This window comes from Anticarsia gemmatalis, chromosome 12 (assembly GCF_050436995.1).
Source record: "Anticarsia gemmatalis isolate Benzon Research Colony breed Stoneville strain chromosome 12, ilAntGemm2 primary, whole genome shotgun sequence".
Taxonomy (NCBI): domain Eukaryota; kingdom Metazoa; phylum Arthropoda; class Insecta; order Lepidoptera; family Erebidae; genus Anticarsia; species Anticarsia gemmatalis.
In genome coordinates this window covers 7,794,324-7,929,884 of record NC_134756.1, presented here as the reverse complement: position 1 = coordinate 7,929,884, position 135,561 = coordinate 7,794,324, and the positions used below count along the sequence as shown (strand labels likewise).

Here is a 135,561-nt window from a genome sequence, read left to right as displayed (position 1 = left end):
TGTGGGAGCAATTTAATAATTTAATTCAAACACGTGACAGAAAAACGGTAGTATTTACTTACTAAGTAGCTACACATAATGAATACCTGACAGTTCACGGTAACTTTGCTATACATAGTGCAATATGTTCGTGTTGTATGAAATTTTCTTTTCATTACTCAATATGGCATCTTATGAGCGTATTTAAACATATTTGAAGGTCGTCGCGGGCTATTTATGGGAAGTAGGTATTTATATTTATTTATTTCGTAATTAAAAATATTAGTTAGAGACAAAATGGGCCATCCATTTTACAACTATTCTTAGCAGAATTTTCTGCTTTTGAATAGAAAATCATTTCGATCTCGTAACTTAGATCGAAAAATAATGTAGGTGCTATATAGTTTGCAAGATGCAGGATCATCGCTCACCAAACTGAAGACTGAAGTCAGAAGTAGAAAAATCCTACAAGCGCGTAAAGTACTTTTGCTGAATGCTGTGTGACATAATAATATATTGTAAGCACCTTATCAATGAATTTATCTTATTAATATCACCAATCGATTGTATCAGTTTGATAGTAAAAAAAGAGATAAAAAATCTTATTTAAGTACCTGATAGGTCCTTTGCATTTCTGAGAGCAGAAAAATCCAGTGAGGTTTTGATGACGTTAAATTTTATCTTGATTCCCACTTATATTCTGTTGCTTTTCACTTGTCAAGATTATTATTAAGATGTTGAGATACTAGCATTAAACTAACCTCACCTTATCATTATCTAACATGTTTACTATAAAGTAAAGAGACGTGGACGGATATTTAATCCTAAATTATATAAATTATTGTTATATTGCTGCTAAAGTATGTACAAACATCTCCCATTAAAGACTCAATAGAAAAATATGTAAATAATGTAATAAACCTCTACTTACTTTACCTAGTAAGAGGAAAATAAGCACGCATTACATTATACAACTCAGCAAATTTTATGTTAAACTGCTTGTGATAAATAGGGCTTTTTTATTTCTAACAGATTTATCGACTAGGTGGGTAAGTATAGTTCTTAAAATTAAGATAACAGTCGTTAAGCCTTGTTAACGGCTTTTCAGCAAATTCGACACTAGGTTAACCACTAACTAACTAACTAACTAACTAACTAATAAATCTGTAGAGAGGTCAATTCTGTACATTGAATATATTTAAAAAAAAACCAATGGGGGATGTTTAGTAACGGATACTGATACCGAATCTGCAATTTATAATTTTCTTTTCTGTTTGTCTGTCTGTCTGTCTGTCCTCCGTCTGTATGTGTCGCTATCACGTAAAAACTACCGGATAGAATGCACTGATATTTGGTATATGCATAGAATTAGTAGTGGAGCAATTTTTAGGATACTTTTTATCGCATAAAATTTCATAGATTTTTAGAAAATTGAAAAAAATACGTAGAAATCTTTCGAACCTGCGTTTCCCTAAAGAGACCATAGATGGCGTCAATCCATTTCACAACATTCGCATAGTTAAGGCCCAGCGCAGACAGACCGGAATAATCCTCGCGCGGTCTCGAGCATTTTCTTTACGGCTCGCGGATGCTCGAGCATGCTCGCGACTGCTCGAGCCTGCGCGAGGAAAACTTTCTAGGTTACCATTCTTCATTAAACAGGCCAGTTTTCGTGAAAATTCGTCGACGATGGTAGACTGGGCCATGATTATAATTGCTCTTTTGACTGAAGAAGAATAAAAATGACGTTCTCTCTCTTTAAACTCAGTAACAACATTGAATTTTTTCGTACGATGCTCGCGCGTCCTCGAGTATGCGCGGGGATACCCGCGCATACTCGAGGACACTAAAAAAATCCTCTCCGCTGCGCTCCTCTTGGTCTGCGCTGGGCCTAAGGGTCAGCGCAGACCAAGAGGAGCGCAGCGGAGAGGATTTTTTTAACGCACTTGAAAATCAACTTTAAACTTATAAAAATAAAGTGCATAATTGCTTGAACCTGACAAAAAATGCTCGCGCGTCCTCGAGGATGCGCGGGTATCCCCGCGCATACTCGAGGACGCGCGAGCATCGTACGAAAAATTTCAATGTTGTTACTGAGTTTAAAGAGAGAGAACGTCATTTTTATTCTTCTTCAGTCAAAAGAGCAATTATAATCATGGCCCAGTCTACCATCGTTGACGAATTTTCACGAAAACTGGCCTGTTTAATGAAGAATGGTAACCTAGAAAGTTTTCCTCGCGCAGGCTCGAGCAGTCGCAAGCATGCTCGAGCATCCGCGAGCCGTAAAGATAATGCTCGAGACCGCGCGAGGATTATTCCGGTCTGTCTGCGCTGGGCCTAACGCGGCGCCTGCCTGATACCTGTTGTTTGCACCAACCAATAGATGGCGTTATAAACCGCAACACAGCATGTTTTTCCTAATTAATTTATTTTGATTGCTTTATTGTAAAAAAAATACCTTTGAAACAGGCTTTGCATTTATAAGATTTTCAAACATAAATGTTGGTTTACGTGGTTGCGGTGCGGTCGGGATATCCTAGATGGCAAACTGAATAATTTCGTTTGTTGTCGTTGTTCGCCGCAACTAACAGATGGCGTTGTAGTTCGTAACACGTAATCAAATTAATTGGTTGCATCAAATAAATAAATTGGATAGCTATGAAACAAACTAGGTATGTGGTAGGTTTTAAAAAATAAACAACGGATGATATATAAAAAATAATTACGGGTTACGCGGTTTCGGACGTATCATCGCAAGTATACCTACATTATTACGCGTTTGAAGAGCTCCGGCGCAGATAGGTCTGTCTGTATCTATAATAATATTCTGAATCCAGACGGGCAATGGTCAGTCTATAATAAGGTATTATATTTTACACTGTAAACTGGTACGGATACAGACGAGAGCGGAAAGAAGGTAACCACAGGAAATCAGGCTTGCCTGAGCCTGTGTCACACTGTGTGCCCTTCGGGTCCCTTTCGTAAATAACCATTAGATTACAAAAGAGTTGTTAGCATTTTTATGTGTAGGTGTATCGAGTGCTTTGCAATTCGCGTGCTCAAACGAATAAGCAACAGTACGAAATTCACGCGAGCAGAGCCGCACGGGTCAGCTAGTCGATAATAAAAAAGGGGAAAAGTTTGCAGGATGTTCAGTGATTAAGTAGTTCAGTTACCAGACTAGTGTAACTTGTTAGTTCGTTTGTAACCAAGTTATTTACAACCGAACCTAATAACCGAAATAATTATACATGTGGAGTTAATAATTTGGTAAGTAGTTGACTAAAAAGTAGAGTTATTCATGGAAACCTGTGGAAATGAATGTTTGAAGTACCTACTGATTAGAAAAAATATTTATGGATAGGCACGTTACGCACTAACACCTGTGTAGAAAGATATTATTTATACTTACAAGTACCTAGGTACTTACGTTATATAAATTATGTGGTACGAGCAGCCGGCACAAGCCCCGGCTTCGCCTCGATTATACCTTGTTAACCTTTGCAACTTACACACTGCAATGTTCCTCAAAAATCACTCCATCTGTAGCCAAAAACCGCATGAAAATTCGATCTTTAGAATTAGAGTTTAAGTATCACAAACAGGCAGGCACACGGCAAGGGTATTAGGGAAATTTGTTTTATAATACGTAACGATTAGTCAAAAAAAAAGAACATTGCTTTTTATATAAGTCGGTTTAATTTATCATTCTTCAATAAGATTTCTCTTCACACACAATCATCACATACAAATTATATGTTATAATATTTTCTTTCGATCGCATCACACTTTCTTATTTTCTATCTCATCAGTACATAACTATTTTATCACATTAGCGACACGCAGTAATTAGTTACCTGCTGTCATAATTAAACTCACGCCACTTTATACAACTCTGAGAAAATCAAATTACTTTACTTACATACTACTTAGTATTTTGTACGGTATATAAAATACCGATTCTTGTGCCTTCGAATCTAGTTCAATCGGGTACTCAATATGCTTTCAAATTCTATACATTGATACTCACATCCTAAATGCTTAAACTGTGAAGTCCCACTATTATTGTGTGGTGGGTTGGAATAATATGGATTCGCTAGAATTATAATTATTAATGAATAAATAACTTTAATGCTCGCTTCTGGCCATTTAGCGGCAGAATTTGCTTCCCCATCAAGTCTATGTTCCCTTCTCTAATATTCCTTTACTACATAATAAATCATTTCTTGGAGTCAGATCGTATCTTTTTGCCAAATTGTTCACCTTCTTCTATAGTCGTTGTGAGTTCACAACCTTTTGTTTCAGGTAAAACAAATGTTACAAAGGCAGCTATTAACGGTACTATAGCGAAAGCAACTGGAGGCATCCACAAGGCCTGATCTCTTAAACCTATAACGAATGGAGCTATCATAGAACCTATTCTCGCTGACATTGATGATATACCGATTGCAGCATTACGAACGACGGTAGGGAACAGCTCTGTACAGTACAAATATACAACTACGAAGACAATAAAGCTGGCTACTACGCCAATACTCGCGAAAACCACTGATCCTATACCTTCAGGTATAAAAGCTAATATGAACAAACAAACTGCACAGATCAGGTGGAATATTATCACGATTGTTTTTCTGCCTATGCATTTCATTATAGGTATAGCCGCTATAGTGCCAATTAATGTGAAACTGGCACTGCACGCGACATTGACGAAGGCATTGCCACTCAGTTGGCCTACGTACTGCGATACACCATAGAAACAATAGCTACAAGCTAGCCAGTTGAACGCCATTGCAATACTATTCTTCCTCAAGTTTGGAGTGCGGAAAAGGTCAAATAAGTTTCCTTTCTTCAGTTGATGTTTTTCAATAGCCGCTTGATAGGCTTCAACGTCAGCTTTGATATTTTCAGTGGGACGTTTGTTTCTGCAAATAATAATGGATGTTAGCATGATAAATTGCTTATGTATTTTATTGTACTACGTATCGTTTTAGAAAACTTACACTTTAGCAACTCGCTCCAGGAGTACGATGGCCTCTTCTGTTCTTTTCATTGCTATTAACCATCTTGGCGTTTCAGGAACCAAGAAGAAATAAATGAGCAAAATTATAACGGGTACAGATATTGCCAATTGGAAATCAGAGTAATCTCTGCAGAAGTAGGCAAATACGGGTACCAGCATATGGCCCAAATTGAATGGTATCTGATAGACTGCTGAAATCACATCTCTGTACTGTGTTCCGACGAATTCCATAACGATCACGAATCCTGTTACCATTGTACCTCCAACTGACATCCCGACTAAAAAGCGTAAAAATGTGAAAGACCAGAAATCTGGCACATAAGCAGCTGCTACTCCGGCAGCTATCTGGATAACTACTGCCAACAGAAGAGGACTCTTACGACCGAATCTAAAAAAGATAATCTCTATTAATTAAGTTGCAATAGACGGGATTTTTTTATATTTAGTATTGTTAATGAATGTTACCTCACCTGTCTGAAGCAATTCCAAAAAATACACTGCCCAATAATGTGCCTAACTGAAATAGGGTCTGTGTAAAACTCGTTAGCCACTTCTTGTCGCATATCAAATCCCATTCCATTATAATAGTTCTGCTGAAAACTGACGTATCATACGTCGGATCTGGACATGGGCATGTATTGTTTCCCAATTCGCCGCAAGAGTAAGAAACTTTTGGAGCCAAGAATAGAATAGCCATTTGATGAAATGCTACTGGGAACTTTGTTAGGAAGATGAGCAGACATAGCCAAAGGTGATATTTCCCAAAAGATCCGGTTACTTTTTGTATTAAGTCTCCGGTTACCTCCTTAACAGGAGGCTTTCCTGAAAGCAGCAAAAAGTTTTCCTTGAGTATTAAACATAAACTGTGCCTGCTTGCATGCATATTAAATCTACGATCATGACTTCAGTGTCTTGTAGTGACATCTTCAGTGCCAGTCGTGCCAGACGAAGTTTATTGCGGAAATTAAATCAGTTATCTCATCGTAGAAGGCATGCTATAGCCAGAAATTTGCATTTTTGTAAGTGCTACAAAGGTCAAAGTAGTATACTTCACGCCCGGCTTTATTTCAATACCTGCTTGTATGATCATACACAAACGTACAACATTTTGTCTTTCGTTCTCCCTTTCTCAAAAAGCGTGTAAGTATCAGGTACGACCGAAAATGTTATTGTTTTTGATTAAGAAGAATAATTATACGCAACCGAGCATTATTTTAACAAGGTATCCTTGCAGATTGACACAGTAAACAAAATACTGGTATGAGTAGACCAACAGACACTCATCAAAAAGCAACATAATATACATTAAGATTGATATTTAAGTACGGAACTCTAAAAAAAGCGGTCGTTAGTTGCAAATGGCCTCCAATCATTCAATTGAACTTTTAAAATTCGTTTTATCGTTCAGTTCTATTGTTTCATGAATTAAGATCATTAATTTTAATGCTCCTAATTTGACATGTTACTGTCGCTTCCTATTCAAAATATTTAAAAAATATTACCTACTTGAGTACCTATGTTTAATAATTTAGTAAATAAAACTTGGCATACTTACTTAGCGGTATTGTCTCGAAATACGTGAGATATTCCCTCTGACATTTCAGCTTATCAATTTATTTTTATCTCTTTTCGTATACAAATGACATTTAGCTAGATTATCTTGATAGACATATTACACCATATTACTTTAAAATATTTATTGATAAACAGATAGACTAAGCCATAATTGTGGACCTCCATGGCTGATTGCGCCTATTTAATTAAGTAGGTACTACAGTACCTAACAATCATGTACTAACTAACTAGATATACTTACAATAAAGTTTGTGTGAATAAAACGTTAGAAACTACAAATTATGCCTATTATATAAGAATATCATAAGATAGCATCACACGTAGGTAGCAGTTACCGTACTCCTAGCCTAATCCTATTTTCGCTAACCAAGATCACAATAATTAAGAGTTGGAATTTCAATAATTCTATACAAAAGGGGAATTCCCTGAGTACCCCGATCCCCGAGGCCCCCGTCCCGGAGGACCCCGATTATCTTAACAAACTATTTTAAAAATAAATCGGAGCCCTCCGGGTCGAGGGCCTCGGGGATCGGGGTACTCAGGGAATAACCCATACAAAACATGTAATTTGATCTTGATCTCTCATGTCAATTGTCATGTCAAAAGTTTAAAAGAAGATGACAGTGTTTCCGTGTTGCGGTAAAAATCGTTTAATCAATTTGAATATGCACATCGTGCACAATGCACAATTGCACATGTCTACTTAAACAGTATAATTTCTATGACATATTTCACCACATAGTTTGCACTTCAATCGAGTAAAAACCGCAAAAGATTAAAGTGTAATTTAAAACTTGCAAACAATATCCTATTCTGATTATTCAATGGTAAACCACTTTTCTCGGCCCATGATTGACTAATTAATTGTTTTTTATAATTATCTATTTATTTTTAGAACAAAAGGCTATACCTAAGAATAAAATAATTAGGATAACGAAGAATAGAAAGTCAGCATTACAAGGAAAATCTATTCTAAAGACGGAGTTTAGCAGTTTAATGAAGGTGAGCGGTTATTATTTTGAATCCTTGATCACGCACCTCTGACATTTTTGTCTTTTCTTACTAAAGAATATTATAGCTAGTAACTATTTTAACGTTAATGTAAAAATACAGATTATGTTATGTTTAATGTAACTCCCATGTTAAGTATGATGACTTCCTTTCTCCCAGATAGGTACTACATAAAATGATGCAATAAAATATGTATGTGAAAAGTGAGAATTAACGCTTTGATAATAATGATGTTTTTTAAACAACTCTCGCATTAATTTAATCTTAGCTTGCGGGGACTTTAACCAACATACAAATATCGGGCACATCCGCAATTAACTATTGAGGAACGCAACACGTAATAAGAACACTATTTTGTCTCCTATGGGAATTGAATCCCCAACCTGAGCAGGCATTGTGTTTAAAGCTGTTAAACCCAATGACTTACGCTTACTGACTATGTTAAAATATTTGGCAGGGTTTCCTTACGTGAATTTTGTTCTAAACTCTTTTTCTGTGAGTAATTTTATGTCCAGCACTGGGTGGAAAGAGAGCAAGTAAAAAATACAATTTACTATGCCCGTAATTTAAAATTAAGATCATAAACAGTACTCCTTTCCGGAACCTGGAAGTTTTGACATCCTGATTGACCTTTTCATTGTCTTTCTATAATTGTTTACGCAATACAGTGGGAACATTGTCAATAAATTATTGATAAATAAACGTATTATTTGCTGAAGTTAAGTGACCTGTGCAAACAAGTATGAACGTAGAAGTCTTATTATGACTGATACAATTACCAATATTATCTATTTGTGCGTCAAGAACGACTAGTATTACAAAAGCTAAGACTAACTATAAAATTAACCTTTTAGACAGACGTTCGTGACATATATTTGTCTTTTTTCTACATAAAAGTTTTGTGGGAAAACTACCCCTGTGAGTAAGAGTAAGATAACACGGGGCGTGATAATTCCAGGTCATGTAGAAGTCGTACTGATAACACGTTGGATGTGTTTAGAGATATTGTTGTTATTATTACTTTCCACTAGCATTTACGTACCCCATTAAATGTAAACTGTTTAACTTTAAAGTTCTGTTCAAATAATTTATGTATTTTTCGTCGTGCTTGCATAAATGTTATCCTACTACATTTATGTGCGATTCTGGATGACAGGAAGAACTATGAGGGTGTCAAATTATTTCATAACAAATATTTCATTATGTAACATACTAGAATTGAACTAGTTACAAAGTTTATTCACCTCTTCAATTGTTAGTGTAAATGTGCGTGAATAAGTAGAGCTACTACTTATAATAGTGCACCGGTAGTTAGTTTTGGAAACAAAATTGTTGCACCCAATGTTTAAATTAAACGTTTGCAGTGTCTTTTGTAAACTGAGTAGGTATACGAGCTTGTTTTTAATTTTACTTTTGATGACACTGACAATGGATATACTAATTTTAAAACCGTTCTTATACTCAGATCGGGATATGATGGCTTTGTCTGATCATTACTTTACGATCCCCTCTTCCTTCACCTCTTCTTTCTAAAGAGTTTCAGTTAGCTAATCAATCGAATATTTATAGATTTCTTAATTTATTGGCTATCACTTATTTCAGATGGATTAACCGACATACTAGCCTAACTAGCTATGAAACTGGCCTGAAGTCTATTATCACATAAGTGTTAGCGACTGAACGGGAAATTAGATGGACATACTTATTCAAAAGGGATTCCACGTTTTACATTAAATTCACAATGCGCGACATTGACTTTGTATTTCCCTGAACCTCCAAATGGAGTAAGCCATTTTAAAACCTCTGTTATTACGATCAAGTCAACATAAAAGTTATCATAGACGTGTTAATGAGATTTTCAATGACCTAAGTAGAAGTACTTATTTAGTTATTAATTTACTTTACGATTCGAGGTAAAGAGGTTCCGCCGCGTTAAATTACTTAACTGCAGTTTCTTTTTAAATTAGCCACCTTTGAGATTAATGAAGGTATTTTTATTGTGTTCCATAGTGAAAGAATTTATCTTTTTCTTAAAAGGAATCACTAATTTAGCATTATTGTTGTTATTTAAATGACGATGTTAGTATGTATCAGTAAATGTTATAGTAAACAAGAACAACGACAGGCAAGAGGCGCGGTGAATTAATAAACTTATGTAAAAGCCTATTGAAACATTTAGGAATTTGCAATATGTACTTTTAGTTTCTCATTGTCAATGCTAATAGCCAAGGTTCTAAATATTGAGGTCGACACGCGAAGCAGATACACTGACTTTCACTCAATCAAGTTCAATCAATTGCCTTACCATTTTGATCTTGCATTTCCATCACAGCACTTGTTATCTTTTTATCACTTAAGGTTTACGAGGTATTATCATTCACTATGTTCAGTGGCACTTGTTTCTGGCGATCCAGCGTTCCGGCCGAGTTGCGGTTGCAAACTGACAAGATGTTGGATGGAATGGAACTGAGTGTTGCGCCCGCGCCGCAGCACAGCCGTTCTCTTGACGTTATCAGTGGTATTTGTTTAGCGGAAGCTATTTTATGTAAATTACTATTCATTGAGATTAGTTAGTATTTGACTTACTTTGAACCTGTTGCGGCCGGCGACCTTGCTTGTCTTTCTGGTCAATTTTGTGCAACGAGTAGATACTTTTAGGATTATCTGGATCAGTCTAATGTTTGCCCTTTGTTCTTAAAAACGGCTAGGATCTTCCTATGAACTGCCCTATAACCACTGATATGTATAAAAATGTATATGTGTCCCTAGGTTTTTGTATCTACTAGTCACGAACAATCGGGAAAATAGTGGAATTCACGCGCTTGTGTGTGGGAATCGAACTCAAGCACCAGTCACCGCGCATTTTACATTGCAAAATGAGTAATCGACTGCCAATTGACTACTCAACTGTGTTCTGCACGCCTCGCACGTGCAAACTCAGGTGAAAGCTGAATGTCTTAAAGAAAAAAAAAGCTTTTTGAAGATATTTAAGAACTGGTTTTTGGTATGTTCTTGCATGCAAAATTCGTATGAATAGATTTTGTGCAAATTACCTGCATTCTTATCTTTATATAAATAAATATAATCAATGAATAAAGTTGAAGGGTGTATTTACAATTTAAATTACGGTTTCTTACTTACTAAAACTTTGAACACTTGTTTCAAACTTTGTACCTTATGTAGGTCCGGTTCGTTTGCTCCAGCTTATCACCGAAACGTCCGGAGATTATAAGCAGAATTTGACATGCAGATAAATGGTCGAAGTACCAACCTAAATTATTATTTTTTCCTGCTTTTTTTGTAAGGTAGGTAGTTGCTATCCGTGGAAGTTAAACCGCAAAGAACAACTGGTAATAAGTACGTATTTGAAATGTCTAAAGTAGGTCTGTACCTAGGTCTGTTTAGAATAAATCTTTACGTCCAAGTTCTGCGGTCAATGACAGCCAGTAGTTGCTGGTCTGGCTCTGCTCGGTGGCGTAAATAATAAAGTCGGGATGTGCTTAGCAAGTAATTTCTTCGACACCTTAACTGAGTGGGCTAAAGGAATAAGCAGCATGCAACTTTTTAGCATTTGTAGTCCACATGAAGCGATAGCTAACAAGGTAAGCCTACCACCGAATAGTGGTAAGAATTGTTATAATATTACTTAACGTGTATCATTAGGTATTCCGTGGCATTACTTTGTTCCGGTTTGAAGGTACCGCGCCTAGCAAAAAAATGTAATAGGAATATGAAAATAATAAAACGTCTCAAGGCCATTAGTTAGTGCATGAAAAATGCCTGCGGTATGACCTTTTAATTAAACTCGGTGATCGCAGTTAGTCATACCGACTTTTATTGTATCTACCTAAGTGTCTAAACAATACTTACTTTCATTAATAAAAAACGTATTTTTGTTGATTATATCTACACTATATTTACATCGAAGTAACAATCCCTACAAAACTAGTTAAGTACTAATAGTTTTTATTTTCTACTTAATAAACATAGGTAGGTAGGTACCTACCATATTCCTACTGTGAATATTGTTAGCAACAGTCACAATTACTAATACTGGATCAAACCAATTACCGGCTTACTTTACGCATAAAAGAGAGCATTAGGTACCTAGATCTCTAGCGTGGAAAGTTATTATTGTTCTAGTCTCGCAGACTATTTACTGTAGGTGCTTACGACCTTACGTCATTAGGTTACAGTTGCAATCTTAATGATATTTTAGAAATGTTTATTGTAAAATGACCCCTGATAAGTTATGACGCAACAACTCTCGTTGCTGGATACAAGTCGGGATACTTATGTCCAATTTGGCCACACCCACGTAATGATAACATAGTTTATAAATATCATCATAGCAATAATAACAGAACGTTGTGTACACACCCACAGAAAAAACAGTCATCACAAGATTATAGCTGACTAGCTGACCCGCGCAACTTCGCTTGCGTCACATAAGAGAATCATAATTTTCCCCGTTTTTGTAACATTTTTCACTAGTACTCTGCCCCTATTGGTCGTAGCGTGATGATATATAGCCTATAGTCTTCCTCGATAAATGGGCTATCTAACACTGAAAATTTTTCAAATCGGACCAGTAGTTCCCGAGATTAGCGCGTTCAAACAAACAAACTCTTCAGCTTTATACAGTGGCGTAACTATATCGTTCGAGGCCCGTGGCAAATTCATCGAAATCCGTCGGCCTCCTCCCCCAATATAAGAAAGTTGAAATGTATGATAATTAAAAAATTGGGAGTTGGGATTCTCCTATGATCGGGGGCCCCTTCCGGCTGGGGGCCCGTGGCATTTTGCCGACTTGCCACCCTGTAGTTACGCCACTGGCTTTATAATATTAGTATAGATAGGTAGGTTTATCATACCGGGTTCAGTCTGTAGGGTGCCGCACTTGAGTTACAAGATCGTTGCGAACGACGGATTATTTTGAATTCGACGACCAGTAAACTTCTCAGTTTTAAAGAAGGTAGGCACTGTTAGTGCATTCAAGCTTAGCTGGTACCACGGGGATCGTTAGTCACCCCAGTAACTACTGATACCAATAATATAATAATGCAACGGGACTTAAACGCAATTAAAAATTTAAGGTTAGGATACCTCATTTGTTTACTCGACGTTTTTTACTGATACAAATATTATGCAGAAATCAGAACATTATCAATTAGGTAATTACTTTCTTCCTGACAAGATGAATCTTAATTATACCTAAATAAAATTGGATTAAATAATTGTAAAGTATTATGTTCTATATTATTTTAATGTGACTGCATGATGTAAACTACTGTTTTTTATGTCAAAACCTGTGAAAATTAAAAATCATTGACTTTAATTGCTGGTAACATTACATAATGGCTCCCGCCAATGAGCGTTGACGAGTGGACGGATATGGATTATTCTATTGTGTCAACTGTGTCAATAGCTGTCAAGTGTCAAAGTTGTAAAAATTGTTTGAATGAATATTGGGTTTGAATAAAAATATTGCTGATTTAGCGGATTTTAAAGATAACCCTTACATATTAGTTGATAAATTCGTTTGATTGCAAGCAAAACCAAGCTCATCTTAGTTTGCAGCAGGATTGTTTTGGGCGGTTTTAAAAAAATTGAGGTTTCAAAGATTATATTTAAGCTGGGAAAGCAGTTTTTTTTATTGTTACTATTACACCGTTTGAATGGTTTTTATCGATAATAACTTCAAACTTAATCATGCTTCTAAAAGTATAGATAATTACAACATCTCGTTTGTAACTAAGAATGCTTTTTCCACGGAGTAAATATCATTATTTAAACATGGATTTTAGTGCTCAAAATCCTACCTCAATAAATGGGCTTAGTCTTGCGGCTCGACGCAACGATGTAGTTAATGTGGCAAAGCTACTTAAAAAACTAAACCCTAATTGTGTGGATAATAGGGGATGGACTTGCTTACATGAAGCAGCTAACAGTGATAGCTACGAGAGTATGAAGTTGATATTAAAAAACAAAAAAACAAGAAAACTGGCTGAGACTCATGAGGGACATACCGCACTATACTTAGCATGTAAGAATAAATGTTCACTTAAAACAGTAAAAGCTTTACTTGTCTCTGCACCTGACATAGTCCATTACTGTAGCACAGAGGGAGTGACTCCACTTCACATCGCAAGTTCCCAGGGTAATGTGGAGTTAATACAACTTTTGTTAAAATATGGCGCTCCAATAGATGCACAGGATTTTGATGGTGACACTCCATTGCATGAGACTATTCTATCTCATCGGCATGAGGCCATGGTGACTCTGTTGTATGCTGGTGCCGATCCTGAGATAACGAATCATCCTGGTCTATATACTCCCTTCCATTTGGCATGTACCAGGGATTATCTACCAAATGTTGAAAGCTTGTTTCCATTTGTCTCTGACATCAATCAGAGCACACTCTCAGGGGACACTCCTTTACATTATGCCTTGCTGGGAATGAGTCAGCGTACAGCACATTTCTTACTGGATCATGGAGCTGATCCACATATAAAAAATGCTGTTGGGCATATGGCTATTGATTTAGCAGTGAACACAGGTGCTGCATGTGTATTACAAAGATTACTGCAGGTTACTGACGAGGAGCAAATTTCCAAGGATATTATAGCAGAGGCTTGTAAACCTCATATATTTAATTTCCCTGTATTAGAAACTTTATTAACTAGTGATTTGGGTCCAGATTTTTTTTATATTGTCAAGTCGTTTAATACAGAAATGATACAAGATGATTTTCTCCCATTTAAGTACCTTACTAATGCACCATTAAATCATTACCTGTATATATGTGGATATATTCATAAGCAATCACCAGAAAAGTTTAGAGAATTCTTTTATTTATTTTTAATGAAAGGAGTACATGTAAATGCTTATAATACAACAGAATGTCCGCCACTAGTGTATGTACAGTTTATAAACTATAAGCTTAGTCCAACATGCTTTCTTGAGGTAAGTTCATTCTATAACTATAATTATACATCAAAGGCAGAAGTAGAAAGGCAGGGTATCAAAGTAGCAATATATTATTACTGTTATCATTACTAGTTTAATGCTACACATGTCATGCTGTATCAACTGCATGTTTGGTGCAGTGGTGGCGCGGTCACCTCGCCGCAAGAATCGAAGCGCCGCATGTGGTTGGGTTTGAATCCTACCCAGGACAAATTTTTGTGTGATGAGTACAAGTATTTGGTCTGAGCCTGGTTGTCAATTTATCTATAGCATATATTTAGAAGTATATAAGTATGTTTATCAGTTATTTGGTTACCATAGTACAACCTGTGCTTAGTTTGGAATCAAACTGGACCATGTGTGAGTTGTCCAATAATATTTAAATATTTATGTTTATAACTGAGTATTATCATAAGAATTGAATTCAGGATGTAAAGAGTTGTGAGTTTATATTAAAAAATATCAGAGTTGACTGAAGGCCTCAGGTCATCTTTCTCTAATGCCCAGATAATAACCGAGATGTGTAGTGGAGTGCTGTAATAACTTGAACTTGGTTCTTTTTTTTTATAGGTATTTAAAATACTCATAGATAATGGTTGTGATGTAGACTACTGCAGCTTTGGGAGAAGGTTTTACAAGGATATTAGTATATCTGATGCATTCCTGATAGCTTTGAGAGTTTACCCCGCAGCTGCTCCAGTCATGATGCCATACAGTCTCTACAATGAGCCAGGGACTTATCTACTGTATGCTATAGAAAATAACATTATAGATGTTTTTTCACTTCCAGTAAGTACAATTTATTTTATATACATATTTGTTATACCTAAGTATCTATTTAAAAAAGGCAGGTTTTCTGAAGCTTAACAGGGAAATTATCTATCAAGAATGCCTTCTTTGAGCATAGATTTCAATATGCGCTAAATTAAATTAATGTTATATGCAAAGTGTATTTTCTTTTACAAATTTCTGTTATATTTTCAGATGCAGGGACAGATATTATCTTTGATTGATAAAGATTATTGCAATGATAAAGCGGTCTCACTTCAATACACAGTGCCACGTTTGAAGCATCTATGTCGATACAAAATTCGTAGTATTTTCAGACATAAAACGATTGGTGGAACATATAAGACTAGTCAATTTTTTGATGATGTTAAACAGTTACCTTTGCCTCCGCTGATACAAAAATATTTAATTTACATTGAAACCTAAAAAAATAAAAAACACTTGTGGTCACTTTTTGTTTACTGTGATATAATTTACTCTTTGCATTTACTGAGTAGATAATAATTATGAGGACTAGGTAATGATATATTTGAAATTCAATGCACAAGTAACGTTTTCACTGGTTGGATAGGAAACCTAGTGAAGTGAAACATTTCGGAAGTAGGTAGGTAGTCTTGTGATATTATGAAGATATTAAGAAATGTGCTACATAATATATGTATGAAATGAAAAATGCTTTGAAAGCACTGTATTTTAGCATTTACTCAATAAATAAAAGCTTATATTCCTTATGTACTTTTTATTTACCTATAGCTGTTTTTTACCATATGATTTTAAATCAAAGTATTTTGTTCACGTTATCCTCATTATTTCCCGGGCCAGTTTTGGGCCTTCCGCCACACTGCTAACCTAGTAACTCGAGCAACTGTAGCTTGTTTGCCAGACATCCTGGTTTTCTTTATATTTTCGGGAGTATGTGCACATTGCGCATTGTTTTACAGATTGCTAGTAGTTCATAATATAATCTAGACTACGAATTTTCTTTGTTAAGTACTTATAATTGTTACCCACTATGAAGAAAAAATGTATGATTTAGCAGTAAAAAAGTTTATTTAACATAATATAATAAAATAATTTATTCACAATATTGTCTTTGCTTACATACTTTACACATAGTTATTTAAAAAATCAACTATACATATAATATTTCACCTCTATGCAATATGGTTATGTATTTAGCGTATTATCTCTTTACTTCTTAAAATTAGCTCCATTTGCCATGTGTTCTTCTATTTCAGCGACACTGAAAGAACAAAAACACGCTCATTACCTACTTTATTTTCCCTCTTGTACAGATTCAGATAAGTGTGAATATCGGCAACACGATAATTTAAAAATTACATATTGAATTTTAAAAACTAATAAACGAGTTTCAACGACTGCGGCAACATTGAGACGGCAGTCTGCAGTTTACCACCTGACTTGATGTAATGTAACGCAAGAAATTAAGAATTTGCTGCCCATATTTGTAGGTACAATAAAATCTTCGTTCAAAATCGACGCAGTAAATTTACTGGAATAGTGTAAGGTTGCTTTTCTTCCGATGTTACGAGACCGCGTACGAGTACACAATATTCTAAGGGACACAGCACAGCGAAGTTCATATGCACGGAAGATGTGCCCTTATAATATATCATCAGCGTCGGAGTAAGGTAAGCCTATTAGTTCTTCTAGCATTTATAATATTGCGGGTTGCAGATTAGGTACTTACGTTCTTGGTACAAAGGTCAGGTTTTCGACGCCTTGTTCAGTGATGAGCACGTCATCTTCAATACGAACTCCACCGAAGTTACGGAACTGGTCTACACGGTCCCAGTTAAAGAAGACTGATACATCCGGGTTGTTTTTAGCGCCATCCAGCAGCTGCAAGTGTAACGATAAGCACTCGTTAAAATTATGACCAATGAATATTGGTGTTACGAGTTTAACCTAAAAGGATCATCTTTAATCAGATGAATTAATTCGGCGAGTGTTTATTTGCGACTTATAGAATTAGACGTAGGTATTTCGTTATTCAAGATTAGCATGCTAATACATTTTTGGGCGTTGTATTTCTGGTACTCGTGCTTTTGTGGGGCTTAGCATTTCAAAGTATAAATTAGGCAGTTACTCTAGCAATGAAGTAGCAGCCAGGCTCGATGGTGAGTAGCATGCCGGCCAGCAGCGGGCGCGCGGTGCGCAGGCGCGCCAGCGGGCCGGCGGGGCGCGGCGGGCAGTGCGCCAGGTAGCCGCCCACGTCGTGCACGTCCAGCCCCAGCAGGTGGCCCAGCCCGTGCGGCTGCAGCACGCCGTGCACGCCCGCCTGACATAAACAAACACACTTTATAATTATGGAATGTTTTTTTTTTGCTTTAGGACTAATTTCCTAGCTTAAAGATAACCTGTTTGTTATAGTGATAGCTAATGTTCGAAAACGATTGTACATTGTGAGGTGGCGAAAAAAATATTATTGTTAATGGTAATCATAGATGGCGCCACCGACTTTTTATTAATGTTTAAACATGAGCTAAAAATAATTAGTAAGATAACAGAAATAATGAAAAAAGGTAAAATTGCTTGCTATAGTATTTTTTTTATTTCATAGACTGGAATAATAATAACTAATGTGTTTTAAATCATTTGTATTACCTTGATCATATCTTCAACATCACCTTTCAGTAGATTGCCAGTTTTCAAATGTTCCAGCATAGCTCTGTTCGCTGTCAAGTGCATTTCATCCCACATTACCCCTGGCTTAGCCTCTCTGTGAATTAATAAAAGTAATTAGGATTACAACACTTATTGACTAAATGAATGTTGTGTGCTTCACCCAAATACCGTCAATCGTCATTGAGTGATGTAAATCAGATTTTCACTCGAACTCGTGAAAGAATATTTTTTGAGGGCAAGGCTTTACTAAACTAAACTAAACTTTACTAAACTAACTTTACAACTTATAATGTAGGTACCTGATGACAGCATCTCTTCCCGCCAAAACTGCCTCATAGATGAGTTTCTGGTCTTCAGTGAACTTGCCGTTGGCGGGGAATGAACACGTAATGTCAGCGGCGTAGCCCGCGTAGTTACCGCCCATGTCGAACAAACTGAAATAAAAATACAAGAAATTACACTTACAAATGTTTATGTACAAGATTTTTGAGTAATAACCCCTATACTCTAAAATTTCCCCAAATTCTGATGAAAATTTATGTAGAAAACCCATTCGCCGTTGTTTTGTACCTTTATTTTAAAACAACTCTCGCACTAAGAATTGCTTTTATATCATAGGAACTTTTACAATCACACAAGCAACGGACTCAGATCAAAACAGACATAAAACAATGGCGTGGATCGCACAAATATCGGTTACGTGAGGAGATCACACCGGACCTCCCTAGACAAAATCGCGACCAATGCGCCACGAAACCTATCATTGCCTCTGTCATTTGATTGTATAAAAGAGTTATACTTGAATTACACATACCATATATCGCCGTCTTTTATAATCTTGCAGTTAGGTGCACCAGCGTGTCCATAGTGCAGCGTGGCGCCGTTCTCCCCCGAGCCACAGATACATGTGTACGACACGTGGCGACACCCGCCGATACGGTAGCAGTGGTCCAAGAACACCGACTCGCATTGATACTCCTTTAGCTCTGGTTTAGCGTATAACATCACCTGTTATGTAAATGATTTTTTTTAAGACAATATTCTTGATATTCATACATACTTATATCATAAATATTGTTAATCCTTTTTTAATATCAGATAGTAAGAAAAAAACGCTATTTGTTATGATTATACAGAATATACAGGTAGGAATTTAATTCATCCACTTTTTTAACCTACCTAAAAAAAGGGAAGGTTGTCAATTAAAATATGTTGGGAATAAATTATCTTATGCCTGAAATGCCAGGAAATAGAACCCTTTGCTTCTAACAAGTTACCGTTTACCCTAGTTATAAACTGAATATTTCTAAGTTCATAATTAAAAATAAGGTGACTGAATCAATAATTATAATTAATTAAAGAGCTCGTGTATGTAAATAGCAATAAAATGACCTGTTTATGTGCGTCTGATGACACTTTGCACACATATCGCATCACTTCGATTTCCTCCGGAGTCTTGATAACACGCCTGTAATAAACACATTGTATCAATTAACAATGTGTAATAGAATACTGCATACATACCTACATGTGTATGCGGAGGAGAAAATATGATAACGGGTAAATTGTTAGTATAAATTGATACAAATGTGACTGCATGCTGCTTTCAACATTGAGATATTGTTAAAACTTTGTTAGATGAATGCATTAATATTATTTCTTTAGAATAAATGGTAGTTTAGTTATTATAATAGGCAATAAAATAATATTTCACTACAACCATTAAGTCGAGTGTAGTCGACATGGAGTCGAGTAATATGTATACACAATAGAAAACTGTTTTTACATCCTATTGTTGTTATTGATTCGGTTAATTAAATAGGTATTGTAAATATCATAAAATACATGCAACTACTTAGCTTTAATCTTTATAATAGCTATATTATAACAAAATATGTGTTACTATGTATACCAATCACTTGATAATATTGATAAGTGCATTTACATAAGAAAGCCGATAAACGATTAAGCAATTAGGTATATCAAAGATTATATTCATATAGATACTCACAGCTCCGCGATAATAGGGAATAATATTTCGTTGTCCACTTTGAAACTGAAAAAGAAATTTTCATTTTATTCTCTATTCATATTAATACCCTAAAAACACGACATTTTAGTGTAGGTAGTGAAGTTCCTCACTAGGTCCATTAGAATTTCATGATTTCGGGATTTATTGTTACTTTTACGGGTTTACAAGCCCGCACACGATTTAATATAATAATATGGGCTAGCAAATTAATACCCTTATTTTGGGTATGCATAACAATAATTGCCAAAATTAGCCCCTATGTTTTATCTACTAGTTATACTATATTATGTATAGACTGCTAGTAATTTGTTACTGCTAATTGCTTTCTTGATAAGAAAGATGGGGGTGAGGTGAAAGTCTTGTTACGGAGTTTCTAATTGGAATGTTGCATTGTTACAATATTGATAATAGGATTCTATGCAATTTAAATACAGAGTAACCAACTACAAACAAATAGAATTAAATCATGGGTTTCATCTTATACATAGCTAGGTACTTAAAATAATTGATCTTACTCATTGATGCCTTCAAACACTGCCTCCTTGGCTGTTAGACCACTGTCAGTGTTGGTGCCACACTGACGAAAAATAAAAAAATATTTAAAAAAAAGTGAAAAGATATGAAGTAGATTGTTGTGTTGCAAATGTTGAATAACTTACCAAAGTTAATAGTACTTCAGGATTTAGGCTTTTGAGGATATCTCTGAGCTGGAACATAAAGTTTTAATTTCATGTATTAATATAGTATTTTAAATAACTTTTATGAAATTTGGGCAGCAAGGAAGACTATTCTTTTAGTTTTTTTCGAACCTTTCTACCACAGTTTATTATTACTTATAATACAATTTATATTAAATTTTCTTGCCAAATGGTAAAGTTAGCTTGTCAGAGTGCTAGATTCTCTAATACTGAGAGAGTCTACTGTTCTATACTGGAGTAAGTTTTTAAAATTAAATCTTTGTAATAGCCAAGATCAAAAAAAAATGTACAAAGGACCTATACTCAACAGTGGATAGAAATTGAGCTGAATAGATGGATAGATAAATAGAATAGCCATTTCAATAAACCAACTACAGTATACCTCATCAACATAATGCACTTCATCAACAGCATACAGCTTCTTGAAGTCCTCGGTGGTGAGCAGTTTGCCCATCCAGACCTCATACTCTATAGGGAGACGAGGAACAAAGAGTATTGACTTGTTTGTCTTCACATCCAGGGCGAAATAACAGCCCGGTTCACGAACACCACACACCCAGGTGAAATATGCCTCCTGAAAATATACAAAGGATGTAAATGTTTGCAATAATAAAATTATAATAGTATCAGTATGATGGAGGCAAGAGAAATTTGTAAGGATCATACTAAGTGGTGTTCTTTGGACTCTGGACTACCCCTATAGGAAAGAATGTGTGATATTATGTATGTTTTACTGTCTGTTTAATTACACATGCCTATTTAATTTATAATTAAATTTTTATGCTAGTTTACATTAATAACTAATTGTTTATAATCCAATTCATATTCTTATTTAGTCATTCTGTATCTATGTGCCTATATTTAGCTTAGTACATGCATAGAATGTTTAGATAATGCTATCTGCATTTAGTACCTATGCCAGAATCAATGTAAATAGGTTTATAACGATATTATACAAATTATCAGTCATAAATACCTGTCTAAACACATATTGGACATCGGTGTCGTAGTGGCTTACATCCTCGCCTCCTTGCAAAACAACTACTTGCCCACTTTTCAACTTTTCTGCAAGTCGTGCCCTGTTTTTAGCGAACAGGGACAGGGGGACTTCGTAAGTTCCTGGACCCATAGACCACGTAGCTGCCATGTTCGCTGACAAACCAATACTAAACTGCGTTGTCAACCCGCACAGAGCTAGCTTCTGACACGATAAGCGTAAAGTATGTAATTGATGGAGATTACGGTGAACGATATTGTAATTACAGTGCCTAGAATGTCGAAATTTATTCCACGACCACTGTTTACTGATAATACTTAAATATCTAGATCTTATCATTTATAAAGAGTAATTAAGGATTTTTAAAGTTAAACCTAAACAAAAATATTTACATTTTGCGTAACGTTACGGAATCAAAAAAGAATACCGTAAACAATTTGGGAAAACGTTAAGTGTCACATTAACAGACTATAAACTACAATATTAGTTATTAAGAGTTACATCGGCTGTGAAGAGCAATCAATATTGATATATTTACCTTTAATGGAAATGAAAACTATTTTTGGAGGCTCTTATGACGTTGTTGTGTAGTAAAAAGCAACGGTATTTATATGAAAACAAAGTATATTTAGTACGGAACCTTACACATTTCTTGAATTTACGTTATGACAACACATCATCTGTCAAGTGTCAGTTCTGAGTGTTCTGACAAATCCTAGCTGGCTGGTACAATGCTGGCAATACCGATTACGGTACATTACGAGTTCGAGCCTTTTAAGCAAATAGACAATGCTATTCTAGAACATATAGTAAGTTTTTGCTACTCTCCACTAGATGGCATAGCTTGTATTAAAACAGCCAGTTAGTGTTTTGTGGCAGGCACCATAAACAATAATAATATAATGAAAATAAACATTGAGGCATGTGTTTTGTTGTTATTAATATTACCTACACGGACTATGATATCGTTACTGTTCAACTACCAACAATGATGAGTAATTACTGATAATTACTCTATATTTCCACGCATCGGTTTAATTCCGGATGTTAGTGTAAACTGCCTAATTGAAATAAAATGTTGTTATTCAGTAACGACAAGTCTTAATTAGTACGTTATTATTATATCTTAACATGTAATATTTCGTTAGTTACATTATAATAATATGTAACTAAATAATAATAAAGGTTTTGTTTACTTAAATAGAGTAGGCACCGTAATAATTAAATAAGAAGGAATCAAATTAATATTAACAACCACTTGACAAAAGATACATCGAAATATTTTTTTTAAGTTATATAGGAAGCTTAGAAAAATATATTTTTAACTATTGAGTCTCTGTGGTAAATCCTAAATCAAAGATATTTTGGAATTTTATAGGTAATAATATATAGGTAAAAACCTTAGGATTTACTTGTATGTAGGTAAGATTTTATCTTTTGCAGCACCTACTTTGCTTCTTTTGTAAATAGCTGTTGTTAATAGTTCTGATGACAAATAATTAGGTATATCAAATATGAACAAAATAATATGTTTATAATTAATAGTTATATTGCAATAAATTGCCACGTGAATGCACTTTATAACATATTACTATGTGAGTTGGTACCAATTAAGTTTGTTTTTACAAAATACAAATAAGTGGACAGGTAATAAAAATGAAAGAGATGGGTAGTTAAAATCATCAAATATTTAATAGACGAAAAATAGTTCTAACACTGAAAGGTTTCGTAGATTGCTATTATTATATTTGTACAGCTAAATTCAAGAATGTAATTCAAAAATTTAATTTTCTGAAATTCATTCCATTTATTATACTTAAATCTTATCTAAATCACAAGATCGACGATAAATTAAACTACCTAAAAATCACAAAATGCACTAAAACATGCACACATGTAATATTATAATGATTTTTATACCATATTTGGTACAATTGTACATAGTTACTACACTGATGAAATAAAGTATTAGCTAGATAGGAATTTTTATATAACTATATTCAACTAATTGTCTAGGTTACATTTTGATCATCGTAACAAGTAGAAACTTTCTGAAATCGCGTTGTGCGACATTTCAAATGGATTTTTCCTAAACCACTACATGCGAGGAAGTAACTGTACTTGTTACAATGTAAATATGTACTGTTATCTCTACAATCACTTTTTGAAAGTTTTTATACGCTAAAATGACCTAATTGAATGTATACGTTAGGTATTTCGCTAGTGGGTAAACATTTCTAACGAAATAACTGATGTAGTGTAGATCATCAATGAGATATATTTAAAACTAATCAAGCAGTTCACTTGAAACATTGAACTAAACATTATTTAGGTATGAAAGACGACGAACATTTACTATCGAATACTTTAAATAATTACATAAACAATAGTTAAAGCTCTTGAATTATACTTCACATTATCTAATTTAATAAGATGGAAATGTCTTAACGCAACATTCAGTCACAAAGTTGTAATCATTAGAAATAAGTACTATGAGAATGCATAACAATACTAAAGGCTAGTTACGTCATTCAGTACTTTGATCATGATCAGTTAAGGTCACTATAAAACGAAGAATAAATATTATGATTGTAGAGTACGCGCGGCCATTTTGGTTCGTTCTCGTGACTCGTGTCGTGCGGGACACGTCATTGGTGGCTATCTCTTTCTCGCACACTCTCCGCATATAGCACCATTGTAACCCGACACGTTTCTTACACACAAGCGATTTCACAACACGTTCGACACTTTCACAACTAAAACGTTTTGTTTATAAATTATGAATCTACAGAAATTTCATGACACGGTTGTTTCTTTTCCTGTAATCTCCGGACAGCCTCGGCGACAAGGGCACGCTGCTCCAGCAACCTTTCGACAAGATCGACGGGTTCTTGTTTTCTAATGTAGTAAGGTGCAGCTCGAGCCCGAGCCTGCAGGTGAAGCTTTTGTTTCAGGCCAAGGGTGAGCTCTTCGATCGCTGGTAATCTACTGGATGCTAGCGGACGTCCCTCTTCCTCAGTGGAGTGACGAGTGTCATATCTTGACCTCTCTTTCAACATAGTGAAGCGTAGGACGATTAGAAATTAAAGATTGATTTAGCAAGGGACTAGAGATCTCACCGGTACAGTGGGCGGCGAGCAACAACGTTTGCGAATGCCGAATGAATGAGCGAGTGAGCCAGCTCGACCCCAGCGTAGGAAAGACAGGTCTCAGCGGGGGAACAAGTGAGGGGGGAGTAATGACGTAGTCAGATGCGCAGTCGTGCCGGGCTGTATACAAACAATACGATGGACGTAAATAAACACAAGACAGACTCGACATGTCTGTATAGTGAACGTTATCTCTGTGTTAGTTGGTTTAGCAAGTCGGTCGAATGGCTTACCCAATCATAACAGATTTTAATAAATAGAACTAGGTTTTAAGAGGGCAGGTTAATCACTCGTTTCGTAGAAGCAGGTGTAAAAAATGTTTAACGTTTCGATTGCGAATGTGGTCACTATATTATGAGTAACGCTCAAGTGATGAGTAATAGATACTTATTTAAGATATTGCAGTTTATAGTAATAATTTTATTTGTAATAGGTACCTATTTAAGCTTAAATTTAAGCTAAATTCAAAATTAATAATAAATTAATCTACTGTTCTCACTTAGTTAACAGGTTAGGTGAAAGGTAGAATGTTTACTACTTCTGGTGTTAAGCTATCTAATTCATTGTAAAAACATCATTGTCATACAAATGACAATTAAGTTTATCGCCAATTGTAATATTTAACAATTCAAAATAATAACAGGCCGATGTATGTGTGTAAAAGCGAGGCTGATTTGTATGTAGGCATGTACGAATGTACGTGTATCGTACGTTTCGTCGAAACAAAACTAAAAACGGGCAATGCCCTCGGTTTTTTCCAGACTATGATCACGTTGACTTAGTTTGATGTTGTTATGATTGCCATACGTGTGTCTTGGACCAATCTTTTAAATATAATAGCGCTGTCTTTCTGATAAATATTTTTACATGTTTTTAATTATAGCTAAACCCCAATATATTTAGGTCAACGGTGTCAATGAGTATGAGTGTTCATAATAGCACTCAAATATATCACTGAGGAGTATATGAATTATTTTAAGAATGAAACAAGTGCTAATGTCGGGAAATAATTATTACAATGGTAATTTCACAGTGCTTGCTATAGAGTCATTGACTCCTAAATAGTGCGACCGTTGCTTTCTGTAAAGCGTGTTGTTTTTTGTACAACTCTAGTGTCGTTTTACAAGTACCTACCCAGCAAGTACTTGGATAATAATATGTAATGTAGGTACTAAAAGTACTTCAACTATTAGCAATATATTATTATTAGTCGGTAGGTACCTAAGTGATTACATTTTCCATGAGACAGATTATTTTGTCTTGTAGATAAGTAGATATCTACCTGCCTTGAGTCTGCTCGTACATTTATTATTAGCTCGGTATTTCGGTAATGCTCTTGCACGTTTCTAACTGCGTTAAGAGCACGTGTTTATCCGTATATCCCACAGGCGATAAAACTGTAGCCATTCTGTAAACTACACATTCTTGAATATACAATTTTGAGTGCAAACACCAAGTATTAAGCTCTAAATTAAAATAACTGTGGTCATGTAAAATTCTGTTGGACGATGACTTCCTTTATTTTGACCTTCGAATAAAGATAACACACGCTACTACGTTTAATTTTATTTTGTAATCATTTGTTACGTGATCCAAGCAGAATGTATTGAAGGAAATACAACAATTATATAACAACTAAAACAAAAAAGAGATGTAATACACCTACTAGGTATAATTTTAAAAATTGTAATTATTCTAACGTAGATGTAAATAAACCTAGATTATTTTGTCGACTCCTTTAAACTGTAGGTAGGTATAACATACTCTGCTATGTTTAGTTATTGAATAATACTTGAGGATTTTCCTTCCTCTAATTCAGCAACAACCTAAATAGGTAGGTACCTACTACCTGACCATATTTGTTTTGTCATTTTGTCGCACCCACTATTCGTTTTGAAAATGAAATGCAGTCGCATGGTTTAAATTTTGTATTAAAATTACATTTATTATATAATATATAAATGATTTAGATAAAAGCAACGTGAGATTTCAGTAATAAATACATAGTAGATACGAATGTCTTGATAAATATTACTTAAATAGATAAATAATAATATTTTGATTAAACAAAATAAAATAAAATGCGTTGTTTCTTCAGATTGTTTTATTATCGTTGTTTAACCTGCTGGCACGTTTTCTCTTTCACGTTTTTGTGCACTTGGGCTAAATAAATAGTGATTTATAATATGACCTGTACATGTTTCTTTAAAACTTAGTTTAGTAGGTATAGTATTGTTTCATTCATGTTATATATTTCATCAGACAGCATAATACCATTTATTTGTAAGATGTTAACAATATAAACATGTAACCTACACAAAACTAGTTTTCATGCGTGATCTCCTACCTATATTTAAAGCTTATTTACATTTCACGACTTATTTACATACACATAAATTAAATAACAGAGACCAAAGGTTTATGTTTATGCAAAATTTTAACCGTCAAAACATTATCAAGACTAATAATATTTTGGTTATACAAATAACCATAGACAAATTGTTTGTTGAATTTTGTACAAAACTGCGATATTTCGAATTGTGTTATAAAATTGTATGATTTTTAAGAAGTTATAAATTAATCTAACAGCAATTTACCAATACTTAACTCTGAAATGGCAATATTTATTGAGCGATGCGTTATTTTAGAACAACGCACTCTAGTGGTGAGTAGCGGGACCAATTTTACAAAGTATTAAATCTTAGCGCAATTTAAAATGTTGAAGCGTTTCAAAGACACAATTTTTTTGTAGGAGCTTCTTTGCTATTTATGATGATATATAACATACTTTTTAACCCGTTTTACATGTAACTTTCAATGGAAGGTGTTCTAGACACCTACTAAAGTAGGTAACAGGTAGTCAGTTTTCTATAAGTAAAGCAATAGCTTACTGCTGACTCATAAGTAGGTTAGCCGAATGAGTAAGTTTACGCAAATAAACATATTTACAAATCTTACTCATGTTATGTTATTATAAACAATCATTGGGTACTTACTAACGACTAATAAAGAGGAAAACAAAATGTTAATTGTATTTGATAGGTAAAGGAAGTTACATGAAAAACAAACAAGGGGCTTTTATCCATTAATAATTAGGTACCTATTAAAACTAAAAACGTATACCTACCTAAGTTCATTTTAAAATATGGTGTTTAGGAACTCTTTTAACAGACTACCCAATCAGTACGAATGAAAACTCCAAACTTAACAACTAGTTTCACCATAAATACTGCACTTCATTATTAACAAGTTAGTAGGTACCTAAGTGCTTACCACTAACAAAAATAAATCTGGGATCTCTATTCCCTTACATAAAAAGTGTAAGTTAGGTATATTTTTATATGGTAAAACTTTTACAAACACGGCCGTACGCCTGTACCTTATCTATAAAGTAAGGCGAAGTTTAGCTAATGCAACCTTTATCAAAAATTAAGAGGAGTAGAGAGCTATGCTTTGCTTTATTCTGTAGCGGTAGCTACTTAAAGCGACATCTAATGAGCGCAACTGGCTATGGACGCCTCATATATAAACATTGGGAAAGGGCCATTGTCAAGTTAGGTACTTATATTGTATTGTGTTACAGAGTGAAATACGGTGTGGCTTTCTACTGGAGAAAATTTTAAGTCATCCTAATTAAGCCAAGTCTGCAATGTAACAAATTTTACAACATCGAATTAAAATAACATCAAAATTTTAATATTTTAACTTTTTAATTCCTAGTTAAGAGTAGATAGGGGATGTTAAAGCACGGTGTTATTAATGTATGAATGCAATAATAACAGTAGAGCATGAAGTCGGTCGGATATTACCCGGTCCAACTGTTACCAAGGTGTTACCTCACCGACTTATGGTGTTGCCACTAGTCGATACTTTTTTATCGATAGTCTTTTTACCTGATCGAAACTTTTTCACAAAACTTTTTATTCAGTTGGCAGTTATTATGTAAGGCACACAAATATTTGTGTCTTTTTTTTTGAAATAGCAAAGTGGAGTCGCTTTAACAGAGACCTGTTGCAGGCTCTTTTCAAGTTCCAGGTAACGTGCATGCGATACCACTGTCTAAACTCTCACTCACTGAGTAAACTTGGCAGGACCATGACGATATATGTCCATAGCATTTACAGTTCGCTCAAAAACATTAACACTTCAAAATGTACTAGCAGACATTATATTTTCGATAAGAGTAGGTGCCTTGAAAGAATTCCGTATGTGTCATTCAACGTTCATGACTAATCTTATAACAATAGTTACCTAGAAATATTTTGTTTTCAATTCGAGAGCACTTATTATAATTTATAAGGTAACTATAATAATGGTCTTTGCCCTATTAATGACGAAGTGACACTTAAGATACATATGGCAATTATTTTATTTATTTCCACCCATGACGCATGAAAAGTTACATTCGTTTATCGCTGGCAAATACGTATGACTATTGATTGTATCAGGGAATTTTTAATCTGAATTAAAAAGGTAACTATTATTCTAAAATAATAAAAATAACTTAAATAAAATGCAGTATCAATGAATAAAATTATACACTAATAATATTCACAACAGTCTTCTAGATTCCTTTAACTCTTATTTACCTAATGAAACATACATACTTGTACTATTAATCATCAGCTCATCAGCAAATTTTTAACAGCAGATTATGTACCTATTTTATGTAGCTACCTATTTATGTGAATGTAGACTAATGAATAAGTCTGGTTTTAACAAACTGACAATAGAAGAGTATCTACGTAATCTTATCATAACTTTGCCATAGATAACTGGCCTACGTAAAATGGATCAGATACGTAGTGATAACAGTCAAAGTTAACCGTTTGTTAGCAATTTCATACTGTTGTTTGAACATTAAAATTGAAGAAGAAACCTCTTCTCTCTCTACATCACTAGTAGTAATGCTATGTCGTTGCGCAGACAGGCCACTAAAATGTCGAAAGAAAGTGAACGCAATCGGCAGCGACCGCGGCATGGCGGCAAGTCGGCAGTATGCTCAGATGCCTTTGCCTCGATGCTCGTATCATAACGAAGGCAGTTGACGCGCGAAAACTAAAAACATTAAAGTGAAATACCACCTTATTACAAACATTAGAACCATGTTGTGAATAAAAGTTGGTATTTTTAATTACAAACAACTGACTTTCATGTGAAACTTTCTATTATCCTACTAAGTTTGTAAGAAAACATGGATTTGTTAAGCGAAGCAAGCAGTGGGTCGCGCGTCTTGATCGCGCGTCACATAAGTGCGGATAAATCGCCTCCCGAAACCAATAATGCGATAAACTCAACAATGTTGTGCCATAGTTACAGCAATCATCCAGATTTCGCATCTTATTACGCAGGTAATTTTATCTTTTATTAATTAAATGCAAAAACATATTGTAAAATATGAAACAAGACCGAAGCTACGGAGAAGCTTTAATTTATTGTTACTCGCTTTTATTATAGACAGCTTTAACGAGAGTTTTAGCCTTACCATTATATTACATTGGTACTTATTTAATATTTTGTGACAAAAAAATAATTATGCTTGTCTCAAATAATTTAAAACCCTTTTGTGTGTAGGAACAAAGACGAAAGTTAAAGCATCTATCTATTTTATTATAGTTATGTTATGTACGTAAGTATTATTCTGGACAAACGAAATGGTCCGCATACCACATAGTTACACTTGGCCAGCAAAGTCACGCTGCCCAAGAGTAACTTGTCAAAGTTGACTAGCCGCCAAGAACTGTTCCGAAAATTCTTTCTATGCCTACTTACCTACTTGTATTATAGATACAATATTTAATATTATGCCAATTACTTCTAATACACTGTTAACTTATCAAAATATATCTTAAGTGCCTGGGTACAACAATTCCCTAATGGCAGCTTAGCTCTTAATAACTAATCGGTCTATTTCCATATTCTTTTCCCAGTATATTTTTATTTTGATTATTTAGACTATATACTTAAATAAGTAAGATTGTCTATCAGGGTCTATTATATTTAAATACATGGGCTAATAGTATATATGGTATGAAAATTATGCTGCGTGTTGCCAGAGACGCTTGAATTTGGCGAGATGCGGATATGGATGTTTGGCAAACGTTTTTAATTTTACATCGATCATGTCTTGCACAACTAAGTTATTTATAAGTCTTCAGTGGTATTTTAAGTTCTACCTAGTTCTAAGTTTGATTACCATTTAAATGTATAATTGATTGTGGGATCTCGATTGTTAAGCGTCACCAGACAAAAGATTCGTGACTCGATTCTTGTAGCTTTACATATAATAGCATCCAATTGGTTCCAACAATAATAAATATTTTATGATCCAAGTAAGAATACTTCCTACTTAGTTTAATTATGGTCTTTTAAAGCCTACTGGACGTTTTATGGTTGGTCATTGTCTTCATGGGTTGTTTTCGATTCCGCATGAAATAAAAAAGCGAAAATGAAGATATTGATTTCGTGGTAATTAATAGAACGCATGAAACATCATTGAAATAATATTCTATTTCATCTTTTTTACATATCTATACTAAACAATTACAAAATATGCACTTATACGGCAGATCCATTTACGGTATGATTGTGTTAAAACTACTTATATTTTCTTTATTATATTATTTTTCAGATATAAAATAAACCTTTTAAGCGTATTAATTGAATCTGACATTTAAGTTATTGGATAGCAATTACAGGTCACCTTTAGAAACATTGTAATAACATTGATATGCGAAACATATTGATTTAAAAGTTAACACCCCTTAAGTGGTGGTGTTAAACTGCTAGGTAATTAATAGGTAGTTCAAATAATTAAATAATAGATGTTACGATAAAATATAGGTATTTAGTGAAAACCTACAGACACCCAATTATACCGTAGACTAAAAAAAGTCGCAAAACTTTTGTGGACTCTTTAAAAAATTTAAAAATATACCTCCTATATAGGTTTATACCGTAGACTAAAAAAAGTAGCTAAACTTTTGTGGACTCTTTAAAAAATTTAAAAATATACCTCCTATATAGGTTATATTTTTTTTTAATAAAATAAAATTTATCCTTGGTCCTGTAAGTAGAACCCAAAGAAGTACTCCAGCACCCATTAGAGGATAGCATTGCCTCCATTGGGCACCTATGTTGTAAGACATTCGAAAAGATACCAAATTACTTCGAAAATTTAATTTACATGTGTGATATTAATCAAAGTTTAATACGTAATTGATATATTACTTGAAGTTATTAACATGATGGGTCTTCAAATTAAATTAATTTGGGATCCATAAAAAATTAATTTATGGTTTACCTTTTCGGAGTCTTAAAGATAAAAATAGCACACCTTTACAAAAGATCCAATATCTAATTTAAGCTTTTTATAATTGAAAGCTAAAATTAGATTCTAATTTAAGTTTTCAATATTTACATATTGGATCTGTTGCATTTATTAATAATACGGATATCTTTAAAAGTTATCCACCCCTTGCATTGAATAACAAAAAAATACATGACACAGCAGCTTAATGATTTATTGGCAATTAATTTAGATAACGTAAGTAATATGTACTTTAATAAACAGTTAATAAATATTGTTGTATTTATAAATAGAACAATGCACTTCGAAACAGTAACGATGAAAGAATTGAGTTTTATAGAACTATGCAGCTATGGCCATAGTATTAAAATTTGTAGGTATGTCAAATCCCGATAGTTATATATTTTAATAGAAAACGATCTTCTATCGATCGACTATCCAGTGCATAAGAGTGCTGATATTTAGCTATTAACAATGAATTATAGCTTCCGCCCACCACTTCGTCAACGTAAAAAGATTACCCATGATAAAGTGTCCTGTGTTAATCTAGGTTATAAACTATCTGTGTTGCAAATTTTATTTAAATCCGTTCAGTAGTTTATTCGTGAAAGAGTAACAAAGACATCAAACCATTCTTACAAAATTCGCATTATTAATATAATATTAATTCGTAGGGTAAAACCCTTTGTTAAAGGCAATAAAACATCAGTAGTTACTGAGTATAAAATAAAATATGAATGCAAATACAACTTCCTTCGTGCCTGTCGGCAGATAATTCAATGTTTCCTGAATCATTAAGGGTGTCCAAACTAAAAAAGTTCAAGGGAATTTACGTTCGACATTTATCTGATAAATAGTTTCTCTGTGGCCAGTATAATTACTACCTGAGGCTTGAGATATTATTCTTTTTTAAAAAATAGTGCCTACTGCACCTAGATCTGTCTCGAATGTAATTAACTTGTATTTGAACGGGCCACAGATAAAATAAAAGTAAGTGTCATTTTGCGAGCCGAGTGCAGTTTTGTTTCTTTTTTTGTTTTTTTAACGTCCTATGTCCTTGATGTACAGGTAACCTACCATTCAGCCTACTTGTTTTACATAAAGCTTGTTCGTATGTTATAGACATACGTACGTTATAAAAGTAGTGCACACTGCACCTATAGTCGTACTTATTGTTCAATTTGTTATTCATTAATATATTATTTTACTATGGCAGCATGGAGACAAATTTATGTCAGTATTAGGTTTTAAAGTATAAGTTGCAATAATAAAACTTCTAATAGAAACTGTTAGACGGTAAATCTCTATGTAAAATATATGTATAGAGCAATAGAATATATTACACACTAACTGAAAGTGTAAAAAACGGAAAGACAAAGAACTGCAGAACAGAACAAAAGGCGTATTATCTACTTAGCAGCCGAGAATTTGCGTAAAGTAACAAATATTTTAAAAAGTGAAAACACAATGACGCTTTTGAAATACAAGAAATATCAAAGAGAATATTTCGACTAAAATTAAACAGATAAGTTGTTGTGTAGTTGCATCTTTGTCGGTACTTTCCGTTTGAAGCAGAAATGGTATTGATCGCTTCAATGGGTAATTCCAAAAACTATGTACTCGGAAACAGTAAACCTTTTTGTAGAATATAATTACCTGCCTATGTTTACGTCGATTTATTTTCTGTACATTCAAACAAGTGCCCTTCCAATCTAAAGAATCAGTGAAAAATAAAAAGACAAAAGACTTGTTTTCTGTGTCGCTTGTTAAAGTTTTTTAGTATGTTTATTTTGTATGATTAATTTTACTAGAGACTGCCAACAATTATACAGAACCCTACCTTTTAAAACAAAGCGTTTGTGGAGCAAGGCTAAACCAAAACCTGGGCTTGGCTTGAGCTTTTTGGGCAGATACCGACTAAGTACATAATTACACACTACACATTTAAAATTGATAACATTTTGTAATTACGTAGATGCCTATTGTTTTAAATTATTCGCGAGGCATTATAGTTTGTTTTTTTTTTATGACGGCTGCTAGAATTATTTTCTGCTAAATAAATAACACAGTGTTAAAAGTCATTGACCATTGTTTTCACACCTAAGTAAATAATCGTTTTTCAATTTTCAGTTCGTATCAGATAAGGATTCATGACAATTCTCTACTGAAATATACTTCTGAATACTTCATTAGATATAATTATTGGCATTTAAGTGCACTTGAAACGCAAGGACTAGGTTGTAAATATTCCGGTAGACTTTTAAGATTCATCTTCAAATTAAATCGTGTATCCACTTATGTGAACAAAGTTGCTCTTGAGAAAGTTATATTTTGTTAATAAATATTTTACTGAAATAATAGAGGTAAGTACAATGTACAAATTATACATTACACATAATATAACGCCTTAACCCATGGGGGTGGGCAGAGATCAAAGAACGCAACTTGGTACGATCCTTACAAACTTTCCTTGCCTCACTATCATTCGTTCATCTTGTTATAAGATTATTTTTGTCTTTCTCTGCTGTCTGCTTAAGCTTAACCAATAGTAATAATCGCTTATGTTAACGCCACGTGTATGTAATGACTTTCCTTTCTTTCTTACGTCAGCATTATTACTTCCTTCATCAAATCATTGAGAAATTTTTATGAACGATGTACCTATACTTCAAATTGCTATAAACGCCACTCATATTGGTAATATAACACATGTATTAACTTTTTCCCTCTATCTATGGAGGGGCTTAATGTGTTACAGGCTCTTATTTTTTGCGACATTAGAAACTAGTATTCAAATTTACATTTTCCAGAGTTTTCTCCAACTTTTGAAATCAAACTTAGGGTTCACGAGAACTCATATAAAACGCGTAACAGCCTCCTGTTGCCCAAAACAAAACATGTTATTAACTTTATGGCTGTTTTGCCTATCCCCTAAGCGTAATAAATTCAGCTAGTACAAATTGCTTGATAAACATATTTCGAGCTAATGGATTACTAACACGAGGTTGTAACCGCTTGTTATGAAACAGTACCCTCTTATTGTCTTCAGAAATATGTAATGAAATTGTATGGCAACCTTGAGATATGGTGATTAATGGCGGGCTATTTACGGTGTGTTTACCCACGCGACTTGTGAAAGTTTCCTATGCCGGTTGGAACTTAATCCGTGTTATTATGTTGCGTGTTAGCAACTTACGACTCGGTGCAGCTAACCTTAGTTATGCTAAAACTAGAAAATTACCGTAACTTATAATATGTATTACATTCTACGGTCGTGTTCGGGAGAAAGCATACATTAAAAAACGATTGGTTCATTTCATGTTCACGCGCAATTACGAACTTCCGATAACCTTCACGGCGTGAAATATTGTATAATTTGTAAAACAGTTCTTTTAACATACAAGCCACTCAAATATTCCTGCACAAAGAAGCTAGAAGCTTGCAATGTTGCTGCTTATTTATCTATACTAATCTATACTAATATTGTTTGTTTGTTTGTTTGAACGCGCTAATCTCAGGAACTATTGGTCCGATTTGAAAAATTCTTTCACTGTTAGATAGCCTATTTATCGAGGAAGGCTATATATAGGCTACATATCATCTCGCTACGACCAATAGGAGCAAAATACCAGTAAAAAATGTTACAAAAACGGGGAAAATTTTGAACCATTCTCTTATGTGACGCAAGCGAAGTTGCGCGGGTCAGCTAGTCTTCCATAAACTACACACTCTTTACAGAGTAGAGTCGTTGTCCGAAGTTCTTTTTTATAAAAAAAGCCGCAATAGGTGGTTGCACGTAACCGCAGTAGTGTATCTTCGGTCTGTGGTTATTTATGTCTCCTATCCAGTCCTGGTATACCAACGCATTTGGCCTCCACTTGCAGATAGTTATATTTAGATTTGTCAATTACGGAGGCAGGAATACAAAGTACATAGTTAAGTGTCATTTATTGTTTAATTGCGTAGTCTACCAATGATGAATTCCCTGAAGACGGACAGCTTTGATTCAATTCATCCAATTGTACTAATTAAACAAGGTCAATATCATATTTAAGTAGCACGTGTAATTAGACTTTTATTAGGGTCTACTTTGGAAGGGAGCTAGGAAGGAAAGATGTACCTAAATTATTATATTTGAAAAACTAATTTCCATAAAACATTTGGAATTATTTAAGTTTAAGGTCGTAAGAAGATTAGTAATCAACGTATGCTAGGATTTCGATGTTGAAACTGATTGTAAGTAACAGAACAAAATTAAATTAATTTAAACTACTTAATGTTTTGTAGAGGATATAACATTTGGTATATGTTTACTAATAGTAAATACAGTAGTGTAACTCCATATGAATAAGTAGTAGAGTATACTAAGGATGTTTTGTAAATATGTCGTTCTTACGTTTTCATAAAAGCTTATAAAATGAGAACAATTTCAGTGTCAAAGACATGTTCGTGAGAGTTGATTTCCGTCATAACATCACGCGTACTGGTTTTATCGTTTTTGGATTAATTTACTTGCTTACCTTTAAAGTTTTGCATTTTGGCATCGTCCATTTTGTTTGGAAGGGCGACGTGATTTAAAATTATTTTCCCAATGAATTCCAATGTGAGTATTCGCATAGAGAGTTTTTGAGGTTTATTCAAGATTTGATTCAGTTTCCATCGTTAAAGTGTTTCGTCATAAAGCACAGATAATTAATTTACAACTGAGTAAACCACAGTGTGCGAATGTTCGTGTCTCTATCAAATTTCCAGAAATAATTCTAAATCCTAGAAATCTGAGTTCAAAATATCGTGACAATTAGTCTTCCATCTTTTTAATTAATACATAGCGTGTAAAAACAAGGCTTCATTAAAGACTATTATCAAATTACTTGCCATTTAACTGTTGTATTCCACTAAACCCAATAAAATAAGCGTTAGTATGAACACTACAATTAGAAGCAACATCCCCATCCCTTGGGCACCCTCGGACCGTTTATTTCGGCCAAAATGTACATACAATGACGTAATATTTACAGTAATTGAAGGCATGACACATTTCCTACTGCCATTCCCCACACTGCCCGTAAACGTTTTGTGTGAATGTTGAATGTATTACGCATTTTACGCTAACCTGTTCATGCGAAAACTACATTTCCGTTTCTTCCTACTGTTATAATGTTATATGACTTGTGTATTACGAATATCCACGGATTATTTATTTACGTACGTAAAAGTTATTGAATATAAATATGTGATCGCATGGTTTTAATATATATCGACATGGAACTGGTATTTTTCAATTATTTCTTTATGATAAAGAATGAGAACAAATATATTATTTTCTATAAATTACTCATTTATGGGAGGAAGTAGTTTTCGTTGTTAAATTTCCAGGTCAATAACCTTTATCTATTGACGTAGGTACATATTTCAAAATTAAAAATAAATTAACTTTGCTATATTACACGTATCTATTACGCGATACATGCTGTTGACTTTTCATTTCGATATTGTACTTTACTTCCATTAAGAATTTATCGAGTCTTATTTCCTTTTCATAGCTTTTGGCAGGTGTTGCCATTAGGCATGAAACGACAGCTTATTTAAAAACGAAAATCTGCCCGGATAGGGAGTGTTCAAGCTACCCAACCTTTATGAAACGATATTATTATGTAGAGTAAGGTAGGGTAGGTTATTGAAAGAGGAATGGTTTACGGAACGACGTTAGGTATCCAAAATTTATTGTAGGTAACGTCTGTTGTACACAACTAAGTAATATTATTGATCGGAGTTAAATATGTAGTCAGATGTACCTTTATACAATATATGTACACGGAGCGGAGAGCTTATCGAATGAATTTAATTAAACTGATACAAGAGAAAAACTAACAAGGCACTATCTATTTTTTCAGTAAAACTTGACTGCGATAATGTTTTAATTGTTATTTTATGCATTAATTTTATTTAAATTGTTTTAATTTTGAGTTCAGTATAAATTCAGTAAAAAAATATATACTTATATATTTTATTTTATAAATTATAAGTATAAGTACAATTACTATAGTATAGTACAATTATAAGTTCCAAAACTTAGGATAAACATTGGCTAATAGGACTGGTTTGAAAAATATCGTCAAAGCAAATTAATTAAGATTATAATTTTACGTAGATATGAACGCAATTTTTATCATAAAAAGAGTACACATGCCTCTTAAGACTTAGTAAAATTGTAAGCTTTTAAAATGACCTATAAAAAACAATGTTGTTACATCGTAGGTACTTCTTAATTATTATTTGCAGACAAAACGTAATTTTTATAATAATAATTTTATTATACAATTGAATTTACTTAGCGCCTTAAATGTTGGAGTAGGTATCACTTATTTGTTAAGATATTTGTTTTAAATACAAATATGTAAACCTTGAAATATTTGCAGAATTGTATAATTTATGATTTTCAAACATTATAGAAATCTTATTTAAATTGTTAAGGTATTATTGTCCTCGTATTGATTCAGGTGTGTATGCGAAGCCTAAATAGGTACCAGTTGCTCTTGCTAGAAGTTCAATGACAAAAAAATCCTGGCAAACTGATTTTGCACGCCACACGTATTTCACTGAGGCTTGTAGTTTTTTCAATCTTTTTAACTTTTAACAGCAAGTTTTGCTATAAATAGTTTTTGCATCAGACGTAGTCACGTTTTGAATGCCTATATGAAGCACGTAGTACAAAAATCCATTTAAATTATATCTGGGTACTCGACGGTACTTATTTCAGATATCTGCTGTTCAGTAGGCACTACAATTAGTGTCATACGGAAAGGACCTCATGCCAATCAGTTTTCAAGTGTATTTACGAACGATGTTACGATAATTTGTCTCATTTAAACAGCTCGTCAGTTTATCGCATACCACCGTAATATGTAAATTAAATGTCTCGATGTGTACGCTACGTAGTAAGCAATTACAAAGGTATTATTTATTTATTTATTATGTATTGTTTACTTAAGCTAACTGTTTTTGATTAACAACTACTATTACGAACATATTTTATGGTAATATACGCAATACCGCCAGTATTGTAACTGCACGTTTGGCGCAGTGGTTTAAGCGGTCACCTCGCCGCAACAACCGTAGCGCCGCGTGTGGTGGGTTCGAATCCCACCCGGGACAAATCTTTGTGTGATGAGCACGAGTATTTGTTCTGAGCCTGGTTGTCAATTTATCTATATAAGTATGTATTTAGAAATATATAAGTATGTTTATCAGTTATTTGGTTACCATAGTACAAGCTCTGCTTAGTTTGGAATCAAATGACCGTGTGTGAGTTGTCCAATGATATTTATTATTATTTATTAGAAAAGCGTGCTTTTAATTTGACAAACTATTCACACAAGTACTTATAAATATCCCTTGTTTATCGATTTCTTTTTGGATGGATGAGGTAAAAGTGTGGAAGGTGCTAGTTTTATTGCTTTGCCCTATAAGGCGTCGATTTGGGAAACTAGGTTCATGGAGTAACTTTGCTGTTTACCGGGACTTTTATAGTGTAAAGATTCTGCCAGGAAAATAACTGCGGACATCCAGTTATATATCCCGGTTTATTGGTACCTATACGCGGGAGTTGACCAGTCTTTTAATTTACTATACTTCCGTTAGTGCGTGAGTCTATTATTTTATGGTCTGTTTGTGTCTATATCACCAATAAAATATTTTTTAATTGTAGTTTTATTAGCTCGTGTATACAATGCACGACGTGTTATAAAGACATTATCTGATTCTCTTGTACCTAATAATTACGAAGTGCAACCGTTCATAAAACTGCATTTAAGTAGGTGAATATCGATTAAAGTGTTTGTTTCCGTGACAAATGTCATGGTTATAGCCTTTAGTCGTGTTGGAACAGTGATAAATAAATCATTGGTACCTATCTAGATTTACGAGAATTTATTAAATTGTCAGATTTATTTATTACGCTTTTATAAGAAACAGTTCTAGAGGACGCAAATGTCTGTCAATTTAATTTAAACTTTATATGAGAGGTATAGTTTTTCCAATTCTCAGAAGATTATTGTTGGCTAACATCAAATTGACCTGAATCTGAACTTAGAATTTGTCTGAATGGACATTTCAAACAAATAGGTACCAAGTAGTGTCGAATGAGATCGATTTATGGCCTAGAAATGAACCCTTAAAAACATTATACTTAAAAGCATAAATATTTGTAGATCTGCGAAAACTAATGACCAATTTAAAAAAACAAAATGATATCGTAATTTTACTTATTAATAGAGATTCATTTCATCTCTGAAACCACTGAACTGATATTATAATGTTGTTGCAGCTCTGAACCCGTACGCATGGATACTCTGGGGGTGCGGTCTGGTGGTGCTCATCTCAATACTCACACTCTACTTCATCACGTTGCGAGCAGCCATGCGACACTATCGGGGCTACATCAACCATGTAGCCGTTGTATTGAGTGTTTATCCTGTAAGTATAACCTTTTTATTTTCAAAGTTACTGGTTAAATAGAGATCGAGCAAACTATCCGATAGAATCCTTTCCACTTGTCATCAATTTTTATATAGAACAGGCGAAACCGGCCGTAATGATAAAATTTTCACAATATATAGGTACCAACATATCACCTATTTTAAAACAACATACATAAAGTATCATTAGATATTGGTGGCACCTGGTGTGACCGTTGAAATTGCGTGACACGTTGCAATTTTAAGCGACTCAAATTGTAGAGGCCTCTCTCAGATTATGAGAATTAAAGCTAGTTAGTAGTTAGGATGAATTGTCAGACTAAGATAAAAATGGGAATGTTATTTGACGAAGTTAAAATTGTATTTGTTTCATAGAGGATGAAAACCATAACAAACTCTATAAAATATTTTTCTCTCTCTCTCTCTCTCTCTCTCTCTTCCTGGCTACTCGTCCCATATGATGGTGGGATCAGCCTTCCTCACACTTTCTTCCACTTCGCCCTATCCTTGAGGTCATCTTCTTTGACCTCACTTCATGCCTTCATGTCTCGCTGCAACACTTATATCCAGAATGTCTTGGGTCTCCCTCTTAATCTTATTCCGGGAACGGACAGCTCCAGTACCGGGTTGCCGACGTAATCGGGTGTTCTCCTAACTTTAACTTCTTATAATATCTTTATCCAACACGTCATAAAAACGGCCTGGTCGAATGAAGGTACTATAAATAACAGAAGTACTCTACTGCTCAGAGTTTATACGTAGTGGTTTTCATTAATTTAAGTTGTTGTTTGTTGTTAACTTTCGGTTAAATGATGGTGTTGATGGTCGCAATTTATTGATGATTCATCAACCACTCGACTATGACAAGGCAATAGAGACTAATGACGCTGTCTTTATCGAATCCTTCGATCTATCCAAATAAGTTCGTTTTCATAGCCTCCTGCCTACCAGGGTCCCTTTTTTTGGAATATGCTGTTGAAATTTTAGTATTGTGTTGACAATAGGATATGATATACAGGAAAAATAGTTTAAAAAATCCTTCATCGGGAAAATCGGTTTTTCACTATGTCCTATATGTAGGACAAAGTGACTATATTACTATGTGATTTGTGTAGGACATAGACTAGTTTTAAGGTAAACAATGGGTTTTGGAAAGGAATATAACACCAATTAAACATTGTTTCAATAGTCAGAATTATATGTCCGTCTCACAAAGTTAAAAAAAAAAACAAAAGGAAAACTTCATCCAGACAAAACTATCAAAATTAAACTTTTCTCATCTTCAACAATTCTTGATAACCAATCAGTCGTTAATTAGGAACATAATTAAGGGATTAATCAAGTTTCATTAATACCTATACCTATAAACTACTCTATTTTTTGGTGGAAATCGAAAAAAACTATTCTTGTTTGGCGTAAAACAAAAATATCCGCACATATTTTGCTAAATACAGTGTTTTTTTATGACATTCACTCTTCTACATCGCGACTGTTTTGCTCCATGATCGGGTAAATGTGCAGCAACTTTTGGACGGCTTGCTCTCTCCCTCTTGTGCTTAGACTCTATTTCCTCGTACTCATCGTCCTCCTCATAGTCGTCATCTCTTCCTTCATCATCCGAAATAAGCTAAATCCAACTTATATTTGCGCAGCTGCATGACTTAACTCTTATGTTTATCCTTTTCAACCTGAAAAATGCGATGATGCAGCCATGCATTTACCCCGGCAAGGTCAAGAAGCTATGGCATTGTCATATAATAGCCACAAATATGTTGAAATATGTACTTACGTACTGTATAAAGTACATCAGAAGTCTAAGTACTAAAACTTTTATTGTCTACATTTGTCCTCTGCAAAGGACATAAAACAAAAAATCATGGTGTATTCAATATTTTATAAAATTATATCAAACTAACAGTGCACATCATCATTTTATAGTCTTAATTTATTAATAATAGCATAAAATCCAATAAGAACCAACATTTAAATATGATTCAAATCGATTAACTTATCCCTGCATGCACGCACCGGCACACGTCCATCTTCTGTCGCCATTACGCAAAAAGGGAACCACACGGCAATTGACATTTACCTATATTTAGTAACCTAGATATTCGATAGATGCCACCACCTAAATGTTTTGGAACTACCAGTTTAAAAAGCGGCAAAATATTTTTTTGAAATTTATCCGGTCTAATGTCCTATTTGTAGTACAAATGTAGGCAGGAGGTTAATGATATCCTACTATCCTACTAATATTATAAATGGGAAAGTTTGCGAGTATGTACCTATGTATGTATGGATGTTTGTTACTCTTTAACGCAAATACTGATTCGATTACGATGAAATTTTGTATGTAGGTAGCTGAAGACCCAGAATAACACATAAGCTACTTTTTATCGCGGAGTTTCCGAGGGATCGGGATTTACACCGGAAGGGGTTCCACGCGGACGAAGTCGCGGGCGGGCTCTAGTTTATCATATTTCTAGGCAAATACGGAAATAAACGAACGAAAATTTGTCATGTATGCCACACCTAAACTCTAAAACGATTAATTAGGTCAACGCACTATTTAGGCCAAGTTTGCCCAAGGTTGGCCATAAAAAGTCCCTTGTCAAAGTGGCCAAGTCATTACTATCAAATGTTGGATCCAATGAATGAATGATTACGATGTGATGTTTTAAATTTAAAAGTTGTTGACTGTAACAAAGTTTAAATTGGAGTTTTTGTAGTGTACTTTGAATTATAATCTAACAACTTAGCTGAGAGTCTTGCATGCAGAGTTCGCAGATGTCGGAGGTGAACAAAATTGAAAATTAAGAACATCAGTGACCAGTAGGCTTATGCAGCTGACGGTGGTCTGTGTGATACAGCAACTTTATTTCAGAAGCACATAGACTTGTTATTTATAATGTAGATTACTCGTGCATGCCAAGTTTCTCTACTAAGTTGACGGACTATAGTTCTGTAGGTTCCGAAATCGTAACTACTTTTTTATACTCCAGACACCTTTTTTCTATTTCTCGATTGTCAATTGATTTTAAATTGAAAATATTTGATGAATATAAAAAAAACTAGAATAAACTTCAGTCACCTTGAACTTTAGGCAACAGTAAAGTTATTTTTAGCTGTAGCTTTGTTCATGCAAAGTTTTGTGGGGAAATCGTATATTTCACGCGATGTCTAAATTACGGACATTTTGACTCGCGACGAGATATTTAGTTACCAAATCGTAATATCAAACAGTTGCCGGACAGAACTTAAATTTGTGTATACTTATGATATTGTTTATTTACAAAGTTAGCCAAAATTATATAAAGATATAACGTGGGTATAATAACTTAAAACAATTAATTATAATAATGTTTGTTAAAAAGTACAAAAAACAGTGTCATTATGTTCTTAATAATAGTGATTTCTTTGTAATTTTAAGTCAATCGACTCTTCATGGCAATTTCATGTACTATGATTTGATTTTCCGGCCTATATTACAGAAGATTCTTCTTAATATTTATATTTGCTATCATCTTCAAAACTGCTGAAAAAAATTCAGAGATATAACAGTATCAAAGAAATGTCAACAGAGGTCAGAAAGTCAGAAAATCTCTCTATAAGCAGTCGTATTCAAAGATACAACTAATTTAGACCATGCATCTAACATAATCATCATGTAGTTTACATACACTCAGATAGTTTACTTTATGACTTAAATCTAAGCCTTCATAAAACGAAGTTCAATGTTTACAAACACAAAGCAAAGATTACATCAACCGTATAGATAAATTAATTGCTTGCTTTTGTATTAAACGAGAACAAAGTAGCATAATAGTTAAGTGATCGTTTTAATAATTGCGTGTTGAGTATCTGCATATTAATACCTAGAGTATGTTGTTTGTTGCGATCAACTGCACGGATTATTCAACCTTCATTTGCAATTATTTTTTAGTAGGGCACTTGTTATTTAGATGCGTGAATCGTTTATTTACATTTTTTTAGCATGGACTTGCGTATCTAGTTCGGTTTTGTAGAGGTCCTTGGCATGCATGGTGCTTTTTGGGTTATGAATACCATTAATTTATTACTAATTACCATTACACACACACACACACACACACAAACACACACGAACACACACAAACAAACGCACGCACGCACACTCGTTCACACGCACACACGCAATATTATTTTAATTATAATAATTCTGTGTATTTTCAAAATAAAGTATCTATATCTAACAGGTCGCCGTTAGCTGCAAAAGCCTGGGGGCCACTCTTGTTCCAAATTCTGAATGTTGAATACCTCCGCCAGCCGCGAACCTTGTATACAAGAAGCAAGTCTCCACTTACCTATTAGACTATAGTATATTATGCCATACGAGTTTATTCGTCTAAATGTTTAGGGAACTAAAGTATTGTATTTGAATAGCATAGCAATGGTATGCTATTCAAATATTTCGATTCTATATAAAAACTAGATTTAGAAATAAGTATGCTAATCGTCTGCAAGTAGGGTACAACCGTCAGGCTGTGGGTCATTATTGCGTAAAGACGGCGTTTCGCAACGGTCGCGGACGGGTGACGAATACCGTCTGATGACCACGCGGACAAATAAGAAAGTTGTTTTAAAATGTTTGTAATTTTTTCAATCGAAATATTTGTTATTTCATATTGTATTACTTAATTAAGAGAAATATTGTTATATGCCTGTTATAATATAAACCTGATTAATAGTGTTTTCTTTGAAGTTGTTTACAATTGGAAATAGAGCCTTAAGGAAAAAATAAAGTAAAGTTTTGTTTTGACGATGATTGAGATTAAACGAATGATGGTTTCTTTCTACGACGATGGTGCTGTTTGATGGTCTTACCCCCGGTGTCTAAGGTACATTTAGCGGTAGTTTATCTATTCAATAGCGTTTTTTTTGTGTGAGTTTTAACGCTATTGAATAGATAAACTATCGCTAAATATACTCAGAAACCGGTGGTTAAAGTTTCCAATTTGTACGTAACTATTCAATACAATATCGTATATTTTTCTTTTCACAAAAATCGTCGAAAGGCTGACTAAAGACCCATTCTCCTGATCAGTTTTAACCAGCGAGGGCTCAAAAGATATCATAAAACGACTTTGGTACATTGATGTATTATATTCTATGTAACAATGGTCAAGGCAACTGTAATCTTGTATCAATAAAAAATAAATAGCAACGTACAACTACTGAGTGATTTGTATTGTGTTTCAGTCATATTTGAGTGCTTTACGCGGAACCGACAAATTTAATCTCAATACTGATAAATAATATAATAGATGTTTATGAAAAGGTTTAACTCATTGTCAAAGTGTATTGTGTAGGAATATAGTCTAGGAACTATTAATCTGAGTCTTTATCGCCTTCATTTGTTTGTAGGTATCCTTGCCAATTTGCTGCAAGGATACTAGCAAAGAGTGTTTATCGATTCAAGTGTTGTGCGTATACATTCGAATTTCGGTCCGAATCGAATGTCATGTTGCTAAAAGGACAATGATTTAGCAATCTCAGTATAAAAAATGACCATTAAGTCTTGTTCTGACGGGGGCGAAATGCCAATACGCATCGAATTTGTACTATGTGAATGTGTCTAGGTCTGGACGAAGTTTTTACTTTAAGTTTATTTGTTTTCTTAGCGGAAATATTAATTAAATAGATTTGTGCGGTTCTCACCCTACCGTTGGTAAATAAGGAAGTTATGGTAATTCTCATTAGTGTTTACATAGTCGCGGTAATATGAAACTGTGTAATATTTTACTTTATGTAATACATAACATATCTATACTTAACATTATAAAGCTGAAGAGTTTGTTTGTTTGTTTGTTTGAACGCGCTATTCGCTAATCTCAGGAACTACTGGTGCGAATTGAAAAATTGAAGAAGTAGACCAATAGGAGCAAAGTACCAGTGAAAAATTTTAATTTAAATATGATTGCACTGCCAGTAGTAAACCAACCATCTCTTTTATACACTAAACTATGCTTATATAAAATGACAGTAGGAATAGAATAACTTTACTGTAAATAAGTAAGTATGTACTATTACCTACTCGTAGTTATTCATATGTACACATAATGCTTTTGCAACGTGCGTGGATTATATCGCTTAAATATTATTGTAGGCAGGTAATGTTTGTGTTGTAATCTCACTAAGCAAAGGTACATAATCCAACGAAGAGAACCGTGTATTGTGTACAGCAAAATTATTGTTAAGCAATTCGTATCTCGGTTGACAATATTATTCAAACTTGACCTCAATGTCAGCCAAGCTAAAATCCTTAGTTAAGCTAAAGATATTATACCTAGGGCTATGTTTAGTGTCGTTTGAAAGTCAAAGTAAAAAGGTTTTAAACCTGCTATTTTATAAAATAGCTATGTGACTCACCCACGGATATAAATTTACTAGCCGATAACCGATCTGTAGTTTCAGCAACCTTATATTGACCTTAGATGTGTGACCGCTAGATAAAACGAAAAATGAAATATAACGTTTAACTCCCAGTTTCAGAATGTTAAACTATAAAATTAACCTGCAAAACTCAAATCAAAATGTTTTAATACAGTAAGTACATAATCGTACAAAATATAGATCGCGTTTCGCCATTGGCAATGCTTGTCGGCTGTCGTATGTAAAAGGAGGCGAGCCTATTGCCATTTGCCGAGCACGTTACCAAACTTTGGGCTACTATTAAAAAGTATAATAAGTTAAAAAGGACCAATAGCACTTTGCTCAACCCGAGAATAGAACCCAACACCTCATGATCAGTCGGTTATACTATCGAAAGCGCCACTGAGACATTCTATTATATTAAAACAGGTCATTCAAAATCAAGTAAATTACTTACTGACACTGTTTTAAGGCCTTTTGGTCTTCTTTTCTTAACACACAAACTTATTATAAACTCATAATACATAAATGTGATAATTTATGAGTTCCTTCTGGTCTAGTTACCTTCGTTTCCCATTTTAAGCTTTTTATTTCTAAACCTTGGCAACAATTTTATGATTTTGACTTTGGCTAATGATGGTCTACCAGTATCCTAAATGTATAATTTTCTGCATTAATTCTGCCTGCTAAATTAAAATCTGCAGCCTTGAGCATCGTACAGTTTTTGTTTTATATTTTAAGGCATTTCTAGTCATCAAAGTTATATACTTAATTATTTAAATTATAATCATCACCGATGTCTATAAATAAAACATTTGACTATAGTTTTTTTTTACGACTAACGTCATTTTGATAAAATCTTACGAAAACTGCAAAAACTTTTAACTACTTCTGCTGGCATTTTCGCATTAAAAGTTTGATTGAGAACATGCATAATAACCAATTATTGTTCTTTTGATAAAAATATAAATCCAACTTAAGATTTACTAAGTAAATTATTATTAAATACATTACACCGTTTATAAATAACATTAAAACATTTTCTAATAAACAAGATATCTATAAATATCCGCCTATCCGTTTATCTGCAAATTTATAGGAATTCACATCATCTTGACACAAATAAATATTTCATGACATAAAATCTTGTTAAAAGCGTTTATTACTTATGTTAGTTACGTCAAATAACTTATTTTTTCTTACTTGCTACTGTTACAAGAATATTCATTGTGTTGCTTTGTTATCTGTACTTGACCGTGTCTAAATTAATTAGGCATAATTAACAGTGTTAACGTGGGAATCGTTTACTAAGATTATTGCAATTCTAGACAATGACCATGATTATGCAAAATTGTGTCGTCAAAATGACTAAAAGGCCAAGTTGTCGCAGAGGGAAAGCTCGTTGCAAACATAACACACAAATTTCCTTTTAAAGCGAAAGGAAACTCTGCAGCAAAATTTTTGTGTATTTTTTTTAATTGTTTAAAAATACGAACATGTTACTAAGATTTGCTCGTGTGTCGCGGGAAAAGTCCCCGCGACACACGAACAAACAAACAAAAAATACAATCAGACCAGTAACAGTTATATTATTTGTGGACCACATTATTATTTGTTCCGCGTAGGATCGAATCCATCATATGCCAACGCAGTGATAGTGGCGTGGCGACAACTTTAACCACCGTGCCTTGGAGGCCGTCAGGCATTTAAAGCATCATCAAAATACACGATTATTATCTATCTTGGAATAATCTTTGAATACAATATTATGTAGTTTCGTATTGTTAGGTCTTGTGTCGTTCTACATATAACAGAAAATCAATGTGTAACAAAGTCACATTGGTCTCTCATTCTGCCGAGGTTTTATTTAGCTTAAGCAACGGCTGGCTTTAACTTGAGTAACCTTTAAATGTCTTACCCACAATCTACTAGATGAAGCAATTTGTTATGACGTTCGAGAAATTCTCTGAGAAACTACCTAAAACTTAACATAATAATATACCTACTTACTATAACGATTTATACCAAAGTACTTAATATAATATACAGGGTGTCCCAAAACGAAACGTCAAGCCGAAACGGGGTAACGGGATTGATTGTAATAATCATCAGAAAAAGCCATCCATCATTAAAATGAAGAAAAACCTGGGAATAATATAAAGCCGTTTCGGCTAGACGTTGAGTTTTGGGACATGCTGTATAGCATGCTTAGATGCTTAGGTACTTATAATACTTCGTTGAATTTGCAGCTTTCCTCATTGTGTTTAATTATGACCTTATAGCATTAAATAAAACAATACCTCCTTACTAATTTAATGCTTTTTTGTTGTTGTTTCCTTCGCTCAATAAATTCTAGTTCCCACGTTTATGACGTTGGTTAAGTTATCTATGGTTGAAAAAAAAAAGCTTTCATCATAAATAGTTGTTTTTTGAACTTGTCTCATTATATTTTACGACAGTAATAATGTACAACGTTATTGTCATTTAAATATTGTTTTAAATATTGTTTTAAATACTAGCGTAATGTTTATTCAAATTATTCTTTGCAAAAAACGAATTCGAAAAGGATAATATTTTAATGCGTAGTTTTTAATTTAAAACAAGAAAGTTTAGTAATAAAAATTCGTAAACAAGGTTGTGTGAAGTCAGCCAAGTAGCGTTCGGCCAGTTTGGCGCTGACGGACTCAACCTTAACCCCTTTCATAGAAAGGAGGACGGTGTTGAATTGATTATGCGAAATATTAAACAATTGCACTTTGGCATGACTTAGTACCATGAAGAATACCATGAATTTTATTAATGAAAAGATAATTGTGAAGTTTTTCTAAGGGTTTACAGTCGGTAGAGTTAGTGAGACATACCGTAGAAATCACGAAATTACGTATACGTACTTACATACATATTAGAAAGTTTATGAATTAACTATTTACTCCAGCAAAGTCTATTATTGTCCAGAGCAATTCAATGTGGTAACCCTTTTTTTATTAAGCAAATCAAATTTAAATGTCTAACAAAATTCCCGTTGTCGTTTTCATTTACTGTTAAAGTCCTAATTCACATCATAAAACAAATTAAAATACGGTAATTTTACGAGACTTTATCTTTGTTGTAGATCGTGGCAGCAGGTGCTTTCATCGCAATAATAGTGCCGCGGTTTCGAATCCCGGCTGAGGCGATATCACAGCAAACTGTGACAATAGCATTGTACCACTTCTTTTGCTTGGTCATCGCCGAATGTGGAGGTGTGGAGCAATTAATAAGGTGAGTCAAATGCGTGGCAAAATAACGTACTAAGTAACTATGGCCTACGTACAGTCGCGTTGAATAAATACTCCTATTGGTTAAATAGTATTTTTGTGTTATATTGCTGACTTCCTACAACCGGTAGGTACCAGTCCTTTATTGTGTAGTTAAATAAAACATATTATAAGGTTATTGTTTAACGTGCTTTCAATATTAGATCGCAGTGTTGGGTAGAGCACGTTGCGCGTCTAGGAAATCAATTATGCGCCAATCACCATAATATAAATTACATTTTGAATTCGTCGTATTAAAGTTCATTAAACTATAAACAAATCAACCAATAAACTATTTAATATGATACTAAAAATACACTTCCGCGTATATACTGCAGTTTTTTTGCTAGCATAGTAAATTGGCAATCACGGACACAAAAGGCAGGCGAAACGTCAAAAACCATATTTATTGAACAACAAAATAATATGTGCTTAGAACAAGTTTGTTTATTTCAGAATATTTTTACGTAAAAGGAACACGAATTCCATAAATATGATTGTTACTTAGATTACGATTAATCCATTTGCGAAGGCCAAGGTGTTATTATCCAAAAGGTGAAGGATAAACTTTCTTAATTTTTTTTACTCTTTTAGGGCTAAAATTACTATCCTTAGAGTTAAGTCCAGCTTTCAATCGAATTAGATTTTTTATTATTTCGTAATCAGGGTTTAGATTGACACAGGACTCTCCCATATTTTTATTGGTAAAGACCAATTTATATACCTCTAATATCTTATTCCCGGTTTCTGAGCGGTAACATTTAGCGGTAGTTTAGCTATTCAATAGCGTTTAAAGGCTTATTCCACTTTTCCCCGTTGGATGATCCCCATTGATGGGGATTATTGAACTTTTTGTTCACTATTCCCCGTTGACCCAAAATTTTTATTTAATGGGGATAAATGAACTAAAAAGTTCAATAATCCCCATTAGGTAGGTATGTTAAAAAAATAAAATACATATATGAATCATGTTACACTTATTAATTAAAAATATAACTTTCTAACCAACTTTAAATAATAATTGTACAATCTGTGACTTTATTAGGTATAAGAAAGTTATATTTTTTATTTTAAATTAATAATTGTACAATCTGTGACTTTATTAGGTTTAAGAAAGTTATATTTTTTATTTTAAATTAATAATTGTACAATCTGTGACTTTACTAGGTTTAAGAAAGTTATATTTTTTTATTTTAAATTAATAATTGTACAATCTGTGACTTTATTAGGTATAAGAAAGTTATATTTTTAATTAATAAGTGTAACATGATTCATATATGTATTTTATTTTTTTAACATACCTACCTAATGGGGATTATTGAACTTTTTAGTTCATTTATCCCCATTAAATAAAAATTTTGGGTCAACGGGGAATAGTGAACAAAAAGTTCAATAATCCCCATCAATGGGGATCATCCAACGGGGAAAAGTGGAATAAGCCCGTTTAAACTCATACAAAAAATAAAACGCTATTGAATAGATAAACTACCGCTAAATGTACTCAGAAACCGGGCATTAGTCATTTGATCGTGATATCAGGATAAATTTATTGCTCAATTAAATTTGTTTTATAGACTCTTTTTACAAAAGACGATGAAGTAATTTTAACTTATCAACAACTAAGGAATAAGTACTTGGTCTTGTCGTTTACGGAAAATAAATTGGATATACTGATTTTACGTTGAAAATAAGGAAACTGCTCGTTAATTGGACGGTTTTAAAAATCTTATTCCAGTGTAGTGAAAAAAAAGTCATTTATTTTACAAAGAATCAAATTGATTTAGTACGTAAATAGCAATCGGTACCATTGCGGAAACTGGTACTTCTTTTATTGTGTTACACCTAATAAAGTTAAATGAAAACATTGAAATGAATGAGAAGAATCTTGCAACTCACAAAGTTTTTAATGAACATTATCACGATCTTGCTTATCTGTGAATTATAAGTAGTAAAACGCCTACATACATTTCTCATCACTTCCCTGGTTAACGATTATCTTCATTAATAGCTTGCAAATAAAGGGTTATAAAGAATTAATTACCGTATGTGTTAATTGGTGGCCAATTATTCAGGCTTAGCGTAACTTGAGATAACAAGTTAATAAACCTAACGATGCCAATAGTGCGTAAAGCATTGGTATTCGATTTCTCTTTGGTAAACTGTTACGATTTGCGTAAGACGATATCTGCGGGCTCAGCGGCCTTATCTCTCGCAGTTCAAATGTCTATCGTGATAATAGAAATAACTTGTAACGTACTCACGGTTTCATTCACAGCTCGATAATGATTGCGCTGATTACATTGTGATAAAAAAATGTGCATGATGTTATTTTAGGGCTGTCTTCGATTGGGACAGTTTGGTTTTTTTCTGAAGGACTGGTCAAGGGAAAACCAAGTGTTTTCTACCAAGTCTAGTATGGCCGGACTCGAGTTGTGTTTAACATAAATAATATCATCAGGAAATGCTTGTATTATGTCTAAGGAATGTGTTTTTGAGGATTCATGTTTCGTTTAGGGCTAGTAAAATTTTCTTCGCCTAGAATTACGTTACGTCTTATGGAAGTTAGAGACTTATTTTTGTGTAAATCTCTGGTAAAATAAATCTATCAAAACCAGAACGACATTAGGTTCTAATAAGTTACCCTGGTACAAGAAATATGAATACACTGGTACAAGAATAAATGGTGTTGTTTTAAATGTTTGCAGAAGTACCGGGGGAGCAGAGTTGGAGACGCGGACGTTGCCGTGTTGTTGCTGGCCATGTTGCATCATACCAAGGCCGAAGATACGAAAGTAAGTTGCTTTTGAGATCACTAATGGACGGACAGAGAGGATATGTCGGTGATTGAACTCACACAATATTACAAATATGGCAAGATTGCAAATAGCCAAATACAGAGAGGTTACCTTGACGGAATTGACGACAAATTGTTTACTAAACGTTTTGTTATGACTTTTAACCAGTGGAATTTCATCTTCAAAAGGCAGTTTTTTATTCATATACTTATCAATAGGATTTTTTCTCTTTAGAGCTACGAATTATTATGATATTCCTATAGATTTTCACAAATAGTATTTAGTTTACTATAGTTCTGTACTCGTTATTTCTGTTCGACGCGTTAAAGTCGAGATAGGATTGCCTTTGCTGTCAGTGCATAAATTAATTATTATGCGCAATTGTCTCATCGGAATTTTATGATTGTTGCAATATCAAGTAACAAAGATAAAGTACACCTGCCCTATCAACTTATGAATGTAAAAAAGTCATCTAGAAGTAGATAATAGTCTTTCTTAATATGGTTTTGTGTAGGAGTCATTCTCTGTTACTGTTGTAAAGCTCAATTTTGATAATAACTTATGCCTTTTGGTAAGCAATCAAACCTAATGAGTAGTGAGTACTGAATTAAAAGTTGCGCTAGGTACCTACTTGCATACATAGTTCGTCTCAGTAACTGCTCATAACTGCTGGAGATAATATCGTAACTAACTTGTTTAATAAAACTGTCCATTTTAAGTGCGTATTTTAATGTACTCGTACAAAGTATCTGCAAGACTGCTAATGGATATCGAATTACTATAAAACATATAAGTTAAACTAGTATGATCGATTCTTAGAATGTTTAGTAATCGGATAAAGTAAGCATCCGTAGGGGACGTTCGGGACAAAAAGAAAAGGTATCAATCAAGCTTTTATGCAAATGAGATTGACAAAATGGTAGTGAATTGCTATCCGAACTGTATATGGTTTGATTATTCGTTGATTACATTTCCAATGACTGTTTGCCACTCCTTCTGTAATTTTCTTAGAAATTATAGTAATTTCATGATGGATGACTAACAAGGACTAAGGGTACTTCAATTTTCTTTCCGAAGGTGTGACCCGTTATTAATTGAAAAGTTATTAAGACCATTACAAGCATGGAACTCGTTATAGTAATGCATGTAATCAAACGTCGTAAACGAGTTATAAATACAATTATGTGTTAGTCATCAAATAAGTCAGTGGGAATAATACTTTGTATCGCAAACCGTATTAAATTTTCATATTAATCAACATGTTTATTAAACAAAGTACTTACTTACATACATTTGTTTTCTATTACAGGAAAAGCCTGGCGGGACTGCATTACTTAGTATTGCAGATGCCGATAATTCAAGCCATCATTTACGTACTCATACTCACGCTTTGGGTGGAAGACTTTGTGAGCATTTTTATTATGTGTATGCCAAATCATGGGATAATAAACCAATCCGCAAAATATATCTTTTAAATCGATACATGATGTCAAAACCATAAACTTTTATAACATTTAGGGAAAATCTGACACTTTTAAAACATTTTAGTCCTTTAGTCGGATTGAGCCACAACTGGCTCATTTAAGAACTGTTTAAGATGATGTACTTTTTATTAGACATGAACATTAAAATTGGCCACTGTTCTTTTACGAAACCTTTACCTTTTTAAGCGGGAAAACTTTCAATCATCAAGTAAAACATTAACTTTTATATTTTCAGAATTTATACAACCGAAACTTCATATATTTCCAACCGTTCGTCGCCGGGTCCATTCTGCCGGGTATGTGGGGTGTGGTCATGTGTGTTCGGATGGCTCTCACAGTGGGCCACAATCCTAAGCCGAGGTTCTTTGCCATACAACTGGTACTGATCATCGTGAAGGTGCAAGTCGGAATGGCGAAGGCTTTGGCTGAAGTCATCAATGCACCCTGCTTGGTGAAAATTCATCCTGTGGTCTTTGGAAGTAGTAAGTTGGGGCTTTCATTATGATTGATCGGTAGTGCTTACTGTTAACCAGTCTTACAGTTTACAGTTTATATGTAGTAATCGCTTTTTGTTTGTTATATTATTAAGCTATAGGGACTACAAATGTGGTGTAGGTACTGATAGGTAATTTTCTTTAAATCCACATTCAATGCATTTACTTGGAATAGTAGTGTATGTTTATTTCTGCTTTAGTAAACTATTACAAAAGCAGAAATAAAGATACACTATTTTTAAAGTCAAATTAACCAAAATAAGTTATAAATACATAAATGAAAAATGATTGCATTGTAATTGTGAAAATAATTAACGATAAAGACAAAAGACCTGTTAATAAACCTATTCATAAATTAAAAATACATTTCTTTTCGTAGATTAAAATGAATAAGAATACAGCGAACGTTAGAAATAATAACGTCAATGATAATGACGCAAGTACTATAAAAATTCGCAAACAATAACAATATTTTTCTTCCAAGGATATTTAACTAATAAAAATCTTTCGTGTTTTTTCAGTGGTCCAGAATTGCGTGATGATGGTTGAGATGTTATTAATATCATTGTGGGCCTGGCGTCTGTACAGAAATCCTCCAGGCAAAGACTTGAACAACGAACCAAAGGAAAAATCTAACTCAACTCTCGATGACAATATACGATCCATCGAAGTAAGGAGTATTAAAGAAGGCATCGATAATAAAACATTCAATAACAACGTCGAAGTTGATGATTGAGTTCTTAATGCGTTTATGTGTGGTCTAGTTACGTAAGGTGTTAAAATAGACGTTTTATCAATGGTTATTGTTAACGAAACGATAGATAGATATTAAACTATCGTCAGAAATGGGTAGGCCTGTTGCTACCTCTGTTATTTTGTAACAATTAAAACAATATTTTGAAGGAGCCAATGCCTTGACGATGGGTTATTAATTTCTAAATAATTGATATTGAATTTGCCACTCCCTCCCAGTAATGTTAGTGAAATAAGTATCTTAATCAAATAAATTATGTGTCCATGACTTTACGTAGCGTATTGTAATTGTATTGTGATAAGTGTTGCACGTTGTGGAAGATATGTACCTGAACTGGTATTCTATTATTTTAATATTTTTGTGATAAAAATACACTTAGATTAGTCGAAAATAAACGTTTAATCGAAATTGTTTCTTTTTTTTCCATTACAAACAAATTGTTAATACAACATTTAATTTGAACAACATTGCCGAATTACAAAACATGTGCAGAGATTAGTAAAATTTTAAGAATAAACAATTTAAAGTATTATTCGTCCGGCGACTCGTTACCGTTATTTTTATCTTCATTCTCTTCAGATGGAGTGCCAGCTCTAGAATTTTCTGATCCATAAATGTTATGTAATTCCTCTAATTTGTAATGTATTTTGACGCCTTTCGATGTTGTCTTGTTTACTTTGTTCACTAGTGACTTTGTTTGTTCTTCCAACCTTTTTAACCTTATGTCACGAGCAGCAAATCTAGCCTCGTGGTCCATTTCATTAGATGTCGAAGGACCGTCATCTTTATCTGAATTGGTCGGTTCTTCCTTCGGATGATCTTCTACAGTTTCTGCTTTACTCGTATTAGGGCCATGTCTGTCACCATGAAGGCTCTCAAGCTTCTCAATCATTTTGTCACCCGAATTGATTGTGCTAGAAATATTTTTTACTACTTCAGAACAATTTTCTTCCAATTTTTGCAGTCTTTCGTCTTTTTTTGCAAGTCTTTCATTTTGCTTTCTTATGTCTTCTAATATGGCTTTGAAATCTGGTAACGATTCCTGCGGTGATTTTTGCTGGCTTTCCGTAGAATTCACACTGTCCACTTCAGCATTTTGTTTGATCGATTCTTTATCTAAGTCAGTTTGCTTTGCATCTGTGACATCTGTGTTTTCTTGAAGTTCGGAGACAATTTCTGGCGTGGAATCAATATTCGATGCTTCGCTGGAATTTACCTTATCTGTTAAAACTATATTATTGGTTTCAACTTCGTGACAGGAGCTGTTACTGCTGCCAGGCCGATTGATAAGAAGATCCAATGTACTACTAAGTTGCTCACCGATTTCTGCCGTAGTTTGTGTTTTCTTTAATAAAGCAGCGCTAGTGCTTTCTAACTTTTTCAATCTTTTGTCTTTAATAGCCAGCCTTTCATTTTGAAGTTTAACGTTTCTTAATATCTCCTGTGGATCAATTAATGGTACACTTGTGGACGGTAGTTGAGTTACAGAATCGACGGGGGAAACTTTTACTTGTGCAATAACAGTAGCCACTGTCGTGTCTTCATTCGAAGGATCTTCTGTACAAACATCCTCAGTGCAAGAGTCATCGTGAGTAATGTCTGCTACTTCATCTTCAGTCTCCTCACATATCTTATCGTTCTTCGAAAACGCTTCACTTTTGCTAGGCTCTGACATTACATCGTGGTTTTCTTCACTACCTTGGGTATCTAAAGGTAGATCAGCCACATCCAACATGTCACTAGCTGGGTCTTCCCTTTCTGCTGCCAAATTAAAATCAGCACTAGAATCTACAATAGTTTCAAAAGGTTTCTTTACCTTCTTTTTGGATCTTTTTAGCGGTTCCGCAACATATTCACTTTCATCATTCGACTCGGATGATTCATCTGATGGTCTCTCATCACTGTAACCACTTTCTCCAGAATTATTGAAGGATGGAGATCCCGCTTTTGTCTTCCTACTAGAGAATTCAGCTCGAAGTTTCCGCCAGTCTCTTTCTGATTGTGTGTTCTTTTCTCTTGCTTGTTCCCATTTTTCCCGACAATATTCAAGCTCCTCTTTAAGCTCGTTCAATAATTTCCTTTTTTGTTGTAATTCATATTTGAGTATCTTCTCATGGGTATGCAACTGATGATGATGCCTTCGCAACCGACCGACGACATGCCAGGTTTTACTTAATTCACTAGTTACAAGACAAAGTCTGCGTTCTTGTTCGCCTAACCTCGTTTCTAGATGAGTGTTAAGTTGCTTCATGCGATTGACCTCCTTGATTAGACCCAATTTTTCTATAATAAGATCCTGTAATAACAAATAGTTTGGCATAAGTGTAAGAATTACGAAAAGAAAGTAGGTAATTAGCGAAAGCAACGTCCAGTTTAATCGTTATTTTGTATTTGTTTTCGCAGAACATCAAGGTTGGCTCTCTACCAAAATTCATGAAACTGCGCATTTTTTGCTGCAAAATATTGATCATGAACCTGTTTATTTTTATATTGTGTCAGTTGACCATGACGCATAATTTTGACGCCGAATTAACAATTGTAGTAGCAATGAGTTCATCACTTACCTTTAATCTGATATATGTCTGACTAACGCTTGGCACTAGCACGGGTCCTGACGCTGTCTCAACAGATTTATAGCACGTTGTAACCTTTTCCGAGGATTCAACGTCAGATGCATTTTGATGACTCAATAGTTCTATGAGAACTTTCCAAACTTTTGGAAGGTTCTCTACGATATCTTCCGCAGAAGCAGATGATTTCTGGGTTTCTGAAATTATTTCATAATACTTCATGTATTATACAATATATAAAACTAGTAGGTAACGTAGTTATTATTATTATTACAATAGGCATTTACCTGTATCTTGTGTTGGTACTTCTTGATTTGATGGCTCATTGTCGACATTAGGGTTTTCCTCAATGTCCTGTTTCTGGCTTTCATCGACTTGACTTACCAACTCCAGAAGAAGCTTAGGCAATGCTGATGAAACTTCAGATCCATTCTCTCTTTCCGCCATTTGTGTGAGAATGCCATGATTTTCTTCAAGCCTGTGAACCAATGTGTCCAAATCTTGTTTGGTTTTGTAACCAAGTAGTACTTCTGAGAAAAGCTGTAAACATAAATAAAAATTATGAATGTAAAGGTATAAATAAACACTACAGAAAAGGAAAGGATTTTTGGTATACGTACTTTGTTTACTACAGCCATTTCTGCTTTTAATACATTCGTTTCCTTTTGGCATGTGGATATTTGGGAATTTTTATTTTCAATTGTCTCAATTAACGAGTCAATTTTTGTTTCTAGTTCTTCTACTTTGTCAGTGAGATCTTTGCATCTGGAAAAGGAAAAGATACCTCCGTGTTTAATACATGAATGGTTTAAACAACGAGATAATGCGGTTTAAATCAGTGGTTTTGTACTTACTTTTTGACTTCAGCCTGATATAAAACTTTGTGTTCATCCAGTTCTCGGACCAAGCCCTGTCTAGTGACTTCAGCAAGCCGGGCTCGTTCTTCATAGAGGCCGCGCAATGTACGGATGTTCTGCAGCTGTCGCTCATACTCTTGTCTTAAGTCGGCAGACAGTAGATTAGTTTCTCTATCAGCGAGATTTCGCTCTATTTCATTTAATTTGTTCTTTAACTGGAAATAACAGGGACAATTTGAATCAAGGGCTTCTTAATACGTCATACTATAGTTGTGTAATGTTAGTAATGCACTGAGTGTAACAATTAATATAGGGGCGTGACAATCACATCAGTAATAAATATAATTAATAGCTAAACATGATGTTTATCTAGGAAGGTTCTACTGCAGCTGCTGTTGTTATAAAGTTGGCATTATCTCAATGAGTTCGACGCCAAGTACTGACAGTGGTGCGTTCACGTGACGTACAGCACGGTCCCTGACCGGCTAAAGCCACGCCGACTCCAGGTCGTTGGCTCGCTGACATGACATTGGAAATATTCGATTGTTTATCAATACAATTTCCCGAACTTCCGCCACAATACTTGATTTTGAAGACATGAGTCGATGAAAACGTGTCGATCTATTTATTTCAATTACAATTTCACACAATGGTGTAATAACGATTCACGTACCTTTTTTAACTTTAGTTCTGTCATTTTATAATTTATTAAGTAGCTGAGAAGTTATGACCATTAAATACTTAAGATATGGTTATCGAACCAGGATAGCAAATGAACAACAATTAGGTATGCGAAACATTAATCGTTTAAACTTCCTTTCCAAATATAACATCAATCGACACTAACCTCGTTTAGCTGTTGCTCTCGTAGTCCAATCATAGTCTTGCTGACTGTGACCACTTCTTTTAAAGCACGAATCTGTTTCATTGATTCAGTGTTTTCAGCATTTAAATCTGCAATGTCTGAGTAAGCACTCTGTAAAGCACTATTGGTTTCTGCTAGGTCTTTTCTTAGTTGTGTATTATTTGCTTTTATAATAATGAACTCTTCTCTCATTTGGACTAAAGTTTCTGTTATTTCAGACTTTCCATTTCCAGCTATTAGATGTTCTGGGATTGCTATACTATTCTTAGTTAATAACTCACATAGTAATTGATTGCTCTCAGATAAAACCAGTTTTGCGGCTTTTTCTTTTTGCAACGATCTCTCTAATTCTTCTTTTTCTGCTCTGTGCCGAGCTAATATTTCTCTTCTCTGTTCACGTTTTAGACTGAGCTCCTTCCTAAATTCATTCATTTCTTCCTCTTTAGCCTTAGCTCTAGCTTTATCTTCGTTAGCATCATCAACATCAACATTGGCAATATTTTCTTCTTTCTCGCCATCACTGAAAACGTTTGTGTTGTTCATTGTTTCACTTTCACTTGTGACGTATTCTGCGTTGCCTTCCCTTGTTGGGGCACTACTGAGTAAATTTCCCATTTTGGAATACTTTTATAAACAAGTCGTACCTTCATACGCGCAAATACAGATAAAGTATATATCTTTAAAATTGGTAACGACCGGTACGATTTTAATCAGACAAAGGACTGTCGACTCGTTGGACTCACACGTATGTTCGACGAAGCAAGCGTCTCCCGAAATAGATCCCTCGTCAGCTCCAGACGTTCGCCGCACACACGTATAGTACACATCTCTTGTGTAAGTATTCGCGGAGATTTTTTTAACGAATCTCTGTCAATATTTATTTTTAACAGGGTATTTCCAGATTACTACCTACTATCCTATACACCTGAAATTATATCATTCGTTGAGGAAAGTTGACCTTGCTTGAAAATAACATGTGGAAATGCTATTACGAAATTTATTTAACTAGGTAATTCCAAAGCGGAAGAAGGAAATATATTTTAATGCATAGTAAAAATAGTCTGAGAGTAGGTTTGAGTAACAGCAGAAGCCCCAGACGGGCTTCCAATCAAATGCGGTTTCTTACCATCATTTACTAACTATATTATACCCTTACAATACCAAATATTATACAAATATATTATGAACTGGATAATTGAAGTCTGATAAAAGAATACTTAATACAACTTATTGCGCTTCGTGTAGGTATTTGCCTTTAAATTGAGTAGGTACCTACTTACTCGTACATAATTAATGAGTAGTAGTAATTATAAAAATTATAAATAAGCAAAATTATCAGATTATAAAATATGGTTGAGTAGTGTATTCTATATCATATTCCTGAGAAGATAGTACCTAGCTACTATTATATTTAAATCATACACCAATAAATTAAGGAAGTAAAAAGGGGTTGAAGTTTAAAGTTCGCGGCAACCTATAGTTTATACTTACTTACTTATAGGCACCAAAGTTAACCCATTCTGTACTTAAACATACTTATTAGACAGATGCTAGTAATATAAACTGTGGTAGGATCTGTCATTACTAAAACTTCGAAATATGCTACTTGGTCTATACTTACTGAAAGGGACAAAGCTATCCACTTATACGGGAATTGTCGAGCAAAAAGCCGAGTTATCAAAGTACTGTGTCGGTTTCCACAGATAAAATAATATTAGCAATTGTCAAACGTCAGTTGGTTATCAGCCACATAGGTAATCGAAATTCACATCATAGTACGAATTTTCTTTTGGGAAAATCCGATTTTGTAACATATATAAGTGTGTAATACATTTCCAGTTTTCTGTTGATATTAGCTTCATTCTATGAGTCATTAAACATTGGCAGCAGGCAATAGCGTATAAAATAAGTAAATATTTCACGTTGTGTGTCAAGATTGATTTTATTTTATTTTGTTTTAACAGTGGCTTATTGGTACTAATAGCTAATAAAATCACTTTGTGTGTGGCGTCGTTCAGTTTATTCGACATATTGGACATACAATAATCTGAAATGTGAAGTAGAATTAACGCTTGTTGAGCGATGGATGAGAGTACTAAGAATTCCCCTTGTAAGGTAAAATTTACCAATGTTTTGCTGTTTAATCCTCTTCTGACTGTAGAAAGATTTAAGCTGAGTTTTCTTGTTGTTAATAATTAAGTATTAATTCATTTTGCTTTCATTAGTTATGCCATTAGTGCATACAGTTGTTTTAGATTGTGATAATGGCTATACATTTGTGTCCTTCAATAGATAATTGTTTTTATTATCATTGTGTGTTTACTATGGTTTATACTTAAGCCATCAAGGGGTTATACTTTTTAAAACTGTTTCTGATAATAAATCTGTGAATTTATGTTTTTCTATTTGTACTGGTGGTTTTTATGACCAGTATTTATTGCAGAAGTGGGCAATAAACTTGCCTACTTTAAGTATCATTGATGAGATGGTGATTTTTTTTATTACTCCAAGTATTAAAGATAGAATGCACATTGCTTCTCTTTATTAATTTGCATTTTCTACACAATGAAATATTTCACACAAATCAATAATTAGTTTTGACTTGTAGTTTCAATTTTATTAAATGTTAAAAGTGTGTATGTTTAGAGGAACATAAAAGTGCTTAACAATAATTCATTTTAGGTAAATAATGACATTACATGTGAATACATATTTTATTTACATTTTTTATTTGTAATTTATGAAACATACATAAGTTTTATATGTTAACATTCAATAGAGTAGCACTATTGTTATTTGACAACAGAAGTATTTGTGCATAAATGTTGTCATGTTGAGGAAAATAGCACTTTAGTACCTGAACTTTGTACCTATATGTGTCTGAAGCAGGTAAACAGACAAGAACCAGACACAATTAACAAAATGATTGATTTTCCTCTGAGAAACTGCTACCAGAATTTTCGCTAAGTAATGATTATTTAATAGGTACTTTAAAACATTTACACATTCCAATAATTTGATGATAAGAAACTTTCTATGTACCTAATGTATTTGACTTTAAAATTGAAAATAGTGTTTGTAAATAATTCAAAGATATTTATTAAATATTTCTTATTGGATGCTTATCAAATTAAAATTGATTGTGAAGAGACTATATTTTGTGAGCAATAATTATACACATAGATTGGTACACATTATTAATTTTAACAGAATACTTTTTAATTTATCAATAAAAATAACATTAGCAAAGTAATTGCATCTTACTACAGTTGAATGCACATTAGCACAATAGGTTTCATAATCACATTTTATGTTCCTCTAAATAAAACTTGTATCTTGAAATTGAGATGTCCACACTCGCTTGTTATTTTTGATGTTGCACAAACTTGCTAGGAGTGTGATGGTGCAGAGGAGCTGCAACTGCATGCTGAGGTGGAACACCTGAGGCAGCACCTCGCTGAGAGAGACTCGCACATTGTAGCTCTAGAGGGAGAGTTCATTAAGTGCACTGCTAGGGCCAACGATCTTGAAGAACAACTCAACACTTGGAGGGAGAAATATGAAAGGTTAGTATATTGATATTGTTGTAATATCAATGAAGATTTTACAACTACAACTCGGAGAAGATCAGTATTAAAAATATTTATTTTTTAGCTAGACATGATGTAGCATTTTTCAGTACAGCTGTATCCCAACATTAGAATCTTAACAGTAGTTACTGCTAAAACGATTGTATAAAAATATTCAACCAATAAACAAAATACTTTTTGTATTTTGTTTCTACTGAAATGTTTCACATTCATTGAACTGTTACTTTGATTTCAACTTTCAAATTTCAACATCTAGGTTATGGACTATTGATTACACTACATGGTGCTGCTAATTGCTATAGTGCTTGTTCACGTTGGAACTCGCAGGCGCGGTGGCGGTCGCGAGCGCGGGGACGTGGCGATTTGTGTTCACGTTGGCCGCCAGGCGGGCGTTTGGCTCAAACTGGCTCAAACTGGTTGATCTTACTTGACATCGCGAGTGGATCGCGCCCGCCACCGCTAGTTCGACGTGAACACACACGAACATCTTCACTTGTTTGATATTGGCGCGAGCGCGCCACGCGGGCCGCGCGCGACGCCGCTAGCTCGCCCGCGACTTAGACCGCGCGAACGGTTTGTACGTGAACACTTCGGTACATCGCCATACGTTTGATATTTCGCGACCGCGCCCGCCACCGCGCCCGCGAGTCAACGTGAATGAGCACTTACACTACTCATTCATCAATTAAAGCTTGCAAAATCCATTTCAAATCACAGATTAAGATAATAATACATAAATGTATGTTATCAGTAGGTATTTCCATATTTTAATTTTTTTACAGATTATATGATTCGCACAAAAGAGTACAAAAATTGAACCAAGTGCTTGAAGATAAACTTTTGCAGATGGTTGACAAAATGAAGGGTGAAAAGAGCCAACTAACCAAGGATATTGCCACTTTATCAGTCAGATTAGCTGAATCTAAGCATAACTACAGTATGCTGCAGAAGGAAAATGTATGTTCTTTATCGTGTAATTGAGGTAAAGAGATAAACGGCCAGAGTTGTAATAATGCTTTTTTATTTCCAGGAAAGATACAAAAATGATATGAATCTCGCAATACAACTGCTACAATGCAAACCTGATAATTTTGTGTCTCAAAAGCTGGATAACGTAAGTGAAATGGTCTTAGTCTTAACTGACTGAGTGTGTAGTAACAGTAGTTTTTCAATAGGTTTGTTTTGTTCACAGCTTCCTGTTGACACTCAAGCCCGCGTTTCCCAGTATGTCATGTCCAAGACATCCAAGCCGTCTAGCTCGTCGGCTCAGTCAAAGAACGGAAATGAAATGGACACTTTTGATGCTAGTGAATACGAGTTCAATATCTCTGCTTCACTTATGTCCAAGATCTTAGAGGACAGTATTCAAGACACCGTCACCAAACACTGTGACACGTGCACCTGCAATAAATCACAAAACAAACCATTTTGCTACAATGAGAGCTACTACACGGTAGCCACCCAAACAATGTTGGGCGGAGAAATGAAAAACTCTCTGTGTCTCAATTGTAACGCCGATATCAAGTCTATTCATTCAAATCTCAGTATTAGAAGTAGCTCACCGCACGCTATTAAAATCGTTAACGATAAATCTGTTAGTCTCGGAGTGGTCAGCCCTTTGTACATATTACCACAAAACCCGGAACCTGTCATAGAAATTCAACCGCCGATCGTCGAAAAGCCGAAAAATAACGGCGTTGTGGTTGATAAAGTAAAAGTAAGCGAAAAAAATATATTAGAAACGATGGTACAAATAGATACTGCGTCTAAACTTGAAGACATGAAGCAATTCAGGAAGACTAATAGTATGAACATGGAACCTGCTGTTCATCACAAACTATGTGATCGTACCAAAAGCTCAATCTCTAGTAAGAAAAGTAGCATACACAGCGCTGGGAATGAAGATCTGTTACTTGCCAAAGATAACTTGAACAATAAAGATGTTCAACCTAAAATTGAAAAGATGGCTGATAATATAAGTTTAAGAAAAAACTCTCATAGCTCAATGGGTGCAGTCAGCAGGACGTCGTCGATTGCCAAGTCAACGGTAAGCACGCACAAATCTAATACCCAGGTCGGGCCGGGGCCTAGGTTCTGTCACTTGCGCATGCAGGCCGGCTCCAAAAATATTCTCCTCGATAACGCGGAGCCTGATGTGCCGCCTGTTCTGTATAGGCGACAAAGCAAATGCAATGAAAATTCTATTTTCAAAGATCTCAATGATGACGTTGACAATTTTATTGATCTAGATAAGACAGACGATGACACCATTAAAGAAGATATTAAAAATGATAATATAGTTGTAGAGACCACACTGATTGACGTCCACGTTGATAATAATATAAAAGACACTAGTGTAGCCGCCAAACCCACATCTATCAACCCAGTCTTATTGAATGTTTCGTCTTCCCCCTTGCAACCGTTAAAGACTCATACTTTTTCCAACAGCTCAGAGAATAATAACAATAAATCTCAAAGTATCGAAAGTCAACAGAACACATCTGAAATTGATAACTTGTTGAACGATTTCAATGCGGAAGTCAATAATGCGCAAAATAATAACATTCCGAATAACGATGAGTCAAAAAAGGTAGACGTTATTACCCCCACCGACAATCACGATGTAAAAATATTTAACTTCGATCGATACGAACAAAATAAGTTGACCAATCAATATAATAAGCCTCTAAGAAAAATCGACATGTCACAACTTCACTCCCTTGAAAACACAAGGATTTCAAAAGATTTACCACCGCAAGGTGAAATGCCAAAGATGGAGAAAAAACCAGATATAACGAAGACTCCACTGCCACCCATAGTTAACGTGTACCCAAACCTTACACAAACTCATCTGAAAGTTAATGAAACTACAAAAGTTTTCACAAACGAACAGAGCACAAGTTCACTATCGAGCGACGATAGTGCCGCGTTATTGCAAAAACAACAGCTGCTCAGAGTTGCGGAGTGGGTCGAGAAAAATCTGGAACAACAGAATAGTTTTAACGATCCATTGGACGAGGATGTCAGTTTTGCTAACAGAGCGTTGAGACGAGACAGTAAGCTTTCCAGGCTGACGGAAACTCTGAACGAACTTGCGCTCAATATGCCTCATCCAGTTAGTAAATATTCAAAGTCCTACGCCAGGGACGGCCATATCTTAGCGCAAAACAACATTCCTGTGCAAAATCAAGATAAAACAGTGAAACCAAACATTCCTGTGCCCAAACTGGCAGGACATATTGCCAAGGAGACAATATTTCCCGTGGAATGCGGTGATGCGACTGTCACAGAAATAAGTGACAACTCGAAGAATAGGGCAACTGCTGAGGACTTCGCCGCCGTCACAGAGGGTTTAAGAGCTAAAGGCAATAAAGAAATTACACCGGAAGACTTGGCTCGCATGGAGTACAACGTGAAGAAGTTCTTGTTGAGCGGTCCCCAGTGGGTGAACCCCGGCTCGGTGGGGCGGAGTCGGCGCACAAGCAGTAAAACTGAGACTGATGTATAATTCCACAGTAGGTAGCTACGATAGTTGAAACAAGTTGCATTCCATTTTAATGCATAGGTCGAATACATGTATGGCAGTCTTGCTCTGTTTATTTATTTTGCAGCTTTTGTCGCAAGTGTATTGGTTTTTAATTGTATGAAATAGATGAATAATTGGATTTTAATACTTTAAAATAATAGTTTCGCAACATGTTCCTAATTGTAGATATTTCACTTTCCTTCGATGTATTATGTATACCGAGGATGTTTACTGCTCATATTAATCTATTATTCAAACTAGTCTTTCGTACGTGTGTTTTGATTATTGCGCTTAAAATAATAATTTAAACTTAAGATTTATATTGTATAAAGATTCGTGTTCTAGTAAGGCATTTATTTTATTACACTTATGGAGCGAGCGTGGAGGGTAGTGGAGATATGCAATATGATGAGATGAATGTTGAGAGCAGAGATGATGTATGAAATGATGAAGTCGAGCACAAACTTTTGGTTTCAGAGCTTCGTAATTTCGAATTTGTTTCGTGTAAGGTAGTCCAGAGTCTTCAGTGTTAGTCGTTTGAAGATCGATACTGATTACAAACAAGGCTGTCGTTTGCTAGAATAGCTTAGTATAGGGATAAAAGCATCGCCAATATTAAAGTAATAAGACGACAAGTAATAAGAGCTATTTGTAATGTTTCGGCATCACTTTAGCAAGCGCAGACTCCGCGGTCATCGACAATCTCGCACCGTGACTGTATGTTTGTACCGTGTGTCCGTATAGGTAGTGTTTAGTTTTGTACTATCATCTCTGAATTTTAGTATCACAATATTAGTACGCTTTCGAATAAATGTGATAAATGCAAATTATATGATAGTGGTTAAATTCGCCTAACGTACAAAATATTCTAGCAGTGGAGTTACTTAAAAGTATACCTAACTAATATTGGCGCAGAAATTATTTTCTTATGACTCATCGTTGTTACCAGAAAATATTATTACTAAGAGTACTCGTCGTCTGACCTTTTTTATTATTATATTAGACCAAATTATACTTATTTCTTTTCTATGTGCATTTATAAAGGAAAATATGTGATCTTTTATAGACTCACTCGTTTTCCTTTACGGCAATATGGTTGTTTTGTTATTTTATGTTTAGTAAAGTATTTTTTATAATTGTTTACGACTATTGTTTTGAACGTGACAAGTGTTTTGTGATAAATTCATTAATTTGTTATTATGTGTGTGTAGATTTTCGTCTGTAAAAAATAAGTATATTTTATGACTTAAAACTTACTTGCCTGTTTGAATTCTTTATCGTTCACCTTTAATTGATATTTAAACCAATAGTAATTATAATATACATAATGAGAGAGGATAGAATTATCAGAATTTTAGTATGAAATATTGGTAATAATGTCCTTATGAATATAAACATTTACCCTGATACTACTTACATACATACACAATGTAATATCTTGCCTCCGCTTACACATGTACAAGTTTTTATATGATAAATACATAATATATGTTATATCAAAATGGGTGTCTTTTACGCATATATCAATGGAAATTATATTTTTAATATTAGTTATGAGTGATCTGTATACAGTAGTTAGGAGATGAAATGTTAGCAAGTAGAACATACCTGCCACGAGGATGGATATAATGTTTTAGCGTATTGAGCACAAGTTAGTGTCGTTATGTGTTAGTGATTGTGTCCACCGATTCCTCTCAGCGAACACATTCCTTACGTGTACCCTGATGTCTCGTATTTATTGCCATGTATTTATTTACATCGTTTTTGATAATGTATTTTAGATACTCAGAAATGTGGATCTGTGATTTTTTGCGGTGGTTAAATGATCAGGAGTGTTATATTTAAGCAGATTCCAAATTACGTTATGAACACTTTCGTTAGGTGCAATAGCAACACAAATTAGTATTCGATATATTTTTTGTAAATGGCAAACACGCCTATATATTTTTAAAAAGATTTATAGTCTCTGACACCTAAAGCTTTTTTTAAATAATACATTCAAGTCTGTAGGCACTCCATTGATCATGAAGCTTGTTGCTGCCCCTAGTGTTAAGTTAGATATAGTCATATGCTTTCGAATGAATATTCACAGAATGCTAGGGCTGCTCCCACTGACTAGCTTCAGCGGCGTAAATGTAATATGTGTTTATTTATTAAACAATATGGTGAACATTTTGTGAGTTTTATTTCAATGTTCTACTTCGTTCGTTCGGACCTATTCCTCTTGATTGAGTTTTAGAAGTTAACGTAATAGAATTTGTTATTCTGTTACTAAACTCAATGAAAAGCGCGGCTATAAGTTAATTACGTGGAAATCGAGGAGCAATGTTTTTCGTTGGCACTTGTGGTCACTATTGACGAATAAGGCTAGTGTACCTATTATTTATCAAAATATTTATCTTGATAATATTGAAGTCGGCAAGTAACAATTCTCTGAAAAATTTAAAATTCATATATTATATTGTTTTTTTTGTCCACGTAAACATGGGGTTGTGCGTGTTCACGGTAGCGTGAAATAGGTTATCGTTGCTAACAAGAAGGAAGGGCTTATCATGGATCACGACACGGCTGACCTTCGCATTTCCAAAATACTCCGGGCAAGTCCATTGTATTGTCGACCTTGTGCGGAGCTCAAGCCATTGTTCAGTAACGTCTTCAATTTTCGCTTTAACATAAAATTTCACCTTGGATGATTAACAGGCGTAATTGTGTATTTTTATCTCAGGATGTTTGTATTAGATGTTTATGTAAGCGACTTAGTTGTCTTGCGCGTATTTGAAACTGCAGATTATTTTTGTTTTGTTGAGACGGGTGGAAATAGACGTGACAAATGATTATAAGATACGATAGCTTAATATGTAACAAAACATGATGCAATTACCTACGTGACTTTACTATTATAATATATCCAGTTGTTTAAATAGTTTATAGATTTGCTCGACTTGTACTATAAGCCCGGTACGGTACTGTTACTCTTTTGGTTATATCTCCTATCCAACTAACTCCTAATTATGCTGCTAGAGCAATGTGTAGAAGAGTCGAAATAGGTCTTATCTACTAGTTTTGGAAAAAAACGAACAAAGGCAAGCATTAATAAATTAGGCATTAAATAAAATTAAACTAGGTATAGTATTAAATAATAATCAATTAAGTTCAGCTATTCATATGAATCAGTAATATCTACGCAAAGTCTCCAATCCAGGCACGGTAGGCAGTGCACTTGCTATGGCAGATAATGGCGAATCGGCGATCATACATCAGCGAGTGAACGACCGTGCGATTCGCGCCACGCGCCGGGCGGTAAGCCCTAATGTCTTGGAAAGCATGCTCTAACAATGGCCACCTTCTACACCTGCTTTATGTTTCGCTTCCTGATCACTTGATTGATTGTATTGAATACAATGCATTTATAAATTACATACAGGTGAGTAAATTAGATATTTGTATGATACAGAACTCTACATGTATAAAAGTAATTAGGTAGGTAGATACGTATAACAGTGTTTGCCAGCGTCAATAAAGAGATTTTACGAGTGTAACTGCTGTAACATATTTGAAATAGGTTACGAGCCACGCCCGCCGATTCGCATTCATAAAAAGACAAAATTTCACGGTAACAAAGCAGGTGTAGTTAGAGCCATAACCGCGACTCATAAAATGACATAATTTTTATACCGTAGTGTTATACACAATATGTTACACGTGCCGTAATTTAACATAATTATGTGGTTTTCACATAGTTTGCAGATTATTCAAGCTTTTCATTCAGAAGCTTTTCATGTCCAAATCGTTTTTCTTTATCCACAAACTTATTCTTATCCACAAAAGAAGCATATTAAATTGAGTAGGTACATAGGTATTGGGTAGATACCTACGTGGTTATTTACTTTCGATAGATAGATAGATTATTTTTCTAAAATCTTTTTTCATTTCGGGTTTTGAATTCCATATTAAAGCAGCTAACCAAACAATATTTTCACGGAAATCGTTTGTTTCCCTGTCAGAGTTCACACTGAAAGCAATTTGTTTTAAACAAAAGTTCGGAACAAATGTCGGCGCAAGGCGGATAATTCACGTTTTTGTTTGGAAGCACTTGAGCGTCCACAGCAGAACAGTTTCACAATCAATAAGTCAAAAATTTCACGGATACACGATACTATTTTAATTGAAGCGTAGAAACTGGTCACTGTTGACTAGCAGAAATCTTTTAGGGAAAAATGTAAGCAGTCGACAGTAGGCACAAGACTTTTGTTTGAAAACTCACAAATAAATTATTAGGCAGACGTCCCCATGAATGATGTCCTCGAGTAGGTAGTCATTAGTAGTCAATCAAATCCAATCAGGTAATATTTCATAAGCCTGTCTGTAAGATTCTAGAATTCAGAATCATAAATCTTTCGTCTAATGAACCTGTCTTTGTATCTTAAAGGCGTCAAGATCAAAGACACCATGACTGTATATTTAGATGTATTCAGTGGCTACCATCCGACCACACACTCGCGAAATTCAAAAGACTTAAACGATTCATTAGTCACGGCTACGTATTACACATTGTTGCGTGAATTTTCGCATGTGATCAATTTGTGAAGCTCGTTATGTTTCATACAGTTATAACGTTATGTCAGCTGCAAAATATCCTATGAATTGCGCACGTGAATGCATTAATGTAGCCGCGTAAGGACTTTTCGGCCTTCTCACGGTCGCGTATTCCGTTTGTTGTGACAATAAGGGAAATGTATAGAATTTCCGTTAACCGTTATGCCACATGTAACTGTCTACCGTGGTAATATGAATTAGTCGAGTTCACACTGTCGAAAACACGCACAGAGCGCAAATGATAATCGGCTCGTAGCTGAGAAGTGTCCCCTGTCTGATACGACACGACAATGTAGGTGTGTTGCTAAGCTTTTGGCGATACCTAAATTGTCTACGTAAAGTTGACCGTCCCAAGATTTTGAAAGCGAGCACACTGAGCACAGTAGAACATACGATAACATACCTGTCTGTATGTGCTTATTTAGAGTAGAAAATCTCTAATACATAACATCGAAATCTAGCCACAGCAGTTTTCCGTCATGTTTATTGAAAAGGCAAAGCATTAGAAAATTAAGTATATGTACATATTTCTAGGGTTATTGCGCGGTGCAATCTTTTTTATAAACAACGCTTATAAAAGACTGGCCGTTATCGTTGTCTTTAGTGAAATAAGTGGTTGTGGTCGTGAGAGTATAATGAAAACGCACTCGTGACAAAGAAGCACGAAACATATAAGATCCGTAAGAGCCTGTATGTGCCACAATAGCGGAACGGTATGGCACAGCGCAGTAAATTAGGGCCATTTGACATAACGATTATCTCCGAAACAAATTAAACTATAATTTAAACACATTAGGAAGTTTGGAAAAGTATTGAGGTGACGAGTTCGCTAATAGATTGAGTGCAGTGTTTGTGGGAGCTTTACCGCACTCGTTGTCATGTGTAGCGGTACCTAAGTAGTTAAACTAAGGAAGATACCTACATAGATAGGATTTTATTTGCTAAGATATTACTCAACAGTTAGGAAATCATATACTTATGTGATTGTAGTTTATCATGTCCATTCCGTGACGGTTCTACGTTTCAAAACTCGGAGGAATGTGAAAAGTGTTGGGCAAAGGAGGTACTTACTTATTAAATGTGAAACAACAAGGAGCCGGATAATTTTACTACGATAAGTAATCAGATTTCAAGATACTACATTTTCGATGATTCTACTAAACCAATAACCAAAGTGGCATACATAACAAAGTAAGTAGAAAAGCGAAAACCAATCATCAAATCAGTAGAAAGGCTGGCGCTTACTTCGCTCGTGACAAAGCCATTATCAATCTAGAGCTATATAATTATTTTATAACACTTTTATTTGTCCCAATAAATGAAACAATTATGTCTGCACTGAGTGTGAAGTACGGTCGGTGTTGTTTCGCACGACGACCCGCCCGGGCCGGTACGTGCTCAGTCAGTGGCGGTCACCAGGCCAGCCCGCAGAATACCGCCACTACCGCGAATGCACCCCAGTTTCAGACGCAAATAGACTGTAATAATTTTTGCCAAATCTTTTTCTGTTTATGCAAAATACTCTCATTTTCTTATTTTTTCAATAAATGTAAAATAGATGGTTAGAAGACGATCTCTACTTTTGTAAAAAATAATAAGGGTTAAAGAATTTTAAAGGTATCAAGACTTTAGGTGGGTAAGTACCAAACAGTGGGTTTACATACTTGAAAAATACTACCTACTCTAAATAAAAAATCTTGCAAACACCCGTGAAGTTGACATAACTAAAAAATAAACATCATCATCCAATAGCATTCAATAAATAATAAATGTGTGACGTTTATCTGTCTGTCACAAGTCGTAGTGTTCGTGAATTTATGTTATTTTTGTGTTTTTGCCAAATTTCATGTCATGTAAACTAATCCATTTATACAAAATATTTATTTAATCCGATTTCAGCATTGCAACCGAATAACTATTATGAGTTTTAGACAAAACCTTTTATAATATTTTAAAACTATAGAAATACAAGAAGGCAGGACACCAGTGGGTATGGAAAGTTTTCTCATTTTTGTTCAGGAGTTCAAACATTGTTTCCTAATTTTTATACAATTGGGACAGATTTATTCAGTCCTACGCTAAAGAAACAGTATTTGATTTCAGCAATCCACGGAAGCCTTTTAATCGTCATCTATCGTCTACACATATCGAAGGTTTCGAACATTAGGTCGTAGATGACAGGTTGCAAGCATATGAATTCGGAGCCTGGAGTCATTAGTTCCAATGAGGCGACGATCCCGGAGGCGCTCACGTGGCGGCGAAAATGTGGCTGCATTCGGACCAGCGAGAAACTGAAAAAGATTCTACATTCTTTTCCATCACCGCCACCACCGACGCCAATGTCCACGGTAATGGTTCTTAAATTATTTTTCGATAATAGCTTTGTTCATTCTCAAAACATGTGAAGTTACGTTATACAGCAGGAGTCGGCTTCCTTTACTGACTATTTCGTAATGAATAAAGTGTAATAGTGCGAGTTTCATCCTCGATCACACGCGTAGAAGGCGAATGCTTAATGCGATATCAACGTCATTATTCGGATTTTACTATCAGTTCTCTAGTTTAAACACCTAGCCGACTAAAGCCATTTAACCTGGTGCGTATAGACATTGCAAAAATAAGTTAAATTTTAATATTTGATCACTTTTTTTTTCAGTGTTTTGCCAACACATGCATATCAAGTTATTGCGGGCACGCGGATCACATGACTACAGGGCGTACTTCTAGTGAAGTAGCAGAAGAAAAAAAGGTGAACATGCAGATTTTATTTATTGTAGTTTACTAACCCCCGGTTTTTGAGAACATTTAGCGGTAGTTTATCTATTCAATAGCGTTTTTTGTATGAGTTTTAACGCTATTGAATAGATAAACTGCCGCTGAATGTGCATCAGAAACGAGGGGTTAGATAATTTAGAAGTGACAGTTTGTCTAATTGCAGTCGATAATATCTTCATAAGTACGTGTGTTGGCGCTGGCGTCGGTCGTGATCGAGGTGGGCAGTGTTCGGTGTTCGTGCTGGGTCTATCGGCCATCGCTCGTGGCGCTTCGGGCCGCTGTCGTTACTCTGGAATGTCTTGTCTTGTCGCTTTACAATGCTGCGGACACGCGCCGCGCCGTCTTGCGCTTTGACTAACCCGCGAACATGAACTAAGGATCTTTATGCTAGACTCTTGTTGAACATTATTTTTTGTCGTTTTTACTAGCTTTAGAGGGAAAGCGCGTTGGTGGCACCTAGATTGTACTTCAAGTCATTTAGCAATCGTATGTTTAAAGGTTGCCACCTGCCACGCACTTAGGGAACAACCTTGGTACAGAAGGCTATACAAACATTGAAATCACGGACAAAAATTAACTTCATCATAAAGTAAACAATACATAAAATAACCCTCTGGAAAGATTACAATTGTGATAACGAGTGGCCAGAGCACTTTGTTATTGGCAGTCCACGCAGCCCTTTGATAGGCCTTTGGCATCGGATAGTTATGAATATCGTAAAATTAGTATTGTGTGTTATTGTAAATGTACGAGGCGATAGTCAGTGGCGGTACTGTGAAGCCTTCGGTAATGGATGCTCGTGAACTGTGATAGTATCGAAACTAGGATCGTGACGCGGCCGCGCCCACATCGCACCAACATTCCCACTAGAAATGGACATTTTTTAATGTTTACGTAAGAGTGAGTTTTATGGTCGTTTAATTTAGGAGTCAAGGACTGTTTTATAGTCCAGGCTTGTACCTGCGATGGCAACTTACTTGATGCAGTTGTTTCAAGGAGACTACATTCGTGTTAGCAGTATTGAACATTTGTTCATCTTTGTATTGAATAGTATTGGAAAATCGGGGGAGAGGCCTTTGCTCAGCAGTGGGACATAGAAACAGGCTAATAAAAAAAAGTATTGATTTAAAAATATGTAACTAAATGAAAATGATAAACTTGAGTACATGTAGAGATTGATTTTAAGTCCTAAGTAAATCACATATAACGAATCTATTGAGAGAATAATTAAATATTATTTCAAAATCAAAAGAAATTCCATACCCGCAGCTGTAGAAAGCATTCACGAACGAAAGTCCATATTTCAAATATCTGCGATAATGTAATAAACCTTTGAAAACCTCGAGACGTTAATATATGAAAGGAATTTCAAGACACATTACATTTTGAAATAACTAACATTCGTTACTTAACTATTGTTATAAAAAACAATACGAGTCATATTGATAAGCATTTACCGGATGATAGTGCGGATGGAACGAAGGTTTCCTCACCTTAACACTTAGTTTGTATTTAATTAAAGATTATCTTTTCTTTCATTAAAATGTATGTTTGTTCTGGGACATAAATTGCAAGCAAGCATCCGGACTTAAAAAAATGATTTTAAAAACACTTTTATTGTATAATTTATGTAAGGATTACGTAGATATTATTGTAATTTATGTATTCATTATTATACTATGTAAATATTTTTTTAAAGCAGTTTTAATATGAACATTGAACACACTGCATTTAATTTTTTACATCCATTTTACGTAGAGTTTCTATGTTACCTTGCGACAGATAGGTATGTACATACTTCTGATCTTTGAAGTGTCAAAGGGCGTTGTTCCATTTTTTTCTTACATTAAACCATTTCATAATCATGGTAACTAAGTAATACTAATTATGCAGAACAATGACACACCACATTGTACGTAAGCTTGTCTTTATTGATGACAACAGAAGTGACCGGCGGCACGGCTAAAAGTAGCGCGGTAACATTCAAAGCTATTGTATTCTCTATGTAAGTGCCACTAAACACCATGATTTATCATCAAATGCCACCTTTTGTCAATTATGAAGAGAAATGCTACTAAAACGAAGTACTATCGGTAACTCTTTGAGGCCTTATAGAGGAATAGTCAACCGTTCGATTTCAAGTGTTCGTTCTCCAATTTCACATTCTTAATTCGTTTTCTGCTTTCCGCGTTGATGTGGCTATTTAAATGAGTTGTAGTGAAAGCCTAAAATTAATCGTTACGATTTCTATTCCTGTTACTGATATACTAGATTTAACAAATAATGTGCTTGTGTATGTAACCCAGTCATTTTTTTGTCACGTTTCTTGTAAAATTCGGTTCAAGAAATTGTTCATGGTAAGTAGGTACTATAGGTACGTTGTCATTCTCGTGTCTAATTTACTGATACACTTTTCAAAATCCGTCGTAGCTCAGCTTCTAAATTTCCAAGAGCTTAATGAGTCTATAACAATATTTATGTTGTCTTTAAAAGAACGTATGTAAAAACAATGCGTCTTAGAAATAATTTTAACAATTTAATTACACGATTCACACAAAATTGAAATGGAAGAGGGAAAAGGAAGTATGTAGTTATTAAAAGTGTTTTATTTACTAAACGAACCTTGTTTGATGAACCCAATTGAGGTTGCGCGGCGTAATGTTTGTTAATGTTTAATTAAAGCGGTCTGATAGTGATCTCTCTAGGTTAAGACCAAGTACAGTAAAGAGTACGAAGTATTTGCCGACCGCTAAATTGGATTGTACCGGTCATTCATTCACCTGATGAAGATCGAGGATTTCGTTGCACAAACTATCAAGTAGGAAGAACCAGATTATCGTAACAGGCATCCTAATACTGATACTTTGAAGGTAAAGTTACTATGACTTGATAAAAATGAAAGAAACTATCTCCAACTTGTAACACAAGTAACAAGTTACAGCTTCATATTGAAAAGCCTCTTTTTTGGACATACCAAATATTTAAGCAATATTGCGAATCCAGTTTAAAATCTTTGTTAACTGATCTTAATACCTACTAGTCAAAATGCTTATTTGCTTTCAATAATTGTAGCAGCTACCTATTCAATATCGAGTTAGATTTACAAGACAAAATTGTATACCAACTCGTAATCATTTTACTACATTGAAAAGGTAACCTTTGACATCAGAAGCTTGTCCCGAAAACCTTTCCATTCTCCTTATTTAATAATGTAGATTCTAAAGTTTTGTTCAATCTAGATATTTTAAAAAGACTAAAAAGGCATATCGGTGCTGTGGCTAATCGTTTGGTCTGATGTTTACAGCTAACAATGTTACAATGAGATTGTTTAGGGACGCTCATTGATGAATGTAGCGTTATATTTATCTTTGAACTTCGATTACAGTAAGTAGGTTTACGATGATTTTGTTATCTTTGTGATATTGTTGTGGTTGTCTCGATGTGGGACCTGTTGCAATTTGATCGATAAGATATAGTCTATTATATGATAGTAGGAATATCTCCTAGCATACGATTCAAACCAATTGCAGTTAGGTATAAATGTTGGATCGTCCTATACTTTTGTTGACGTGATAAAATCTTGAAATTTCTCCGAAGGCAAAGTTCTATGATAATAAGTATCCCCTGTCTTACGTAGGCACACACAATCAAATAAAAAAACTCTTATGCTGCTCCTACTTTTGGTTCATGAAAATACAGAATCATGTACTATGTATCTGTATTCTTTGTAATCTTCGTTAGATCGATAGTAGCCTATGTCTTTATGCGGGATTTAATCTTTTGCCATGTCATCGGTTCAGCAAATTTCCCGAGACTGAAACACAAACAAACAGTATGTGTATTATAGCTGCAGCAGTTGCGCAGTACATCGTGGCACGTGGTGGCGGAGCTGGTGCAGCTGGTGCAGCTGTCGGTGACGGCGACCGCGCTGGCGCTCTACTACCTCATCTACTGCTACATGCAGCTGGTCTACTACACGCTCAGGAGTGCGCTCTACTTCCACCATGCTGACTTGTGAGTCATACCTACTCATGTCATTTATTTATAAAAAAGGCAAATTTCGGTTTATTTTTGTTGTCAAACAAGTCTAAGAGGAGTCGTCCTAGGTATTGTAAGAGAATATTAACATAATAATGTATTACAATTATTATCACAGATATATTTATTCAGTCGTTATCCAGCCTTCATCTCTTGATTGACATTAATTATTTATTTTACCTTGTACGCTTAAAGCTTTTCCTATTGCGATATGATATTTTCATAATTTCTGTTACCGTAAAGGTTACGTGGGGAAGATATCAATTAGCAATTTACATATTTTTGTTTTTCCAGGCCTATGAAAATCACGATCGGAGTAGTCACAATGACGTCAGTAATTGTGGGGTTCAATCTAATTCTGCGCATGGAGAAGGTCATCGCAATAATTGTCTAAAATGTCTGCGTCCACCTGAATTGTACCACATGGAGACGCTCCCACCGTAGAAAGTAATGAACCACTGAAAAAAATATATTTTCTACTAATATATTTCTTCAAATAAGTAAAATAGATATCAATGGAGCCAAAATTCAAGCGAAGAATTTTGGCAAAACACTTGATAGCATTAAGCTTATTACTAAGCTTAGAATCAGCTATTTTTTTCTGCTATTAATTATTCCGAAATATGTGATGACTCCACTGAAAACCAACACTTCACTTTATGAATCAAAAAACTGTTTCGAAAATATTTATTTTCAGTGGTTTGTTTAACTCGCGTGGGAGCGTCTCTATGTAGTTTTTATTACGTTATCAAAATGTGCCATGACATGAAATAATAAGATTTCAGTTGTAGCAAAATTAATACTAGCATACCACATTAGTGTGCAATTGAAGTTTTGAAAGCCTATGTTATTATACTATTTTAAATGATAATAACAATAAAATGTGAAATAGTACAACCGCAGTTTCACTTATTAAACACTATAACGCAGAAATACTCACCTGATTTGTAGTACACGTGAATACATGGAAAATACTTTGGTAGAATAATTTAGTTTGATGTTTACGGTAACAAATTTTTACTACGTGCGAAGATCGAATTCGTACGACGCCGACGTGCAGAAATTCATGGTGTCCACCAGAACTAAGTCGCTTAAAGCACCGTAGTCCCGAAGATATGATGCAATTTTCCTAATAAATAGCTTAAAATTGCTTATTTACTTATAGTTATGTTGTAATGCGTGTTCAATTACATAAAATAATATTATTATTCAAAACATAAAGAGACTTTCAAATGCGAAAAAATAAATGGTTATCGCTGTGACATTCACAGCAATAATATGCTGCTGTATAACTAAAAAAAAAATTCATGGAACTGAAAGTGTGTTACTCTGACTAATTAAACTAAACAGCCTAAATACTCACACGTCTGCGAGACCAAACACATAAATGTAGCAGATTTTAAATACCTGTGTATTCTGTGGAAGTGTGCATAAAATACTTAATTTTATTATTATCCTCAAAATACACTGACACAGAAACGCCAAAAACGTTATTCCCGCATTATCATAAATGCAACTTAAAATGTAATAAGGAGCGAACTTTGGCCACTTGGCAGTGATTTCATTAGCAGGCTAATTGCTTGAAGTGTCATTAGTCGCGTCGGATTGAGCGTGACGAGCAAAGCGCACCTGGACATTGTTCTTTCAAATGGTTTTGGAAGTGATTAAGGCCCCCCTCGTCGGGCAAAGCATTACGCGGATGAAGAGGCACGGTGGAGGCTGAGCCGACGACCACGGACCACTTGATTGTTAGACGCCGCGGGAAACGCGCGCGTAAAACCACCACTTAGAAAATCCTCGCGAACTTACGCACGCTTTGTCAAGTCACGCGTTTTGTGATCCAAGTTAGTGGTAGTGTTGTCGAATGAACCAGTGTGTCTGTGCGCTTTGTGCAACATGAGGCTCAGTGTGAGGTGAGTACGGTATGCTAATGTGTAAAAAATGCGCTTTTGGCGCGTTTGTTTTAAATATTTACTAATACCGGCAAACCTGTGCGGAAAATTTAAAAATGGTAATGGCAATAAAAAATTCATCATAATAACATCAGATAATATAAACGAATAACGCAACGAAGAAGAAAATAATAAAAAAGTAATATTGTCTACTCGATAATTCTAATTCAAAAAGAATCTGGTGCACTTTCAGGAAGAAAATTAGAATTCACGATACCGCAAAAATGCACAACAAATTCGGACGCGTTCAAATTACTTTCAATGTGTAACGGCGACCCTACAATCAATTTCATTGGCAAAGAATGTACAGTTGGACAAATAAATCAATAGAAATAAGTAAATTCGCGACGCTACAACAAAATTATATTTGTACTAGTTCTGTGACCCCGCTACGCTTGAACGGAATAAAAGCCATAGCTTATTTGCATCGGAGCCTCCAAAAGCAACAATTTAGCAGCTGCTGCAGGTTTGAGGCCGATATTTTCGTCTATAGATTTGACAGTTTACCGCAAGATAATTTATTGTGCTATTGTTCTCATTTCTCATTGCTAGAGTGCATTTATTCAGGGCCTGTGTTACTTTTCAAATGTAACGAATCATTAGATGTTTCGCAGCGGTCGAGATACTGAACTTCTTGGTAGTTTAAACAACAGCAACACGGACCGTTTAGCATCCATTACGAGCTTATTTAGAATAGATATAAATGATTTCCAAGAAAGTTGAATTGAATTGAAAATAACTTTTTCCAATTTCATTAACACAAATATACCGGCGAGAGGTTTTTGTATGGTCCTAGAATATTAAAGGCTGCACATTTTAGCAATTATGATGAGCTTTTCAGTTAAGCTCGAAAGTTGGACTAGGAATAAGTTTTTATCAGGGAGAATTGTACTACGGTACTAGTTATTGTAAGATAGTTGACATAAATGTCTTTTCCATCGACACCTCATCCCAACCCCTCATCTCAGTTCGAGCAAATTTTATTCAAATCCCGAAGTGATGTGCTGTACATCTTAGATGCGTAACAGCAGTCAGGTTCGAAAGTCGCTGAACGAAGTCAATCTTTTAAAACCTTAAACTGTTCAGGCTTATCCTTTTTTGCAGACAGTAACTGCTTTTGTTTAAGTACTTATAAAACAAGGTATTGTAAATGGTCTGCCTATAACAGCTGACTGAACCTACGCCGTTAGAGCTGATGATCAGATGTTGAGTGACGTCACACAGCGTCAGGTCACAGTAGTGATGTGTTGTCTCGAGGTGTGAACCCCTTGCCTCGCCACCCGTGCACTAACGGTTCGTTCCGCACACCGCCCCCACTTATCTCTACAATGTGTTAAAACTCGGGACTACCCTAAGTGACATACGCTTCTAAGTAGCTCTTCAATCAACATTAGAACAGTTTCATTTTGTTGATGTACTGTTGTACTGTCAGTAAATAGTAATATAGCATCTCGATCAATTCAATGTTTTATGTTTTGTCACGTCTTGGCTAAAATCTAAAATAATGAGAAACTTCTTTGATCTTGTCATTTGAGTAGTATGAATGAAAATAAGTATAAAATATGGTTGGATGAACGAAACGTCCCTAAGAAATACTAACCATAATTAACTTTTGAGTCACTACTATGAATGTAAACTAGCTAAAATTATATATAGCAAAAAGTCGCTTCTTTAGCGCCTTTCTTTAATACGATTTCAGCAGTTTTAGTCTTGTCTCTTGAAGTCTTAGGCACATCGGCACATACAAACAACGGTCGCAAAGTACAACTATAATCATACAAGACTCCTGCCCGCGGAAAAGCTACGGACGTTGTTATAATATCTAATACTTAATATGTCTATTAATGTTAGTATTTTCTGTAGCATTACAATTATTTTTTCTATCAAAAATCAACCTACACTCTGTAAACATCTACCAACTAGCCAGAAGTAATGTCAATTATAATATTAAGGTAAAATAACTTATTTCTATCAAGTTACTTATTTTCGTAGAAGATTAATCATGACGTTTTCTTGTATTGATGGACGCGCATCAGACTTGAATGCCTCGCATACTTGTCAGAAAGAAGAGCATACGGGATGAACGTCCTTGAGCGTACATTATGACCTAGTTATATCGCATTAAGTGAGCATGCACGTAGAATGTTTGTGAGGAAGCGGTAATGAGGCCGTGCGATGCGAGATGTAGGAAACGGCGCGAGGCCGAGCGCTTCCGACCATTACCGAAGACCCCCGAATGCGCCTGGGAGATTTACTTCATATATTATGCAACAAAAAAATAATTTTATAAAGGAACTGTGTATGATATAATAAGCTTCCGTTTTAGTGCAATTTGACCGTCACCTTTGCAACTCGACCAGCGTGAAGAATGATTTATTAGTTTAGACTGTGTAGATTAAACAATCCAAATTGCTGAAATGATTGTAGCATAACAATGTTATGTGAAGTTTGAGCTAATAACGTGTAGCAAAAAACTGGTAATGTTAATGTTTAACCATTTCAAATTACGTCCCAGACTGAAAATGGCAAAAGATATTTGCAAAATATTTATTTCATTATGTACACAGTCATTGACTATTGCACTAGTCATACTTTATATGTACCGATATCGTATGGCAACTTAATCGAGCTCATTGTCCAAGTTCAAGGCTTGCGAAGTGCTACGCAAATGTCGTGTGAACAAAAGACATAAACGAGCACTACGAGCTTTGACGCTACGACGCGACTACGAAACTTGTTTACTCACTTTAGTTTAAGATATTTTGTTCAGAATATTTGTTATACGTGTAATTGTTTTATACCGTCTTTAAGAAAACGAAGAAATAAGTTACACTGTGTATTTTAATATCTCTTCATTGAAGTGCAAGTGCACCTTTTACGGAGCTTTTTTTAAGATTTTTTCACTTTTTTGGTATGTTTTTATGGAATTTTACTATTTTAATGGGATAAAATAACGCTGTTTTATCAAGAGAATTACCTTGCTACCTTCCCAAGTTTGCTTTATTACTACGTTGAGTTCTTTAAAAATTACATAATTTGCCAATCTGTTATTAATTAATAATGAGTCTTGTGATCCTGAACGACTTCGTTTTCTTCTAAAACAAAACGTAAAATTGGTAAAAGGTTGTTATACAAATGTTTAGTAGTAAACAAGAGTGATCTGTGTGGTATCGTGCACTTCAGTCATCTCGACATCTCCCGCGGGGCTTCAACGGAACATGACCACCATTAGCCTCTGTTTACTTTGTTAGGAAACTTTATGTAGGTCTGGACTACGATACAAAGGAAGGAGGTCTTATAATAGATAAAGGCTTCATTAATAGATAACAGTAGAGTGATATGAAAATTCGAATTTACTTTGAATTGCAGAGGATTAGAAAAACGGTAGGTTGCAAAAATGCATTAAATTAACAAAGACTCTTATAGCTTAGAAACTGAATATAAAATTTATGTATGATAATAATTAAACGAAAATGTTAATTTCGTTGAACCATAAAATCTCCTCTACTCCTAAACACAGTCACCTATAATTTAAAGGTAATATTAATAGTCTTGATGATAGATAGGATCATAGGTTAATGTAATAATTTCCGCGGTAAAAAAATAATTAGGCACACATTTTCAGGATAATAAAAGCTAAGACCTCATTTAATATTGCCTATAACCTTATCGTCCTTTAAAGGTAGCGGTGCTTAAACAATGGCCGGTAAAGCTTTCAACTTGGACGGTAAACTTCACAATGGTTACAGCATATCGCCCCCTGGACACACGAATAACGGGCACTCGGTCGATCACGAAACGAATAACGATTATAACGATGATCGAATGATCCAACGTTAATTGAACTCGCGATCACGAACTCTTGTCTCTTGTTGTGCGAGTCTTTACGTAATGTTAGAAAAATAACAAATATATTTTGGTACCTATCACATTTCCCATACATATCCAAGGGGTAACAAAATGATTTCGATTCATATTTTTCAGTGTATCGTGTCTTTACGTAATGTTAGAAAAATAACGAAAATATTTAGGTATCACATTTCCCATAAAAATATTCAGAGGGTCAGAGTCAATGATTTGGATTCATATTTTTCAGTGAATTGTGTCTTTTCGTAATGTTAGAAAAATATCAAAAATATTTTTGTATCACATTTCCCATAAAAATATTCAGAGGGTCAGAGTCAGTGATTTGGATTCATATTTTTCAGTGTATCGTGTGTCTTTACGTAATGTTAGAAAAATATCAAAATTATTTGAGTATCACTCTTTACTTAGGTACATTTCCAGAGGGGTAGCAAAATGATTTAGATTCATATTTTTCAGTGTATCGTGTGTTTACGTATTATTAGAACAATATCAGAATATTTTGTTATCACGTTTCCCATACATATTCAGAGGGGTAACAAAATGATTTAGATTCATATTTTTCAGTGTATCGTGTCTTTACGTAATATTAGAAAAATATCGAAAATTATTTTTAGTATCACTCTTTATATATTCGCACGTTTGGCGCAGTGGTTTAAGCGGTCACCTCGCCGCAACAACTGTAGCGCCGCGTGTGGTGGGTTCGAATCCCACCCGGGACAAATCTTTGTGTGATGAGCACGAGTATTTGTTCTGAGCCTGGATGTTAATTTATCTATATAAGTATGTATTTAGAAGTATATAAGTATGTTTATATCAGTTATTTGGTTACCATAGTACAAGCTCTGCTTAGTTTGGAATCAAATGACCGTGTGTGAGTTGTCCAATAATATTTATTTATTTATTATTATTTACTTACTTTTCCAGAGCGGTAACAAAATGATTTAGATTCATATTTTTCGGTGTATCGTGTGTATTTACGTAATGTTAGAAAAATATCGAAAATTATTTTTGGTATCACTCACATTACTTACATTTCCCTTCCAAGGGGGTAAAAATGAAAAGCTTGCAGCTTTCAGATTCCTACTACTACTCATTTTTATCTTTTTGTTTGAATCACGAGTTCTACGAAACCATTGATGTAAGCTTGACAGTCAATTCCTTTGACAGACAGGTAAACTAAACTACAAATAAATTGAAAGACGCAGTTTAACTAACTCATTTCATAAAAACCTTTTGTTACGATTCCGTTACAAGTTAGGGTAGCTACAGATAGACAGGGAAGATTCCGTAAAGACAGACACAGATTGACAGTAATCAGATATCAAATACTAAATTCAATTACATTGCTGTTAAATTCGCAATGTTTTTTCTCATTTCTGACAAACACGTCACGTTGTGAGTTGTGCACAATGATTAGTCAGTTTCGGTTGGTCTGCTCGTGTTATTGGTCTAAGGACACGGGGGTTACGGTCTATTGCTGAGGTCACTGACCTTAGACCACCAAGCATGGTTTTCTACCATCGAAGAATAGAAATTGACCATTAGAATGAGATGAATAAACACGTAACGGATTATTGAAAAACAATTGTATTTATTTTAATTTGGTTATTGTTTTTTGATACGACCTATGCCTTGTATCTCTACTAACAGATAGGATTATGTTGACAGAGTCGTGCTATCAGATGATAGATATGACTTGCATAACTTACGATCTAGATACTAGTCTCTAAATAATGTTTTATTTTATTTATCTAAAAGAATAATTTTCTGAATGCGTAAGTGACTGCTGCCGTTCGTAATTTAAAGTTTGGTAAAGTTTTACGTTTAAGCTCATTTACTTATATATTTTCGAATAATGTAAAGTTGTGACTCAGATTCATATCCCGCGTATAAGCGAGGCACGTATGTCTGTATACCGGCTGTAATGTACACAAATATGCTTAGCAACAGCGTATTATTGAATTAAATTAGTTTGTCGTGACTTACAATTTGTTGCACTAATGAGTATGACATTAGTCATTGATGACCACTCGCATTCTTTACTTCGCAATATTATAGACCGCCCAATCGCATAGCTCAACTTTTCATCCAAAATATAAGGAAAACGATAAACTACAATTCGAGTAAATCAAATCAGAAGCTTTAACAGAATTGTATTCGACGCGTAAAGACGCGGTACAGTTCATCATCTAATTGACTTTTTATGCATAAAGTTCGTTACACGACACGCAAGATTCGTTCACCTTTAACTTTTCCAGAGAGCACATTACAAATAGAACAAAATATCAATTTAAATCGCGTAATATGATATTTACGTAATGTACGTGATTCAACAATTTCATAGGTACTGTGATTGATATTGATTCTCTGGGATCAATCCAATCCTGCAGCCTGTCATTACCCCGCCGTGTCTTTTGACCCGTCATTAGATAGAAGCCGTTTGTACAGAACAATGCGCCCGCGCCGCCGCCGCCGCCGCCGCCGCCGCCGCCGGTACTGACCGCCGCGATACCAAGTTTAGCCACGTTTACTTACATTTGTTTGCCGATATAAGTAATCATTAGAATGTATCACGATTCAATTTCATCCGTCCGCCTAACATGTTATTGAATAAATTTCTTTATTTTATCTGCGGTTAATAAACGCAGATAATCTATTGTAATATATGACTTCGTATTATTCAAGTATAACGTATAATTTTTATAAATTTTGTTTCAGATTTATCATCGTGTGCAGTTATCTTATTATGTCGAGAGTAAGTTATTTTTTGCAAAACGTTTCAGTAGCCATGGGTCATGATTCATAGGCTAATGGTTTAAAAGATTGACCCTATTACATTTCATAGAAAACCTTTATTAAGATTAACTGGATTTGATATTGTATCGAAATTGAAAATGAGTTCAAATCGAAATATTCTTTATGCCAGTTTGAAGAAACGTTGGTGTTCTTTGTGAAGTAATCATAATTACATGTAATATACAATACAAACAAATATAATACAAAACCGTAAAACTTTTTATTCGAATTGGATTCGTCTTTGTAAGAATAATCTTTTGTACTAAAGTTAACGATTTTATTTATATTATTAAATACCTATGTACTTATTTGCTGTCGATCGTAACACAAATAATTAAAATTTAAGACTAAATCTCTTTTGTCATAATTACTCTATGCAAATTGCAAAGTTTAACAGTACTCACTTGCCACCTTTTCAACGTTCATACTGTTCGTAGTAATTCGTAGCCAGTATACAGGTACAGTTAAATTTAACTGTGCTTATAGGTATGTGATAAAAATGGCAATTTTCAAAATGTTACAAAATCACATTTCCATAAATAATGACTATCCACTTATATCATTATTTCGGAAACAGTCTTTGTAAAGCAAATTAGTTGTAGAGTAAAGATGCTATTAAATATTGTTAGGAATAAAATAATACGTAATGTTTCTTATGTTGTAGACGATGTCGTAAGGCATTGTGATATAATGCAATTGATAAAATTACATTCTTTTAGTCGTTGGTATTATGACTAAAATAATTAATTTTAGTATTCTATAATGCATATTCAAATTTGTGCTTATTTACGAAAATTAAAATGCATAAACAATATATAACAATAAGTCTGTCACACGGTCTAAATCATTGTAGGTTACGAGCTTAACAGCAAATAAGTAGGATTTTCAGGGAAACCATTACTAATTATGGGGTGAAAATTATAACTTTCATCAGAAACTGTTTTTAAAATGTGTCAGTGCCCGAATGATATCCTGTTATTTCATTAATAATAGAATATGGACATTAATATACAGATAATACGTTTTTAACTCTTTTATTTTCCACACAGCATGCGGACTCGGCATCCCAACACATAGATTCAGCGGAATACTCCGAGTCCACGGAGATATCAATAGTCTCGTCAGCGAGTTCGTCCTCGTCTTCCACGGAACTTCACGAGGGATCTGGCGATGACCCGCCGGATCCATCATCTTCTAGTATCAAGGTAATCAATATTTTCATACATACATTAGGTTATCATACCTACCTTTTCCCAAAGGCGTAGACAGAGACCAAAGAACGTCAGTTGGTACGATCCTTACAAACTTCCAATGCCTCATTCACATTCATTCATCTGGTCATACAGAAAAAAATGATTTAGATATAGAAATAATTAATTCAAGAAAATGAGTCTTCTAATTTTTCAAGTCAATATCCTGTGGATATATCATTTTCAATTTCTAAAATGTTCCCTGGCTTCAGTTATTTCGTACATTGATTTGATTGATGATTGATGATTGATGATTTTCAAGTCATCTTCTTATTACAGAATGAAACAAGGGAAGCTCTGAAAAGCGATGGCAGTGAACAGGATCCGGTGAGTTCAATTTATTATTATCAAAGCTACATAGAGGTAAAGTAGTGAGGTATCTTAATAAGCCAGGAAATAATACGTGTTACACGAATTACACAAACGTAAGAAAGTGAAGATGAACCATAATATCTGTACATTGGTTTCACTTTCTAGCATTCATACAGCGGCCTTGAAACAGGTTCTATATATTCGTACTACACTGTACCTACATAGCTACGAGTTCGAACCAACTCGAACAATACAACCTCTAGATATAAAAGAATACGCCACCGCTCAGGCCTGTCTCTTTCATCGTGCTTAATGGCTCCGAAAATAGCCAGATTTGTTAACTACTTACAATTTATAACTCAATTATTCGCGAGATTTTTAGATTGCCTGATTCTTTGTGTAGCCGAACTGTGCGTGGACAATCGAGAACTGAAACTATTGTTGTTTTTAACCGCTAGGGGCATCTCACCTTTTCAATCTACAAAACCAATGTTGATAAACATTTCATAAAAATAATAAAAATAAATTGGAAATTCATTCGCTTTCTCAGAATTACAGTTTGTTTTTCTAATGTTCAATAAAGATACGAGTAAATAGTTAAGCATTTTTTTAACCAACACACAATGTAAACGTTTCAACGCACCTATCTACTTAATTATTTATTTTCACTTTTCTAACAACAGTGGCCATGATCATGAATTGGACTAAAAAGTGCGTTGGCTATTTTGGGCCATAGAAAAAACTGTCTGTTCAAATAATAATCACCGTGATCGCACAATTACTCATGGGTTTAAATACAGAAATGGGTGAAAGGTGCGACATAATAGACCAATTTACACCCATTTGTACGACTATTGATAAACTGATTGAAAGAATTCTTCTAAGAATACACGATTCGACGCAGTCGGTCTTTTCCTTTCGTTTTGCGGAATTGCTGCACTTATTTGTGACATTGGTTTTACGGTCAATTTTTGTTGAGCGCGATTGGTATGAAGTTCTGTTTGACATGTAATCGGACCTACTTTTAACTAGTGCAATTAAAATTCAACAATACGCACGCGAGACTCGCGAATTTCGGATTTCAATTTATGTCATTTCACACTAAAATCGTTGAGGGAAAATGCTAATATTGAAGAAGCGTTAGGGAAAATCCGTGAAATTACTGTTTTGTATATTTTCGTATAACAGTAATGAAATATATTGAAATAATAGATACAATGGGTAAAAAAACGATTATTTGTTTTGCACGCGTGAGTACCCCTGGCGTGGCACGCATACGGCAGGCTCGGTAGAGGTTGCTTAACTCGCTAGTAGTGCAGTGGCGGTCTGAATGGAGGAGGCCACGCCGCAGCCTCAGAGCTTGTGCAATACAATATTGAAGTTGCGAAGGGCTTTTCTAATCTGATTAGGTTATCATCTGTAGTTCCGTTCCAGTTTTGATACGCGTAGTGCACGTGGAAAATTAGTTATCAATGAGTTTACTCGTTACAATATCCTTTGTTTACTTTAGTACCTAAACCTAAGTTATATTCATCGTTTTGTTTAAAACACCACTTTCATCTGATTACTGTTACATATGACGGCGATAGTTATACAAAGTTTTAAGATTTTTGTCGTTTTCCAGCATGGGGCTTATCAATTCAAATACGGTAACGAAATAATATTTATTAGCAACTGTCTGCAACCAACGTTATTATTGGAATAAGTAAATTTGCCGTTTGCTGAGCTTTGAGTCGAAAGGAACTTTCCTGTCTTGAAGTTTCCGTCACCTTATTTTTCTTTGTCTAATTCAGACAGACATGTTCAGCGAAGTTGATAAGCACTCGTCACCTAATTAACTCATCATAATCGAATTAAATCGTGAGAATGTGCTACTGTTACTGTTTGTTCCAACACACAAGCAAGTGTTAGATGAGAGATATCCATCTGACCCGCGTGTCGCGGTAGGCAGGCGAAATACCTGTTATTTGCCTCACATTGTATTTAAACCATGAACAACGGTTTGTTTGCTCCACATTTTAGTTCCCTTTGTGATATGTTATTAATATTGTGACAACATCTGACCTGTCTGGTGGGAGACAGCACGTAGGGACACTACCGTTATACGATTGTATTTATTTACCGTAAAGAATTTAGGGATTTGAAAACTAACCTTAGACAGATTATTATTTACAGAAGTAGTAGAGCCTTTTCAAGCTCCTCCACATTAATTAAGTAGTTGAATTTAAGTTTTCAATAAGAGTTGTTATAATTATGAATTTTGATAACGAAGAACAGCTATTTGTAATTGAATGTCTCTTCACTGTGTAAGTAAGCTGTATACTTTCTGCTGTATGCTTTCGTTAAATAATACATTTATCTATAGAGTGAAATATTGAGTTCGTGATCGTCACTTACATAAATGTAAACCAAAGTACCTTTGACAATGGAACAATATTCATTTTGTAAGTTCGATGTTGAATGTAAACGTTCCGTGAAATACTATATTGTTCCAGTTATATTGAAGTTATTTCAATTTGTTAACAGTTACACAAAATAATTTTACGATGATTATTCTATAAAGGAATACTTATTTACAGTAAGATCATACGTACCGAGTTAGGCGGCATTAGTGACACGAAAAGTGCTAGTTTTAAGTATGTTTATTGGTTATGAAAGTGAAGTGCTCCAATTTCGTGTCATTTCTATTTCTACGGATAAACCATGACGCACTATGTTGTGGCCCCGATGTTGTTTGTTGTTTTATTGGAATCAATTTGTCAAAGTGATGTGGCGACGACGGCGGCGGTGGCGCTGGCGGTGGCACGGTGCACCGTCACTCCACTGGCCCAATTTGATAATGCGTAGGTAGTCGGCGCCGGCGCTGCGTGGCTGCCGTGCGAACCGCCCTGACACACTTACTGCCATTTATCACTTTTTTGTGCAAAACTTTCAAGGGGTCGTGACTTTGAAATGGTGCATTACCGTCACTGTAATTTGATAGTTTGTTTTTCTACTTTTTGTTGGTAATGGCTGTTGAATATGATAATGTACAACGAAGAACAAGCTGTTACTTTCCGGATTTTTGTTTGTTTTGCTTGATAATGGACGTTTATGTGGCTAATTAGCGGAGGTTGTAACATGCGTTGAAGGCAGTCAAAAGTCGCGTGTGCCGGAACTTGGTAGTTAAGATTTTGTTATCTCAGGGCTATCTAATGTTGCACCACCTCCGCGGCATACGTCTTGTTGATGTGCCCCTCTTGTTAAGAGCGCTGTACTAAATTAGTCATTTATATTTAATATCGCATTGTGCTGCTCTACTGTTGACGCAATTTAGTACATAATTAAACTTAAGGGCAGATTTCACAATGACGTGAATATGAATTATATCCGGAATATTTGAATGATGTTTTAAAAGTACGATAACGATCGTCTTCCTTTAAGAATGATACAATTTATGTTAACTAGTACTATAGGAAACAATGTAGCAATATTATGATAATGGCCTGAAGAGATTTTATCATGATATAATGAAAATAATTAAACACAAACTCACTAATTCTATGAATAACATTTCAGCGCCTATTCTTCTAGCTTTTCCAAAACTTAAGCACAGGGTATTTAAAAAGGGACATAATTATGTAGGCGACATTAAATTTTTTTACAATAAAGATTTTTTGAAGATTAGTATTTAGCAGACCCTCCGATCACACATGAAAATCGACCAAACACTAATTATATATTTTCTATTTAGGTGGTATTCCTGTCAGATAAGAACAGCTACATCCCGGTGAGCATCAAGCCTCGCTCGCCGCAGGTGGACACGGCGTGGCGCGAGCCGCCCGCGTGGGAACGAGAGTATCGCAGGCATCGTACCAATGGGAGCAGGGTGCAATGTAAGTTGATATTTCTGAACATTTCCTAGTATCCGATAGTTATTCATTTCTTAAATTTCGAACTCGTCTAATCTTTCTTCATATATGTTTATGTGCTTTTTGAGCAATTTACCACCAGAGATTTCTTTATTCGTGTCGATAAACTTAAACAATAGTCCAGAAACCAGTCAGTCTGGAGACGTTACTATGGTTTTACTTAAAAGCAAGTTGGTTAAACTATCTGTGAGCAGTAAAAGCTTGCCACGAATTATCAAGCATTTGTTGCTCGATCACGTCTAGTTGAAATTGTCATCAGAAGATCTTGAGGGATAACCGACTTGCAAGTTCATAAAAGAAACAAATGACTCATAATTAAGACGATTCTCTTTCCTTTCCACTAACCGTAACGGTGTTAGTAACGTATACGATTAACTTTATGATATAATAGAATAATTTACACGGTATCCAACAAGTATTGTGCAACCGGACAAATTGAGATGTTATCTGAAGCGCGTGGCGCCGCGCTTGCGTAACCCTTTGTTTCCCTTTTTATAAGTTTTTATTGAACCATTCAAAATAGCAGGATTATAATGGTTACGATCTTTCCGATACCATTGTCGGCATTGTCCGCACATGACAGAGTGCGATAGTTTTAAGAATACATTTACACGTGATGAGAGACTTCTTATTGTTTGTCCACAGATATAGAAGCGGAGTGTCAAGATGATTTTATGAAGATTAGAGTTGGATTCAATGGATCTTTTGCAGGACTAGTTTACTCAGCAGGTAAAGACTTTCAACCAAACTAATTTATACACATTACAGTCTCTCTTATCCTTATAGAAAGATAACTAGTCGACAATAACCCTATCTATTACTAAGCTCTACTTAGTTAGGCTTGAATCAAGTACTTTAATCTTCAAAGATAAAGTTAAGAAGACAATGTACAGTGACATGATCTCTATCAATGAAACGGAACTTTGACGTTCTCAAGGTATCTAGGAAGCCACGGCTAACTGTCACTTGGGTCATGATATCAGTCATCATCAGCCCTGTGTGCAGATATGTGGAACAATTAAACCGCGAGATTAGACAAGTGTCATTACACTGTTATTGTTACAACCGTCTAGAGCTAGTACGCAACTCAGACATTGTATCCACTGCCCATGGAGGTATGGACGTATGAAACGAATCTGTGTATGTATGAAATGTAGGAATAGCTATATAAGCTCTCTTTTTTAATTATGAACTCTAAATAATCTGTGTGAGATGATCTAATTAGTTTCCCTTAAAAACTCGCGTTTCTTCATCATTTGGTTTTGACTATCGTGAGTAAGCTAGCTGAATTGTTGACAGCTACGTACAAGATATATAATTTGTAACGAAAAAATATAAAATAATACTTCGCGATCAAAAAGAGGAGCCGAGAATTCTAGATCTTCTCATTGTCCCTACCTTCTAGATTACCGGTTAATTTAATTTATCTATCTTTGACAAGGATTCAAGGCCTAACCCTTCCCCCTTGTTTGGGAGGAGACCCTTGCCCTGCAGTGGGACAGAAATGGGTTAAAAAAATCTATGATAGTATTTAAAATTAATAAATGATTTTATTTTGTATCGGTGCATGTGTGTACGTATGACAGTACTTCATTGTGATTCTGATCGCGTATCACAAGTTCACAAGGGCGTGGGCACGTTGGATGTTCTGAGATGATAATTCTGCAACGTGATGCGTTTGACAGTTACCGTACACTGAAGAAGCTTTGTGAATATAGATGTAGTTTCTGCGAGACATCTGTGCAAAGGTCAGATTGTTTAAACTAGATCTTTGAGGTATTTAGGCTCTAAGCACGTTTGCAACAGGTGGGAATTAAATAAGAGATTCTTCGTCTTTTGAAAATGGTTTCAAAACAAATACAAAAATATAATATTTCGTGGGATCGAGTAATTAATTGAAAGTATTGTCATTTGGGCTAATTATATTTAAAGTGAGAGAAGAGTAGGTAGAGTCTCTGAGTCTATTACAAGTTCTCAAAAAAAATGTGTGAAGCGCCTAAACTGAGTAGGTACTATCTTCAATAAATAATTGTTAAAAACATAAAATTTAATGGTTTTAGGTGCTTTATTACTATAAAGAAGTCTTTAAAGTAATAAAGTGTGTATCAACATTCAATCGCGAAGCTACGACAAAAACATAATCTAATTCGCCCTCACTACCACGCTACAAGATTACTACCTAGGCATTAAACGTACAGTATTAAGTGTGTACAATTTACTAGTATTACCCTATTACTGTGAGATGTGAGATTAGTTTCAGCATTGTTTAGCCATACGTGAGACGAACGTTAATTCACTTTACCGTTACTATAAATGACTACTTTATCAAATAAACACTCGGTAAAGTAATTAACTAGTAACTTTTGACCCTCTTTTAGCACATTTTATAACCTTTTCACCTAAATAACGTAGTATTTTGTCGGTTTCGGTTTCTAAACACTTTCTTTGAAGTGTTTATTGCTGTGGCTAGGTCAATGTGAATTACTTGCGGTGGACCAAATTGTACCTAATGTCTTAGTTTGAATGTCGTGACACTGTTTTGCGATCATCATCATTTTATCCGGCTGTTGCATCCAGATGTTAAAATTGGTCCTTTTATTTCGTCACAAGTGAATACTTACACTCAGATTTTTTTTTGTTTCTCGAGTATCGCCCATTTCAGCCCATTTTAAGCTTTATCATAGCGTTTTTTAGTTTTTGTACCTTTTTGGTAAAATGGATCCATGAGTATTTTATGTTGTAAAATATAATATATCTTGTAATTCAAAATCTATCTTTATTGATAGCCCCTCGGAGCAAATGTCCTACAAATGGTCTTAAATGAGATATTTACAATCAAATGATTTCACAGGCTACTCCTACGATCCAGATTGCATGTACATAAACGGCACGGGCAGAGATTACTACGAGTTCTACATTCAGCTGAACAGATGCGGAACACTCGGACGGAACGGACAGCACGACGACAGCAGGAAACATCCCACTGTGAGTTTCTTTACCTATCACAGTTTCTTATTTGTATTTCTTTAGACACTTTTTGGACTGTTTTCTATAAACAACAGTTTCATTATAGTAGTGTTTACTGCGTCTTGTTTATTTATCAATTTATACGATGATATCAACTCCAGAATTTTGTTATTATTGTAACGGGAGAATAATATAGAAAAGCTAAATTACCCGCTCTCAATTATGGTTAAAAGCTCCATTTGACATACTATGAAGCTCGTAGACACTATTATGAAACTTGTAGACTTCCTGATGATTAGGCTTAAATTGTTAACGATTAACTCCAGTTTATTTATAATACCTATATGAAATTACTTAGTTGAAGTAAATTATTGCACCAAGTATTGTTCACCCATTTTCGATTCCTGCAAGCAACAAAAAACTATGTAGCCCTAACTTATTCACAACAATTGGACTTTTTCATTGGTAAAATTCATTTCAAGTGTAGTGATTATTTATCTACAGCAAAAAATAACCTCAAAATACCTGTAGGTACCATAATGAAAAATTGCTATTTAAGCTTACCAATACTTCCTTACGCTAAAACCCTGTATTGGTGTGACAGAAGAATCTGATGTGGAACACGATCACGGTGCAGTACAACCCGCTGATAGAGGAGGAGCTCGACGAACACTTCAAGGTCACCTGCGAGTACGGATACGACTTCTGGAAGACCGTCACCTTCCCCTTCTTGGATGTTGAGTGAGTATACTAAGAACTGGGTACTTAATTATTTTCAACACAAAAAGGGTCGGGCTTCATTCTTTACCTTTAAAAGGATATTTAAAAGGAATCTCATATACTTACCACATAGTTACATATTTTTCTACGGATTTACGTTGTCAATGACAAATCAGGATAAGTAATAAATATGAAAGAACCAAAATTGTTTGTTAAATACGAGTATATAAAATTGAAATCAGCGTGCCATCAAATTGACGTCGTTGGTCTTTCTAGTGTTAAGTTGCAGAAGGTCGAGGACTTTGAGGTCGGTTCTTTTCAGCAACGACTTTTTGTAAAAAAACGCTTGTTTTATGCGTTTCCAAAAGTTTAGATTTCGCCAAGTAAGAAAATCTAATAGATCAGAATTGAGTTCACCTACTGCTTCAGTGAGTCTGTTTAATATAACTCGGTAACGGATGACTTCCAAACAAAATTAAGTTAACTTTGTACTTTTTGTTTGTAAAACGCAACCGTTAGATTGGACCTCACTTCCATTCATGTTAACCAAATCTATTTTGGTCCAACCGAAGCTGCGTATCGCAGAATTTTATTACCTTTTTTAAATCTAAAAAGTGAAACTATTAGATGTTTATTTAGTTTTAGTAAGAAACCACAATAGTGTCGTCAAAGCATAGCTGATTAGACGTAGCGTCAGTCGATGAGGTGTCGCGCACGCATGATTCTGTTGACACAGATACCGACCGTCGACAAAGACGGATCGATAAATGAATATCGATTTAGATGCTTCCGAGAACTCGTTGAGATTCACAGAACTACAAAGATAGATATAGTGTTTCATTTCCATGAATTATTACACCGTTTTCTTTTAATAACTGAAGAAACTAATATGTGTGGACGCTATTAAAATTTGCATAAAAGGTTTTTTTTTGTCTTTTAAAGGGGCAATTAACATTGTATTTCGTCGTTTTTTACTATGTAATTATTAAACAAATTACCAAGCTTTGAGTTTCAACTGAGAATACTTACAACCACAAAACAATGTGAGACTTGTGATTGGTAATTATATAATCAACCTTCATAGTCAACAATACCTAAGTTAAGCTTAAAATACGGTGGGTATGTAATATTGTTTTTCGTGTACACAGAGTGGCAACAGGCAACCCAGTGGTGTTCACCCTGCAGCCGCCGGAATGTTACATGGAGATTCGTTCAGGGTATGGCGCTAACGGTGCGAGGGTGTCAGGCCCTGTACGTGTCGGAGATCCCCTGACTTTGCTCATCTACATGAGGAGTGCTTATGGTGAGTTGGTTTTTGTGTTGGTAGTTTCTATTATTATCCTGTTTTCTTTGAATTGAATGTCTGTCTGTTGTAGAGGTCATGGTTTTGTTAACTTATTTATGTGACAATGTTATGTGTGTGTGGTATAACAGCAGTTTACAATATTAAAGCTTTGATTGACTTATGTCATCAGCTGTTATGAATCTTAAGAAATATTTAGAGTTATCTAAAACCACTGAGTTGTTGTTTATTGGTTCCAGTTAATAGACATTTTTGAACTACGCGAATTCCTGAACGCGCGTGAAACGACTGGAACTAAAACATCGTTCAAAATAATTAACGCTCAAGGAAACTGACCGGTTTTGTTGTCATTAAATCATAATTACGGATTTTTTACCGTTTAGTCCGAGTGAACCAAATTTACCGATAACAATTAAATACCGTAACTTTAAGGGCCAACTTTAACGGTTCGATTATTAAGATCGCATGTTTGAATGCAATGCGGATCTAAAAATATCTCAAACAATTTCAATAAAGTGCTCGCGTTTTCGGCAATTCTTTTAATAAAACGGTATGGGAGCAATAACGTAGTTCAAACTGTGTTAGAATACCTACTAATTAATAAATACGAACACGGAATATGTGAACTCTGAAATAGTTAGAATTTCTTGGCAGTGTAATAAGGATAGGAAATCCGTTACATCCGTCTATATGTTAGAAAATCACGCACAACTTTTAGCCATAAATATGACGGAATTTTTACTGTTATTTTGTTAAACACAAAAATAAGATAATTTTATTGATTTTGTCATATTGGTATGGAGCACTAAAACTCTAAAGATGGTTATATAAATCCAGCAATAACATCAACTGCTGAGATTATGTATTTTTTTGTCACCTAAATGTATGAAAACGGTTTTTATTTCAGACGGTTTCGATATCGTGGTGAACGACTGCTTTGCTCACAACGGTGCTACGAAACGCATACAACTTATTGATGAGTATGGGTAAGTACATTTTTTATATACCTAGGTACTTAAATCTTAAAGTCAACAGACGACACCTTGTCACTCAAAAATGTTCGTTCCCTACAATTTCTGTAAAATTACTAGGTATAGTATACATTTCAGCCAATTTAAATATTATTGTTTATTTTCAAGATTGTGAAGGTAACGCAAGTGGAATATTCTTCTACTGAAAAACTTATCAAAATGTATTAATGCAGTGTAACAGTGATCTATCAACAAAACCAATTAATAAAACATTGCTATTCTTCCTTAGTTGTCCAGTAGACGACAAGCTGATTTCTCGCTTCCGCGGTTCATGGTCTGAATCGGGCGTGTTCGAGACTCAAGTGTACGCTTACATGAAGACGTTCAGATTCACCGGATCACCAGCGCTGTACATTGAATGTGACGTTAGAATGTGTCATGGAAGATGTCCTGTGAGTGTTTAACACCTTATTTTCATTTGTACCATTTATCTTATGGCTTTTTGTCAACCTCAGGCACCAAATAGGCGTTGTTTGAGGTCATCATTCTAATAAGGGTAGTTTTCAACTGCACTATTTAGATATGGTTTTGATTCTTAATTCAATGGGCAAGATCAACTTTAAAAAATAAAACTGATATCAATTATTATTAACTTATTTATTTCTCGAATCGTCGAACTATTTGGACTTAAGTATATTAGCTTTGTAGTCGCGATTATGTTGTTACCTAATTAACTTATTATCATTCGCTTCTGTTTTTAGTCTCAACCATGCCATTGGCGAAACATGAAAAGTGTGAAACGTCGTTCCATCGAAACTCCTCGTTCAGGCGTGGATCCCGCCGCGAGTGCTGCTCCACGACTGTCTGAGAACATCTCACTGTTCCAGTCTCTGAGGGTGCTGCAGGAAGGTGAAGAAGACTCCGAGCTAGCTGCCAGCACAGGTACATTCGTTAACAATATTACTATTGTAACAATATATTTATAGCACTTTTCCTAAGTTAACTACATGATCGAGCCATTCAAGATATTTGTTACATGTTTATATTCTTAAATATCTAAAGTTGTTCTTAGATGACTTTTTATGAGTACGGGCATGGGGTTGTAGATTTATTCCTAAGTTTAATTAATATTGTGTAAGAGACATCTTGCGAAGAAGATGTTCTAACGTAAACACTATAGTATTTGCCTATTTTCAACTGAATTCGTGTCAACCGTGGTAACCTTTTACTAAAACAAATTCAGCACAAATTGTAGAAAAATCATACAAAATGCCTTACATTACTTGTTCACAATGTACTAAGTTCATCCTTGTTCCTATTCCAGCGGCTCCTGAAGGACAGACCTGTATGAAGACATCAGCACTGTCAGCTATGATGGCATCATGCGGGGTGTTAATCGCAGCGCTATGTGGCGGAGTACTGGCCGCGGCGAGGGGCTGTCGACGAGAGGCGCGGTCTCCACACCACGCGTACGTCCCACATAAGGGAAGAATAAAATAAATTAATAATTAATAATATTTTATGATTGCTTAAATGGTAACTGTATGGACTGGTTTAGCGATTTGTTTGTCGTGTCAAATGTTTAGCGATGTCGCGTTTTGATTGAGATTGGTAAATTGAAGTTTTTGACTTGATATTTTTTGTATGCAGATAATTATTTTAAAGGAGGTCGGTCTTGAGGATTTTAACCTGAAATACAAATTTATTTCACGTATCTCAAAATCGACAGAATGTTTGAAAATGGTATATCATAAGAATGAGAGTAAAGTGTGAATTTTAATTATTTTTATAAAATTTATAGCAAGATTTCATCTACGAATGAAATAAATTTTGAATGAGATTAATTAAAGTTTGACTCAAAATAATCATTAAGACTTGTATTAGAAATTATTTGTAGTTTTAGTAGGTATATTAGCTTATTTAATAATTATTGTAATACTCGGACAAATTGAGAGGATCTATATTTTTATAATAAAATATACCTCCTCCGTTTGTCTTGCACTATTTATACATGCAGTTCTCAAAGTTGTGATAAAATAAGTATTAAATAGCGTTAACATAGTGTAATACAACGAACTATGATTTTATTTTTCATGTTGGCAATACCAGTGCTCCGTGTTGCCAGCGTAAATAGCATTTTTACAAAGCAAATATTAAATATTGTCGATATTGTCTGTCTGCATGGATGATGCGAGCTGAGATTTTTATTTTTCCATACCGATAATAAATAAAAATGTAATTATGACTTATATTACATGTCTAAAATAAAAAACAGTGTTGATCGCAAACGTTCAACAAGAATTTCAACGATCAAGTTATCAATTTTTATAAAAAAATAGGCAGTATATTTTCCATTAATTTATTTACAAAATAATTAAAAATAATCTGTAAATACTAATATAAGGCTATTACTGTAACTAGTGTTATGTAGATTTAATATTTTTATAGCGACATATGATATAATTTCCTATTATTTATACGGAGCGAGTGAAATATACATACAAATAATAGTGTATATTATGAAATGAGTAAATAAATAATTTTAAATAATAAATTCATGCATTTTTTAATAAAAAATACTGATCTCAACATTGTCATGACACTTTGTGTTCATTATTTCTCTTTTTAATAATGAGAAAGGTTGTTTCCACAATGCCTTCTTTTATAAAGGCATTATACAAACAACCGCAAAATGGTTGCTGTAATTATTGCGTTAGGCGTTTATATAGCGTATACAGTCAATTGACTACTAACCTGTCTATATAGCAAACGCTAGTATTACTAGCGTTAATAAATAAAAAGCAAAATAAAAAACTCAAATAAAACAAAATTATAAGAACACATTAAGTATATTAAATAATTGCACACAAACGTAAGTACATACTAAAAAACAACAATAAACACATAAAATTATAACAATAAAATTCCCAGTGTTTCAAATTCGTTGTATAAAATAATTAAGTAAAAGTAAATAATGATTTGTATGAGGTTTTAATACAAAAATACTGTCATGATTTGTTTTGTCACTGATTCCTTAAATATATAAAATAATTTATTTAGTTGATTTTTGTTCAACGGCGGGTAGTTTACTAAGAGTTCCTTCTAAATGCTTGATGGCACCTTCCAGTATTTGAACTTCACATTCCTTTAAAAGTTTAATGTTCTTCCTGTAATGTAATAAAAATAGATGAAGATTTGCCAAAAATATATCTATTTTTGAAAGAAACAAATCAAAGAGACTGAATTAAAACTTGGGTTTAATGGAACCATCTCCTAAAGGTTAGATGGATAGCAGAAAATGAATTTAGTTATGTAAGTATAATTTAGCAAATCGTGATTACCTTCTACATCACTGCTAACAACATATTAACACATTTTCTCGAATTCACAAGTATAAGAGGATATTTGCTATTTTATAGAACTCTAAAAAGTCTAAAAACTGATCCAAATTTCATTTAGTGCAGCTTTCTTTAGATTCTTAAATGTCTATAAAGCATAAGTTATCCTCTATCAACGGAATATATTCGTACATCTCTATAGTTCCGATATATATCCTGTTCTATCTCTATAGTATAATATACTTTGTCAACTGACCTGTGTAAAGAATCTCCATCATCAGTGCTCTTCTTATAAGATGCGGTAATGAGCTTGCACCTCGTCAGTAAGTAGGTATACGCACGACGATCGATATCAGCGCCCACTGCCTCAGCGCTTGTCGCGTCTGAGGACACCAGGTCACTGGGTAATCCTTGCTCTGACCATTTTGTTAGCTCCTCTGCAATAGAACATAAATGGAGACAGTAGAATAACTTGTTCGATGATTGTATATTATCTCAGAAAGAAAGAATATAACGAGAATTTAGTTTACCCTATACCTTTTAGTACAGCCGACTAATTTTAAACTAGCGCAAAATCAGACTCTCAAACACATAAAAATGAGACCATTACTAGATGGCGCCACTTGCAACTCGGGTCTGCCATTTGAAATGCAATGAGACCGATGCGCGATGTCTGCTATCATATAAAAATCAAAAATTACTGAGGGTACCGGGTTGAATAAAAACAAATAGATTTTAAGTATTATTCACGGAACTATAGAATACAATAATATGAATTAAAACGAATTGTGATGCATTTATCCGCAAAATAGCAGTAAATAAACAAAATAAGATTTCACTTTTGCTAAATTAGCAGACATAGTCAATTTACACAAAGACACAAAGCCGTGTCATGTTAACTGTCTCATTTAAATTGCACCTACAGTTATTAACGTTTAAACAATTATAATAAACCTGTGAGAACGTTACATGATACGCATCAACATTGTGTTCATATCAAACTAGGTTTCCTCCATACTGTGAATGGAAAAAGTTGGGAAGAAAAGTGTATTCTCATTTTCATTCATTGTTATCGTAACAAGGAGTATAGATAAGATTATAAACTTTTTCTAAAGGTTTTTTCTACGATTTATTGAGAGTATAATAGTTGCTATACTTTTGATAGATAAGTGCCATAAAACTATTGAGACCATTATAGACATTGGTAAGTTAGCAATATAATTAATATTTACTGACTGTATATAATATGTAGTCAAAGCGATATTTGTGGGTACGACTATCAATCACGGGTTAGCCAAGAATTATAGAAAGTTTTCGATTTTTTGGAATATTCTAAGCAGCAGTCGAAAATTGGGTTTATTAAATTAGTCGCGCTCTTTATTCTATGGATCCGATATTATAAGACTGGATAATGCGAGTGCACTACTTCTGCCTACACATTTTGATATAAAAATACGTATGTAATAATAAAGTGTTTTATTATGCTTCCTTACCTTGATTCATATTAAATATCCTGATGAAAGCCAGCAACTCGGCGCTGATCGGATTGTCCCCGGTATACAAATTAAAATGCGTGACTCCTGCCAAGCCTAGCTTGTTCAGTAAAGACAATTTGGTCTCACGCAGCGGGTCGCTTGAAGATATACCCAGTTGCAGCGACAGACTGTCGTGTTTGTTGTTGGGGTATACGAATCTGTAAAAAAATACATTGTGAAATACTCTCCTTTTTATTAGTAAGACGTTTTTTCTGGAATTTCCGTGGGCGGGTATTTTTTGGTTAGTAGTAATAATATGATTTAGGTAGTTGGTAAGAGAAAGATGGTTTCCGCATACGATCCTTATGGTATGAACAAAAATATATGTGTATCATATTTCATAAAAATCCGTTGAGTAGTTTTTGCGTGAAAGAGTAACAAAGATACTTATATGCAAATCTTTCCTTCTCTATAACACTAGTATGGATTTGTTTTACAATTTAAACATAAACATAAATATTAAATGTTTTATTGTTGCCATGTTAAACGGTCATGTATTGAATAAAAAAAGTACCCAACATACTGTAGCACGTATTCAGCTGTCTTAAACAACACCTCGTTTGAAAGCATGTGAAGTACGATTCACACCAATGAGTTGTCGGCATATGACGTAACAAAGCAAATGAACGTAACATTTAATGTTACGATTGTTATGTTATGAACTAGGAACACCGGGTTGTATGCAGATTTGAGTTCATTGCTCAACGGTTATTGATTACATGTTAAATACAGTTGATATGCAAATATATTTGAAACTAACTGCCCCAGCGAACTTCGTTCCGCCTAATTGTAGATTATTTATGCAATTTTTAAATTTTCTTTTATGCAAGGTTTACCACTCCAAAGCAGCCCGCCGTTGCTAGAACCTTCGAATCTTTACTAAAATTAACAATACAATTATAAATCGAGAAGTGAGCCGCTACTACATGGGACTAACATTGTTAACGGCGAAACGCCGGAGTATTTCACACACCTCAACCTATATAACAGGTGTGATATATACCTATTATGTATGTGTAAAGATTACGAGAAAAAGCAGTTCTTCAAACGATGGTATTATAAAAATGGACACGCAATAAACTTACAAAAGGGATTTTGACTGATTGATTGACCCGTGCTTATACGCAATTCTTCATTATTAGTTTTTCAATTAAAAAGCAAAGAGTTTCTCATAAATATTCTTCAGAATTAAACTCTGACAATGAGAAAGACAAAAAGCCTTTTGACAATGAAAATGATTAGTTACGATATATTATAAACTAGCTGACCCGTGCGGCTCCGCTCGCGTGAATTTCGTACTGTTGCTTATTCGTTTGAGCACGCGAATTGCGAAGCACTCGATACACCTACACATAAAAATGTTAACAACTCTTTTGTCATCTAATGGTTATTTACGAAAGGGGCCCGAAAGGCACACAATGTGACACAGGCTCAGGCAGGCCTGATTTCCTGTGGTTACCTTCTTTTCCGCTCTCGTCTGTATCCGTAGCAGTTTACAGTGTAAAATATAATACCTTATAATATACTGACCATTGCTTACCCGTCTGGATTCAGAATATTATTATAGGTCCTATCTGCGCCGGAGCTCTTCAGACGCGTAAAAATGTATACTTGCGATGATACGTCCGAAACCGCGTAACCCGTAATTATTTTTTATACTTATATCATCCGTTGTTTATTTTTTAAAACTTACCACATAGTCTGTTTCATAGCTATCCAATTTATTTCCTTAATGCAACCAATTAATTTGGTTATTAAATAATTATGTGATTCGAACAACAACGCCATCTGTCAGTTGCGGCGAACAACGACAACAAACGAAATTACTCGGTTTGCCATCTAGGATATCCCGATCGCACCGGACCCACGTAAACCAACATTTTTGTGTAATATATCATACAACATTTATGTTTAAAAATCTTATAAATGTATAGCATGTTTCAAAGGTATTTTTTTACAATAAAGCCATCAAAATAAATTAATTAGAAAAAACATGCTTTGTTGCGGTTTATAACGCCATCTATTGGTTGGTGCGAACAACATGTATCGATACGGCAGGCGCCGCGTAAGGGTCAGCGCAGACCAAGAGGAGCGCAGCGGAGAGGATTTTTTTAACGCACTTGAAAATCAACTTTAAATTAATTAAAATAAAGTGCATAATTGCTTGAACCTGACAAAAAATGCTCGCGCGTCCTCGAGGATGCGCGGGTATCCCCGCGCATACTCGAGGACGCGCGAGCATCGTACGAAAAATTTCAATGTTGTTACTGAGTTTAAAGAGAGAGAACGTCATTTTTATTCTTCTTCAGTCCAAAGAGCAATAATAATCATGGCCCAGTCTACCACCGTTGACGAATTTTCACGAAAACTGGCCTGTTTAATGAAGAATGGTAACCTAGAAAGTTTTCCTCGCGCAGGCTCGAGCAGTCGCGAGCATGCTCGAGCATCCGCGAGCCGTAAAGAAAATGCTCGAGACCGCGCGAGGATTATTCCGGTCTGTCTGCGCTGGGCCTTAACTATGCGAATGTTGTGAAATGGATTGTAACGCCATCTATGGTCTCTATAGGGAAACGCAGGTTCAAACGATTTCTACGTATTTTTTCCAATTTTCTAAAAATCTTTGAAATTTTATGCTATAAAAAGTATCCTAGAAATTGCTCCACTACTTATTCTATGCATATACCAAATTTCAGTGCATTCTATCCGGTAGTTTTTACGTGATAGCGACACATACAGACGGAGGACAGACAGACAGACAGACAGACAGAAAAGAAAATTATAAATTGCAGATTCGGTATCAGTATCCGTTACTAAACATCCCCCATTGGTTTTTTTTTAAATATATTCAATGTACAGAATTGACCTCTCTACAGATTTATTATAAGTATAGATATAAATTATTAGTTTCCGTGGGATTGAGACATTTTGTTCACGATTGTCTCAGAAATTCTACTGTTTTCTTTTCATTAGCATATAAAAAACATATTAATGGATCTGGTTCTATCGCGAAGATTATACAATAGTTGGATAACAACAATGTAATCATTGCGTAATTCGACGTATTGTGTGTTAATATAAAGTAACACATAAATATTTCAACATTTATAAAATCGTCAAATATAAATTTCGAAATAAAAATCTTAAACGCGCGGGAAATAGTCGAAAAGTAAAAGGAGTAAAATAAACAAACGTAAAATATACGGTAAACATAAGTAAAAAAAACAAACATAACATTTCGTTCCAACTTCTTAATTATGTAGAAAGACAGACAGTTGATTATTTATAGTTTTCTTACGCTTTTGTGTAAACAATTATGATGACTGTTCAAGGATCAATTAGCTTAAAAATCTCGTCAATCTTTGATCAGAGAACAATTTTAGGTCTTGTAGTTACATTAATTGAAATTGCAGTATTGAAAAACTTACTTTTTAATAATAATATTTATCTATAAGTACTTAGTAAATATACTAATAAGTAACTGAGAAAACCTTGGTATGTTTGCAGGAATTGTCTAGATTAAATTAATGAACCTGTGTTTTTCTAAAATAAAGTCAAAGGCCACCGTGAGCTGCAAAAGCCTGCGGGTCACAGATGTTCTAAATTCTATATTTTGTATAGGTAGCCACAAACTTTGCATACAAGGCTCTCTACAAATAATAACTTACCCATTATGTAAAAACAGGTCGGCATTAGGTCTCGCACCGTAGAAGATGAAGATCTGTTCACCAGGCTTAAAGTCACGAACTGCGAAGCACTCGCCCTGGTTCAACTCTTTATTGTAGTCCGTTGTTATCTGAAAGCATAGAAAACGTAGTTATTAATTATGCAGATGGAAGTTCATTTCCGTTAATTTAAGGGGTCCAATAAATCCTGAATTCTTAAGACCAGTTTTGGCAGTAATAGCTAATGTGCCACACACTCAACTGCCAATTTCTACGTGATAAGATATTTAGACCTGGTTAAACCAGTCTTCTTTTTTTGTTTTGTCTTGATCCCACATTACCTAGGGTCGTGGTCGACACAACACGTTTTCTCTTAAAACATACTGTGAAGAGAATCTGGCTGAAAGTTTTACTACGTCAACCCTCCTTGGTGAAACCGAACCTTAAAGTAATTTATACATAATTAAACGAGTCTTCGAAGGTAAGTCTAGGCAGTCAATTATCGAATAATTGCCTATGAATCATGACAAAATCTAAAAGAAAAACAAGAAAAGATTAATATAATTATTTTACAAACGCGATGTTTCCTGTGACTATTTGAAAGGCATTGAAGATGAATTTTCTCGGATGACAGTTACTGATTTTATACGTCCGAGTCTTATATTTACCTGAAGACAATTATACATTATTTTCTCATTCCGAGTAAAGAAAGTTATATAGCTGCTTCGTTCATGTCAATCGTTAAGTTGTTGTGTATAAAAAAATATATCTGCTTATTTACTTTGCTACGATTGTCTCGCAATTTTTCTAAATGTCACGGCTCTCAAAATAAATCTACTGGTGACATTACTTACAGTGGTAATGAAACAAGTTGCTGCTCAATTAATGTATTTTTTTATTGTGTTATAGTTATAAAAAGGAGCAGTTATTCATTATTCTGACACTTAACAATATTTTGATCTAGTGTCTTGTTTCATGCAACTAGTATACAATCAAGTATACAATCCACAGCAGAACGCTTCATTTGAAATTACTTAATACACAAAAGCTATTGGTAGATTTAAGTTTTATTGATAGTATCCAACCCGCACTTGGCCAGCGTGGTGGACTCAATGCCTAACCCCCCCTCATTACGGGAGGAGACCCTTGCCCAGCAGTGGGACAGTAGTGGGTTAAATTTATTTATTTATTGATAGTACCATAAGTATGTCATAAATCGGGATATGTATTTATGACATAAAATGTTGTTTATTTATGTAAATTTGTATTATTGTTAAAGGTGGGCTCGGTACACCAGAGAAAAGCAAACATGTCATACAAATAGCGTAAATAATAAATCTCTATACCTTGCCATGTTCATGGTTGCACATATCCCAGAGCGGGATGAAGGCTGTCACAGCTTCATCCGATATCTGTATGTTGTTCTGTCTAGTCATCACCGTGGAAACTGCCCATCTGGAAACAAACAAACATGATTTTAGATACAAATGTTTTAGATTTAAAATGTTTACCCCCGGTTTCTGGGGTACATTCAGGGGCAGTTTATCTATTCAATAGCGTTAAACCTCATACAAAAACAACACTATTGAAAAGATCAACTACCGCTAAATGTACTCAGAAACCGGGGGTTAGAGGATCAGCATGTTTATAAAAAAAGTGACTTGCAATTTAACCCAGTAAAGAATAAAAAATTTTTCTCCAGCGCATCACGCAATGATATAAAATAAACATATAGTGAAAGTACATCATATTATTAAGTGTTGCGCTTGGTTGACAAAAAGGGTAAACAAATTATGGACAATTATATGAGTGTATTTAAGTTATTAGTACCTAAAATATATTGTCAGACGAGTACGACAAGTACGAGAAAATTCAATTAAAATCAATTACAAAAATGACAATATTCAATTAATATCAATTATTTTATAAAAGGTTACCATTTATTTGTTTATTTTTAAACAAAGTTACGTAGCCTTAGGTACTAACCGTTCAAATTATCGTGACCATTAAAATAAATATGTTAAGAATAAAAGCTATTCTCTTACGTAATTAACAGTGAAAATGGTTTCGCATAACTACGCAAGTTAACGCAACAATGCGATATACTCATAAATCTTTATTTGGTAGTGCATTCCGAATACAAGAATGTTGCTATTTTTTGGGTAAAATTGATGGCTTGTTGGCTTGTGATTAATTTACTACCAAGATAGTTTTTAGTTAAACAAATCGGGTTATGTCCGTCAATAATGTGTATGACAGCTAGGCCAATGTGGCGATATCGAAAGCATGTTATCCATTTTTTCAAGAGTCTAAGCTAATTAATTGCACATTTGCACGACTGCAATCAAGCAAAAGTCAGCAGCAGTATGGTATACGTACGAGGATCGAGAGTTTGACATTTAAATTGTATTGCAAAATTAGTCCCTACGGCAGCCGCTAGAGGCGCTGATTAGATTTAAATACGAAATTTCAGGATTGCTAGCCGGCCGTTGATAGTCGATAGTGGTAGAGAATCGCGTTACAGTTCTTTTATCGTTAAAATCTGCTACCAACTTTGACTCTCATTTAACAAGAACAACAATTTATTTTTCATTAGATATGTTTTTGCTGGGCTCTTAGATTGCAAGTAACACCGGCTGATATTGATAAACAACCATTCCAAATGTAAAACTGAACTCCAATAACCGAATTCCTGACACACAATGTATAATGTCATAAGTATTTATAAATAAAACAGCAAGCATCAACTTAACACATGTAAATGCTAACATAACTACAAACAATAGTCTTGATCGGACTTTTACTTTCGTACAATTATATTTCTCTATGCTCCTACAGTCTATTGTGTGTATGGGAATGACTTTCGGGTTACGTTATCTTTGCTTCATTATGTCTGGGACGTGTTTTCTTGTTTATTACGGGTTTATGAGTTTGTTGATTGTACTTTCGCGGAGTTTTATATGGTGTAAGCATGTTGTGTATAGTCAGCGAAGTGACTAAAATAAAATGCAGTTACAACTTTCAAGCCATTTGCTGCATGGTTCAAATAGTGCTTAGTAACTAGAAAAAGCCCTCTTGCTAAGTGTTATTTACCTTACTTTATAAAAATATGCTTTGGGTACATGCATCGTATATTCGTATATAACGAGTGAAATGAGTGTATTAAGTAAATACAACATTTCTACATTAAAGTAAGAACTCAGACATCTTAACAGGATTAGAAATCTAAGCGATTTTTTGGTTCAAACACGTCTTTTCCTAACTATCTGTGTTATGAAATGTTTTTCGTAATCAAATGTACAAGCGCACCGATTATATGGACAGATAAAACACACATATTTTTCAACCTAACGAGCAATTTAATATGAACCAGTTTATGTTTATAGTTTAAGGCATGCAACAACATAAACATAGTCACATATTCACTCAAGTCGAGTGCGAAAACGTCTTCTATAATAGACTCATTTTTAATTGGCTTATAAATTACTCTGTGGTCTTTTAGGACATTTTTAGAACGTTGTTACTTTAGTACGATGTCGGGATATTGCATATTATGTACCTATTTATAATACAAATATTGCTTATTCTGACCTAGTTACTATGTTTGACAGTACATGAATGAGCAACACTGATGAGACTGCAAAACGAAGGTGTCACAACTTGCTCAATATCGAAAGCAAATATTGCCTGACTGATTATTACTTTTTTTATCATTTACTTCGAGTCTGTGATATTCTCAAGTTGTCGAAATCATTGTTTTTGCTAAAACAGTGATTTATCAAGTCAATGCTCAACTATACGAATTTATATTGGCAGCTAACCAAAGATTTTGTTGGTCGGTAGAATTTTGATTTGCATAATTTGCATTTAAAAACATCAACATTTACTAAACTTAAATGCTTGGACATGCTGACATCTAGAACTATACACAACTAAATTACCAGAACTTTACGACATTACACATGCACTCAAGTATTATCGCGAAGTTGCACGGAAAATCGTGAATCCTCAGTTGGAAATTCGTGCATACACAGAGCAATCGTACTATGCAAGAAACTAAGATATAAAAGCAGGTTAGGTGCCATTTTACACAACGTGACTCAAGATCTATTGCAGTTATTTTATTTAACAACTGTTATTACACAGGAATGTTATAAACTCAAAGTATATTAGCAAAATGATGTGATGCGGTTAACTAATCATAGAAAATCGTGAAATGAAAGTGCCATCAACAGACTTATCTGTGCGTAAGAACTTATTCGATTACGTAAAACAACTTTGCGTTTACGAAACAATAGATTGTTTTAACTTACACACTGTATTTATCTGGCGAGTTGAGGAGCTGTTTACATCACTCTAATTTAGTTGATTACGTTAGAATTTTAAGTACGTAGTGAGAATCGAATAAGCACCTCTTGTTTTTGAAAACAAACATTTAACATTGGAAACCTACGCTGGCAGACTGCCTTTCGAATGGAATGCGTTAACTATGAGAAGAGCTTATAGAGCAAACACTAGGTACTGTATTTTTTTGTGCAGATTACAGAAGATGAGCTTATTTTCGCTAGAATTTTTAATAAGGGGAAAATCCCTTTGGATATCCATCTTTCCTCGGGGAAGAAAGACTGGGCAATGTGGTGTGACCAGTAAAAAACTGTCCCATAAACCAACCCCTTGAGAGAAACCATGGGACCTAAAAGACAACACTGCCCGTACATTTGCACCTTGCCTTATTGAGACTACCTGGAGAGACTGTTCCCAGTAGGGAGTAAACTAAAATTACTGCTAACTAGACTAATGCCTTCCTGTCTTGCGGTAAAAGAGAGTAATATGCGTTATATTAGGTACTAGTACATCCTTGTTGTACACGTGCAAGCCTAAGGGCTGGAAAAGACGCCATAGGACAATAATAGGTCTCAAAACAAAAGGACAATAACCCAATTGTTAGTCATCGCATTTTTGTTTTCTATGACACAGGGATATCAACAAACAATTGTTGTCAAGCAAATAGATGATGTCAATAGACAAATATGATATTATACGATTATAATAGGGCGTGGAAAGCCTGTTACATCATAGGATTACCTCATAATGTTATGTGAATTATTTCACAAATGATTGATTGTCAGTAGGCGTATGATAGAAGTGTTTGAACTATGCCGTGCTTCTTGCTTGAGCAACTTGCACTTTGGTCAGTTTTAATGGGCTTCTCATTTAAAAATCCCATGTCATCGTCTATTCTTCGTGTGTCGGTGATCATTTGTAATCGAAATTATCGATAATCATGTCAAGTGAACATTTTTAATGCGCCCAACATGCTTTTAATGCGCGTTAATTAAGGTTAACATAGTTTCATAACTTGAACTTTCGAACTTTACTAATACATACATATTCACTTTTGGATGAAAATATTTGTACTTATATATATGTATTGGTAGAAACAAAATGGTCGCTTATAGCACGCCTATATGTATAATTAGTATGATACCTACATCTCAACAACTCAAGTCTTAATTAAGATCAACTAAAAACATCTTTTTACTAACAATATAAATGACGTTATTCGAAACTTTCTAGAACAATACAATAATGATATTAGAGAAAGACATATTTGCGTGGTATCGTTTCACCGATATTATCAATACATGAGTGAGCACAAATGTAATAAAACGATGTACAGATGATCCATGCAGAGCGCAGCGCTAGATGTGTTTCTATAACGAGCTTTTTGTCAACGCCGACGATCTCACTAAATCAACAGCGTTCTGCAAGTTCTCTAAGAGTTAACGCACATTATGAAGCACATTCCAACGAAATAATAAAAATGGCAGTAAACATTTCATATGCATACGGAATATCATGTCAATTAAACTCGAAAGTAGAGGCTGAGGTGTATGAAATGGAGGTTATTAAAATCCGGGATACTGGATACCGGAAAAATATTCTAATTTAAATTAAAAAGAGACCTCATGATCACTACCTACTATGAACCGTAACATTTCAATAATTTCTATACTATAAATATGATTCAGAAGTCGATATCAACTAAAGACAATTAACTACACGTATTTGGTTTTACGCTAGATAATAATAAACTATAATGAAATAACATACACGTTAGGCATTTGTCGTCTTTTGTATTTCTTTGTAAATATCGCTTAGTTTATTGACTAAACGATACAGGTATAAAGTAATAAGTTGAAAGCCACTCATGTCGCGATAAATGGCAAAATTTCTCATCTGAGAAGATCGTGTCAGTACAAAATTTCAAATCAGTTTACGTATGCAAATAAACCGGGCCCAAGCAGCTAAATTATGAGCCCATGATCTCCAATGCGCGTTGGCTGTTAGTGAAAAGTAAGAGTCGCCGCGTGAGAAGCGATGACGTTAACAATGACCTATACAAATGAGACGAGATTATGTACGTATTATTTAGTGTTATCTATGAAAGCTAGTGTGAACTGTCTTACGTTATAATGTAAATTAGCATCATTCAATTATGTTTCTGGGTTCGTTACGCTCAAATGTTGGTTTCGCCTTCCTATGAAAAAAATTGGGATTAAGGCACACTGCGTACAAGTACTTTCTTCTGCATTTTGTAAACTACAAAAGGTCTAATAAATATTGAGCGCTAGTTAGTATTTATACTTAATACTTTTAGCCGACATCAAAATAGGAGGAGGTTCTCAATTTGTCGGAACCTTTATTGTGTCTGTACATTTGCCCCTGAATGAAGTCTATGTATCTGGTTAGGCTTTTCTAAAGAATCGTAAATGTTTTATGAACATCGATTTGACGTCAAATGACTCTATTGTTGCTTCACGTCTTTTCTGAACAATCCTATAGTGACGCATGGTTAATACACATAAACACTTCGAATGCGTATACATTACTGACGTACATAAATCTTGCAACTAAACTGTAGCAAACCAGTCCAATATATCAACTCGAGGTGTGTTGTTGAAATGTTTTCACACCCGCAACATTGGTCATATTAACCGGTTCATGACACGGACATCTTCGAGTGTTTACTTCGCTAACCGACAGTAAAGAGCTCTACAAATCATCGGATCAATCGGACAACTGGTTTAGGCTCAAGTTACCGTTAACCTCAGTCCCCACTAGTTGGTTTACATAACTCGTGTAATTCAACATCTTCTGTTTGTAGTTACACAACTAAGTTTAGCGGATTAATGCTAGAAAACAGATGGAGAGAAATGCCGGTGCGCAAGTGGGCGTGAAAATTCAAATTCTTGGTTTGTCACGTTATACGGAACTATTTATTACAGCGTTTGATAAAAACGGTCATCGAGGGAAATAGGAACATGAAAATAAATTTTGTAATCGCGGAAGTATGAATTATTCAATTACGACGCGATTAATGGTCAGCGATTGTTTTATCAAATTATAGTTAGCGGTGAAAAAAGGTAAAGTTATATACGAACGTTATAACTTTATTATGAAATACACGCTATAAATTTGATATGCGTATCCAACAAGCGTTTGACGCGGAATTAAATATTACGCAGTGATTTATGTAACTTTTCTCGTGTTTACATGGTGTACTTGCGTTATTTTACGTTCGTTGAAGGGCTTTAAAAAGCATTTCAATGTGTTACAAATTAGAGACGTTTGACACTGCTACACAAAAGTTAACTTTTTAACTATTATTAAGGTATATATTATTAAACGGTGATCTATAAATAAATAATATTTTGCAGGTCTATAGTCATTAAGTCTACATTTTACATATTCGTGACAGAACAAATTAATCGTTGAAAGTTAGAACCGGAGATTTTGCCGGAGCTAGAGAAGGCATACTTATTTCTGTATTAACTTGCTTGCGTGTGTTAATCATTGGGGTAACAATCAAACCGAAAATAGTAGAGCATGTTAGAAATTCATTTAATGATTATTTGTGAAAGAAAAGCAATACGATCAATTAATATAGATATTAAGATGTATAAGTAATTGTCGATAGTGGGTAATTCGCGCATGTGATCGTCACGGGCGGCGCGCGCATTCCGCCGGGGAGGCGGCGCGGCGCGTGCGCACATTCCGTTTCACATAATACTCTGATCTGCCATCGTGCATGGAAATTAAGGGGCTCGGAATCTAATAGATGATACTTATCATTAAATTATAAAGTTACATGTTAGTGTACAATAAGCTATTACGGAAACTAGAAAACACTTTAGAGCAGTCGTTTGAAACAGACTACAATAAACTTTTATAAAACAAAAACATCCGATGCAGGAATCGGCACTAAGAGGGGCAATAACCCGCAAGGTGTAGTTCCTTACCTTGTAATAAATCAATTTTTTATATGACAAGCCTTATTACGGCTACAAGAAACCCGTAATTATTCAGTGCTTGTAACAAAGTTGCAAACTTTGTACAGTCGTCATACTTGGCGACGCTTAATGTGAAGCACCTGATAATGACAAGTTGACATGGTTGATCGAAACTATAGCATAGGTAAGACTTGTCATAGTTCATTACACTATAATTAGGGGTCTTAGTTCAAATCATAGGGACCACGGCTGAGTAGCGGGTCATTGATCGGACACAGAAGGGTAGCTTACGTATTCCTATGTAACAGAGAGTCATAATATCTCGACAGTAGTGTTATACTGGTAATAATTCAAATCGGGAATTAGTCTAAAATATTTTAAGTATAAAAATATATATATTTTATGACGCATCTGTGATAAAGTAATATAATGCAGTGACTATGACTATTTAACATAAAAGAAAAAGTCTCCATTTAAGTTAACAGTTGGCAAAAATGTACGAAACGTGTATACGATTGCTTGCTCTGTATTATTTAAACAAGACAGTTGGATATCAATCTTATGCAATATGCATATTCGAAAAGACTTCTTCATGGTAAAAATAACGGCGGCGTTGTGCTCCAATGGGTTTTATCGATGTTTAATCGAACATTTCAAACGCTACTGAGCAATGTTGAAAAAACACAAAATGCTGTTGTTATTGAAATACAAAAGAAAAGTAAAAATTATGGAAGCACATAGCTGGAGCGCTGTACATTTGCTGTCTAGCTGCGTTACCACTCGAACGCGCTGAGCCGCCGCGCGCTAACGTGTGCCGCGAACACCATCACTTTCACGTTCACAAATAAAAAAAGCGCGGGAAACTTGTTCTAGAAATCTAACATTTTTCACAAATAATAAACAAGCAGTATTTTAATTGCCTAGCCGGGAATAGGCCGCTGCGGTATCGGATTGTTTACAAATAGAAAATCATGATGTGAAAACAAACAATATTGAATGTAGAGTCACCAAGAGTAACTGAACGCATTAACGAAATCGACGACACCCGCACGTGAACTTCGCTGACTTCTTTTTCTACTATTTTTTCTTTTCTTTATCTTTGTGTCTTTCGTCTACCAGTTTTCAAAGATTTCATTCGATTGTCAATAAAATTGTGCTGCGATATTTTCGTGATTTGATCGTCAATATTGGAACTATTGAAAAGTGCAGTGTAAGAATTGTGCATCGGTTCGTGTGGACGTACTGTCAGGGTGCGTTCTGAAATTTAAGTTCTGCATTTGATATAATATGGGTATGATTTGGAGATCCGCGATGCCTCTACTGACTACGTTGGCTGCTCTGGTAATCATAGTACATTGTGTCGAGGAGGATTTGGAATCCGAGTACCGATACGATTTGAGACCGAGGATATTGGACACGGGAACGCCTAGTCACGATCAGGTAAAGCACGTTTTATTTATTTATTATACATATAATATAATATAAAATACTGAACAAATGTCATAAAACAACTTTAAGTTAAGTAACAGGTCGTCAATTTTATTGACTTTTTGCGTTAAGCTAATGGATGAGTTGAAAGGCTTTTTTCGACAGGTAAAAGCAAAAGAGATTGTAAATAAAAACTTGATTGATTGACAAGAAATATCTTATAAATTCTAAGACTTATAAGAAGTATCTGATGCCTCACAACCGTCACAGTAAACTGAAAAGTATTTTAGAAATGAACGCATAAATAATAAAATTGTACAGTAACATTGTTGGGTGCCCGTTTTATCATCCATTATAAAAATATATCACTTTTTTTACTGAAATAAAAAAGGGGTAATATAAAGCCTTATATGAGTTCTTCACTTTGATTCCGAAATACGTATTTGCAAACGAATGAGCGGAGATAACTAAATCTGCAGTTAAATTTATTAATAAAGAGATTTTACTTGATCGGGGTTAAGATATGTGCCGCCTTAATTAAATCTCAACTTCATAGTAGAATTTTGTACATGTATGATTTAGTGCATAATCTAGACAGGATTTCATTCAAATTTAAAACTTAACGCTTAACGCATTCAAATTTAAATAAAGTCTTGGGATATTCGTTCTACTCTTTGCAAAAGGTTGTTAACACGAAGATACAATTATTGCCCGATACCGACAATCCGTAGGCCACCGGTACAGCGGAATATTTGTCACACAACCAAGTAGTTGACATGATAAGTGATACTTTACGGAACTGCGGTGGCAAGTGCAAAGAAAATTGTAGGAAATAAAGGAGCGTAGAGCGAATGTCAGGAAATTGATTAGTTTACAAACGACGCATTCTTTTTGCGGTCGGTTTCATAACAATAGAACCGTTGTTTTCATCTGCGCCTTGTATTTTACCAATTTCACTTTACGCTATAAAATGAACGTAGGCAAACAACGTTCTTATTATCATATTTTTTTATGAGTTTGGCATACTGTTTGTAGAATGTCGTTCGTTTTACATTGATAGACTTTATGGTTAGTTAAAGTGTGTCTTTACATACTCTTATGCGAACAAAGCGTCGTTTTTAACACTGGACTTATTAAATGACTTTTAGCTGTGTTTAGAAAGACTATAGACCTAATACTTCAGTTTTAATAAGCTACCATTGTTAGTTACAATAGTAGCTTACAAGTACAAGCAATAAGTAAGAAAAGTTCAGAAGTTATAAACTTTTCGCATAATATACACGAAACAAAATGTCATACCTGCTTACAGGCTATTTACAAGCCGTTTATTACGGAAAAAGGATGAGCAATAGTGAATGCAGTACAATTTCGAAAGCCATAGCAAATCTTTGAGTAACCAAACTTTCAAGATAAAACTAACAACGCAAATTGTTTCCGAAGTATCGATGGCCAGTAATTGAGTTATCTCCAATAATGAAGTGAAATCTAGTAAGAAACAAGGGACAGGAAGTCGGGGTCTAGATCGGTAGTCTAGTCTAGAAACTGGTCTAGAAATCTGGGGGAGGTGCCTGGATAAGTGGAGCGTGGTCGATTCGCACATCAATTAGACAATTGACGTGTCCGGATTAAGGCCAATGTTAGTTGTTGATACTTTCTTGTAGAGACTGATAGCTCAGCGATTGACTGATTGACAGGCAAGAGCTTACGGCATAAGCTTGGAAATTTTTGCTGTGATCGTGGTGTTCGCTTTTAGCAAAATGAAAAAAAGAACTTTTAATTCGTGGGCTCATTTGTATAAAAATATGTATGTTGTAGTAGGACAGGTATAAAAATCTAAAGTTTCTGCTCTCAATGGTTAATCTGTAGTCTTACTTTTTACAATAGGTACGTATTAGGTAAGCAATGATAAAAATATTCAGAAGTTAATTACTTGAATAACTTTTTATTATATTCATCAAATAAACGGAAGCTTCTTCGCGCACGTCCACGTTTATAAAACAACTACAAAACAGCCGTGCCAAATGGGATTCAAATAGAGAAACGAGGGTCTTTGGTCAGTGTTTTTTGTTATCTTTTTAGTTGCTCCACTGACTTAGGCGAGCAGCAGGCCGTGATATAATGCTATGATAATTAAAATTCAACTTCTTTACTACGACGTATACCTAGCGTTATTATTCGAATTAATAGCAGGTGAAGTAAGGAGCATGTGTGAATAATAGTTTAGTGTGGTATGGAACACTTTTTTGTTGAGGTTTTCGCGGCTTTAGAGTGGTATGGAACAGTAATTAAACTTTACTAAATAAATTAAGACACCAGCGGCAACATTATGCCTTGTGGCTTTATTGCCATGAAATAAAAACTGAAATAAACTTGCGTTACGATATAACTACTACTCAATTAATAAAATATTTTTATCTATGAATAAATGGATGCCTATATAATTTCTTATTTAGGGGCTCAACCAGATCTAGGTTAGACAGTCATCGGTTTAGAACTACTTTAAATTTCTCTAACTGTTGTTAATAGCGTATATTGAAATGATATTGGCACGTCATATCCCGTTTGTATTCAAAACATACCGTTTTGTCTATTACTGTAAACTGTAAAGAATAATAAATGTATTACATAACCACAAACCTATATAAAAAAAATGAATCACCCTATGTATTTACGCATATAACTTTGAATATCTAAACTAAATTGGATAGGTACTTCATTCCATTTTTAATGTGTGTGAAACTGTCGGGACGAGGTTTGTGTGGATCGATTGGACCATAATCTTCACGGAAATGGGATCAAATTAGTTACAATATACCCGGACGAAGTCAGGCCAGTCCGCTACTATCAAATAAAAAACTAGCATAAAATAAAAAAGAAGGTAGACAAAATTGTTAAAGATATGCGAATCACTGACAACTTTTACAATCGAAAAAATCTACACATCATTTTCAAACAAAACTAATGAGTGTAATGAGCGACTTAGCGAAAAAAACGCGACTTACACCGACGTATCAGTTCAAATATAATTTAGTTATCTCATCGTCAAATAAAGAAAGTTACAGCACAGTTATGGCATCGTCCGACGGAGGAAAGTTGAAAGCCGGTACTGGTCTTCGAACTTGAATCAACAGAGCTATATGACTTATGTTAATAGAGGTCGTTAATACGTAACAGCTGATTTTTTATATATTTGCGATTCTTAAACGAGAAAGTATAATAAAATGCCTTTAAAGGATTATGTCGATTGTGTAACGTTGTGTAACAGTTTTGATTTGCTAATTTTTTTATCGAATATTTTAGCAGTTTTATGTTTTCATGTATTTGGGGTTATTTCCGCATATTTGGTTAGTAAGCGTCCTGGAGATATGAAACGAGTATCGATGTTATAAATAATATATCAACATTTTATCTATTATGCATGATCTATCTTATCTACATAATAAGTATGAAACGGTCCTGGTTTGTCAAATCGTCTTCTACTTTTAGTATTAAAATTGTTTTGAAGCGATGAAGACGACACAAGTGCACCGAAGACTTTTAGACAGAACTATTTATAGTACTTTATTGTGGGTATCAGAATATTTGCCTAAACAAACCAGTGTTTAAAACTATATGACAGACTTAACAAACACTTAAAGATTTTTTTATAACAATCATTGATGATCCGAAGAAATACTTACTTTTGAATATTTTTTATGGATTACGTAGTTGACTTAAAAACGCCCAGTACTCAAATTAATATCATTAACCTTATAATATTATTCACACATCCACTTAGATCTCTTACATTACAGGTAAACTAATCATAAACTATAATATATTATTAACAGGCTATTTGTGTAAATTCTATTAACGCCAACAGCGAGATTACAGTAATAAAAGCTTGCACAGAAACTCATAAACTTGTCTAACAAGTGGGTGCAGTATGAACGTACGCTTAAACCACATTTGAGACGAGTTTTCTGCTTTTGGTAAACATGTTTCATTTCATAGAATATTCAATCGATTAACTCGATCACTGGTCTCATAAAACCACGTGTGTAATGTAAAACATAGTTATTTTATAACCGCATCGCACCTAAGGTGAAAGGTGAATTATAAAGTTAAGTTATGAACCGTAATTATGCACACGGAATATATCATTCGAATGTAATAACATGTTCTGTAGGTAATATGTTATCTTGGTTTGAGACATAAGTAATTATAATTTTCTAAAATTGTTATCTGTCGTTTTATAATATATTTTATTATGAATTTTGTTTCTTATGAATTTTGTTAGCCATCATAACTAATCTCCATTTAAGCAGCGACGAATGTTAGAATCGATACATCCAAGTATCATGTCTGTAAGTAGACTATAATTGTAATTTATATGAGCGAATACTAAATACCTACCAATGAACGACCAATGCACGCGCCGGTATCCAAGGAATCCAAAGACTGTTTTCTTTTTATTCACGCGGGACATATTTTATTATGTAAACACAAAACAACCGATATTTGTTTATAGTACTATTACACGTTTGTTTACAGGTTTCCGCACTTAAAAACTATTAAGCGGAAAATGGCTTTCTTAGTTTAGTAAATTGATGTCGCGGTTATAATCGGCGACTGACAGAAATTGTCTATAGAAGTGGTATCGAACTTTCGCCGTGTGTACACCGCGAGCGCACGCAACATCGCTCAATTGTCCAATCAATTACAAATTTACGCAATTGCACAACGTGTGTTTTTGCCGAATCTTCATTGTGTATATTTTCACACGAGACGCGTGGAGATTCGCCGACAATTTCTTCCACGATTATCAAACAATATGTCGTATATAGAGCACGGAGTGTCGCATCGTCTAAATTTACGTAACACAAGTACATCGGGTGCAAGAACATCGCAAAGAATGTAAACAATTGAGACGTTAGAACTAGATGCGTTCAACATTTTATTGTGTCTCCTCATTTCGCGGGATTATGTAAGATACTATGGTGTAGACAGTTGCATCAGAAAAATGGGTGCATTGTGACCGCATTGCTTAAAAAAGCATTTGCTTTTGTTTGCATTTCGTGCGGTATACTTAATGCGCAGTCACTAGAAAACGTATTAAACTCATAGCGAAAAATAGCGTCACGGTCGTTTACAGTAATGTGGTAGTCGACAATTATTTTACAGCTAACAAACTAACTTTTAAGTTTAACAACTGCATTTATACGTAGCATTAAAAGAGTTCCGAAATTATGTTGACATAAAAAATAATTGTACTTGTATTTGATAACCGAGTAAGTAATTACTTTTTATGAAACTTACACTGAGGAAATCTAATTGGAACGTAAGTATATTATTATGAAAACACAACGATTAAAACATTAAACAACTTTATGGTGCGAAAATGTGTTAAATAGCTGCTTTCAAATGTTTCTAGGACCAAGTAATACTTGGGCTACAGACAAAGCAAAATAATTGTAATTGACTGTAAGGCAAGGTGAATGAACATCGAGATTACGAAAGCATTCACCTCACTTCATTCACGCACTCGACTAATAGCAACTGACAAACAATCGTAATCCAATAACAATGATTAATGGAATCAAACAAAAACAACCGCCTTAATGACGGAATACTGGCATAACTGATACAGTATACAAACAATTCGAATAAATAAAAAATAAACGATGTAAAACCTCTTCGTTTGTAAATCGGCACGATTATTTTTTGCTTGCAACGGATCACTGAACAAAATGTAAAATGCGGCATGTTACTTTGTACAACGACACTATTATACGGTTATTGCTGTCAATCTCTCAAGTTTCGTGATTAGAAAAAAAGGCATTGTGTGATATGAAAGCAGCGGCGACAACATTTATTTAATAATAACAAATTATATAATTTCTGTGTTTAGCTTTCCTTGGCAATAAAATCTGTAGTTTCTTTTCTATATCATCATCTGTTTTGTTTTTTAAAGTCACTATAAAAATATCAACAGTTACATCATACTGTCGAAGACGTGACCAAGATAATGAGTAAAATTGTCTGATTATGTTTTTGTTCACTTGTATTGTTTATATTTTCCAGTCATGGAGGGCAATAGAGGAAGAACCAGCAGTACAACAACCACGGCATGATCACTGGGACGAGCATTCACCAGGCGATCCTCCTAAACGCCGTAGACCTGGTCGTAAACGAAAACGTCGTCCACAACCACCGCCGGACGAAAATCAGGCACCACAAGAGAGATTCGCTTACCCCGATGAATCACCACGGCCCTACTACGAAGTAGAAGTAGAAAATACCCGACAAACGACTGAAATGTCTAGAAGACAACGTAGACCAGAACTTAGGCCCATTCGTTGGACAGACGAAGTTACTGCTAATGAGAGACCGTTACGAAGAAAATCAGGGGCAAGAAGAAAAAGACCTTCGCTTAACTCTTGGCCAGAATTTAGCGAATTCAGAGATTTTCCCCGAATGAAATATGAGGAAGAAACAATTAGTACAGAACCACCGGACACAGTCCATACAGATGATCAAGTTAATAGCCCGCAAGAAGATATTCTGGAACAGGTTTTAAACAGCAATCAATATATGGACCATAACCAACCGGAGAAGCATGTAGATGACAACCATAAATATGGCGTCGCGGGCGATGAAGGCGTTGTACTAACTCATATAAATTATGACAAGTCTTTATCTGAGTTTTCACCAGAAATGATCGGAGGGCCGAAAGAACCTGAACAACCTAAACAAAAATCTGCAAGCGTATTAATTGAATACGAAAAAGATCAGGTAATTTTAAACCACAATATAATACAATAAGATAAATTCCCATCATATATACCTATTGGATAGTATACCACGTTAAGACCAACAAGAAATACATTAAAATCAATTCAGTTTTAATATAACATACACTCACTTACTCGAAATTCGTAACTAAATTAAAAATTTGTCCCAAGTTACAAGATGCGTAAAAGCGTTTTGATAGCTCTCTAGTGAGAGTTATAAAAATGTATTAGCGTCACACCCACTTTTAGAATGCTTACAAAGATCCTCTGCATTTCCAACTCAAGGTTTTAAATGATCCATATGAACTACCAGACATACGTTGGGAAGAATCCTTTGAAATTGCCACCTACCCTACGTTTTATAAGTTAGAACAAATGAAAAGTACGGAGAAAGTACGCCTTAATCTAATCAAAACCGCTGAACTGGAAAGACTTGAAGAAGAAAGGCAAAACTTAATCGACTCAAAAACGAATGAGAAAATCACTTTCAATGATTTCAATACTTATTTCGAAACGAAGGAAGCAACGCCAGATTACTGGATGGATGAAATTCTGGTATTATTGTAAATAGACTGGCGTGAATAAAAATAAATAAACCTAATTCAAATAATAAAGTAGTTAATCGTTTAGTAGAAAATAATTGTAAAAATGTGTTATCGTAATTTGCATATAAAATAATAACAAGTGAAGTAAATTTTCGTGTAATTTATAATAATACATCTAAAAACAATAGTCGTAGTTAGTAGACATTCTCACTACATTTAAAGTCGTTAACCTGAATAGATTCATGTCAACATTTGTGTAGTTTACCTAATAAATTAGTTCTAAAAATGCCGCTTATTAAATTAATCAAACATATACTTTTAATAATTACATTAAGAAAGTTAATAACGATACTAATCAAACAAGATGTATTCATAAATTTGTGTTTCATATTTCAGGCTCATTCATCTATGGATCCGCTAACTTTGAAAGATATATTGAAGAGATCGAACGGAACTAGCTTGAGTGAAATATTGCAACAACATAATCTCTCTTTGACGGATTTGCTCAATGGAAAAGAACACGCAGTGTCAATATTCAAACCACAAGAGTCACTTGATACTCATAACAAAAACGCTGCAGAAGTAAGAAACGATTTATCGGAAAAGGAAGAAACTAAACCAGCAATTAAAGAAGATTTAGAAGAAAAGGTATTAATAAGTTCTGATACGAAATATCCCGTTGAATCGGCAACTGAAGTCTTTACTACAACAGAAGTAGTGCAGGCAGAAGAAGTCAATACAGAATTCGATGATAGACCAACAACTACCCCACAACCTGCAGAAGAGAATGTACGTAAATTGTCAACAAGACGTCGCTTCCCCGTGGGTCTTAGAAAGAAATTACGCATGCGACCAATGTTAAACGTAACCAACACGTACAAAGGACAACTCAGCAGAGACTTAATAGCATTGAACGCCAGAAAATATTCACATAGCAGAAGAAACAATACTAAATCAAAAGAATGGAAGGATATTATACCATCAATGAGGCAAATTCATTTACATAATGAAAACAATAAAACCACTGTCTCCGAAACCACTACTGTGACAAATATACCTGAGGAAACAGCGGCATCTATAGAAACTGACAATAGTAGCAATGATACGTTCGTAGAATCACGCCCACAAGTTGATTTTGTTAGTAAACTTGATGATATTAACATGGATGTGACAGAAGCTGCAGCTGCTGTTTCTATAGTAGAAGTTTCTACTGAGTTTCCTAAAAATGTCACTGAGAAACCTATGACGGTAACTGTAGTCACTATGGCGAGACCTACCGGAATATCATCAGGTCTGAGGCGACAAGCGCTGAACAACAGGTTGAAGAGAAAGAGGCTAAAGCAAAAGAACTCAACGACTGAGCCCCCGCAAGACGACCTCATAAAACATTTATTCGGCATGGGTAACTTAGTATCATCGTCAGAATTTATTGCGAGAACTCAAGAGCCTAAAACCACGATAGATGAGGATACTGATCCAACTACCTTAGAAGATTTTATAACTACTGAAAGCACAATAAAAACAGAAAGACCAACACATGTGAAGACAACAACTACAAAATTGACGACACCGAAAACGATCATTAAGACAACGACGGAGGAAACAGCTAAGATAGAGATTGAAGAAATATTTAACGACACTCAAAGTAAGTCTACACACAGTACATACTATGTTATGACAAACTTCTGACTTTACTTCATTTTTAACCGACTTCAAAAAAGGAGGAGGGTCTCAATTCGTCGCGATATTTTTTTTACTTCAATGGCTTTAAGTCTAAAATGTATTTCATTCTTTTTCAGCAAGTGCAAAACTATCCAGAATATTAAAGGAAAGAAACATGACACTGAGTGAACTAGTGGAACACAGAGAACGTGGATCCAGCCATGTGCATTTGGCTGATATATTCCACAACGCATCGAGAGAACCTAATCCACCAGAGCCGTTCTTATCTAAATCTCTTTTAGAACCAATATCGAAAGAGACTTATCCATTAAGGGCTCTCTTAGACGCTAATTTGCACGATGCAAATGGCAAATTGACAACAATTGAACCTAGTTACATGAACACCGCAAACATACCAGTTGTAATGGATTTCAGAAATAATGTTAATGAGAACGCGGAGAATATGGGAATAATGTCCCTGTTTAACAATTTTACAAAAAGTATGGCGCATACTATACTACCGACCGCTCCCAAAGAAACTGATACCACAGTATCTGACATAACGCCTACAACTAAAGCGACAAAAACAAACGACACGGCCCGGGAAAGTCGAATACTTGGCGAGATTGAGGACGACATTGTGAGCTGGAATGAAATATTTTCGTTAATGGGAAAACCTCACAACGAAAGTGAAGGTAAACATAATATATAACAGCATTAACTATATTTTAAGAACTAATGTAATAATACTATATTTTAATGATTTCAGATTTGTCTGCAAATCAGCCATTTAAAAAGATCAGATTAGATGAGGACGCTGACGGCGACGGCCTCATCGTGCTTGAAGACTTGCAACACCTCAAAGATTTCGATAGCAACATCGCTTTAGGAACGAATGAGAAAATAGATATTAATCCATATGACAAGCAGGACTCTACACATCGAGAACCAGGTATTCTAGACAAAATACCAAGTCAAACTAAATCCGTGACGGTAGCTACCGCAAGCATTGCTGGCCTTGCTATGATTCTATTCTTACTGACTTATGCTGCATTCAAATGGAAGCAGCAAAGGTCAATGATCCGCAAAAAGCGTAGTTTCTGTGATGAACGCATCCCTACGCCAGTATTTGAGAATAGGAAAGGTCATAAGAACAACAGTAGCAGCCGAAGTATTAGCCCTATGTTGCAAACGTCAAACATATACACATTAAATACATTAGATTCACAAAATGGTAAAGAATCACCAGACTATATGTGGGATTCTTTGAGGAAACCATTTCAATAAGTAGTGTAGGTAATGCAAATTATGTTTGTTATAGACTGAATGGAGATTGAATTTGATTTAATTAGAATAATAATGTAATATATTAGAATAGTTGGGTTTTTCTACAATCATGAAGTATTGTTATATTTTAGAATCTAACATTGTGGAAATGGCCTTTTTAATTTAAACTAGTGACCTGATATTGATTAAGATTTTTTTAATAGATCAATATTTAATATAACCTATCTCTATTCTTATTGTGTTCATCTTAACGCATATATTTAAACACAGACCTTAAATATGTCTTTGTTCCTTTTAAAGTTCACATTACATTAACACATAATTAACATGTTATTTATTTGAAATAATTTCAGTATTATTTTCTTAGTGCAATGTGCCACATCAAAGACATTGTGTTTCTTATAATTTTTTCTGTGAAAATAAAATGTAAGAACAATAGGTATTATTTTCATTTGTCTCACCTGTAGTTGTCGAAAGTGAATATATCACGAAGTTGCTTCAACACGGGTATGTCTAGAGAGTATATTTTGTTGTAAAAGTACGCATACTGTCGAGCAATGCTTCTGTACAGCTTGAGTGATGATTCGAAAACAGGAGATGGCTGGAAAAATATGACCGTCAAGTGAACTTATGAAATGAATTTAAAGTGACTTATGTAATGGGTGTATGTGAGTATTGTAATTACATATTCAAATTATTTAATTAATGCTTACTTTAAGTTCGGCCAATTCTTCCGCAGTGAAGTACAGAATAGTGGAGTATTTTTCAGGCAGTATATCAATGTATGGCTTCCAAAATGATTCTGAAAATTTTAATAATACATTTTACATACAATACCTATTAAAGGATTTCACACAAAACATTGATTCAATCTTATAAATTTTACCTTTTTATAACAAAGAAATATGTCAATAACAGTTTAGCACATCTACTTCTTCTACTGTCTATACAAAAAGAATGTTTCTTACCTGGATTATTCTTTTCTAACAATAAGAACAAAGCTAGAGTAATATTTGGCATATTCTGCAGCAACGGATCTACATTGATGAAAGTTGCTAGTTCAGATTCTTTAGCATTTTTCTCAGTCATCATCACTTTGACCGGTACTGTGAGCAGCAATGATTCTTCTTTGAACTCCTTGGTTGCTTTAAGACCAAGTTCATACCCCTCAAACTCTGCAATCTCGATACCTGTAAAATATGTCATGAACTATGTTAAATTGGCAATGGGTAATACTTTAAAAATGCAAGCATTAAACTTATAAGAGACTCATAAAATAGGTACAATGGCTCATTATTAATTATTAGAAAAAAATAAATGACAATGAAACGCAGAGTTCAACATTGTGTTTTCAGAACCACTTTTAAATAATTTTTATTGAACCAAAGCATAGATTTCCATTCACATATTAAAGATTACCGTCGACTTACCGTCAAGTTGTGCTCCATTTTCACTTAACCACTTTAAATATTTGTCAATATTGGATTGCCGCTGGCTCTGACCACTTTTGTATTGCGACACTTCTAAGTTGGTAATTTCTTTGATTAAAGCGTCAATTTCTAAGTGATGCTCCCAACTTTTAGCCACGCTAGGCGACGCTTGGAATACACTCGTCAACCTCAACACCTTATCCACCAGAATAGCCAGTTCTTTTCGTTTTTGCTGAGTAAACTTGTTGTTTTCTTTTCCGCCATTCTTCTTAGGATTCTGTTTTGATTGCGATTTCCGACCCATTGTGTGCTACAAATATATACTTCTAAAGCAAAACTAACTAAAAATGTAAAAGTAACTTAATCTATAACGTGGGAATATTAGCTAAAAATAGGTCTACAAAATTTTGAAATGTTTTCCTTTCAAAAGTGACATGACACATAATATGACAGTGACATTAAGTCGGTTATACAACTAGCTTTGAACGCTTTGATATCGAGTTACGAATGGCTTGATTTTTTTTATTTAGGGAATTTATATTTATTTTTCTATTTATATGACTGTGCGGATTAAAAACAATGCGCGAATGAGCCTCTGCCTTCTTAAGTTTGGTCACAGGTTCTTAATAGCACGTAATTATTCATTTAAAAGTCAGGTAGTGTAAAACATTCAGTAATAATTGTTGATAATTAGGCATTGTCTTTATGTAATTTTATTCGTCCATTAATATTACTGGTTATTGCAACACGCAAAGGATAAATCCACAGATCTTTATACATATATCCATTGATAGTTAAATTAAAATTATTTCAACATTTATTATTAAGCTTTTTGGTTAATTAGACACAATTCATTGGGTTTTAAAAGCTGAAAAAAATGTTTAAGTAAATCGCTTTTATGTTCTGTATTTCTGAATTGTCTAGTAATAATGCGCAGACGGTAAGACAGCAGCATCACCAGAGAGAGAATACGACTGCTACAAAATAAATTCGGTTGTCGCTTGTATGAACCATCCTTTAAAATTGCGTTTCATATCTTGTACTTATGCTATGATTTTGAGCGTAAAAAAAGATTGTTATATTTTTCCATTACATGTTTTAGGCTTAATGCTTTTAAAAAATCACCATATTATTTATAAAATATTTGCTTTCACTACATGTTTATTTTTACAAAAAGAAATACGAGCTCTACCATAACTTTATTACATAGGGCAGATAATAACATTTTTCATTTCACATTAAAATGAGCGGTAAACTCCTAACTTGCTTTCAGGGTAAAACACCATCGTCCAAATAATTGACTAATTTATATTTTAGTGTGTAGTGAAGTTCCTACATTTAGGTACTAGAATTTCTAGGTTTTTAACTTTGTAGGCAAGAATAATAGTTTACAAGCTAATTCGCACCTAAGGTTATTTTTCTAGAATCTTAATTTGATAGTGATTACCTAGTAGTTTTCTAGATAGCTCATCATATTATCTGGAACCTAAAATTAAAGTAAAAATGTGTAGGATTGAATACATTTAAAATATAGATAGGTAGGTGCCTATCAACCTATTATCTATACTAATATAATAAAGCTGAAGAGTTTGTTTGTTTGTTTGATTGTTTGTTTGTTTGTTTGTTTGTTTGTTTGAACGCGCTAATCTCAGGAACTACTGGTCCGATTTGAAAAATTATTTCAGTGTTAGATAGCCCATTTATCGAGGAAGGCTATAGGCTATATAACATCACGCTACGGTCATAAGGAGCGGAGTAGCAACGAAAAATGTTACAAAACGGGGAAAATTTTGACCTTAGGTGACGCAAGCGAAGTTGCGCGGGTCAGCTAGTTCATAATATTTTCTTATTTGATTTTTTTTTATTTCTCAATATTTTTTTAGTTAGCCAAACATCGTGGACGAGACAATAAATAAACAAACAACTTTGTTTGATCAAACGACACGATCGATTAGGCATTGATAACTAAACTTTGTCTGGCAATGACAGTGGTGCAGCGAACACTTGGCAGCGACGCAGTTACTTCTCAGAAAAGTTATTTGAAATCGGCCCAGTTTTGAGGCCAGTGAAAGAATTGTTCTTTGAATTAATCGCATCTCAGAATGTGGCATAGTTGCAGTAAATTATTAAATGCATAACTCTTATGAAATGTGTTCTGAGATTGTGTGGCGATAGGTAACGCCACCTGTCGTGTTAGATATGAACTATTGGCGCGGTATGAAGATGTGGCTGCCAATTTTGCTGGTCCCTGTCGTTTATCCAGTAAATAATTGCACTAATGAGAGCAGATTCCTTTGACTATTCTTCAATGAACTCCAGGCTCATGAAAGCGAAAAATACCGTTGCCATTTAATGGCCAATAGTTTGAAAATCTCCGTTTGTTCTTCGATGCCGTAATAATTGCCTTCGAGTTTTCGAATTGTTTATTGTATTGCCTTCGAGTTTTCGAATTGTTTATTTCTAAGTAAATAAATAATGCTTATTAGCCCAGTGTATGGAAGTATCGTCAATCTAACACACAACAATGACTCAATCTTCAATCATGATGGCCTTTAGCCTATGTTGAAGATTAATGTTGTTTCTATGTCATCAGTTTCATGTTCACAGTAACAAAAGGCTCACGAGATTTATTATTACATTTAATATCATGAGAATATGATGTAAAATACTACTAAAGTAAGTATTAATGCACACCATTAAGTAACCTACCTCAAAATGGTCCGTTTTGTAGCTTTTTATACATAAAATATACCTAATTATAGAGAATACCAGCTTGCATAGCGGACGTAGTGCCTTTTTGGTCTCATACAATGTTATTTTTGTTATTTTTATTGTTTAACTTGTGTTTAATGTTTGGAGATCAAATAAATTATTTTCTTTCTTTCTTTCTAATTATTCTAGAATGAGGGTATTTTGTACGAATTACAAGACAAGAGAAAAGAAGGCATTTGATACGCCATTCAAAATTTTGTTATGATTGCAAGTCTAACTACAGTAACTATGCCTGAATACGATGTCAACTGTTGTGTAAGTATCTACGGCATTCTACGGTAAGTTTTGTTCACTTGATTGGTATGTACCTCATGCCTAAAGGAAAGGGGGTGTTCAAGCCAGATTATTGAAAGCACAAAACAAACAATAACTTTAGAATGTGATAGACTTCAAAGTTAATCTTAACGAAACTTCTCTTGAACGAAATTACAACTATGAAAGAAATGAATAAGTTTTTTAAAATAAATCATCATTTAATCTTAAATCTTGCAAGGCGCAGAAATATGTGCACCAGGTATTTTACTAAATACCTAGTGCACATATTTCTGCGCCTTGCAAGATTTTTGTGGAAATCCCTCGCGCTTTTCCGCACGATAAAAAGTTTGATAAAGTGTCGTCTGCTGCCTATATTATTTCGAATGAATGAACGTATTGAAATATCTTTAACAAATATGTAGTTATAGATAGTAGGTAGGTACATAAGTTTGTTTATTTTATTTAAAATCAATGATGTTAAAAAACAAAATTACCGCTGGCGATCTCATCTAACGATTAAACTTGACATAGTAATTCGTTTTGAAGGACACTTAAAATATTTCTGACACACCATACATTTATAAATATTGTAATTTTACGATGTCTGTACTTTTTTTTTTAATCTTTATTACGATGTCTGTACTTACATCATGTAAGCATTTATCAAATGTAAATGTATAATAATTGTCCATACATGTTCTTATAATGGCCATTTATCGTAGATTTGGTTGTCTTCATTGATGATGAGAATGAGTCATAACTAAATTAACTATAACAATTATCTGGCTATACCTACTTGAGATAAATTTACGTCATTATCTGAGACGGTCATGTTATTATAAACTTTGTTGATTGGTAGGTAAATAAAGCATTTAATTGAGTACCTACAAGTAACAAAATAAGCGTAATAAGTAGGCATATTCGATAAGCATTTGATGATAAAATAAGCAATAATTTATAAGCATAATTATATAGTGAGAGCTTGGAAATCGAATAAAATAATTATGGCGCAATCTTTCACCTCGTCAGATATCTTTATTCGAGGGATTAATAATGACACATAATGAAGAGAGATGCATATCTATCAAAAATATGTTTTTTCAATTCATTCTGACGATAAAAAGCCAGTCCTAATCGCCATTGATTATATAAAAGTTATTTCATAGAAGATTATAAAATATAACTATAAACCTACTTAGAATAGCGTTAGGAAAGATAGAGCTTTCTAGCAAGAATAATTATTTATCAGAAAATCGAAAATCTAAGATTTTACAAACATCATGTGGGATTTTACATTAACATTGATTTACTTATAATAACTTTTACAACACTTACCCCCGGTTTCTAAGGTACATTTAGCGGTAGTTTATCTATTAAATAGCGTTAAAACTCATATAAAAAAATCGCTATACGCTTAGGGTATCACTACTATTCCCTACTACTAGATAAGGATCGATTAGTTTCACGACTATCTTAAGACTAGAAGCTCCTCTATATATAAGGGCTATTCTTAGAAAAAACTTCGAATATAACTACTACTGAAGTTGTAATTTATACCAAATAGTTAGTTCTATTCGTGTTTAGATTAGTACCTATTTATTGCAGTTTGTTCCTAGATTAAGCTCTTATTGTTACCAATGGTAATTTATTTCTTACTTATAGTTATCTACAAAAGGTTCGTGGAAACAGCAAGCGTTGTCGATTGAAATCGCATTACATTATTTTAATTGTATTCTGCGTAGGAGTTATGTCTTTAATAATAGCCTTTTATGTTAAACTAGCTGACCCGCGCAACTTCGCTTGCGTCACATAAGAAAGAATGAAAAAAAAATCCCCGTTTTTGTAACATTTTTCGTTGCTACTCCGCTCTTAATGGCCGTAGCGTGATGTTATATAGCCTAAAGCCTTCCTCGATAAATGGTCTATCTAACACTGAAAGAATTTTTCAAATCGGACCAGTATTTCCTGAGATTAGCGCGTTCAAACAAACAAACAAACAAACAAACTCTTCAGCTTTATAATATTAGTATAGATTGACACAAAACTGATGTATAGATAGTGGACAATATCTTGCATCTAAATAATCTTTTAAATAAAAGTTCCATCGTTCATCCAGGCGTTTATTCCGACACAGGTTTCAAACATAACCTAAATTATAACTGACAACCTCTTCTTTTTTATCGTCGATAAATAAATAAATGAGATCAAATAGTATTTACACTGAAACAATAGGTAATGAAGAGTTTTCACAACTCTACGGCTTTTACAATTTTTCTTAAAGATCTATCGGGTAATAGTTGTATCCACTACGATATTGTTACAAATAGTGCATTATGCAAAATGCTTCGATTTTCCACGAATTATTTGCATCTTACCAATCCTTTGATTACTACGAATCATGTCTCAATTAAGTATCAGCCCAAAGGCAATATTAGTCATGGAGCTTACATCATTTTCTTAATGCAGGTACAAAAAATAAAAACAAACAGGAACTTGTCAAAGCTAGATCAACGACGATTGTTAGCTTCAAAACAGATTACGGTTCACTCAATTTAAATGTATATTAAACATACACATACATACATACTTTATATCACGACTGTTGTACTCGAAGGATTGGACGAAGTGTATGAAATAGACCCATGTTACGCCATGGACAATATTAGTCCCATTTAACAAGGGGCGAGCTTTATGCTATTTACCGGGTACGTTACCGAACTCCGGGCGACTATTGAGAATTATTCCAATAGCACTTTGTCCGATCCAGGAATCGTACCCGAGACCTTATGATGAACAGTCGGTTACACTAAAGACCGCGCCACAGAGGCTGTCAAATGTGTGTAAATTCGTTTAATATTTGTTTGTTTGTCGATATAAAGTACACTTACGTGTATTTACAAGTCATGCGTAAATTACATACAAGAAACTGCTTTAGAATATTTGTATGACCATCAAACAGCCATGGACCGATTATTCGATTAAGTACTTTTGTATGAACTTTCAATAATGCCCTTTGAGTATACGCGTCATCTGCTTTGGCAGGTAAACACCTTATAAATATTTAGTTGAATAACAAATTGTAAAATATTTTTGTAGTGGTAGAGTCGAGGAAAGGGCATCGGTATTTTGTTGGGTAGCTAGGTACTGCTTCAATGCAAAGGTAGGTAGTGACTTAAAAGTGCCTATTTGCGTATTTATCTATCTAAAATTATATGTACCTTTCATGTATTTGTAGGTTCGTTACAAATGAGTAATAATCACTCTGTGTTGACAAAATAATCTTGTTGCCAAGTCTATCGTAACGGGACTGTAAATCCAACGATATAAAATTGAGTTTATTCTAACCTATTTTATTAGAGCGAGTGTCATTGTCCTCAAAATTAGTCGCCACCCAGTTTTAAGAGAACGTGTCAGGCCACACCCTGGTGGAGCCGTTAAGATACCGTGAACATATCAACGTTATTGGATTGCTGGCACACTGAATAGTTTGACTTCTTAAGAAGCTAGTATGATCTTACAAGAAAAGAAACAGGCTTCTGAATTTCTAGAAAAAAAGTATTTTAGAGATAAGTACATCTAATTATTCTTACACAATAAAGATACGTATTTAAAGAAAAAATATTTATTTTGAAAAATAATATAAATGAACGGACTTAATCGCCTGTGTAAAATTTCTCCATATTTTTTGTTTTATCATCTAAGAAAGAAAGGGACAATACAGGAACAATAATGTAGCGGAGCGTTTCAGTGTCTTCACTCGTTAGGGGGAAGAATAAAGTAAGCGTAAGATATAAGGCATCTGCTGTGGGCAACATGTCCTTAT

At 34.5% G+C, this 135,561-nt stretch overlaps 10 protein-coding genes across 18 annotated transcripts; 6 read left to right on the top strand and 4 right to left on the bottom strand.

The window, feature by feature from the left end:
* Positions 1-3,663: 3,663 nt before the first annotated feature.
* On the bottom strand, positions 3,664-10,056 carry LOC142977162 (organic cation transporter protein-like). Its single transcript, XM_076120902.1, has 4 exons — positions 9,891-10,056; positions 5,470-5,821; positions 4,980-5,387; positions 3,664-4,901 (listed from the first exon to the last, which is right to left on the bottom strand). Exons 1-4 carry the CDS (start codon positions 9,910-9,912, stop codon positions 4,199-4,201), a joined length of 1,485 nt encoding a protein of 494 aa, XP_075977017.1. The 5' UTR covers positions 9,913-10,056; the 3' UTR covers positions 3,664-4,198.
* An 862-nt stretch (positions 10,057-10,918) lies between these two features.
* Positions 10,919-16,070, top strand: LOC142976995 (uncharacterized). Of its 5 annotated transcripts, none has more exons than XM_076120650.1 (4): positions 12,987-13,199; positions 13,504-14,551; positions 15,125-15,343; positions 15,539-16,070. In XM_076120650.1, the coding sequence occupies exons 2-4, from the start codon at positions 13,553-13,555 to the stop codon at positions 15,767-15,769; spliced, it is 1,449 nt and encodes a 482-aa protein (XP_075976765.1). In that variant the 5' UTR covers positions 12,987-13,199; positions 13,504-13,552; the 3' UTR covers positions 15,770-16,070. The 5 variants fall into 5 exon arrangements, with proteins under 5 accessions (XP_075976768.1, XP_075976765.1, XP_075976764.1 ...); XM_076120649.1 differs by having other exon boundaries at positions 13,393-14,551; XM_076120651.1 differs by having other exon boundaries at positions 13,011-13,028.
* Positions 16,071-16,374: 304 nt separating this feature from the next.
* On the bottom strand, positions 16,375-22,140 carry Dip-C (dipeptidase C). The gene is made up of 12 exons (XM_076120654.1): positions 21,699-22,140; positions 21,105-21,296; positions 20,684-20,731; positions 20,540-20,601; positions 20,004-20,048; positions 19,385-19,460; positions 18,807-19,000; positions 18,292-18,426; positions 17,972-18,086; positions 17,454-17,645; positions 17,055-17,206; positions 16,375-16,586 (listed from the first exon to the last, which is right to left on the bottom strand). Exons 1-12 carry the CDS (start codon positions 22,056-22,058, stop codon positions 16,535-16,537), a joined length of 1,623 nt encoding a protein of 540 aa, XP_075976769.1. The 5' UTR covers positions 22,059-22,140; the 3' UTR covers positions 16,375-16,534.
* Positions 22,141-29,840: 7,700 nt separating this feature from the next.
* LOC142976923 (organic solute transporter alpha-like protein) lies at positions 29,841-56,299 on the top strand. The gene is made up of 7 exons (XM_076120533.1): positions 29,841-30,219; positions 40,504-40,652; positions 50,181-50,329; positions 53,070-53,156; positions 54,469-54,565; positions 54,879-55,125; positions 55,659-56,299. The coding sequence occupies exons 1-7, from the start codon at positions 30,063-30,065 to the stop codon at positions 55,871-55,873; spliced, it is 1,101 nt and encodes a 366-aa protein (XP_075976648.1). The 5' UTR covers positions 29,841-30,062; the 3' UTR covers positions 55,874-56,299.
* On the bottom strand, positions 56,271-61,000 carry LOC142976922 (uncharacterized). Its single transcript, XM_076120531.1, has 6 exons — positions 60,166-61,000; positions 59,316-59,533; positions 59,082-59,226; positions 58,749-59,001; positions 58,456-58,658; positions 56,271-58,187 (listed from the first exon to the last, which is right to left on the bottom strand). Exons 1-6 carry the CDS (start codon positions 60,796-60,798, stop codon positions 56,421-56,423), a joined length of 3,219 nt encoding a protein of 1,072 aa, XP_075976646.1. The 5' UTR covers positions 60,799-61,000; the 3' UTR covers positions 56,271-56,420.
* A 925-nt stretch (positions 61,001-61,925) lies between these two features.
* On the top strand, positions 61,926-69,472 carry LOC142976927 (uncharacterized). Of its 2 annotated transcripts, XM_076120540.1 has the most exons (6): positions 61,951-62,003; positions 62,148-62,298; positions 63,577-63,749; positions 64,556-64,730; positions 64,804-64,887; positions 64,966-69,472. In XM_076120540.1, the coding sequence occupies exons 2-6, from the start codon at positions 62,266-62,268 to the stop codon at positions 67,279-67,281; spliced, it is 2,781 nt and encodes a 926-aa protein (XP_075976655.1). In that variant the 5' UTR covers positions 61,951-62,003; positions 62,148-62,265; the 3' UTR covers positions 67,282-69,472. The 2 variants fall into 2 exon arrangements, with proteins under 2 accessions (XP_075976656.1, XP_075976655.1); XM_076120541.1 differs by lacking the exon at positions 62,148-62,298 and having other exon boundaries at positions 61,926-62,092.
* Positions 69,473-73,672: 4,200 nt separating this feature from the next.
* LOC142977183 (uncharacterized) lies at positions 73,673-79,588 on the top strand. 3 transcript variants are annotated; one of them, XM_076120925.1, is made up of 5 exons: positions 73,673-73,885; positions 73,999-74,243; positions 74,552-74,644; positions 78,518-78,684; positions 79,003-79,588. In XM_076120925.1, the coding sequence occupies exons 2-5, from the start codon at positions 74,070-74,072 to the stop codon at positions 79,100-79,102; spliced, it is 534 nt and encodes a 177-aa protein (XP_075977040.1). In that variant the 5' UTR covers positions 73,673-73,885; positions 73,999-74,069; the 3' UTR covers positions 79,103-79,588. The 3 variants fall into 3 exon arrangements, with proteins under 3 accessions (XP_075977040.1, XP_075977043.1, XP_075977041.1); XM_076120928.1 differs by having other exon boundaries at positions 73,986-74,243; XM_076120926.1 differs by having other exon boundaries at positions 73,980-74,243.
* Positions 79,589-80,427: 839 nt separating this feature from the next.
* LOC142977031 (uncharacterized) lies at positions 80,428-101,644 on the top strand. Of its 2 annotated transcripts, none has more exons than XM_076120705.1 (13): positions 80,428-80,621; positions 87,246-87,282; positions 88,373-88,528; positions 88,853-88,900; positions 92,619-92,760; positions 93,442-93,525; positions 95,648-95,781; positions 96,371-96,504; positions 97,632-97,786; positions 98,694-98,772; positions 99,047-99,209; positions 99,519-99,699; positions 100,082-101,644. In XM_076120705.1, exons 1-13 carry the CDS (start codon positions 80,605-80,607, stop codon positions 100,255-100,257), a joined length of 1,506 nt encoding a protein of 501 aa, XP_075976820.1. In that variant the 5' UTR covers positions 80,428-80,604; the 3' UTR covers positions 100,258-101,644. The 2 variants fall into 2 exon arrangements, with proteins under 2 accessions (XP_075976820.1, XP_075976819.1); XM_076120704.1 differs by having other exon boundaries at positions 96,368-96,504; positions 100,082-101,149.
* A 36-nt stretch (positions 101,645-101,680) lies between these two features.
* Positions 101,681-129,303, bottom strand: Setd3 (SET domain containing 3). Its single transcript, XM_076120706.1, has 9 exons — positions 128,712-129,303; positions 128,250-128,471; positions 127,995-128,083; positions 127,743-127,882; positions 108,639-108,747; positions 107,296-107,423; positions 103,589-103,788; positions 102,352-102,532; positions 101,681-101,924 (listed from the first exon to the last, which is right to left on the bottom strand). The coding sequence occupies exons 1-9, from the start codon at positions 129,013-129,015 to the stop codon at positions 101,810-101,812; spliced, it is 1,488 nt and encodes a 495-aa protein (XP_075976821.1). The 5' UTR covers positions 129,016-129,303; the 3' UTR covers positions 101,681-101,809.
* On the top strand, positions 116,336-127,719 carry LOC142977029 (uncharacterized). The gene is made up of 5 exons (XM_076120698.1): positions 116,336-117,026; positions 123,078-123,788; positions 124,729-125,977; positions 126,132-126,689; positions 126,764-127,719. Exons 1-5 carry the CDS (start codon positions 116,874-116,876, stop codon positions 127,279-127,281), a joined length of 3,189 nt encoding a protein of 1,062 aa, XP_075976813.1. The 5' UTR covers positions 116,336-116,873; the 3' UTR covers positions 127,282-127,719.
* Positions 129,304-135,561: the final 6,258 nt, after the last annotated feature.

What these genes read in the sequence shown, in the direction of transcription:
- LOC142977162 (XM_076120902.1), bottom strand. Translation starts at nt 9,912, where the DNA reads ATGGAAATGCAAGATCAAAATG. An exon ending in GGAAATGCAAGATCAAAATG is followed by an intron (nt 5,822 to 9,890) that starts GTAAGGCAATTG and finishes TGCTGCTTTCAG; the next exon opens with GAAAGCCTCCTGTTAAGGAG. An exon ending in TTTGGAATTGCTTCAGACAG is followed by an intron (nt 5,388 to 5,469) that starts GTGAGGTAACAT and finishes TATCTTTTTTAG; the next exon opens with ATTCGGTCGTAAGAGTCCTC.
- LOC142976995 (XM_076120648.1), top strand. Translation starts at nt 13,346, where the DNA reads ATGCTTTTTCCACGGAGTAAATATCATTATTTAAACATGGATTTTAGT. An exon ending in GTCCAACATGCTTTCTTGAG is followed by an intron (nt 14,552 to 15,124) that starts GTAAGTTCATTC and finishes TTTTTTTTATAG; the next exon opens with GTATTTAAAATACTCATAGA. An exon ending in TAGATGTTTTTTCACTTCCA is followed by an intron (nt 15,344 to 15,538) that starts GTAAGTACAATT and finishes TTATATTTTCAG; the next exon opens with ATGCAGGGACAGATATTATC.
- Dip-C (XM_076120654.1), bottom strand. Translation starts at nt 22,058, where the DNA reads ATGATAAGATCTAGATATTTAAGTATTATCAGTAAACAGTGGTCGTGG. An exon ending in AAGTGCATTATGTTGATGAG is followed by an intron (nt 20,732 to 21,104) that starts GTATACTGTAGT and finishes TTTATGTTCCAG; the next exon opens with CTCAGAGATATCCTCAAAAG. An exon ending in CTGACCTTTGTACCAAGAAC is followed by an intron (nt 16,587 to 17,054) that starts GTAAGTACCTAA and finishes TTGTTCTTTCAG; the next exon opens with TGTCGCTGAAATAGAAGAAC.
- LOC142976923 (XM_076120533.1), top strand. Translation starts at nt 30,063, where the DNA reads ATGGATTTGTTAAGCGAAGCAAGCAGTGGGTCGCGCGTCTTGATCGCG. An exon ending in CCAAGGCCGAAGATACGAAA is followed by an intron (nt 53,157 to 54,468) that starts GTAAGTTGCTTT and finishes TTTCTATTACAG; the next exon opens with GAAAAGCCTGGCGGGACTGC. An exon ending in CGCTTTGGGTGGAAGACTTT is followed by an intron (nt 54,566 to 54,878) that starts GTGAGCATTTTT and finishes TTATATTTTCAG; the next exon opens with AATTTATACAACCGAAACTT.
- LOC142976922 (XM_076120531.1), bottom strand. Translation starts at nt 60,798, where the DNA reads ATGGGAAATTTACTCAGTAGTGCCCCAACAAGGGAAGGCAACGCAGAA. An exon ending in TATCAGGCTGAAGTCAAAAA is followed by an intron (nt 59,227 to 59,315) that starts GTAAGTACAAAA and finishes TTCCTTTTCCAG; the next exon opens with ATGCAAAGATCTCACTGACA. An exon ending in AGACATATATCAGATTAAAG is followed by an intron (nt 58,188 to 58,455) that starts GTAAGTGATGAA and finishes TTGTTATTACAG; the next exon opens with GATCTTATTATAGAAAAATT.
- LOC142976927 (XM_076120540.1), top strand. Translation starts at nt 62,266, where the DNA reads ATGGATGAGAGTACTAAGAATTCCCCTTGTAAG. An exon ending in TGGAGGGAGAAATATGAAAG is followed by an intron (nt 63,750 to 64,555) that starts GTTAGTATATTG and finishes ATTTTTTTACAG; the next exon opens with ATTATATGATTCGCACAAAA. An exon ending in GTATGCTGCAGAAGGAAAAT is followed by an intron (nt 64,731 to 64,803) that starts GTATGTTCTTTA and finishes TTTTATTTCCAG; the next exon opens with GAAAGATACAAAAATGATAT.
- LOC142977183 (XM_076120925.1), top strand. Translation starts at nt 74,070, where the DNA reads ATGACAGGTTGCAAGCATATGAATTCGGAGCCTGGAGTCATTAGTTCC. An exon ending in CACCGACGCCAATGTCCACG is followed by an intron (nt 74,244 to 74,551) that starts GTAATGGTTCTT and finishes TTTTTTTTTCAG; the next exon opens with TGTTTTGCCAACACATGCAT. An exon ending in TACTTCCACCATGCTGACTT is followed by an intron (nt 78,685 to 79,002) that starts GTGAGTCATACC and finishes TTGTTTTTCCAG; the next exon opens with GCCTATGAAAATCACGATCG.
- LOC142977031 (XM_076120704.1), top strand. An exon ending in TTCCCCTTCTTGGATGTTGA is followed by an intron (nt 96,505 to 97,631) that starts GTGAGTATACTA and finishes TCGTGTACACAG; the next exon opens with AGTGGCAACAGGCAACCCAG. An exon ending in TGTGTCATGGAAGATGTCCT is followed by an intron (nt 99,210 to 99,518) that starts GTGAGTGTTTAA and finishes TTCTGTTTTTAG; the next exon opens with TCTCAACCATGCCATTGGCG.
- LOC142977029 (XM_076120698.1), top strand. Translation starts at nt 116,874, where the DNA reads ATGGGTATGATTTGGAGATCCGCGATGCCTCTACTGACTACGTTGGCT. An exon ending in AATATTTAACGACACTCAAA is followed by an intron (nt 125,978 to 126,131) that starts GTAAGTCTACAC and finishes ATTCTTTTTCAG; the next exon opens with CAAGTGCAAAACTATCCAGA. An exon ending in ACCTCACAACGAAAGTGAAG is followed by an intron (nt 126,690 to 126,763) that starts GTAAACATAATA and finishes TAATGATTTCAG; the next exon opens with ATTTGTCTGCAAATCAGCCA.
- Setd3 (XM_076120706.1), bottom strand. Translation starts at nt 129,015, where the DNA reads ATGGGTCGGAAATCGCAATCAAAACAGAATCCTAAGAAGAATGGCGGA. An exon ending in GTTAGAAAAGAATAATCCAG is followed by an intron (nt 128,084 to 128,249) that starts GTAAGAAACATT and finishes TAAAATTTTCAG; the next exon opens with AATCATTTTGGAAGCCATAC. An exon ending in GATGGAGATTCTTTACACAG is followed by an intron (nt 101,925 to 102,351) that starts GTCAGTTGACAA and finishes ATTACATTACAG; the next exon opens with GAAGAACATTAAACTTTTAA.